Here is a 121,896-nt window from a genome sequence, read left to right as displayed (position 1 = left end):
TCCTTCCAAGGAGGTCACAAGTTTGGACGCTACTCCGACACCTCCATTACAGGTGTGATTCAAAAATATGCAGGATACAAGCCCTCGAGGACTGGAGTTTGACACCTATAGTTTAGTTACACAAAGTAATCCATTTCCCATGTTGCCATCGGGCGGCCATCTTAGACCACTGAAGACTCCAACTCCAATCTGCCCTCATGGGCGGCCATCTTGGACATTTTATTAGACGTCTCATTACCTCTCACTAGTGCTTCCACCTAGTACAGCATCTGGCTTGGTTAACTCAGCTTGATTCATACGTTTTAGTTTTTTTCAGTTTTTCAACTCTGTATTATTCACATTTCTTCACTGTTTCACATCAATCCACAATCCACCTCATTCAATCCACCTCATTCAAATGATAAGCTCATTAACAGGAGTTTAAAACTCCAGTCCTCGAAGGCTGATATCCTGCATGTTTTTGAATCACGTCATTCACTTAACATTAGGCCTAATGTCACAGATTCACACTATTCCAGTTCAACTTTTCTCAGTTTTTCAACTTTGTAGGATTCATAATTTTTCACAGATTCACATCATTCTCCAGTTCAACTTTTTCAGTTTTTCATTCATCTTCAAATTCCACAGTTCAACTTTTTTACAGTTTTTCAACTTTGTATTCATATTTCTTCACAGATTCACACCATTCAATCGTTCCACATCATTCCACTTTTCAACTCCCAAACCTTCAACGGTTTCACCTTCACACGCAATTTCTTCAGAAATTGCACTTTTTCTAGTTATTGTGTGAAGGTGAAACCTTCACACTTATGTTTTTCTCCACCTTTATTATTATTATTATTATTATTTTTTTTATTCCGACCGTTTTTTAGGTACGTTTCAACTCATTCCCAGTTCATCCAATTCATGCCGTTCAAACTTCATATCATTCTACATATTCATGTTTAGTGCGGGTCTATTTTTCAAGTTTCAACTTTTCATCGTTTTCCTACAATTTAAGTTTTTGTACCGTAAAAATGGCCTAATGTTAAGTGAATGGGCTGGTCTTCGTGCTTTATTTTTAAACTTTAACGTTTTCGATATTTCCTATGTCTCGGTGGCGCATGGGATTTGTGTACGGCATTCGCACTTCATGTTCGTGGGTTCAATCCCAGGCTGCGTCATTTTTTAGTTGTGTGAGTCTTTTTTAGTTAGTGCGGGTCTATTTTTCAAGTTTCAACTTTTAATCGTTTTCCTACAATTTAAGTTTTTGTACCGTAAAAACGGCCTAATGTTAAGTGATTGGAGCGTTCTTCCTACTTCCTTTTAAAGCGTTCACGGTTTCGTCATTTCCCGTGGCTCAGACGTTCTGTTGACGTATATCTACTACATGTTCGTGCGTTCGATCCCCGCTGTGTCTTTTCACACATTCAGTGTTTTTTTCAGTTAATTCAGTATTTTTTTTTTGGTTTCAATTCCTTCCCAGTTCATCCAATTCATGCCGTTCGAACTTCATATCATTCCACATATTCACGTGAAGTGCTTTTTTATTTTTCAAGGTTCAACTATTCATCGTTTTCCTACAATTTACGTTTTTTATACTATTCATATTTAAAGAATTTAGCCTTTTCAAACTGTTCTTACTTTCATTTCATCTTTTCATTCCACAGTTGAACTTTTTTCAGTTTTTTAACTTTGTATTATTCGTAGTTCTTCATAGATTCACGTTCAAAAATACTTCATTCCCTAGTGTGGTCTTACACTGCCCCCCAGTGGCCCAGTGGTAGAGTTGTCATCTTCAACATGTCCGTGTCCCGGTTCGGGCAAATCGCGTTTCACGTTTACAGTTCAACTTTCAGCTACAATTCAAGTTTTTGTACCGTAAACATTGTCTAATGTTAAGTGAATGGTGTTGTTAAGAAGTTTCTGATTATACTTAACGATTTCGTGTTTGAATCGTTCTGTTATTACTATTTACGTCTGGACATGTTTCTCCTGTGGTCATGTGATCTTCCTAGCAACCGCCTAGCAACTAATCACAAGTTGCGTTTCATTCCTCCACTACCAATCAGGACTCTGTTTACACTATCATAGGTTGTTTTGCTCTTTCACCGGTAGTCGGCAGGTATCGTTGTAACGGACAGTCATTTTTTCTGCTTTCAATCATTCTGTGGATTATCTCATTCCTTTCATTATTATTCCGTGCGTCCATGAGAATGTAAGTACAGTTTGAATATGTTGTCCGTTCGTGGTTTTGGATACATGTTTACGTTTGCACGGCTTCACTTTGTCCATTAATGTCTAAGTTGTTATTGCACCTAAGTTTGGTATAATTGCTAAAGGCAAATATACCGTACTTTTCATACTTCACTTTTAGTATTCACGTTAAAGTTTCATCCACAAAATGTGCGTGACGTCACCGCCCACTCAAATCTATTCGGCTCCATTAACCCTTTCCTACCTAACATGTTAACATGATACATGTTTACTTTGCACTGCTTCACTTTGTCCATTAATGTCTAAGTTGTTATTGCACCTAAGTTTGGTATAATTGCTAATGGCAAATATACCGTACTTTTCATACTTCACTTTTAGTATTCACGTTAAAGTTTCATCCACAAAATGTGCATATTTGTCGCATGTTTGCCGTGTGTGCCAATGTGATTCTTACTCCAAACTTCACACATTTCACATTCTCAATATTACTCATATTTACATCTTTTGTGTCCGCATTCGTGGAAATGCCATTTACGAATGACAGTTCAAACCCAGCGAACTACTTCGTGTGTCCTCCACCTGTGTCAATCCAGTCGTACGGGACGGTTCAGGAAGCGTGGAACACCACACTTTTTATTACCGATGCACGCTCATAACAACATTTAGGGCTCGATTGATTTACTTTTTCAGGTGTTTGTTCATTTTGCCCATCACGTCTGTCAACACATCTAAATAATATATTGTTACAAATGTTTTTGCGTAGGTAAACTGCAGCAAAGGGAAAATAAATCCGAATGTCAGTGAAGGTAACATAAATCTAAATGTGCGCGTACTTCCGCTTGCGGATTATTGCCCTTGCGAAGTGTGAGCGGTAAGTCCGGTGCTCTCAAGGTATTTCGATATTAATATTTGTAAATACTTTATCTACACTGCTCTAACAAACTGAAAACAGTAACGTTTTTGTTTTATAAGCACTTTGTTCTTACCGCAATGAGTCATTATCAATTAACTTGGTTCGCTTTAGTTCTCATGCGATAATATACTACTATGCTAAAACCACGTGTGCTAATTTGGTGAAGCGTTTCGACTCGTCGCTGCACTGCCCGTTTTTCATTGGCGTGCACTTTGCAATTCACTTTGCTGTGTTGCGTTTGTGTGCCTAGTTATTTGTTTTAAATACAATTTACATTTTATTATTGTTATTTTCAAGTGTCAAGTCTGGACAACTTGTTTATATCCTGCTGGAATAAAATAAAACCGAATAAATACACGTTGGACACAAAACGAGTACTGGTGATTTAGAATCTTGAATTGAATCTTGACCAAAATCTTCGTGATCAATATTTTGGGCATAATTGTGAGTGTTTGATATTAGATTTTTTTGGGGAAAATGTGTAATTCATACTGCAAAAGTTTTTGAAAGGTGCATAACAGTATATATATAATATATATATATATATATATATATATATATATATATATATATATATATATATATATATATATATATATATATATATATATATATATATATATAAACTGTGTTGTGAGTCAAATATTACCAAATGATTATCTTTGCGTCTACAGATTCTGCTGTAGGACTGTTCTTCTGATCCTGAGGTATGTGCAAATTGCCAACCGATTTACTTAGCCTCATTTAATTTTAAAGAATTGTGGCAATTTTGAGATGACCCCAAACACCCCTCTTTTTTGCTGCTCTACCTTTTTGTCTCTTCCTATTTTCTACCTAATCCCGTCAGTTTAAAAGCATGCCGAGGAAGAACAAAAAATCTTTAGCGGCAAAGTCTTGCTGGCAGCGACGCCGTGGCTCCCAAGCAACTCTTGCACGCTCTGATGATTTTTGTTCTAACGAGGCACCAATATCAGAGATTGATTCATGCCTGGGTGTTTCACCCATTTCAGAGATTGATACATGCCTGGGTGTGTCACCCATATCAGAGATCAATACCTGCCTGAATGAGGCAATTTCAGAGATTGATACATGCCTGGGTGTTATCTGCCCAAATGAGGCACCCATATCAGAGATGGCAACATGCCCGACTGAGGCACCCGTGTTCAAGATTGATGACAACTGTGCCGATGAAGCACACGGTGAGCATGGTGGCGGAATGGCTCTCGTGCAACATATGGTAACGTATGTGTTGGCTTCTCACAGCCAAGCGCATTGGAGATATGGTAAATGGAAAAACAGCCAGTGTGTGACCAACTCTGTTATATTTCTGGCATTCCTGCAGGAGTTAGATCACCTGACCAGCTCTCAGCTTGATCTTGTTCTCAAACAAGGCCATGAACTATATGTAAGTATTATAACTACGTTGCAAGCAGAAGGGCGCTTTGTTCACCGTTTCCTGACAATTGATGAGGTTCCAGGCATTGTAAGCGGGTTTGCAAAGCAGCACATGTTGATAAAGGGTCTTCCTTCGTGTGGTATGTTGACCTCTTTCCTTGGTGAAGTGTATTATCTAAATCTTCGAGATAGACTTCAGTGCTTGACTTCAGGTGTAAACTTTGCTCTTTTGATTATGCAATCACTGTGCATAGCTGTTTTTCGAAACCGTGATGGCAGATTTGGGTTTTTTGATCCTCACAGCCGAGGACGTGACGGACTACCTGTTCAAAACGGCACAGCCGTTGTATTGCTTTTTACATGCTTGAATGACCTGACAGATACATTGATTAAATCTTTCACTATGTCAAACGCCAATTGTGATTCTCAGTATGAGATTATACCCCTTAGCTTTGCATCTGTGGATGTTACTGCTGATGACCATGAGATGGTGCCATGTGCAGAGCGTCCTCCATTGACGTTGCAGTTTGAACGCGTCGACACAAGCCGAGCCGTTGCTGAGACCACGACAAGTTCACGTTCAAACGAATCTGTGCCCCACGTCGCTAAACGCCGTCATGATCTGACGGATAACACTGATGGGTTGATTTTCCCAATGTCTAAACCTCTACCAGACTTGTCAAAAATGAGTAAAGCGAGAAGAAGAAAATTTAAAAGACGGATGCAGGCACAAGAAAAGATGGCCGTTGATTCCGGAGACAAACCCAGCAAAAGGGAACTGAAGCGAATATGCAAAAACGTAAAAGGTAAAGAAAATTACTGTCAGAACGTAGACTTACGACAAAGGAAAAGGTACTATATAACTACTCGTTACAGACAAGACATAGGTTTTCGTTTGAAACAAAGGTCCTATGTTATACATCGTTACTTGGTCGATGAGGGCTTTAAGAAGAAAATCCTTTCCCGTTTATCACATCTCTATAAGACAGATGATAGCTTTAAGTTGAGACGGCGCTACTACATGACAAAGCGATATCAGAATGATTTTGCTTTTCAGGATAAACAGCGCTTTTACATGAAACGAAGATATCGAGAGGATCCAGAGTTTCAAGCTCGGCAGCGCTCTTACGTCAAACAAAGATATCGGGATGACCTCGAGTTTCGAGACCGACAGCGCCTTTACATTAAGCAAAGGTATCGGAACGACATCGGCTTTAAAGCCCGACAGTGCTTCTACATCACAAACCGTTACCGAAATGATCCTGGATTCAGATCCAAACATAAGGAAGTCATGAGACGGGCAATGAAAACAAAGTACGACTCATCGAGAACAAACGTGTTGCGTTGCGCAAATAAAATTTTGAAAAAATACAAAGTGATAAAGCAACTATCGAATGACAGAATCAATTGTGAAATCACTAAAGCTGTGGAGCTCTTCAAAAGGCAAATTACATTTGGACCCACTTTTGTCTGCACTGTTTGTCACCGAGCATCATTCGCGAACCAAGTGCGCATTTGTCGGCGTCGCTCTTTTGAGAAAAACAAACATGTTGTTGAAAGCTGCCTCACGGGAAAATTTCTTCATATTTGTCACCGTGAATGTGATCCATCGTGCAAAGTACCAGAGGAAAGAAAACAAGAGTGGCTTTGTCACACTTGCTTCGCACATCTCAAAAGTGGCAAAATGCCAGCGCTAGCAGTCGCTAACAATCTCCAACTGGCAGATATTCCGAATGAACTTTGCGGGTTGAACATATTGGAGAGGCATCTCATATCAAAGTATGTAGTTTTCGCCAAAATTTTTCCTCTTCCAAAAGGTCAGCAACGAGCCATTCGTGGAAATGTTGTGTGTGTTCCATCGGAAGTACAAGAGACAGTCAACGTCTTGCCACGACCCAGGAGAGAATCCCAAGTTTTGCGAGTGAAGCTGAAGCGACGGCTTTGCTACAAAGGTCACCAGGTATTTCAAACTGTCACTTGGCCTAACTTAATACGTGCTCTGATTAAACTGAAGCAGGTCCATCCATGACTTTTGTGACCCGACGCGCACCGACGATGAAAGTAGCTCTTCTGAAGACGGAATGAATACGAGTGACTTTGATGAGGAAGATCTGGTCCAGATAAACAAATTTGAGAGTGATGCTCTCCGCGAAACAAACGATGACAAAGACAATGGCGAGCGTGACGAACCGCAGCAACGTGCCCAAAATGTGCAAGAAGCAGATGAACCCAGTGGTGGTGTAATATTTGAATCATGTCTCCAACCTAACGATGTATCGGAGGAAATCATGAGTTTCACTGAGGGAATTTACTCCGTTGCTCCCGCAGAAAGGAATAGCCCGGTAAGCTTTTTCAAGACTCCCAAACTTGAGGCTATGGCTTTTCCGGTCCAGTTCCCGACCGGGGAAAACACTCTCGATGAAGAGAGGGAGATTAAACTCACGCCGAGCAAGTATTTCAAAGCCCGACTGTCCTGCGTGGATGAACGTTTTGCCAGAGATGCTAACTACTTGTTCTTTGCTCAGTTTGTGACTGAAATCCACCAGGCCACATCAAGCATAAGAATACAGCTACGCAAAGGTAAACCTTTTACAAGAGACGGTCGACGAATAAACAATGCTATGTTGCAGGATAAACTGGAAGTTGAAAAACTGATACACAGCAAAGACGCCGTCCGCTTCATGGTGCCGTTAAGGGGCACCCCGGCCTATTGGGAGAAATGTCTCAAGGACCTTTTTGCCATGATTCGGCAGCTAGGCACACCCACGTTCTTCTGCACGTTCTCGGCTGCCGAAATGCGTTGGGAAGAAGTCATCACCGCCATCAAAGCGCAGCAAGGTGAACGGGTGATTTTCGCCGACCTCGACTGGGCCGCAAAGTGCGAAATTCTCCGCAGCAATCCGGTGACGACGATGCGCATGTTTGACAAACGTGTGGAAGCTCTGTTTAGAGACCTGCTCCTTTCTCCGGCGCGACCTGTCGGAAAAGTGGTCGATTACTTTTACAGATTGGAGTTTCAGCACAGAGGAAGTCCGCACATCCATTGCCTCATTTGGGTTGAAGGCGCCCCCGTTTTTGAGGAGGCCTCAGACCAAGAGATCTGCGATTTCGTGTCGCGCTACGTTTCCTCCGAGCTGCCCGATCCGGAAAAGGAACCCGAACTCCATCGGAAAGTCACAGAGGTTCAGATGCACAGTAAGTCTCATTCAAAGACGTGCGTCAAAGCACCCGGCGCGCAGTGCCGTTTCGGTTTGCCCAAACTGCCGTGCGAGAGAACCATGATCATGAGACGTGAAGAGTGCGATGGAGAAAATCCAGAGAAGGAGAAGCGGTCGGCGCCAAATCCCAAGCTTGCAGATTTGCAAAATTTGCTGAACGAACCGGAAACGGCCTCTCTGACTTTGCCGCAGCTACTGGCTAAGTGCCAGCTCACCGATGACGAGTACATGGAATGTTTGTACTCGATTGCCGCAAAGACCTCTGTCGTGCTCAAGCGAGAGCCCAAAGACTGCTGGGTGAACAACTACAATCGACATCTGCTTCTTGCTTGGGACGCGAATATGGACATTCAGTACATTCTGAACGCTTATTCCTGCGTTACCTACATCTGCAGCTACATCAGCAAAGCTGAACACGGCCTGAGCCAGTACCTGAAATCGGTGATCGAGAACTCCCGCTGCGAAAATGTCAACGAGAGCGACGAGATGAAACAAATCATGCAAGCGTACTCCAAGAAAAGAGAGGTGAGCGCGCAAGAGTGCGTCGCGCGCGTATGCGCCCTACACATGAAGCAAGCGTCCCGCAGTGTGGTTTTTGTACAAACCAGTGACAATGCGCTGAAAATGAGTTATCCCCTCTCATACCTCGAGGGCAAAACGCACGAGTCCGTCGAAGTGTGGATGAGCGGCTTGCCGGAAAAGTATAAATGCAGACCTCAAACGGAGGAATTCGAAGCAATGTGCTTGGCCGATTTTGCCTCGACCTGCAGAATCGTGTACGGCAAACAAGCGAAAGGCACAAATGTTTTCCCCCTGCTGAACGACATGGGGTATGTCCAAAAAAGGATAGGTAAACACGCCGTCATCAAATACTGTAAATTCTCGCAGGAAAAAAATCCAGAGGAATTTTACTGCACGTTGCTCAAGCTCTACCTGCCCCATCGTGCCGACTGCCAGTTGAAGTCCAGCCACTATCCTACGTACAAGTTGTTTCACGACCATGCCTTTGTACAGTTGCCGGCCGCCGAGCACCCAGAGGCCGTTGTGCAAATTGTCGACCGGAACAGAGAGAAGTATGAGAAGCACAGCAGAGATGTTGACGACGCCATCCGAGAGGTGGAGGAAGGCGGCATCATCTTGAAGAGTGGTGTCAGCTAGCGCCGGAAAGCGAACTGCAACGACTCGAGTGCATCGAGGAACTCGCCGCAAGAGATGATCCCGGCGACGCTGTGGAAGAAAACGTACCAGACTACAACGTCAGGTCCAAGGTACCGGAAATGTCCATCGCGACGGAAGCCGCTCTCATCGATCCGGCCCTATTGCGAGACATGTATCGGAACCTGAACCGGAAGCAAGCGTGTGCCTTCTACCTGGTCAGAGATTGGTGCATACGACGCGTGTCTGGCTTAAAACCGCGTCAGTTCTTCTATTACGTCAACGGCGGCGCCGGAACGGGGAAGTCACATTTAATTAAATGCGTTCACGCAGAGGCTACAAAAATACTGCGCAGACTGCCGCGCCTTGCTGAGGAAGCGGACATTTCCAAACAGACGGTAATTCTCGCAGCCTTCACCGGCACCGCGGCCTTCAACATTTCAGGTACGACTTTGCACTGCCTACTGAAACTGCCGAGAAGCCTCAAACCCCCGTATCGCGGCCTGGGCAACAAACTGGACGAAGTGAGAGCGGAGCTATCGCTCGCCGAAATCCTCATCATCGACGAGATCTCCATGGTGTCGAAAGACCTCTTTGCGTATGTCGACGCCAGGTTGAAGCAAATCAAAGGAATCAATTTACCGTTTGGCGGCATGTCCGTTATCGCCGTCGGGGATTTCTATCAGCTCCCTCCGGTGAGACAGTCCAAACCTTTGTGTGTTTACGATCCCACCAGGCTGGACCTTTGGCGCGACAGCTTCGAAATGATAACGCTGACCGAAATCATGAGGCAGAAGGATGACGTTCCGTTCGCCGAACTGTTGAACCGACTTCGCGTCAAGGAGAAATCCCACGAGCTGTCGGAAGTGGACAGAGCTTTGCTGGCTACGACCTACGCCGCTCCGGAGAACCGCCCGAAGGATGTTCTGCATGTTTTCGCCACCAACAAGCAGGTCAATGACCATAACAGTCAGATGCTGAATCTGCTTCACGATGAAATTGTGACCATCGACGCAGACGACTACAAGAAAGACCAAAGGACTGGCAGAATGGCGAGACAAGCCGTCCCCGTCCAAGGGGCAAAGAACGAGTTGCCGGACTCGATAAAGGTGGCCGTCGGCGCTCGGGTTATGGTAACCCGCAATATCGATGTGCAGGCGGGTTTGTGCAACGGTTCCTTTGCGAGAGTTGTCAAATTGGTGCATTATGCCGACGGTGCACGCGTTCAGAAACTTGGGCTGGAGCTTGAAGCTGCGAAAAATGCGGGTGCTGCTGCTAACACCGTTTACATCGCCAGGCAAGAGGAGAAGTTAAAACGGCCAGGAGTGGTGCGTTTGCAGTTCCCCATCAAGCTCGCGTTCGCCTGCACGATCCACAAAGTCCAAGGTATGACCACATCCGAAGCGGTGGTGTCGCTGGAAGGCATCTTTGAGCACGGCATGGCGTACGTCGCCCTGAGCCGAGTGACGTCTCTCCGCGGGCTCCGTGTGCTGCATATGGACGAGAGAAGGATCCACGCCAACCCAGAAATAACGGCCGCTCTAGCCGAGATGACGGACGCGTCTTTGGACCACGTGATGCCGCTCCTTCACGTTATGCCCACTCTAGATCCGACCGACAACCTGGTTGTTGTCCATCACAACACCGAAGGGCTGCGTTGTCATGCGCGGGATATCAAATGTCACCACGAGCTGCACTTTGCTGACGTTTTGTGCTTGACAGAAACACACCTCCAAGGGTCGGCGGATACTGGAAATGCCGTCTTGGAAGGCTACACGGCGTTCCGCCGGAACCGGAGCGTCTCACATTCAAATTGTCCCGACTTGGCGACGAAACGTGGCGGCGGCGTAGGTATTTGGGTGAAAGAACGCATTCCGGCACACGAAACGATCTACATCCAGGGCGTCACCGATATCGAATTTGTCGTGGTCAAACTTGAACCTCCCGTCGATATGTTCATCGCTGCTGTGTACAGGCCTCCGGGACAGAGTCTGCGCTCTTTTGTGCCAAACTTGGAAAGTTTGTTGTACTCTCTGGAAGTGATGGACCATCATCAGATCCTGGTATGCGGAGATTTCAATGAAGATGCGCTGTCAGACTCACACAAGCCCATTATGGAACTGTTTGTCTCTAAGGGTTACACACAGCTCATAAATACGAGTACCACTGACAAGAACACACTGCTTGACCTCATTTTTGTCTCCCGACCTCAGTGCGCAGTTCATTCAGGTGTCCTGCGAACATACTACAGCTATCACAATCCTGTCTTCTGTGTTTTATACACTGAAAGTTGAGTCATGTCCAATTAGCACATTAAGAGTTGTCCCTGTCGTGTTATGGAGCCCTAATGTTAACCTGTGATGGAATGAAATCCGGGGTGATGATGGTCACGCGTGTGTGTGAGAAGGTGAGTAGGAGGTGAGTCAAGTTTCGAGACAACGAAAAAAATAATAATAATAAATGGAGGATGGAGTGTCAAGTCGATGGGAGGGAGTGGTGGAATGATATGTTGACATGCGATGGGTTGAAATCTGCGGTCAAGGTGGATTTAGCATGTGTGTGAGGTGAGCGGAAGGTGAGGAGGTGAGAGACAAAACGCAAAAGAGAAAGTATAAAGATTTCTGCGGACGGAGGGTCAAGTTGATGGTAGGGTTTAGTGGTATTATCACCTTTTGGTTTGTTTGCCAGCATGAGGTGAGAGCAGAAAACAGACAAGGTAAGTAGGTCACTATAATATATCTTTTTGTCGATTGTAAGTGATATAATTTTACTCTCTCTACTTAAAACAGGTCTGTCATTATGGAGAGATGGTTGTTCATCTCAGAATGGAGTGCATCGGTATGTGTCTACTGATTGATTGTAAGTCGGCGACATAATCTTATGTCATGCCGTTGCAGAAAATGAAATGGTTAGGAAATTTAAATATAACTATAATGTTAGACAGAGCCAAAATCTGGGTTCTGCAGCAGCACGGAAATATTCACTCAGCAGTCCTGTATTCCCCTTTTTCTCACAGAGTAGACGAGTGGCTGCCCAAATGCTCACATCATGGAGCGCTGACTTGAAAACCTAGGTGGCAGCCATGCAGGGCTTTTCTTCATTCCAGTGTAAGTTACCGTGAACTATGTCAGTTAAACCCAATTGTAGGTATGCCCAACTTTTGGATTATCGTCCTCACCGCCATCTATTTTGTTATTTTGTAGATCTAAGTGGTTCACATGTTGCCCGTGGCTCCACATGTTCCATTTGTCCAAAGGAGAGCCGGAAGCTCGCCAACGATTTTGAAGACACATCATCATGCTCAACCATTGACAGTTTCCCTCTTGTCTAAACCAAGTCTGTTTTCTGCTCTCTTCAGACTGTCTTCTTTTATTGGTAGGAAAAGGTAAGTTGCTCGTCATCCTTTGTAATAGCTCATCATCCTTTGTAAAGTCAGTCAAAATAGATTTTGTCTCATATATTTTTAACAGTTTATTTGTTCAGGAGAACGAGCCGTCTGTATCAGAACAGAAGCAGCACATATGACTTTACCGCCATGCCATTAAAGGGAATTAAATTTTAAAGATATTGCAATTTATTGTAAGACCACGCCAAGTCTATTAATATGTTTTATGTATTTCCACTTAACAGTTCTGTCTCCCCCTTTTTTCACAGAGTAAAATAATGGGTGCCCAAAAACATACATCGTGGATCACTGCCTTGAAAACCAGGGTGACGGACAATCAGGACTTCTCTTCTTTCTGGTGTAAGTTGCCGTGAACTATGTCATTTAACGCTTTCTGTGCCATGGATGATATTTCTCCTCTTAAAATAGTAATAATGATAATAAATATTAACGTGTAATATACGTCAATCAAAAGTGAAAATATGCAGATCTTTATCAGCTTTTGTTGCCACCCCCTTAATGTATTGTGCTCCATTTTTGTAGTCCAATGTTGTCCACTTGTTGCTTGTGGATCCACATGTTGCATTCATCCAAAGAACAACTGGAACGTCACCACCGTGCGAGGTGTTTGATGAGACATCATCAGGCTTGTCCAGTGGCATTTTCCTTCTGGATTAAACCAAGTCTGTTTTCTGCTCTCTTCAAGACATTTTCTTTTTTTGGTCGGCAAGGGTAAGTAGCTCATCATTAAACCTATCTTCTTTTGTAAAGGCGGTAAAAGTAATTTTTGTCCCATCTATTATTTTTCCTGACCGATGTTGTCCATCTGTTGCCTGTGGCTCCGCATGTCGCATTCATCCAAAGAACAGCTGCAAGCTTGCCACCAAGTAGATGAGCCATTGTATTGCTTGGTCAAGGACCTGTCTTCATCTGGAACAAACCAATTCTGCTTTCTCCTCTCTTCAAGGTAAGCAGGTCATCATTAAACTGATCTTTCTTCCTGAAGCCAGTGAAAGTTGTGTATATATTTTCTTTCTACTTTTATCAGGCTCTTTGTTCAGGAGCAAGAGAGGTTCGGAGCAGAATCACAGGAACACATATGTGAGTGTTTTCTGTTCATGTCACTCTACTTGATTGGGCATGAGTGTGATATACTAATTTGCTGTACTATAGAAAATGAAAAGATGATGTCAGCATCATGTAATCCTGGTTCGGTGAAGAAGTAAAAGAAAGCAGGTGCCACAACATGAAGACCGCAGACAACCAAGCGCTCGCCACTTTTGCGGATTACTTTGTAAGTAGCCAATTAGAGTAGCCAAGTTGCCATTAACCGGTGTTTTAAAAGCAGCATTATTTTTTCCAGCTTTCGTCCTCACCACCCTCTTCACGTTTTCATCATGCGACTTGCTGATGAGTTTATAAAGTCCTTGACACCATTCTATCCTTAGGATGCAATTCATTTTTCTGTTCTTGCACTGTTGTTCATGCATTGAAAAGAACAGTCCTAGTCCCCCGATCCAACCTACATGATACGTATCCGTAGATACGTTTTTGCCATCATCCGTGTGCTCTACAAAGGTTGCTGTATGAAATACCTATTCAGTCATGCATTTGTTTACATAAGTTTGTATGTACCACACTCATGATTTTACGTTGAATCTCTGAGATCAAACAAGCATTCTGAGAGGCACATTTTCTTCAATTTGTCATTGCCTGTGTCAACGTTTACTCTAGCAAATCCGATCCATCCATTCATCCATTATCTGTCGGCGCGCTAAAATGCTGGTGCCTATCCTAGCTGTCTTCAGGCAGTGGGTGTGGGACACGCTCAACTGTTTGCCAGCCAATCCCAGCCCTTGCAAATTATGGAATGAGAACAAATCTGCTCCAAAATCCAACCACTGCCGTTGACACAGACAATGTTGCGTGTAACATGTTAATATTGTATTCCATAACATAAATACAATCTCTCACTCTGACACATTCAAGCTATAAGTAGTGCATCACATCACTAAACAATGAATGTTTGTTCATGTCTCGTTTTTCAATGGTTTACACTTTCAATTTTTGCCAAGCTTGTTTGATCTTAGAGATTTGTTTCTAGTCATTTAATTTTGTTTTGTTTATTTAAGTCTTTGTGCACCTGTTCAAAAGTATTATATCAATTCTTTTTTTAGGAAATCTTAAAGCGGTTATTATGAGATGACCTTTAGTATTTCCACTGTATGATACACCCTCAGCTAAAACATCGTAATGGACTCTATGACGGAGCACTTCCGATTTAGGTTTAAGGTGGCATTTAAATGTACAGTCACAAAACGAAAACACGTTTAGAAGACAAAAATCAATTGCACACCGTTTCTGCTGTTTTCAAGCCTGTTCTACCAACCATTTCCCTGATTCTTCTTAGTATTATTTTTCAGCTATCGCCAACGTTCAGTTCAGAATCAATCAGTTTTGCATGCATTACATCTTAATGATGCCAGTATACTTGAGTCCTTTACAGTTGAAAAATGAAAGTGTCATACAGTGGAAACAACTGTTGATGCTTTCAGACCAGATTTGTCTCCAATCACTTAATTTTTAATTATTACTCTGTGCATCTACTCATATACGCAATATCATTAATTCTTCATCGTAAAAAATTTACTGCAGTTAGGATGATGACTTTCCACTGTATCATACTCCCTCGACTAAAACACTGTAACGGACTAAGATGCAGCACTTATATCGTAGGTGTAAAAATTATAATATTTAAATGTGTAGTCATTCAACAGGAAACTCCTTGAAACTACAGAAAACAAGACACTGCACACCGTCACTGTTTTTAAGGATATTCTACCAACCAGTTTCTTTCAAAGCTTCTTCGCAATGATTTTTCAGCCTTTATATCAAACATCCAGTTCAGCGTCACTCAGCCCTACTTTGATTAAGGTTTTAAGCAGCCAGCATACTCGAGTGCCTCATAGTTAAAAATAAATAAATAAAATGTGTCATCCAGTGGAAACACATTTGCTGCTATAGGACGAAAATTCTTGTTCATTTATTTAATATTTATTTGCATTTCTTATCTATTCATCAATTATTTTATCCTTGTTTCTTTATGAAGACATTTCAGCACAGTTTGTGTGATGGAATTCTATCTTTCCACTGTATGACACCACCTAAAACACTGAAATGGACTCTATGATGCAGCACTTCTGTTATATGTGCAAGGTGGCATTTCAGTGCATAGTCACAAAACGGGTTATACGACACTAAAAAACAACAAACATATTGTACACTTTTTCCCACTGTGTTCAAACATATTCTACCAATCAATATTGCTCCAGTAATTACTTTTCAAATTGCATATACAGCATCCAATTCAACACCATTCAGTGTTACATCGATTATGCTGCCAGTATACTTGAGTGTTTTACAGTAAAAAAAAGTGTCATACCTTTGGTGTTATACGGCCAGGTTTTTAAATGCCGCAAAGACATTGCGTTCCCTCGGGATTTTCTTAAGGTATCAAATTTCAGAGATGTTTTTTCCATTCTGCTTCTACCTGATGTATTTCAGACAAAGTGCTGTGTTACTTTAGTTCAACAGAAAATAGAATCAAAATGAATCACGCCTTTTGAATTCCCCCTTGCCCTCTTCAAACCTGGTAAGGCAACCTGTTGCAACACCTGGACTGCTCACACTCATCTACTACAAGGACCTTGGATGAAGTAGTCAGTACGACTGGGACCTCTAATCTTTTCCTCTTGAGTACTGAGCGGTGACTGTATGTTGCACTCAAAGCTCTGCAGTCTACTCACATTACAGCGCACAACTCTCGCAACACTTTTGTGAAGTAATGCACTTGCAATGTAACTAATTCACATCATACCTCTGACAATATATGGCACTCTGATAAACAAACGTGTGAACCTGTGCGTAAACATCATTTTGTCCACAGTCGGCTTGACAACCTTTTGTTGAAAAAACTCATGCTTTGGGTTTGAAATGTGGGAAAACAAGTGAAAAACAAAACAAAAAAAGGTACTACGATGACAAAGCAAGAAAAAGAACAGCAGATGAAACGCTTCCTTCCATCCATTCTTCAATTTTCACAAGCGCCACAGGCTTCCTATTGTGGCCACTAAGCGCAACCAATGAGCACATGGCTAATTAATATGGTAATTTGTTGACATGTTAGGAACGCCTACTGCTCTCCAGGAAAACAATACGTAATTGGCTAATTAATATTGTGATTTATCGCGTGGAGCGGTGAAGCTAATGATCCCTACGTATTGGTATCGTGTCCCTTGCCCGATTTGAATGCAACCAAAAGCAAGTCATCTCAACTTGGACGAATGTAGCCTGGTACGCAACCAGCTTCTTTATCCCACTTCACGGGAAGCAAACTGTCAGCGCACAGTGGTGTAGTGGAGTGCATATTAAGTATACACACTTCTATGCAGAATAAGTATTGCGTATACCCACTTCTCATCTCTCCTGATGGGCACCTTTCAGTAATATCCGATTGCCTCTTTTCTCTCAAGAATTGCTCGAATCGAAACAATCTGTACCCCCCCCCCCCCCCCCCCCCCCCCCCCCCCCATAGAATTTGAAGTTTGCCAAACATGGCATGATCCTACTGCTAGTTGACAGTTTGCTTCATCGCTACTAAATGCGGGGAACTCACTGTTTTGCCATGTCCATGTCCATCCTAGTACGTGTTTTATGTTTTTTGTGCCTTCCTAGTCAGTCATAAATGTTTTTTTTTGTTTGTTTTTTTTTGCCATTGAACACTGTCTTTTTTTCCAATTCATAAATATTTTTAAATAAAGTCATACTACACGGTCTGATCTCGGCTATATTACATCCATTTTTATTGGGGTTAAGCCATCAGCTTCTTTATCCCACATTACGGGAAGCTGAATGTCCGCGCACAGTGGAGTGTGTATTAAGTATACCCACTAACGTGTATAATAAGTATTGCGCATACCCACTTCTAATCTCTCCCGATGGGCACTTTTCAGGAATATCCAACTGTCCGATTGCCTCTTTTCCCCCGAGAATGGCTCGAATCCATTCGAGGAAGTTTGATCCGTCAGCCGCATAAACTAATTTTTGACGCACGGATATGTGTTCCTATTTTACAATAATCGCGATAGCGCGTTAGCTGAGGTTGCTACGGCATTATTTTCAATAAAAGAAGCAGTCAGACTAACCAATGCCCAAGTCCATCCTTGTTCGCACACATGCAGGAATATTACTAAAATCGAGTATCGTCTAAAGGTTATGACGTGTCTAGCCGAATCAATTAAGAGTGCCCCTGTTAAGGACACGGAATTGTGTTCCATTTTACTTTATAAATTGTTGTCTTTTGGCATACGCGCGCGATCATAAACTTGTTGAAACACGGATGTCGCTTAACATTGGGTATTTATGGTCAAATGAACTCAAACCTCGTCGCGCAGAAAAGGAGAAGCAAAATCTCGGAGCGCATTTAACACAAACTGCCGAGGCGGTCAATAACCGCTCACAATGCCAACCCTCAAAACAGAGCGGAAAAAAATAAAACGTTTAACAAAAAAAGGACGTGCGGCTTCATTACCTAATTAAGGGGGATGCACAGGTGCCGGTTGCCAAGCCCTTGTGTGCTTCTCGATGTTATTATTACGCTTTTTAAATAGTAAAAAATGTGTGGTCACTGAAGGCATTGAGATAGGATGCACAACAGCCATTACAGTTTTGCGGCCTTTACCGTTTTAATTTCTAAATCCCCCTTCCCGTGAGTAAGCGTCTAATTGATAATTATAACTGATAATTTGCAGCTGTCCGCCTTAAGGTGCGGGACTGCTTTAAAAAGGGGCTCACCTCTCATTAGCTCACTTTTCACAGGCTTTGCAAGAGAGAGGTAAGCAATTTGGCTACAGAGAGCTGCATACTTTCCCCACAATATTGTCCTGCGTGTTTCGGTTTTCCCTAGTGAATGTACCTCTTCGTGAAATTTCCGTTTTAAAATCTGCGAACTACATTGGGGTGACTGGACGACTCAATGTATTAAAGCGACACAAAATTTGAAAATATTTCATATAGAAAGCATTGCTGCACATTTCAAAATATGTAGTATTAGCTTTATTTTCCGGAACATTGCATTATGTTCTGTAAAAGCTGTTAGAAGTCGGTGGGAGCCTGTGGAAAAACATCTCGGCAAGCTGGCACGTGGCGGATTTAAAAAAAAAAAAAAGAACTCAGCTGGAGGAAAAATCACCTAGGAGTAGGGGTCATTGTAACAAGTGTTTGGAGAAAAACTGCTGGTAGCCAACAAATAATTGGAAATGTCGATTTATTTAATGTTCTCCTAACCCACATATTTCACAATTGCAATATTTCATTGATTGCATTTGCCAGTCTTTTTTTTTTTTTTTTTTTTTTCCGGTGGCTGTTGTGGTGGTTTTTTTTTTTTTTTTTTTTTTTTTTAAATTCTGAATCAATTATTTTAATTCACAATAAACCAGTCCTAAGCACTAGAATATGTTGGTCACTTTTTTTTTTTTACATGCGCCCGAAAGAAGTGTTCTTACCGCGTCTTCACTCACAATGAACGTGATTGGCACGTGGAAGCTTCTGCTTGTGCACAGATCTGCTACAGACCTGTTGCGTTTTGTCGCTCAGCACTGACACCGAATGGAACCTAAAAATAATTGCTCTCAACTTCATTGACTTACTCAAACGATATTTTGTCGCATTAAAAACTGTATTATGTTAATATAAAACAATTTAATTGTTTTGTATAATTAAACTGACTACTACATTGTCATTTAAATAGCTGCTTTGTGGTCTTCCCCTTAGCCATTCAAGTGGAAAGTGTCTTTCATTTTATTGCTACATTTTTAATGAGTTTGTCTGAGACTTGGTACTACTTTGTACTGTTTCAGCAACTTTCCACACATTTACAATGTATAAAAGAAAAAAACGGGCCTCTCACTTGTCTTTCTCTTTCTTTCAGAATGTCTATGCTGAAAGCGAAAGTGGTCGCTCTCCGGCCTAAATCTACGGCGACATCGTGGAGCCTGTCACCAAACGGCACTCTGAAAATGGAGGGCTGCCATAAAAACATAGCTGTTGCCCTCTGTGATGGAGAAAACACTTACAAATTGGTTCTTTTCGAACATTTGGCAGTAAAAGTCACAGAGGGCAACAGCTATGTTTTTTTAAATTGCGCGGTCAGCCAAAGCAGCCCCAACTTGCTGCTCTGCAGGCGAGGCACAAAAATATTTTCCGGGCCCCAAATAAACCCAACCCCTCAATTGGAGGATGAAGCCAAAACTCTCCTCTACCCCCCATCACTTGAATCATCCCCTCAGGAAGTTATTCACCGGCTTCCTGAGGGGATGGTGTCAGTGAATGGCCAAATAACCGATGTAAGTTTGAGTCGCTCATGTACTTGTATACACACTGGGGCACATGGGTTCATATAGTCACAAAGAAGGCTCTGTAAATCTATACAAGAATACAAAAAAATATCCACACATTTAACGGTTATACTTCCACATCCTCTCATTTTGGAGGTAAATGCTAATTGTGTGTGCGTGTGAGTGTTCGCGTGTGCATGTATTTCTCTCTCTCTCTCTCTCTCTAATACACAGACCCTAAGGTGACGGGAGGAAGAAAAGTACTGTTTCGGTGACACTTAACTTTGTTTCTATATTAATTTGGTCCACTCAAGGTCCGTCCAATGCGGATGGTGAAACTTCGCAGGGAGCAGCCGGTACCCATGCGGCAAATCACCATAAGAAAAGTAAGTACCCCGATTTTAATCTTCCTGTTGCACTTCACAAGTAAAGTGTGATTTATTTATTTTTTTCAACCTATTGCAGGATGAGGCGGCGATCAAGGTGACCCTGTGGAGGGAGGCCAACCTGTATAAATTAGAGTTGGGGGGAACCTACATATTTACTCATCTAACCGCAAAGGTCAATGAGTATGGTTTGAGCCTTCACTCCACACAGTATACAGAAATTGATGTGAGTAGATAACTGGTCCTATTCTGTGTCTTCTATTCAAAAGGTGCCTTCCTATTTATAGACCCCATCGTTGAGCTAGATGTGTACGTAGTCCAATAAAGATGGTCTTAAATCCCATGCTTAGATATTAAGGCATAAAAATCTGTCTAAAATTCACCTTAACCGCTTTTTTTTTTTTTCTCATGAATTTGAATTTAATCTTTCCACTCAACAGGGCCATATGTGCGCACAGAAGATTTTGATCTTTGGCTGGGACGTGGAGGGGACTGACGTAGAGTTGCTCCAGGCCGGAGGGAAGACTTTAAAGATGTCGTTGGAGGTATGGCAGAAGGCCTTTCAGGAGCCTCCCCAAATTCCCTCCGATGGCCTGCCACTCTATGTAACCTTTTCTAATGGTCATTGTACAAATGTGGTTACAGATGAGTGACTTTTTTGTTTGTTTTGTTTCTTGGTTAATAAAATTGTCTTCATGTATGTCAATTGTTTGGGAGTGAGTTTGCAGAGAATTATTGTCACATGCATAGCACAAAACCACACCGAAAATTTTGCGAAGGTACAATGTCTAAGTACACAATACCTTCGTTGTATCGAAATGAGCCTTGTGCATCGTTTGAAGTTACAGCAAATTCATGCTCTGTAAAGATTACTTTACTAGGACATTTTAAAAATTTCATCATTTATAAGCATAGAATTATGAAGTTTTAAAACCCATGGTGTAATTCTTCACCCAATGCAGGTTTTCCTTTTTTTTTTTTTTTTTTTTTGTCACAGCAAAAAGCTTTAAAGAATTCCGTAGATTAACGAAGTATTTCAAAAGGGACTATTTTCTCAATTCCTAATGCTTAAATATGGGCCCTACATTTTTAGTCTTTTCTCTTGATCTTTCTCACTCTTTCACTAGCTAGCTGGCTGTTGGTAGATATAGTGTGTGTGTGTGTGTGTGTGTGTGTGTGTGTGTGTGTGCGCACACGCGCACTCGTGTGTGTGTGTGTATATGTTATGCAGAGGAGGCTTTTTGACAATTGATTACATACGCCACAGATTGTCTGGGCCTTCCCACGGGTGACAGCCTTCATGGTCAAGTTAAGAACACCTCATATTGTCGCTCCTACGTTTCCAATCTTCCAATCTCAAAAAGCAGCACCACATGCTGTGACATTTTGTATGGTGTAATTATTGTATTACAGTTTCTATTATTCAAACAATTCAAACATTCCACATCTTTCCACAGTTCAACTTTTTTCAGTTTTTCAACTTTGTATTTTTCACATTCGTATTATAAGCCTATTCAAACTGTTCTTACTTTGTATTCAGTTTTTATGATTTATACCATTCATATATTCCACAACATTCCACAGCTCAACTTTTTCAGTTTTTCAACAATGTATTATTCACATTTATATTATTTGGCCTATTCGAATTGTTCTTATTTTGTATTAATCAGTTTCTATTATTCAAAGCATTCAAACATTCCACATCATTCCACAGTTCAACTTTTTTCAGTTTTCAACTTTGAATTTTTCACATTCACATTATTTAGCCTATTCAAAATGTTCTTACTTAGTATTCAGTTTTTATGAATCATACTTTTTCAGTTTTTCAACTTTTGATTTTTTGCATTTCACGGAGTCACACCATTCAAACACTGCACATTTTTCCACGTTTCAACTCATAAACCTTCAACGGTTTCACCTTCACACGCAATTCCTTCAGGAATTGCACTTTTTCTAGTTATTATTATTTTTTTTATTCCGACCGTTTTTTAGGTACGTTTCAACTCATTCCCAGTTCATCCAATTCATGCCGTTCAAACTTCATATCATTCTACATATTCATGTTTAGTGCGGGTCTATTTTTCAAGTTTCAACTTTTCATCGTTTTCCTACAATTTAAGTTTTTGTACCGTAAAAATGGCCTAATGTTAAGTCTTCGTGCTTTATTTTTAAACTTTAACGTTTTCGATATTTCCTATGTCGCGGTGGCTCATGGGATTTGTGTACCGCATTCGCACTTCATGGTCGTGGGTTCAATCCCAGGCTGCGTCATTTTTTAGTTGTGTGAGTCTTTTTTAGTTAGTGCGGGTCTATTTTTCAAGTTTCAACTTTTAATCGTTTACCTACAATTTAAGTTTTTGTACCGTAAAAACGGCCTAATGTTAAGTGATTGGAGCGTTCTTCCTACTTCCTTTTAAAGCGTTCACGTTTTCGTCATTTCCCGTGGCTCAGACGTTCTGTTGACGTATATCTACTACATGTTCGTGCGTTCGATCCCCGCTGTGTCTTTTCACACATTCAGTGTTTTTTTTCAGTTAATTCAGTATTTTTTTTTGGTTTCAATTCCTTCCCAGTTCATCCAATTCATGCCGTTCGAACTTCATATCATTCCACATATTCACGTGAAGTGCTTTTTTATTTTTCAAGGTTCAACTATTCATCGTTTTCCTACAATTTACGTTTTTTATACTATTCATATTTAAAGAATTTAGCCTTTTCAAACTGTTCTTACTTTCATTTCATCTTTTCATTCCACAGTTGAACTTTTTTCAGTTTTTTAACTTTGTATTATTCGTAGTTCTTCATAGATTCACGTTCAAAAATACTTCATTCCCTATATTTCAAGCTTTTACAGTGTGGTCTTACACTGCCCCCCAGTGGCCCAGTGGTAGAGTTGTCATCTTCAACATGTCCGTGTCCCGGTTCGGGCAAATCGCGTTTCACGTTTACAGTTCAACTTTCAGCTACAATTCAAGTTTTTGTACCGTAAAAATTGTCTAATGTTAAGTGAATGGTGTTGTTAAGAAGTTTCTGATTATACTTAACGATTTCGTGTTTGAATCGTTCTGTTATTACTATTTACGTCTGGACATGTTTCTCCTGTGGTCATGTGATCTTCCTAGCAACCGCCTAGCAACTAATCACAAATTATGTTTCATTCCTCCACTACCAATCAGGACTCTGTTTACACTATCATAGGTTGTTTTGCTCTTTCACGGGTCAGTCGGCAGGTATCGTTGTAACGGACAGTCATTTTTTCTGCTTTCAATCATTCTGTGGATTATCTAATTCCTTTCATTATTATTCCGTGCGTCCATGAGAATGTAAGTACAGTTTGAATATGTTGTCCGTTCGTGGTTTTGGATACATGTTTACGTTTGCACTGCTTCACTTTGTCCATTAATGTCTAAGTTGTTATTGCACCTAAGTTTGGTATAATTGCTAAAGGCAGATATACCGTACTTTTCATTTTTCACTTTTAGTATTCACGTTAAAAGTTTCATCCACGAAATGTGCATGTTTGTCGCATGTTTGCCGTGTGTGCCAATGTGATCCTTCCTCGTAAGGGAGTGACGTCACTGCCCACTCAAATCTATTCGGCTCCATTAACCCTTTCCTACCTAACATGTTAACATGATACATGTTTATGTTTGCACTGCTTCACTTTGTCCATTAATGTTTAAGTTGTTATTGCACCTAAGTTTGGTATAATTGCTAAAGGCAGATATACCGTTCTTTTCATACTTCACTTTTAGTATTCACGTTAAAGTTTCATCCACAAAATGTGCATGTTTGTCGCATGTTTGCCGTGTGTGCCAATGTAATCCTTACTCAGTAAGGGAGTGACGTCACCGCCCACTCAAATCTATTCGGCTCTATTAACCCTTTCCTACCTAACGCACATTTTGGAACGATTGGGTTGAATTCATTCTTCCTATCATTGTACGGTATGTTTGCCTGTGTTGTTTATGTTATTCTAAGCTAATATAGAGTCATGTGAGCATATGATGTAACATATTGTAACTATTCAAACATATTCAACATATTCAAACTGTTCTTACTTTCATTTCATCTTACTTTTCATTCGACAGTTGAACTTTTCTCAGTTTTTTTTATCTTTGTATTATTCGTAATACTTCACAGATTCACGTTCAAACATACTTCATTCCCTTTATTTAAAGCTTTCACAGTGTGGTCTGACACCGCCCCCCAGTGGCCCAGTGTTAGAGTTGTCATCTTCAACACGTCCGTGTCCCGGTTCGGGCAAATCGCGTTTCACGTTTACAGTTGTTTTTTCTCTTCTGCTTTTAGTTCAGATCATCCACACTTTTTTTATAATTCAAACATTCGTTTTTTTTTTAGTTTCCAACTTTGTGTTATTCATATTTTTTCACACATTCACATCATTCCACAGTTCAACTTTTTTAAATTTTTCAACTTTGTATTATTCATATTTCTTCACATTAACATTATACCACAGTTCAACTTTCAGCTACAATTCAAGTTTTTCTACCGTAAAAAATGGCCTAATGTTAAGTGAATGCTGTGATTCAAAAACATGCAGGATACAAGCCCTCGCGGACTGGAGTTTGAAACCTATAGTTTAGTTACACAAAGTACACCATTTCCCATGATGCCATCGGGCGGCCATCTTAGACCACTGAAGACTCCAACTCCCATCTGCCCTCATGGGCGGCCATCTTGGATATTTTCTTAGAGTCTCATGACCTCTCACTTCTGCTTCCACCTCGTACAGCATCTGGCTTGGTGAACTCAGCTTGATTCATACATTCAGTTTTTTTCAGTTTTTCAACTTTGTATTATTCATATTTCAAGCAGTAAAAAAACTGAAAAAGTTTGATTAGGGATCATTTTTAAACTCCTGATAATGAGCTAATCATTTGAATGAGGTGGATTGAATGAGGTGGATTGTGGATTGATGTGAAACAGTGAAGAAATGTGAATAATACAAAGTTGAAAAACTTTGTATTTTCTCTTCTGCTTTTACTTCGGATCATCCACACTTTTTTACGATTCAAACATTCGTTTTTTTTTCAGTTTCTCAGTTTTTCAACTTTGTAGGATTCATAATTTTTCACAGATTCAAATCATTCTACAGTTCAACTTTTTTCAGTTTTTCATTCATCTTCAAATTCCACAGTTCAACTTTTTTTCAGTTTTTCAACTTTGTATTCATATTTCTTCACAGATTCACACCATTCAATCGTTCAACATCATTCCACTTTTCAACTCCCAAACCTTCAATGGTTTCACCTTCACACGCAATTTCTTCAGAAATTGCACATTTTCTAGTTATTGTTATTCCGCCCTGTTTTTCGGCACATTTCAACTCATTCCCAGTTTATTTAATTCAACTTGTTCCATTTTCATGCTATTCCACTTATTCAGGAATGAGGGGCTTCCATTTTTCACATTCCAAATATTCACAGTTTTCCCAGAATTCCTGGTTTTCCACCCCAAAAATTTCCATTGACTTACATTGGGTCATTTTTCATTTCATTATTACAGCTTTCCCTTTTCATATTTTCAATATTTAACTCATTCATCTCGTCTTAGGGATCCTTCCCATCATTCCAGTAATTAATACATTTCAATATTTTCCCATAATTCAACATTTTTCCATCTTTAAATATTCATAATTCATTTCCAATGGGAGGGCTTCCCATTCATTTCCCATTCATCAATTCACATTTTGAGCTTTCCTTTTTCATATTCATAACAATTAATTCATTCATTCTGCCTTATGGCTCATTCCAATCATTCCTATAGTTTATAAATATTCATATTTTCCCATAATTCCATATTTTTCACCTATAACAATTCATAATTCGTTCTCAATGGCAGATTTAACATTTCTTACGTGAAGCTTCTCCACTTCACATTCACATCATTCAGTTAATACATTTCAAACTCAACATTACTCATTCATATCTTCCAGTAATTCATAACTATTTTAATAATTTTACCCATAATTCCTCATTCCCATTTTCCTCACCACCGTTCCAACTTTAATCGATTCCCGCCATTCCATTGGTCTATCCATTTTTCTCTTCGCATGATTAAAATATTACCCACAATTCCACTTTTTCAGTTTTTCCTTTATATTTTTGCCATTTTTCATCCGATTTTTACCGTTCCAACTTTACTTGATTCCCCCAATTCCAGCCATTCCATTGGTTTATCCATTTTACTCTTCCCATGATTCAAAAATTACCCACAATTCCACTTTTTCAGTTTTTCCCTTGTATCTTTGCCATTCTTCATCCGATTCCTAAAGTTCCAACTTTAATCAATTCCCCCAATGCCCCCCATCCATTTTTACCCACCATCTTGGGCACATCTGGTGGGCACATCTTTGCCATTCTTCATCCGCCATTCTTCAATCACGTTTCAACATCGCGTTTCCCGTTTACAGTTGTTTTTTCTCTTCTGCTTTTACTTCGGATCATCCACACTTTTTTATGATTCAAACATTCGTTTTTGTTTTCAGTTTTCAACTTTGTGTTTTTCATATTTCTTCACATTAACATTATTCCACAGTTCAACTTTCAGCTACAATTCAAGTTTTTCTACCGTAAAAATGGCCTGATGTTAAGTGAATGGTGTGATTCAAAAACATGCAGGATACAAGCCCTCGAATGACTGGAGTTTGACACCTATAGTTTAGTTACACAAAGTACTCCATTTCCCATGATGCCATCGGGCGGCCATCTTAGATCACCGAAGACTCCAACTCCCATCTGCCCTCATGGGTGGCCATCTTGGATATTTTCTTCGACGTCTCATTACCTCTCACTACTGCTTCCACCTAGTACAGCATCTGGCTTGGTGAACTCAGCTTGATTCATACATTCAGTTTTTTTCAGTTTTTCAAACTTTGTATTATTCAAATTTCAAGCAGTAAAAAAACTGAAAAAGTTTGATTAGGGATCATTTTTAAACTTCTGTTAATGAGCTAATCATTTGAATGAGGTGGATTGTGGATTGATGTGAAACAGTGAAGAATTGTGAATAATACAAAGTTGAAAAACTTTGTATTTTCTCTTCTGCTTTTACTTCGGATCATCCACACTGTTTTATGATTCAAACATTCGTTTTTTTTTCAGTTTCTCAGTTTTTCAACTTTGTAGGATTCATAATTTTTCACAGATTCACATCATTCTACAGTTCAACTTTTTTCAGTTTTTCATTCATCTTCAAATTCCACAGTTCAACTTTTTTTCAGTTTTCCAACTTTGTATTCATATTTCTTCACAGATTCACACATTCAATCGTTCCACATCATTTCACTTTTCAACTCCCAAACCTTCAACGGTTTCACCTTCACACGCAATTTCTTCAGGAATTGCACATTTTCTAGTTAAACGAGCGGTCCATCGGACCTTAAACGTGCGGTCCATCGGACTTTAAACGAGCGGTCCATCGGACCTTAAACGAACGGTCCATCGGACCTTAAACGGCTGGTCCATTGGACCTTAAACGTACGGTCAATTGGACTTTGAACAAACAGCCTGACTTAAAAAAGAGAAAGTTTAACATCCGGTGCACAGTTACTGATCATTTCTGTGATGTATGAGTGTGGAATGAATGTGGAGTGGTTGTCCTGAGTGACGGGAAATCTAAAACTGGTGAAACGGTCGTGAGTACAAACACCTGGGGGTATCCGCCTTTCGAGGTAGAAGCTCGGTATCCGACACGACACCAGGCACGTAGCATTTCTCCCGTGACGAAGGAAACATATTTAATCATGAGAACAAAAAAAAAATAAGTCCTCCGAGGCCACAACTCGGCCCAAGGAGGCAAAAATGGGAAAAGGAATGCTGTTGTTTTGTGGATGAATCGAAGGAAAAAGTACGTCGGGCAGAGATAGATAACAGAGAAAGTACTAAGTATGTGGAAAAATGGAAAATCCAATACGGTTTTTCAGGAGACGTGGATGATTGTGGTGGATTGGAGAAAGTGTTGCGGAAGTTGTCATTGAAGGACAGGGAAAGGATTGAAAACAGTGATGATTAACAGTGGTTTAAATGCAAGGCTTTAGTTGATAGAGCCAAGCCGAAATGACCATGGAAGGTGGCTGAGAAAAAAAGGAAAGCAGATGATGATTTGACCGCAGCCACTAACCTGTCGGCAACTAACACAGCCAGACAGTAAACCCAAATTAACGGTGGAAAACAGACACCAACAATTCGTACCTGAGTTTACCACCATATTCTTAAACCCAGACACCTGAGGTTTTCAGAGGCGGAGTTGACAACCAGGCAAGACCGTGGCCACGGCAGTAAGACCCTTTTCGGGACTGGGTCTCAGCTCCACATCTGAGTACTGAGGGTTGACATGAAGCCAAAGGAGTGATGCCATTTGAAATGGTGTGTGCAAAAAGTGTGTCTTGTACGTGCTTAACAAAGTCCGCATATACGTTGTAAACTGTATGTTGTGTGATGTGGATCTGCGTGTGTATCTGTCAGTTTGCTGGTGTGTAACTATTGGTGTGTTACATGTTTGTATGTTAGATTGTTAGAAATAAACAATGATATTTGTTGAAATTTGGCTAAAATACATTGTTAGATTGGGCTTGATCTAGTCTGCATGGTTAAAAGTCAAAATGACAAATTTGAGATGGTTTCAAACCTGAGGTTTGTGGGCAGAAACTGGTCCATTCACAGGGTTAATTCTCAGCACACAGGAAGAAATGAGAAAAAAGGAAAAATGTAGTATGGGATCAGTTGAGACTAAATTAAGAATTAGGATGTTTTCAAATGGTAGATTAACTCGCAATGAATAATTAGTGGTTGAAACACAAATAAAATACACAAAGTTGTTGTGTTAGATGTGAGGCTATGGCAGGGGTGGATAGCCAGATGACGTTGAATTCTAAATGTTGTTTTTTCATAGCTTAATAACATGTAGGCATGTTGTCGTATGATAGCCAGCTTGGGAGACTGTGGTATGAAAATGAGAAGTGATTGTGAGTGTAAGTTTGTGAAGCTTGCTCTGTTGAAATTTTCACACAGTTTGCTGCATGTGTTGCTGTTATTGTTGTTATAGTTGTGAGAATTGTCGTTTTTGCTAAAGTTGATTTTGCTGTTGTTGTTCTTCAAAGTGGAAAATATTTTAAATTGGCAAATTGATAGAGACCACTGAATTTGGTAGAACAAAGCTGAAGAAAAATTTCAAATAGCAAAATCGATAAAAGAGAAAAAGTTGAATCTGGAAATAGCAGCAGCCACTAAATGACCTGTAGAGAAAATAAAACAGCCAAGTAGACACCAAACAAAGCTGCTTGCGAGAATTGCAGATAACGGGACAAACAGAGGCGCGGAGAGCAGGGGTGGCAATCAGAGGCCTCTGCCTCCCTTTTTGACCGCGACTGCAACCTTTTGTTTTTGTAATTTATCCTCCACTTTCTGAAAACAGGAATGCGACCCTTCTCTACCAACCACACCTGTATAGAAAATTGCATAGATACGTGATAGAGAGTTGTTTTTCATGATCCAAGTAGCAAACCCTGCATTTTAAGACAAACGGAGGCAGAAAGGGCAGAATTATTTTTGTATACTGGCCCTGCTCAAAAAAACAAGTACGCAAAAGCGGAAGAAAGCCTGGCACCTTACAAAATATGAATCTAAAAGGTAGAAGATTGATGCCTTATATGTAATAATTGTTTGGAGAGATTAGCATGATAGGATCAGATCTTACAGTAAAATAGATTCAACTGTGCAAAAGGAGGATGAACCAGTTGATATGTTAATTGTTTGATATAGTATAGTTTGCAAGAGTTTTCTAAAAACAAATCACATTATGGTAGATAATGGATAAACAGGCTGAAAATATTGACAGCAGCTGAAAAAATGCAAGGCTAAAGGAACTATACTACAAACAAAAATGTAGATGTGAGTGACCTCCAACACTCAGAGATTAGATAAATCGACTACTCAGCTGAGAGTGGAGTAGAAGAAGAAAAGTAGAAGAATGTAGGGGAGAAAACAGACATTCTGGTGTGATGGAGAAGAGGAAGTGCATTGTGTTGGAAACAGGAATTGTGGTAGCGGAAAAGAAGGATGTAAGAGAGAGTTGAAAGACAAAATTGAATGCATTAGAATGTTGGCGTTGTGGCAAGAAAGATTTTCGGCAAGTGGAAACAAATGGAAGAAGGTTGGCAGAACTAATGAGATAAGGATGGCAGAAATTTTTACTGACAGACAAAAGGAGGCCATTGCAAAAGCCCAAAAACACAGACTAAAAGACAAATGATGTCATTTTTGAGGCTGAATAATTATTGTAACATATGGATTCCAAAAATTGTTTTGAATTGACTAGGCCACTGTTTGATCTCAGTTATGAAAAAAGCTGACGAGGCATTTTACAGTGTGAAATTGGAATTGGTTTAATTCATCCGTATTGACACTACCAGATTACAGCAAACCATTTGAGCAAAGAGTGACCGCTAAACAGGGATTCATGACTTCAGTTTTGTTGCAGAAGCATGACGGGAAACTGAGGCCAGTCAAATTTTACTCTGAGGAATTGGATGCAGTTGCTGGGCCAACCCCTGAAGGCGTTCAGGTGGTGCTGGCCGCAGCATTGGCAGTGGAGGCTTCAGTGGAGGTTGTGTTGTTTCACCCCCTCACGTTGAGGGTTCCCTATGTATTTGTTTTGTTGCTGGAAACCCCCCCCCCCCCCCAAAATGACACTCTTATCGCCTGCATGACATTTATATTGCACCGCGTTACTTGTATCACAGGGACACATTATAATTGTTAGATGTGGAGCATCAAACCCAGCGACACCTTTGCCCACACCTGTAGACGGCACCCCACACGACTGTGGAAGCCACGCCCAAATTTCCACCAAACCAAGACCTGACCTGAATGACACCCCTCTCCCGACTGGAGAAGTTGTGTTTTTTCTTGACGGTTCAGCTAGCAAAGGGGAAGACGGCCGCAAAAGGGTGGGATATGTAGTAAATTTTGTTTTGAGGAACATTAAAATCGACATGTTAATTGCAGGCAGATGAATTGGCCGCGCTAATCAAAGCGTGTGAAATTTTTGAAAGCAAAGATGTTACAATATGGACAGACAGCGTGTATGGCATGTGTTTTATCATCTTTGGGCTAACTGCGGCTTCCAAACCATAACAAGAAAAGAAATGACCAAATTACAGCAGGAAACCGATTAGGCAAACAAAGCAGCCAAAGAAACAGTCATAGGTGTGCCCACAGTTGCCAAAGCACAAGACAGCCGCGTTGAAACACTACATGATGAACAAGACACACAGACCATCTTGATATCAAGGAAAACATCAGCTCCTAAACTGTAGCAGCAAAAATGGCTAAATAAAGGAGCATAACAAGATGTTGAAGAAAAAAGTAGATTGGCGGTTAGAAAACCATGATTACTAAAATTTTCATTTGAATGAGCAGCAAAGTTGACACATGAGCTTGGCCATGTGTCAACAGGGGGGAATATGTATGATCAGTTGTATATGGATTCACCTTTTATACTCAAAATGTTTGTGGTTTTGGAAATGTTGTGATATCTGTTTTTGCAATAATGCGCAAGTTTATTTGTGACCACATAGAGGCAAATTTCTAGAACCACCCGAAGCATTTCATATGATATATATGGATGAGAGTAATTAGAAGTGACAATTGATTACATTTTGTGAAAAAAGCTGTTACAAAAGTTAGAGAACTGTTGAATATCAGGAGGGCTTGTTGAAAGAACGAATGGGACAGTCAAGGCCATACGCATAAAAACAATGCAAGTGATAAAGAGACAGCGACCAGATTGCATTCTTATTGTGGCCACAGAAATGAGATTTGTTCCGCTGAAGAAAAAACTTTATCACCATTTGAAATAGTAAATGGAGGACCATATGGACTGGCAGACTTAACCCATGACCAGCCACCTAGTGGATGTTCTTTTCCAGTTCACATGAAAAGACTGTTTGGCACAAGGGAGATGCATAAGCACAATGACTGGCCAGTGTGTTCTATCCTACAGAAAACCCGGGTCCAGATCAGAGACCATGTGTTCCTCAAGGTGCTGACGACCTCGTTGGGACAGTGAATGCTGGGATGGCCCGTTCCAGATGATCGCAGCGACACCAACTGCGGTGAAAGTTGAAGGACGCGACGGGTGGATCCACCAGTCGCAGTGCAAGATCCTTCGACCCCCTGCTGACGGGCCTAGCAACGCCAGTCCCTCGAAGTGAGGATCAGCACCCCCGAGTGCACGGACGGTGCACCAACGAAAGACCACAGTGGGAGAAAGGGTTTTTGTGGTAAACACACCCCTCTCAGGAGAATGGCCTGTCCGCCAGCATTCCTCCGAGCAGCATGCTGCTTGATGCTGGGCGGCGCTCTTGTGTCCGGACGACCAACAACGCCTACCTCAGACAGACAGCGTTTGCCCACCAGCGTCATGGGCAACCTCCAGCTCCAGACGGACATCACGGGAACAGCGATAAACGCTACGTTTGTTTCAGTGTTGAGAACTCCACCCATTGGTCCAAATGCAACACTGACAAACCACCAGTCCCAAACACCAGACAAACTTCCGTCTATTTTTGATGCGATTGGCAAATCGCAAATTGATTGACAAAGCAAATGCAGCGGGTTCGCATTTGCCATATTTGGTGCTCTATTTCCAGTGACTGTGTACAAACACACCGATTTTTTTCAATGATGTCAATCATAAAGTATACTCGTCGACTGATATAACGGACGCACCTTATAAATATACCTTATAACGCACACAGCTTCACAACTACATGCTACTTCACTTATGACTATTCAAAACAGACAGGCACTCGACATGACTGGCAGAAAAGGGTGGCGTGTGCAAGCTTTTGCCATCAGGTGAATGTTGCGCATTTATTCCTTCACACACTTTGTCTAATGGCTCGTTGTCTGAGACACTGACACTGCTCAGGGAGTGCAGACTGAGGACTCTTAAGTATGGAGGGAGTTGAAGCTCAACCCCTTCCTGCAGTGGTTGCAGGACTTCTTAGGCAAATGGAAGGGCGTGGCTGTAGCCATTGCTTCTGTCATCATCTGCATTCTCTGCATAACTTGCGGTGTGCCCTTGTGTAAGATCTGTGCCACCAAAATCATGGATGCTGTTGGGGTTAGCAGCGCAAGTGACCGTGACCATGACTGACTATCAACCTATTGACTCTGACGACGATTCAACAACTGTCTGAACCATTCAAGATGCACCTACGGAAAAGATTTTAGACATAGGATGTTGATATGGTTTGTGATGTGTATATACATGTATTGGACCAAAAGGAGCTTTAGCTTTTGCTTTTTCTATTTTTCCTTGTAACAAGCTCTTGCTTGGGAAGGGTTTCTACCTTTTCCCACTGGGTTTTTGGGTAGTTTTCTTCCCACTCAAGCAATAGCTTTCGAGATCGTTTGATGTGTTTTAATAATGATAATCAGGGGGGATATGTGAAGGGAATCATATATTAGGTTGTTATCATTATGTGCTTATTTCATTGTTACCCATTTATGCAATCCTAGTTCATCTTGACCCTGTCCTTAGATAGAGCTGTTGACGCACGAAAGTGTGAGCCGGGACCTTGGCCCAGCTGCCGGTGGCGCCCGGCTGGCTCTTTTGTTGTGTCTTGTAATCTGCTATGCTTTTGCTCAATAAAAGCCAGGGGGGGGGACGGCTGGGCAGTGAAATTAGCGTTGGAAGACCCACGAGTTCATTTGCCCAAGCTTTTTTCCCTATGCCCGGCATAGAAAAGTCAATCTTGGCTGATCTGAGTTACTCTTTTTGCTGTTTAAGCAGCTAGGCTTGTCCTAGTCTTCTTTTCTGAGATTTCTCTGACAGATACCTCCTTTTGTGTTCAACCTATACTAGTCGTTCCAACTTAAGGTGCTTCCCATAATTGGTAAGTCTGCTTAGAACACCCATGCATGAAAAATGTTCAATTTTTTTCCCCATTGTTTTACCCATAATTCCTTATTTCATTGTTCTCACCAACATTTTGTAATCATCTATCTTCGCCATTCTTCATCTGATTCTGACCATTCAAACTTTAATCGATCCCGACAATTCATTGGGTGTCTCAATTTTCCTCTTCCCATGATTCCAAATTTTCACACAATTCCACATTTTGGAATCGTTGGAATCATAACGAACCAATTCATTTTCAATTAGGTCATTCTTTGTGTGTGCGTTCAGCCTTTGTGGAAGACTATTTAGCTACACAAAGTACTCCATTTCCCATGAGGTCGTCAGGCATCCATCTCAGATACTTGACTACATAAACTGAGACTCCATTTACCAACAACCATCAGAGGCAGCCATCTTGGATATCTGATTAGACGTCTCAAGAGCGCTCAGCCCCACTTCTACCCAGGATGGCAGCCATCTTGGTTAACTCAGAACAATAAAAACGACTCTCTCCAAATGTTGAACATCCAAACTATTAAATATAATCTCCCAAAGTTCAGAATTTGAACATTTATAGTACTTTTTTCTTTTTACTTCTATACTATACTTCATATTTGAAACTTGTTTCTTCATTATATTTTCTAATAATTACCATACCTTTATATTAAGGGATTAATTTAATTTGATTTTGGACTGCATTTTTTTTGCCCCCCCCCCCCCCCCCCCTTCTCTCTCTCCTCTCTCTCTCACTCTTTCCAATTTTCAATTTTTTAGAGCGAAATTGCATCATCAAGACCTTGAATGACTGGCAACTAGTGATGTGAGAGGAAGCCCTCTGAACCTTGGAAACTATCAACTAATTGAAACCACACGTACCAACACTTCATTGTTTTATTTACGTGGTGCCATCAAAACTTCAATTAAGGCAATTAAGCCAGCAAAGCTATACTGTAGTGTCATTTCATTTTCTAATGCTATTTTTGACTAATTAATAGGCAGCAACCTGTTTGGGGTGAATTGACACGGTTTGTTCTAAAGACGTGTGCAATTGCTCGAGAACCAGTGCCAATAAATGAGAAAAATTATGTTTTTGCCGTTGCTAACGCCACAAGCTCTGTGGGGAAATCCATCGCGTTTTGCAGCGCTCTTTATGCTTTATACCTAGTTTTGTGCTCTCATTGTAGTATTTTTTGTTGTTGAGAAGGTACATGTTTACTGTGTGCCAAGGTGTCAGTTTGGACGATGTTTGTCTTCCCGCTCGTGATGGACTACAGACAGTCGAAGTTCCGCCTCATGAGCTGTAACTCAGAAAGTAGTTCTCAAGTCACTGCACCGAGGCGTGGTTTGGTCGCATGACATCTAGATACATAATATTTTGTACTACATGATATTTTACACTATCATCACCAGTAATTTAAGTAAAAGTAAACAGAATAGGAATTTCATCGTGAAGTATTAATTTGCATATGACTATAAAACTCACTCATTCGTGGGCTCGAAAGTCCACGGGGATCGGTTAAATGATTTTCATTGAACGTAAGGAGTTGTGTCGTTTTTCAGATCGTTGTTTCATTTTGTTTCCTAATCGATTGATTGCATTGCATTATAAGACAGAAAGAGATAATTTTATAGATATTTAAAGATAAATAAATCAGAAAGACATATAACTATATGGATATTTATATATAGTTAAAGAAATATATCGACAGACAGACAAATGTATAGATTTATATGTACTGTGGCGGGCATTAGGACCTGGCCGCACACCCAGTAGGCAAGTTAGCACAGCAACGTGTGGTTTCTTCGCCTCGCCACAGTACAGTATATATTACGAATAGACAATATCATATACTATGCCCAATTCCATAATATTGTGTTGCCGAGAAACCATGCACTCAAGACTTGTAATGCGTTTTGTGCATCTAAATATAAATGATGGGGGGGGTGTCACTTGACTTTTCAATACGATTTTGTTACGCTTCAATCAATGACCACGAGATGTCTGCCTTAAACCGTTTCTTCAAGGCTACGAGCAACGAATCAGCGGTCGAGAAAAGATTCGGAGCTCCAAAGCCTCACTCGGCCATCACTATTTCTCGAATTGTCAGAAGTATTTGTTACAAGTCCCAAAGGCCTGGGATATCGTCTAATAATTTGCACCTGAAATTACAGGTAATGGGGAGGAAGATGATGACACGACGCGGAGTGGTTGTCATATCCTAATTTCCTCTCGACTCGAGTATTGTTGTTATTAATATGATCATCTTTTTTCCCCAAATACATTGTCTTACAACAGTAATGCTCTTTTGCGTCACCCACGTTGTTAAAAGTAGCGGTTAATCAAGTAATGACATCAGCAACCGCATAACGTCCATTTTCCCCGTCGCTTTACATTAACTTATGGCGCACAAATGTCACGGATGTCGAAACTGCTCACGTGACAGTTGAAATGACAGCTTTTTTTTTCTTTTTCAGTTCTTTGTTGCTGATACAAAGCAACCGACGTTATGCGGTTTCCTGCATTGTCAGAAGTATTAAATGACTGTAATTTTCATTTACGTGCATGCATTTTTAAACCACCACGCGACCAGAAGAGAGTGTGAAGACGACAGGAAACTATTAAGAACATAAAGCAGTTGCAGCGATGTCGGGCGGGTGTTGAGGCAAAAGAAATAATCATAAAATGAGACATTATCCCACTTCGTGGTTATTCATTTGACAAGAGAATTGTCACTGCAAAGGCAGAGAAGATTGGGTTTTGACAAGTGGAGCTGCATTTGTGGCGATGTCGTTTAGCAAATGACATCCAAATCTTCGTGCGAACTACAGTACTGTACTTGAGTTAGTACACTTCAGGAAGCGTGGAACATCACATATTTTATTACCGACCCACGCTTTTAATAACACTTGCCGCTCTACTGTTTTACACTTTCATGTCTTTGTTCATTTTGCCCATCATTTTTGGCAACAAATCTAAATAATATATTGTTACAAATGTTTTCGCGTAGCTACAGTGCAAAGACGCTTCGAAAAAAAGTTTTGTTCAAGACTTTCCAAGAGTCAGCGAAGGCAACATCAAAAGGTCACTATATACACGTTCTTCCTGTTCCGGTTCATTGTACCCGGGCAATGTGAGAGGTAAGTGAAGTATGTATAAGCTGTTGCGATATTAATATTGGGATATGCTCTATCTACACTGCCCTAACTTACTGTAAACAGTAACGTTTATGTTCTATAAGCACTTTGTTGTTATTATAATGAGTCATTATTAATTGAACTTTGCTATGTTTTTAATGCGATATGCTACGATGCTGAACCCACGTGTGCTACAGGTGCTAATTTGATGACGCATTTTACTCGTTACGCTCCATTTTTCGCTCCATTTTTCATCGGTTTGCACTCAGCAAGTAACTTCGCAGTGTGTTGCCTTGTGTGCCAAGTTTCTGCCATGCCTTGGGGAAATTTCTACAAAATGTCATTAACTTTATTTTAGTTTATTATTATTATCATTTTAACTTATCAAGCCATGACACCTCGTTTATCTACTGCTGGTTTTAAAAAAAAGTGCAATAAATACACGATTGACAAAACATGATGAATAATTGGGATTTAAATAGTGACCAAAATAATTGTGATAATTATTTTGGACATTATCGTGCAGCCTTTTGATGATGAGTGTCTTACTGTGTAAATGTTTTAATTTATCCGGCAACGTTACAAAAAAAAAAGTGCATCAAGATTAAGACCTTCAATGTATTTTTGTGTAGATTGTGTCACGTGTTCATCATTCTAGTGAGCACAGGTGTGTACAATTGGATTGGAATTTCATCCACACAATCTTAAAAAAAATACTTGCCATTGGTATTGATGAACTGAACAGTTAAATGTTGTCTCTGTTACCATCAGACCAAAAAAAAAAAAACTTTATTTCGACTGGAAAAAATATCTTGTGTAATTTCACAAAGTGGCCCAAAAATGTAGATATGATGATGATATTGATGTGTGTCTTATTGTAAAATTGTATAATTTATATCACATAGGTTTAAAAAAGGTGTTTGAAGGTGAAGCGCTCCCAATGTATCAATAATATAGTTCTGCTCTGACCAAGGGTACTGACAAGTAGGCAGATTGTCAGTGGGTTTTCACCTTTATTTTCAGTGATTGTCTAATTGCATACCAGACTTCATATTTTGGGGGAAATTATTTTAGAAAAACGTTAAAAAAAGGTGAAAATTAACATTTTTAATTCATTACTGACATGGTTACGAGATGTGTATTGTATCAACGTTAAGGTCTGCTTACAAGCTAAAGTATTTCTGTACTCTCACTGGCGATGTGATTTATCCAATTGCAAATGCACTTGCTAAAGTACCTGGAGGTCTGTAGTTCTTGATAACACATCATTTTTGAGCCCATAGATACAGTTGCCTTTGCATTGGATGGTGATGCCCATTCAAGATTGCATCAATTGGTGAACGTCAAAGAAAAGCATACAATTACAGAACAATGAAACTAGATGCATGTTTATGTGATACATATATTGTATGTGACCTTATCATAATGAGTATTTTGTGCAAATATATTGCACAGCCCTAGTAAACAATCTAAATATGTGTTTTGAGTGAAATGTTCCAGAGTTCATGTCTGTGTTGCTTTATGTGTCTACAGAGCCTGCTGTTGAATCCAGTTTTTCTCCCAACTTGAGGTGTGTGCAAATTACTTAACCATGTTCTGAACAGACTGTTGTGGCAACTATGGTGTTGTGCCATACAAAGGTCATGCGGTATTCAAAAAAGACATTGTTCATGTTGAATGAGTGTTATGTTTGAATGTACACACTAAGCATTTTTTCAAATGACCACACATACGGTGCAGAAAGCGCGATTATGTTAGTCCACTCTGTTTACCTGTTATTCAACCTCTTGTGTATAAGTGATGCACAATAAGGTTAGTGTTCACATACTTGAAACATCCATTCATTTCTGTAGCTGATTTTGTGTCAGGCATCGACTGATAATAGATTCTGATGGTATGATAACCTTGCGCAAAAATATCACATTAGCAAATGTACACCTCTATTTATTTCCTTTGAATACCAATCATATTTTATTTTTTACAAAAATTAACTGCATATTCAGTAAATTAAGAAATATGTACCATGTTTAATACAAAAATTAAATGCATAAATATTTTAATATGGCAGTGTTTGCTTTTAGTTCCCCTTCAGTGGTAAGCTATTAAGAGGCTCCACCGCACTGTCATTAATGTTCACTGTGAGGCAGACTAGTTAAAAAAAAATTATCCTGTATAATGAAATTTGTTTTCTAAATAACTTAGAATGCTATCAGCTCTAAACCTTAAAATCATACAATAAGCAATTTTGTTTTATTGACTTCATCATAAATTCACTGTTTGGATCACAAATGATCATTTGTCGTTGCCTTATTGAAGTCGTGGAAGGCGTGGTGTCAATGTTTTACATTGTTAGCAATCTTAAATTTCCCAAAAGTGGGCGATATAATCAAAATTCAGCATATATATTAGTTTACACACGCAAACGTGCCATTTTTTCCAACATGTTGTTTGTTTTATCATTCTTTTTTTTACCTTGCCAACAAGGTAAAAAAAAAAAAAAAAAAAAACTAGAGCTGCAAGCAGCTATAACGGGCCCTTGCAGACATGAGCACGTTGAAGGATGAACAGTTCCGAGGTATGGACAAATTTGGGTATGAATGTATTCGTGCATATGCAGGCGAACTGTAGAGGTCAATGTTCTAGAAAAGGTAACATTTTTATTGTCTGTGGTGATTCTGAGGTGATTCTAGCACTATGATGGAATATATGTTTGTTGATGTCTGAAGGAATTGACTTTCAATCAATGTGTGAAGTCGTGAAAAGATGAGATCATCTGGGACAAACTGCATCAGCATTTACTGTTACGATAAATGGATGAGCACTGCTGAATAGGCCACGGCCATGATCAAGACATCATAATATTTGATGGAAGAAATGAAGCGTTTCTGAAGGCCTGTCTGAAAAAACTTCAGTAATATTACTTTGACAGGCTCAACAAGGTACCTATAAATGAAAATGTAATTTTTTGCTGCCACCAGGTGGCGCCCGCACTACGAGCAAAAAAAGTGTGTTTGGCATTGTACTCCAAAAATGAAATTTAAAGAAGATCATCTTGGTCCAATTACATTAAGTTTTACCGGTCTGGCTAGACATCGGACTTTGAGGCAATGTAAAGGCCAGGCCCAAATTTGAAGTAATGAAACTTGAGATTCATAATGTTCGCTTTGTCTCAATATTCTCCTGACTAATTTTCTGTGAATTTGCTGAAAGCAGCAAAGCAAAGAACATGAAAGTGTAAAAACTATCTCTTTTGTCAGGCACCAGGTGTCGCTATTGGTACCATTAAATTGCTCAAACAGGATTAGCACAGTGCAAAAACTGAAATATTAAGCTTTTTAACACTCGTGGCATAGGAAATATGATTCAAGTATTTTGAAGCCCCGCCCCCATCATATAGGTTAGCCTACCTTGATGAAATTTTGCCCAATGGTGTTACTCTGTCAGGTAATGGAGCACCTCAAATGTGAATTTGATCGGGTCCAGGGTTTTGGTACTGAAAAATGTACAAAATCTGGCCAAATGCTACATTCAACAATTGATAACTCTGGTTCTGTACATCCTAACATATGGCGCTCTATGATGTTTTTGTAGGTCTTGAGGTCTTACATATACATATAAAATTTCGTAGCTCTAGGTCAAACGGGTCAGAACTGACTCTTATTTTATGATCACCTGGGCTCAATTACAGTAAGTTTAGATGACTTGAGCAAACTCCGAATTTGGGGTTGCATACAGACCACCCACTTTATCATAAAGTCATAAAATTTGGATACCTTTAATCTCTAAGTCTCGATGCTATTCGGACAAATCTTCAGTACATTTACTCTGACGGGCTTAGCACAACACATGAAAGTTTAAAAATTTACATTTTTGTCTGTGACTAGGTGGCGCTATCATTAAGTTGATAATCAACCATGCATGTATTTTAAAGCTATGATGAGTAAAATATCTGTAAAGTTTCAGATTTTTTAAAACTTGCACATTGGAGTTATTAGGGTTTTTGTTGCTCATGGCGAATGAAATTTGAGTTTAAAACACGTATTTTGAAGCCCCACCCCCATCATTTATGTTGGCCGATCTTCACAAAATTTTTCCCAAATGTTCCCCTATGTTAGATAATGGGGCACGCCAAATGTAAAGTTGATTGGGTCAAGGGTTTCGGTACCGAAAAATGTAGAAAATCGGGCCAAATTCTACATTCAACTATTGATAACTCTGGTTCTGTACATCCTAACATATGCTGCTCTATAATGTTTTTGTAGGTCTTGAGGTCCTACATATGCATAAAAAAATTCGTAGCTCGAGGTCAAACGGGAAAGAAGGGGCTGCCGTTTGAAGGATCATCTGGGCTTAATTACAGCAAGTTTTGCTGATTTGGGCAAACTCTGACTTTGAGGTGGCATACAGACCATCACCCTAATCACAAAGCCGTGAAAACCCATTTTATCTAAGTCTCGATGCTATTTGTACAAATTTTCTGTCCATTTACTCTTTTGGGCTTTGCACAATACATGAAAGTTTAAAAAATGACATTTTTGTCTGTAACTAGGTGGCGCTGTAAATAGTTTTAAAATTTATCATGCAGATTTTTTAAGGACATAACTAGTAAATTTTTTTGGAAAGTGTCAGATTTTTTTGAAGCTTGCACATTGGAGTTATTAAGGTTTTTGTTGCTCTTGGCGAAGGAAATTTGACACAAATAATTTAAAGCCCCGCCCCCATCATATATGTTGGCCGATCTTCACGAAATTTCACCCAAACGTGGCCCTAAGCGTGATATTGGAGCACGCCAAATTTAAAGTTGATCGGCTTAATTGTTTAGGAGCTATAAAGAAGAATTTGCTACGTGCAAACATCCAAAAATGGTCCTAAAAGGCAAATAAAAAAATTCATAGCTCTGGTTCTGTACATCCTAGCATATGGTGTTTTTTTAACTTTTTTGTAGGTCTTGAGGTGCTATATACGCCTAAAAAATTTCAAAGCTCTAGGTGAAACTGGCCGTGACCCCGGAGAAGTGTTCGACTCTAGGTGGCGCTAAAAATCATTTTTTTAGATTTTATGTATGAAAACACCAAAATACCTAATTTTACAGCAGGCCCGATGAGTGTGCAAATTTTGGTGACTTTTCATGCATGTTTAGGCCCTCACATTTACGATTTACTTTGGAGAATAATAATAATAACTAGAGCTGCAAGCAGCTATAAAGGGCCCTCACAGACCTGTGCACGTTGGGGTATGAACAGGTCGGGGTATGAACAAGGACTAATAACGATGAAAAAGTAGTTGTAGATGACTTCAGTGCAGGACTCTTACCAAATATGTAAAATTTAGACAAGGTGGGACAAGGTGGGTGGAGTTACTGCAGCTTTTATTGTTCCAATTTTGTGACTTATAATGCCATATAGGCCACACCCACTGTCGAAACATCGTACTGATATGTGGAGGGAATAAGGCATGGCCACTGGCTTTAAAGAAAACATTTAAGGGATATCACTTCAAGGGGCTCAGCAGAGTATATAAAAACATTAAGGATTTGCTATATTGTTGCTGCCACTAGGTGGCGCTCGTACTATGATAAAAAATAGGCTTGTAGGTGTGTTTCACATTGGACTCCCATTCCATATACGAAGTTTTAAAAATATCAGATGGTCTAGGTCCAATTACAGCAGCTTTTACCGTTTTCGCGAGACGTCGGATTTTGAGTTGGCATAGAGGCCACGCCCTTTAATGAAAAGTCATAAAAGTTGAGAACCTAAATGTTCCAATGTGTCATAGCTTTTCTGACCATTTTTGAGTTCATTTAGTCAAACAGGCATTTTGACTTAATAACTCACTTGTGGCGAAGGAAAAATTGAACACATAATTTGAAGCCACGCCCCTATCATATATGTCAGCGGATCTGCACCAAATTTTGCCCAATTGTGCCCCTATGTCGAATTATAGACCACAGCAAATTTAAAGGCGATTGGGTAAAGCGTTAAGGAGAAACAAGGAGCAGTTTTGGACCTGCAAATGTGCAAAAATGGGCCAAAAATGCACATTCAAAAATTCATAACTCTTTTTCTGTACATCTGAGCACATGGCTCGCGCTGACTTTTTTGTAGGTCTCTCGGTCCTACATATGCCTAAAAATTTTCGTAGCTGTAGGTCAAACAGGCCGGGACCCGGTGCACTTTTTCGACCTTAGGTGGCGCTGCACAGCCATTTTTTTTGCATTGTTCGGGAAACACAAAAATATCAAATTTTTCACCGGGCCCGACAAATGTGCAAATTTTGGTGACTTTTCGTGCATGTTTAGGCCCTCAAAAATGGAAAAGCGCTGCACAGTAAATAATAATAATAATAATAATAATAATAATAATAATAATCCGGAGAAAAACAAGAGGGCTCTCGCAGCGGTAGCTGCTCGGGCCCTAATAATAATAATAATAATAATCCGGAGAAAAACAAGAGGGCTCTCGCAGCGGTAGCTGCTCGGGCCCTAATAATAATAATAACTAGAGCTGCAAGCAGCTATAAAGGGCCCTCGCAGACCTGTGCACGTCGGGGTATGAACAGGTCGGGGTATGAACAAGGACTATGAACGATGAAAAAGTAGTTGTAGATGACTTCAGTGCAGGACTCTTACCAAATATGTAAAATTTAGACAAGGTGGGACAATGTGTGTGGAGTTACTGCAGCTTTTATTGTTCCAATTTTGTGACTTTTAATGCCATATAGGCCACACCCACTGTCGAAACATCATACTGATTTGTGGAGGGCATAAGGCATGGCCACTGGCTTTTCAAAAAACATTTAAGGGATATCACTTCAAGGGGTTCAGCAGAGTACATAAAAACATTAAGGATTTGCTATATTTTTTGCTGCCACTAGGTGGCGCTCGTACTATGATAAAAAATAGGCTTGTAGGTGTGTTTCACATTGGACTCCCATCCCATATACGAAATTTTAAAAATATCAGATTGTCTAGGTCCAATTACAGCAACTTTTACTGTTTTCGCGAGACATCGGATTTTGAGTTGGCATAGAGGCCACGCCCTTTAATGAAAAGTCATAAAAGTTGAGAACCTTAATGTTCCAATGTGTCATAGCTTTTCTGACCATTTTTGAGTTCATTTAGTCAAACAGGAATTTCACAGTACATAAAAGTATAAAAAATGAGAATTTTGTCCGCCAATAGGTGGCGCTGTAAATGATTTGGATGTTTATCACATAGCTGTATTAGGGCATGACTTTTAAACTCCCTGCAAGTGTTTCACATGATTTGAAGCTGAAACAGCTGAATTATTAAGGTTTTTGTCACTCTTGGCGAAGGAAATATTCAAAACAATTTGAAGCTCCGCCCACATCTTACAAGTCATGGGATCTTCACAATTTTTGGGAGATTTGTGCCGCTATATCTGCTAATAGTCCATGCCAACGTAGAAGTTAATCGGGTGAACCGTTTAAGAGAAAAAGGCACTAGATTTAGACCGGCTAATGTCTAAGAATAGGGCAAAATTGCACATAAAAAAAAAATCATAAAAATTATTCTGTACATCTTAGCACATCACTCCTATTGACTTTTTTGTAGGTCTTACAATCCTACATATGCCTAAAAACGTTTATAGTGTTAGGTCAAACCAAACAGGAATGACTCCAATCTTTCGACTAATGACATTTTTTGCAGCCACTAGGTGGCGCTAGCTTTAAACTGGAATATATGTTTGTCGATGTCTTCAGGAATAGATTTTCATCCAATGTGTGAAATTGTGAGAAGATCAGATCATCTGGGTCAAATTACAGCAGCTTTTACTGGTCCGTTAAATTTTCGGAAAGAAAATGGACGTAAAGGCCACGCCCATTATCGAAATTTCGTAAAATTTGGTGGAGGTCAGCAGGGCTGTCTAGAGGCTTGTCACACTTAATTTCAGCGATATTACTTCAAAGGGCTCAGCTAAACACATAAAAACGTTTAAAAAATGCTATATTTTTGGCTGCCACTAGGTGGCGCTCGCACTATAACAAAAAATACGTTGATAGGTGTATTCCGCATTGGAAACCCATCAAATCTATGAAGTTTAGAAAAGAAAAAACCATCTGGGACCAAACACAGCAACTTTGTTCGTTTTTGCGAGACATCAGACTGACATTTTTGTTTGCCACTAGGTGGCCTTATAAGCAATTGAAGATCTTTTTAAACACATGTGTTAAGGGCTTAAGTCTTCATGTGTCTGTGAAGTTTCAGATTATTCCAAGCTTGTAAAGCTGAGTTATAAAGGTTTGTTTCACATGCATATGGTGTTTTTTTAACTTTTTTGTAGGTCTTGAGGTGCTATATACGCCTAAAAAATTTCAAAGCTCTAGGTGAAACTGGCCGTGACCCCGGAGAAGTGTTCGACTCTAGGTGGCGCTAAAAATCGCTAAAGCGATTTTTTAGCGCGACAAGCGCTAAAAAATAGGCTTGTAGGTGTGTTTCACATTGGACTCCCATCCCATATATGAAGTTTTGCAAACATCAGATCATCAAGGTCCAATTACAGCAACTTTTACCGTTTTGGGGAGACATCAGACTTTGAGTTTGCATAGAGGCCACGCCCTTTATTGAAAAGTCATAAAAGTTGAGAACTTTAATGTTCCAATGTGTCATAGCTTTTCTGACCATTTTTGAGTTCATTTAGTCAAACAGGCATTTCACAGTACATAAAAGTATAAAAAATTAGATTTTTGTCCGCCACTGGGTGGCGCTGTAAATGATTTGAAAGTTTATCACATAGCTGTGTTATTGCATTACTTTTAAAGGCCCAGGAAAGTTTCAGATGGTTTGAAGCTGTCATAGCTCAGTTATTAAGATTTTTGTGACTCTTGGCAAAGGAAGTATTAAACCTAATTTGAAGCTCCGCCCCCATCTTTTCTGTCAAGAGATCTTCACGATATTTGGCCTATGTGTGCCCCTCAGTTGGATAATGATTCATGCCAAAGTTGAAGGTAATGGGGTGAATCGTTTAAGAGAAAAAGGCACTAGTTTGAGACCAGCTAATGTCTAAGAATGGGACAAAACTGCACATTAAAAAATTCATAACAATTTTTCTGTACATCCCAGCACATCACTTCTATTAACTTTTTTGTAGGTCTTGCAGTCGTTCATTTGCCTACAAAGTTTCATAGCTGTAGGTCAAACCAAACAGGATTGACTGTAATCTTTCGACTGATGACATTTTTTGCAGCCACTAGGTGGCGCTAGCTTTAAACTGGAATATGTTTTTGTCGATATGTTCAGGAGAATATTTTCATGCAATGTGTGAAATTGTGAGAAGATCAGATCATCTGGGTCACGTTACAGCAACTTTTACTGGACAGATAAAGCTTCCGAATGAAAATGGTCGTAGAGGCCACGCCCATTATCGAAACTTCGTAAAATTTGGTGGAGATCAGCAGGGCTGTCTAGAGAATTTTCAGACTTAATTTCAGCGATATTACTTCAAAGGGCTCAGCTAAACACATAAAAACGTTTAAAAAATGCTATATTTTTGGCTGCCACTAGGTGGCGCTCGCACTATAACAAAAAATATGTTAATAGGTGTATTCCGCATTAGAAACCCATCAAATATATGAAGTTTAGAAAAGATAAGACCATCTGGGACCAAACACAGCAACTTTGTTCGTTTTGGCGAGACATCAGACTGACATTTTTGTTTGCCACTAGATGGCCTCACAAGCAATTGAAGATTTGTTTAAACACTTGTGTTAAGGGCTTGAGTCTCCATGTGTCTGTGAAGTTTCAGATTTTTCTAAGCTTGTAAAGCTGAGTTATAAAGGTTTGTTTCACATGTGGCAAAGTAATCATCAAAGGCATAATATAAAGCCCCGCCCCCAACATATTTGATGGCGGATCATCACAAAAATTTGAACGATTGTGCCTGACAGTCAGATAAAACATCACAGCAAATTTGAAGTCGATCGGGTCAAGCGTTTGGGAGAAAAAAGGAGCAGTTCGGGACCTGCAAATGAGCAAAAACGGGCTAAAGGTGCACATTCAAAAATTCATAACTCTCTTTCTGTACATCTGAGCATAGGGCTCGCGCTGACTTTTTTGTAGGGCTCGAGGTCCTACATAAGGCTACAAATTTTTGGAGCTCTAGGTCAAACGGGCCGGGAGTGAGAGGCTATTTTCCACTCATAAGGCCATTTTGGGGCCAATTACAGCCACTTTTTTCGTTTTGGCGAGTCATCTGACTTTGAGGTGGCGTGCAGACTACGCCCATTATCGAAAAGTCGTAAAATTTTAAAACCTTAATATTCCATGTCTTAATGATATTCTGACCAATTTTCATTTGTTTTACTCAAACAGACTGAGCACAATACATGAAAGTGTAAAAAATGACATTTTAATCAACCACTAGGCGGCGCTAGTAGGTATTTTAAAAAACTTTTTTTAAAGGTGTTAAAGACATAAGTTTCCATGTGTCTATGAAGTTTTAGATTTTTTTAAGCTAGTACATCAAAGTTATTAAGGTTTTTGTCCCTCTTGGCGAAGGAAAAATTGAACACATAATTTGAAGCCACGCCCCTATCATATATGTCAGCGGATCTGCACCAAATTTTGCCCACTTGTGACCCTATGTGTGAATATGGACCACAGCAAATTTGAAGGCGATTGAGTAAAGCGTTTAGGAGAAACAAGGGGCAGTTTGGGACCTGCAAACGTGCAAAAATGGGCCAAAAATGCACATTCAAAAATTCATAACTCTTTTTCTGTACATCTGAGCACATGGCTCGCGCTGACTTTTTTGTAGGTCTCTAGGTCCTACATATGCCTAAAAATTTTCGTAGCTCTAGGTCAAACGGGCTGGGACCAGGTGCACTTTTTCGACCTTAGGTGGCGCTGCAGAGCCATTTTTTTTGCATTGTTTTGGGAAACACAAAAATATCCAATTTTTCACCGGGCCCGACAAATGTGCAAATTTTGGTGACTTTTCGTGCATGTTTAGGCCCTCAAAAATGGAAAAGCGCTGCACAGTAAATAATAATAATAATAACTAGAGCTGCAAGCAGCTATAAAGGGCCCTCGCAGACCTGTGCACATTGGGGTATGAACAGGTCGGGGTATGAACAAGGACTACGAACGATGAAAAATTAGTTGTAGATGACTTCAGTGCAGGACTCTTACCAAATATGTAAAATTTAGACAAGGTGGGACAATGTGGGTGGAGTTACTGCAGCTGTTATTGTTCCAATTTTGTGACTTATAATGCCATATAGGCCGCACCCACTGTCGAAACATCGTACTGATTTGTGGAGGGCATAAGGCATGGCCACAGGCTTTTCAAAAAACATTTAAGGGATATCACTTCAAGGGGCTCAGCAGAGTATATAAAAACGTTAAGGATTTGCTATATTTTTTTGCTGCCATTAGGTGGCGCTCGTACTATGATAAAAAATAGGCTCCTAGGTGTGTTTCACATTGGACTCCCATCCCATATATGAAGTTTTGCAAACATCAGATCATCTAGGTCCAATTACAGCAACTTTTACCGTTTTTGCGAGACATCAGACTTTGAGTTTGCATAGAGGCCACACCCTTTAATGAAAAGTCATAAAAGTTGAGAACATTAATGTTCCAATGTGTCATAGCTTTTCTGACCATTTTTGAGTTCATTTAGTCAAACAGGCATTTCACAGTACATAAAAGTATAAAAAATGAGATATTTGTCCGCCACTGGGTGGCGCTGTAAATGATGTGAAAGTTTATCACATAGCTGTATTATTGCATGACTTTTAAAGTCCCAGGAAAGTTTCAGATGGTTTGAAGCTGTCATAGCTGAGTTATTAAGATTTTTGTCACTCTTGGCGAAGGAAATATTAAACATAATTTGAAGCTCCGCCCCCATCTTTTATGTCAAGAGATCTTCACGATATTTGGACTATGTGTGCCCCTCAGTTGGATAATGATTCATGCCAAAGTTGAAGGTAATGGGGTGAATCGTTTAAGAGAAAAAGGCACTAGTTTGAGACCAGCTAATGTCTAAGAATGGGACAAAAGTGCACATTAAAAAAATTCATAACAATTTTTCTGTACATCCTAGCACATCATTTCTATTGACTTTTTTGTAGGCCTTGCAGTCCTTCATTTGCCTACAAATTTTAATAGCTGTAGGTCAAACCAAACAGGATTGACTGTAATCTTTCGACTAATGACATTTTTTGCAGCCACTATGTGGCGCTAGCTTTAAACTGGAATATATTTTTGTCGATATGTTCAGGAGAATATTTTCATCCAATGTGTGAAATTGTAAGAAGATCAGAGCATCTGCGTCAAATTACAGCAACTTTTACTGGACAGATAAAGCTTCGGAATGAAAATGGTCATAGAGGCCACGCCCATTATCGAAACTTAGTAAAATTTGGTGGAGGTCAGCAAGGCTGTCTAGAGGCTTTTCAGACTTAATTTCAGCGATATTACTTCAAAGGGCTCAGCTAAACACTTAAAAACGTTTAAAAAATGCTATATTTTTGGCTGCCACTAGGTGGCGCTCGCACTATAACAAAAAATACGTTGATAGGTGTATTCCGCATTGGAAACCCATTAAATGTATGAAGTTTAGAAAAGATAAGACCATCTGGGTCCAAATACAGCAACTTTGTTCGTTTTCGCGAGACATCAGACTGACATTTTTGTTTGCCACTAGGTGGCTTTATAAGCAATTGAAGATTTTTTTTAAAACATGTGTTAAGGGCTTGAGGCTTCATGTGTCTGTGAAGTTTCAGATTTTTCCAAGCTTAGAAAGCTGAGTTATAAAGGTTTGTTTCACATGTGGCAAAGTAATCATCAAAGGCATAATATGAAGCCCCGCCCTTAACATATTTGATTGAGGATTGTCACGAAAATTTGAACAATTTTGCCTCACAGTAAGATAAAACATCACAGCAAATTTGAAGTCGATCGGGTCAAGCGTTTGGGAGAAAAAAGGAGCAGTTCGGGACCTGCAAATGAGCAAAAACGGGCCAAAAGTGCACATTCAAAAATTCATAACTCTCTTTCTGTACATCTGAGCATATGGCTCGCGCTGACTTTTTTGTAGGGCTCGAGGTCCTACATAAGGCTACAAATTTTTGGAGCTCTAGGTCAAACGGGTCGGGAGTGAGAGGCTTTTTTCCACTCATAAGGCCATTTTGGGGCCAATTACAGCCACTTTTTTCGTTTTGGCGAGTCATCTGACTTTGAGGTGGCGTGCAGACTACGCCCAGTATTGAAAAGTCGTAAAATTTTAAAACCTTAATATTCCATGTCTTAATGATATTCTGACCAATTTTCATTTGTTTTACTTAAACAGACTGAGCACAATACATGAAAGTGTAAAAAATGACATTTTAATCAACCACTAGGCGGCGTTAGTAGGTATTTAAAAAAACTTTTTTTAAAGGTGTTAAAGACATAAGTTTCCATGTGTCTATGAAGTTTTAGATTTGTTTAAGCTGGTACATCAAAGTTATTAAGGTTTTTGTCCCTCTTGGCGAAGGAAAAATTGAACACATAATTTGAAGCCACGCCCCTATCATATATGTCAGCGGATCTACACCAAATTTTGCCCACTTGTGCCCCTATGTGTGAATATAGACCACAGCAAATTTGAAGGCGATTGAGTAAAGCGTTTAGGAGAAACAAGGAGCAGTTTGGGACCTGCAAACGTGCAAAAATGGGCCAAAAATGCACATTCAAAAATTCATAACTCTTTTTCTGTAAATCTGAGCACATGGCTCGCGCTGACTTTTTTGTAGGTCTCTAGGTCCTACAAATGCCTAAAAATTTTCGTAGCTCTAGGTCAAACGGGCCGGGACCAGGTGCACTTTTTCGACCTTAGGTGGCGCTGCAGAGCCATTTTTTTTGCATTTTTTTGGGAAACACAAAAATATCCAATTTTTCACCGGGCCCGACAAATGTGCAAATTTTGGTGACTTTTCGTGCATGTTTAGGCCCTCAAAAATGGAAAAGGGCTGCACAGTAAATAATAATAATAACTAGAGCTGCAAGCAGCTATAAAGGGCCCTCGCAGACCTGTGCACGTTGGGGTATGAACAGGTCGGGGTATGAACAAGGACTATGAACAATGAAATAGTAGTTGTAGATGACTTCAGTGCAGGACTCTTACCAAATATGTAAAATTTAGACAAGGTGGGACAATGTGGGTGGAGTTACTGCAGCTTTTATTGTTCCAATTTTGTGACTTTCAATGCCATATAGGCCACACCCACTGTCGAAACATCGTACTGATTTGTGGAGGGCATAAGGCATGGCCACTGGCTTTTCAGAAAACATTTAAGGGATATCACTTCAAGGGGCTCAGCAGAGTACATAAAAACATTAAGGATTTGCTATATTTTTTGCTGGCACTAGGTGGCGCTCGTACTATGATAAAAAATAGGCTTGTAGGTGTGTTTCACATTGGACTCCCATCCCATATATGAAGTTTTGCAAACATCAGATCATCTAGGTCCAATTACAGCAACTTTTACCGTTTTGGGGAGACATCAGACTTTGAGTTTGCATAGAGGCCACGCCCTTTAATGAAAAGTCATAAAAGTTGAGACCCTTAATCTTCCAATGTGTCATAGCTTTTCTGACCATTTTTTAGTTCATTTAGTCAAACAGGCATTTCACAGTACATAAAAGTATAAAAAATGAGATTTTTGTCCGCCACTGGGTGGCGCTGTAAATGATTAGAAAGTTTATCACATAGCTGTATTATTCCATGACTTTTAAAGTCCCAGGAAAGTTTCAGATGGTTTGAAGCTGTCATAGCTGAGTTATTAACATTTTTGTCACTCTTGGCGAAGGAATTATTAAACATAATTTGAAGCTCCGCCCCCATCTTTTCTGTCAAGAGATCTTCACGATATTTGGACTATGTGTGCCCCTCAGTTGGATAATGATTCATGCCAAAGTTGAAGGTAATGGGGTGAATCATTTAAGAGAAAAAGGCACTAGTTTGAGACCAGCTAATGTCTAAGAATGGGACAAAACTGCACATTAAAAAAATTCATAACAATTTTTCTGTACATCCTAGCACATCACTTGTATTGACTTTTTTGTAGGACATGCAGTCCTTCATTTGCCTACAAAGTTTCATAGCTGTAGGTCAAACCAAACAGGATTGACTGTAATCGTTCGACTAATGACATTTTTTGCAGCCACTAGGTGGCGCTAGCTTTAAACTGGAATATATTTTTGTCGATATGTTCAGGAGAATATTTTCATCCAATGTGTGAAATTGTGAGAAGATCAGATCATCTGGGTCAAATTACAGCAACTTTTACTGGACAGATAAAGCTTCGGAATGAAAATGGCCGTAGAGGCCACACCCATTATCGAAACTTCGTAAAATTTGGTGGAGGTCAGCAGGGCTGTCTAGAGGCTTTTCAGACTTAATTTCAGCGATATTACTTCAAAGGGCTCAAATAAACACATAAAAATGTTTAAAAAATGCTATATTTTTGGCTGCCACTAGGTGGCGCTCGCACTATAACAAAAAATACGTTAATAGGTGTATTCCGCATTGGAAACCCATCAAATATATGAAGTTTAGAAAAGATAAGCCCATCTGGGACCAAACACAGCATCTTTGTTCGTTTTGGCGAGACATCAGACTGACATTTTTGTTTGCCACTAGATGGCTTTATAAGCAATTGAAGATTTTTTTAAACACTTGTGTTAAGGGCTTGAGTCTTCATGTGTCTGTGAATTTTCAGATTTTTCCAAGCTTGTAAAGCTGAGTTATAAAGGTTTGTTTCACATGTGGCAAAGTAATCATCAAAGGCATAATATAAAGCCCCGCCCCCAACATATTTGATGGCGGATCATCACAAAAATTTGAACAATTGTGCCTCACAGTCAGATAAAACATCACAGCAAATTTGAAGTCGATCAGGTCAAGGGTTTGGGAGAAAAAAGGAGCAGTTCGGGACCTGCAAATGAGCAAAAACGGGCCAAAAGTGCACATTCAAAAATTCATAACTCTCTTTCTGTACATCTGAGCACATGGCTCGCGCTGACTTTTTTGTAGGGCTCGAGGTCCTACATAAGGCTACAAATTTTTGGAGCTCTAGGTCAAACGGGCCGGGAGTGAGAGGCTATTTTCCACTCATAAGGCCATTTTGGGGCCAATTACAGCCACTTTTTTCGTTTTGGCGAGTCATCTGACTTTGAGATGGCGTGCAGACTACGCCCATTATCAAAAAGTCATAAAATTTTGAAACCTTAATATTCCATGTCTTATTGATATTCAGACTAATTTTCATTTGTTGTACTCAAACAGACTGAGCACAATACATGAAAGTGTAAAAAATGACATTTTAATCAACCACTAGGCGGCGCTAATAGGTATTTAAAAAAACGTTTTTTAAAGGTGTTAGAGACATAAGTTTCCATGTGTCTATGAAGTTTTAGATTTTTGTAAGCTAGTACATCAAAGTTATTAAGGTTTTTGTCCCTCTTGGCGAAGGAAAAATTGAACACATAATTTGAAGCCACGCCCCTATCATATATGCCAGCGGATCTGCACCAAATTTTGCCCACTTGTGCCCCTACGTGTGAATATGGACCACAGCAAATTTGAAGGTGATTGAGTAAAGCGTTTAGGAGAAACAAGGAGCAGTTTGGGACCTGCAAACGTGCAAAAATGGGCCAAAAATGCACATTCAAAAATTCATAACTCTTTTTCTGTACATCTGAGCACATGGCTCGCGCTGACTTTTTTGTAGGTCTCTAGGTCCTACATATGCCTAAAAATTTTCGTAGCTCTAGGTCAAACGGGCCGGGACCAGGTGCACTTTTTCGACCTTAGGTGGCGCTGCAGAGCCAATTTTTTTGCATTGTTTTGGGAAACACAAAAATATCCAATTTTTCACCGGGCCCGACAAATGTGCAAATTTTGGTGACTTTTCGTGCATGTTTAGGCCCTCAAAAATGGAAAAGCGCTACACAGTAAATAATAATAATAATAAGAATAATAATCTGGAGAAAAACAAGAGGGCTCTCGCAGCGGTAGCTGCTCGGGCCCTAACTAGAGCTGCAAGCAGCTATAAAGGGCCCTCGCAGACCTGTGCAAGTCGGCATATGAACAGGCTGGGGTTTGGACACGTAGGGGTATGAACATGTTTATGCATATGCAGGTGAAAATTAGAACTCAATGTTTTTGAAAATGTCAAATGTTCATTCGCAGTTGTTCAACAGGCGCAACTGAGTAAATAGAAACGGAAAAAATAAACTAACATTGACTTATTTATAGTTAACATTGATTTAATATTTGTGTTCAAACTCATTGTGGATCTCCATCATTCAAAGTAGTGATGAGCATGAGCTGAAAACCCACAAAAAATCTATAAAGGAAGGTTTATTTAGTGATTCAAACCAATAGGTGGCGTTAGCAGTCTAAAGTCAAGATATTTGTTGGGGGAAACTGTCATCCAACCTCCATTCCATCAATGGGTGTCAACACAGTATTGAAAGGATGGCAAATGTTTTCCGCAAGCCTCATGAGTGTGAAAAATTTGGTGAATGTGCGTGCATGTATTGGGATTCAAAAATGCGATCCATATAGGAGAAAAATTAAAATGACAATCTTTTATTTAGCACAAAAATCTAAATAGACCGAAGTGTACACAAATTGAAAACGCTTTATACATGTATATAAATATATGTGCGTGTGTATGTGTCTTCTAGTTGCTGTCTGTTTCATCCTGGACTTCTTTATTTTCTTCTTCTGCTGCTTCTTCCTTCGTTTGGGTTGCAGCATGTGTTTGTTCTGAACAGAAAAAAAAGGAGGATATCATGATGTGTTTTGGAAGAGGTGTGTTTTGGTTGAAGCTAATTGAAAAAAGCAAACGAAAACAAACACCAAAAAGAGAACTACTACATGCTTGTGTGTCTGCCTATGTTGGTGTGTGTGTAATATCTTACCGTCATAGACAAACGCTCTGCATGCTTCTAATATGTCTAATTTGTTCTGGACATCTTTTAGTTGCTTTTCCTTGAAGGCAACTTTTTGTTCCAGCGAGCGATTCAATCGTGTCAAGTGGACCATGTGTTGCATGACACGTGAATTGACTGAGATGCTGCGCTGATACAGACTTTGGCGATCAACTGCAGAATCGGTGCATGCGTACTGAAAACACAAAGCAGTTGATATGAACGTCTTAGTGGGGAGAAAAAAATTTGAGGCAATGACTTGATTTGTAGCAACTAAAAGTAATCTATGAATATTACAATGTAGAATAGATCTATCAGGAGAAAGGCATTGGTGAAAAGTGTACATGTATGGTAATATTTCGAAAAAGGATAAAAGCAATATTGATTGGTAACATTGATTTGATGCAAAGCAGCACAAATGTACTTGTGTCTGTGAAGTCACAGTGTTGTCAATGTGAATGGGACACAATTGAGTGCTTTTGATTGTAGAAATGCAGGTTACATAGGCATTTGTTAGGAAATGTATAACTGGATAAAAAAGAAAAAGGGAAGTGAGCATTAAGCTCTGCAGAGTGAACCTTGCAAAGGTATAGGCTTTCTTTGCCTGTGAGGAATAGTGGAGGAACAAGGAAGTAGGAGAGTTAATGGCAACTGCCATGAACAAGAACATCATTACGTATTAGCATTATATAAATATTTTAAACCATTTCGTTTTTAAATATGGCATTATACTCACAGACAAGAGTTGGCATTCATGTCGAATGGAAGTGAGTTGAGGATCATTATCAGAAGCAAATTTGGTGGGCGAAGACTCCATAATCTGTGTAAAGGCAAACGTATGTACATGTCATAAACAAATTTGTGATAGGTCAATAACCAATATGGACTCGGGTTTCGACCGATTAAAGTGCACGATTTCAAACAACATTAGCGTTAACCACTTACGTGTACAGTTATATCTCGCTGTATCGCGGTTCATCTTTAACGTGTTCATTGCTTCACGATGATGAAGCAAAAAACATAGGTAGTAGCGTGCGTTATCAACATAAATGAGAATAAACTATAGATATGAGCTTACTTGTTATTCACTACGTCACCGTAACGAGCCGAATGACGCACAGAGAACGTAATATAGGAAACGGAAATGCAACGCGAACCGACAAATTAAAAGCATGCATTTCAAAATATGATAACCAACGTCACGAACTGTAACGCTTGAAGAATTATTAACATAGTTATTAACTAATATTACTTACTTATTTGATGAATGCAGTACTGTATAATGTACTTTTTGCTATTTTCCATTTGTTTCCATGTTTGCGCATTTTTTAAATTATTTATTTTGAAATATTTTTAATTGTTCCTGGAAAAACCCGCGAAGTACTGAGACCGCGAAGTAGGAGGGATCACTGTACACTTAATGCAACGGTTAAGAAAGTACGTCGCCGTTTCATTTTGAACGTCTGCCTGTTATAGCAATCCGGGGAAATCTTCAGATCCCTAGTGTTTTTATTTCTATGCTTTCTGTTTGATTAAAGAATAGAAAAAAAGAAAAAGTATACATAATAGGTAAAAATCGTTAGTTACACGGGCTTTAAATAGCACTGAACTGCAAGACTACAAACATTAGCCTGGTGCCATTTTTAAAATTTTCATTTATTGCAAACCTGGGGGATGGTGAATCATCCAAATGTTTTCTTCAAAATTGTTTTCTCTTCGAAGCAAATCCCATTTGCCAAAAAAATGGACACGAACACGACACAAATCACGAACAAAAACAGCCATAATACATAAGGAACATAGAACAACATCGGGAGAAAAAAGTGTGTGGACAGAAACAAAAGAAAATACTTACTTTGGTATTTGCTTCGTCTTTCGTCGATAACTTTTGGTAGACTCTGTCGGTGGGGGTTGGGTCGAATAAAACATTCGTGTTAAGGCCGGCGAGTGTACTTGAGTTCCACAACTCCTCCTCCTTGCTCCCATTGGTCAACAAGCCGTGACGTACGACTCCGGGTAACTATGTAATGGGTTTCTATGTTAGAATCTACGCTTTTGCCTGTTTCATTGATTCAGACAAAAGCTTCCCTGGTTTGTGCTTAGTAGCTGTTTTGCTGTACGCAAACAAAGAGACGTCGAGCACGAGCTTTTTTTCACCGCTTGCAAGCTTTTGAAGCATTTTCTCCAAAGGATTCTGTTTGCTGAACGGTAAGCTTCAATTTAATGTCCATCATTTTTGAAGAAAACATGCCATTTTGTACTCGTTCGTAGTGATATATTAATGACAAACTTTCCTCCCTAGATGGCTCGGGGGAAAGCGTATCGTCGCTCGGAGTCCTTGAGATTCAAAGCGACTGAACGCCATCTCGAGGTTGAGATAAGTCATCGGAGAGCCTTTGTATACCGTAGGTTCAAACTATATAATTTGTAGCAATTTTATGTTTTTACGCTGTGTGGCATAATGTCTTTTTCGATGGGCGAAAACATACGTAGCAAGTCGTCTTTTTGTATTCATTATTATTTCACTCTATGCGTCATAGATAGCAAGTTTTAAAGTTATGTTCAATGTTAGAGTGTAAATAAAATTAGGACTTGTTAATTTGTTGCGTTAGCACGTTAACTGTCGTCAATTAACCGTGAGCAAAACAAAGCGCGGCAGATTTGAATTCGTTTCCGACCAATCAAAGGGCACTAATCTAGTGACGTAATGTTGCGTAAAACACAAGCGACTCAGAGTTGTAACCGTCTTGGACCAATCAAAGGGCACCAATGTAGATGCACTGCAGATTTGAATATGTCTCGGACCAATCAAAGGGCACCAATGTAGGTACGTAGTAGTAGTACGAAGTTTATACTCGTTATGGAATAGAAATGAGCTAACCAAGAAAAAAGTATTCATAGAGAACATAAAGCAAATGTTCCGCAAGCAACGCAACAGAAATTTTCAGCATGCCCGCAAAACAAAGTAGCGTTAAAACAATGTATGCAAACTCGAAATTAATCCACAAACACATATTACTCACACACGTAAATGAATGAAAACATTGTCTCTCCTGTACTAAGTAATATGTTACGAACAAGTGTGACTGTTAATGCTCACTATATGCTCAAGGATGAGCCCGCCAGATGTTTTTGTAATGTAAAATGTAATAATGAACAGAAATGTTTTATCAATAAATTAAAAACCTGAACCTTCTGTACTTAATAAAAATGTTTTATGTTTAATAGTGATGTTATGTTTGTACTATTGACAGTGTTTTAATAAGGGATTTGTTATTTTAGGGTTTTATACATATATAAAATTATTTTAGGGATTGGTCCCACTTGGGAATAGATTTTGTGACCCACAAGCTAAAAGGAGTTTGACATCCCTGTAAATTTTTTGTGTATGGTAACGGGTACAAGGAAAAGCAAGTAAAAGTTATTAAAATCATTTAGTTGATCTATTTTTTTTAAATAGGTCATGGTACTGGGCGCCGTCACAAAGTGAACCAGTGGCCAATTTCTCCTTTTACTCAGCGGAGCCACAAGTTGGTCATTCCAGCGTCTTCAGACAAGAAGGTATCATATTTTTAAGCAATAAAATAATTGATTGTGATATGACTAGTCAATGTTTTGATAAGAAATACATTATGTTTTATAGTTTGTGTTGCTCATTGGCGACTCACATCTACGAAGCATCGCGGATGGCTATGTCGATGTGCCGAAGGGCTACCTGGACTTTGGTGTCATGTCCACTCCTGGCGCAAACGCGTCCGAGCTCGCAAAGGAAGTACTCAATGTCGATGTGCCGAGGACACCCGATGTTGTTTGCCTTTTGGCCCCTGGCAACAACTTGACAGCAAGTCGGACGCCTGATGAGGCAGGAGTGGATTTCCACACACTTCTTTGTCATGTCTCCAGTCGCTGGCCGAATAAGGTATGCAGGCGTTGTGTTACTAGGTGTATATTTGGTTCTATAATTATTGTGGACACATGTAGGTTGTATTATTGTTGAAATGGGTGTGTAAATATGAATGTTTGTAATAATTCTTTCTCATAGGTATTTGTCCTGGACTTTCCTCCACGATTGACCGTGGGTTTGGCCCAACAAGAATATCTGCGTCAGGAGTATCATCGTGTAGCAGCACGCATGGGTATGCTTAAAAAGTTTGTAATAAAATAATGTTAGTGATTACATGGCATATGAGTGTAATAATGTCCACACTATAATGCCCTACTTTTTTGACGTTTAAACCAACAAGGGTCTTGCCACAAATACTGTCAATTTCAAAAGCATTGTCACCTTTAGAATAATAGTGAGAACTGTTTTTTGGTAGATTTGCCGGTGTTTCAAACATAGTTTATCAACAGTTTTAAGAATATTTGGGCAGATGCTATGTGGACAGCTGCAGCGTACAGACAGGTGTCACCGTACTACTTTTCTTTCTTTCAGTTTCTTTATAAAAAACAAAAAGTGAGGAAGCTGATAAAAATATATATAATTTCCATTGCAACTGTAAAGGTTTTTAAAGGCGACGTCAACTCCCACAAAATCTACAAAGATATTTTTATGCACCCCCTAAGGACTCAACTTGTATCTGAGGCTCAGTTTGAAGTGGAAAACGTGAAAATAGTTGCATGAATATGCTCATAATAATGTACTGATTTTAATTTGTTAGGGATCAAGTACTTGTCTGCTGTTGCTTCCTTCCCCTTGAAGAACTTGAAACTGTGGAGTCGAGACGGTGTAAGTTAATGTTTTTTTTGTTGTTGTTGCATGTGCACTCAGTTGTATACATAAATATGTAGAATCATTGCAGATACAAGTGTAATGAAGGTTATTGTTAAATTTGTAATTAATTATTAATTTATTTTTTAGGTCAATTTTAATTATGTGTTTTTGCAGGTCCACTTGAGTGATGATCATGGTATGGACATACTGACGCAGTTGATGTGGAATGGTGCTCATCAGGTTAGTCGTTTTGTATTTACTGTGTTTCCTGTGTATGTGTGTTATTGTAGTGAGCTTTGATTTTTCATCAGACTTTTCAAAGTTTATTTTCATAACTTATGTGTAATTTGTATTTTATGGGATATGTAAAAACATTTATGACTGGTTTCAATTATGTGTAAAACAAAGTTTTATCATTGGTCTTTTTATCTTCAGCACCTTACAGAACTTGCGCCCCCACCTGTGGTACAAGCTGTTGTGAGGCCACCATCACCAACATGTACTCCTACAATTGTGGTAAAGGGAGAGACTGTGGTTCCACGTGTGCTTAACCCTTTCAAGTGGATCATTCTTGGACCAGGAAGGAAGGTAATATAACTTGCATATTGTCAAAGTTTTTCTCTTTAGTTATTACTAATATTTATCAAGTATTTAGTTTCTAATGTTAAGTCCTCAACATTTGTCGAAGTAGTGGTCAGGGGTTATCATTAATACAATTTACATTGTTTGTCATTACAGAGGAACCATAATAAGAAACTTGAGGAGTCCTGCAGTGTACCTTGCAAAAAAATTAAAATTGAGGATGAGGAAGAGGTTTGTTAATATATATTTTTAAAACAATCGGGATATGCATAATGACTCATGATTGACAGGAGCTATTCAGTAATGGTTTGTCTCCTATTTTCTTCCATAGATTGTGCTCAAGGAGTGTTTCATCTCTCTCACTCCAGTGTGGTTCAGCAGTGAGATCCTGGATGCGATGGAGAAGGTTTCACCATCAGATATGTCCAGTCGTGTGGAGTGCAAAGTGGTTTCAAAGGAAATAAAGGTAATGTGCATGTACAGTACATCTCATGGTAAAATTCTATCATTAAGTGTCTTCAGTCATTTTACTCGACACATTATAGATTGCTAACATTTTAATGGCTTATACTGTACACAAACAGCAGATCCAAAAATTGATTTTGTCTTTCTTTTTTAGAAATCATGCCCAGACAAAGCAAGATATGGCCGCATGAGGGTTTCTGCTGACAAGAAGACTCGGCCGAAGTCACAGGTTTGTGTGTGTGTGCTTTTGCTAATTTGTGGAATGTTTGACGTATTCATAACTGATTGTTGCACAGTTTTTGTTGATGGGAGAGGAGAACATCTTACTTTGTTGCACTGACTAAAGGATTGTGAAGCAGCCGAATGCAATGATTATTGATGAAACAATGTTTTTTTTTTTTTTTTACATTTTTATTTCACAGGTTGTTCTCAAAGAATGTTTCGTCCCTCTAACCCGAGTCACTATGGGCGATGCAACTTTAGGTGTGACGGATAAGGTTGTTCCAGCGGACCTTTCTAAGCCTATGCGTTGCACAGCAGAGCCGAAAGAACAAAAAGTAAGTTGCATGGCTTTACAATAGAATCCTAACATAAAGTGGCTCCAGTCATTTTTCTTGGCACTCTCAATTGTTTAAAGAAAATTTAAAGCACTTTAATGTCCAAAAGTAGTTGTATTACTAATGTGGGGATTAGTTTTTGTAATATTTTTCTGCCTTTCATCAGCCATCCTACGCAGACATTGTGAGATATGGACGAAGGGTTGAGCCACCCAAGAGGACTTTGCTGAAGTCACAGGTTTGTGTTTAGTTGTTGTTGTCATTTTAAACAATAAAATAGCTTGTGTAGGACTGATTGACATCGTTTGAGTAGACAGGAGAGAACAGAATCTTAATTTTTAGCCTTGAGTAAATGATTGGAAAGGAAAACATAGCAGTGGTCGTTGTTTGTTCAATGGACCGTTGACAAGTCATTTTTTGAAATAAATTATACAAGCAGTTATTGTTCTTCTTTATTTTTTTATTTATTTATTTTGTTTTAGGCAACACAAAGGCCGGTGGTCGTTGAAAGTCTGTCCTCCCGTACTGCAAACGTCACTGTGCAAGAGGTTTGTTTTCTGACTTCAGAATTACTCAAGTTACATAAAATTACTATGGTTCATAATTAGTAATAGACTTTGTAATTTGTTTTTGTTTTCTTCAAGCATTAACAACATCAGTTTTATGCACTTTGGTTGTGGTATTATAGGGCTCTTCAACCTTTTAGTAAGTGAGTTACTTGTATAGTAATGATTAATGCAAAAGATTATTTGTTTGTAATGAAGAAAAAGGTTTAAATGATATTACATTTATTTCAAATGATAACTGCTAAAATGTTAGCAGAAAATAACACTGGGAGCAAGCTATTGATAGACTACCTATCATGTAAAGACATGCAGAGTTGTGATTTAATCAATGGAGCATGGATTGGGTTGCCCTTGTTTTGCCTTGTCCATGTCATGTTGTATGCATTAAGGGTGTGTAATTTAGAAACTTCTGTTTTATAGGCAACACAAAGACCTGTGGTGAATAGAAGTTCGTCTTCTTCCAGTCCAGTGAAAAAGGCAGTGCAGGAGGTTAGTTCCCTGGATTATATGTAAAAAATTGCTTAAAAGTACTTTGATTGTCGTGTTTATTTTTATCATGCCTGTAAAGTTTTAGCTAAATACTTTATGTCTGGAGGTCGTGATTAACGCTGTTGTTAGTGTAGAAGGAAATTCTTTAATATAACTATTGTGTAATCTACTGTAAACCTCATCTGTGATGCTGTGTATGACAACACTTCTGTATTCCTATTTTTGTGTTGTGTGTTAAATTTTGTATACAGTTAATTTGCAGTTAGTGCAATAAAAAAAATGAATGCTTTCCTGAATGGTTTACTGTTCATTGCAGAGGAAGAGAGCTTCCAACAAGCAGCATACACCGCAGATCAGTTCCAAGATCATCCGAAATACGACTGCTGGTCACGGTAATGTCTCTACATTCTATGTTTTTGGGTCTAGTTATACTTTTGAGTCATTTGCAACTGAGTTTAACTTCACATTTGAGGCTCATCCACACATTGAGGGAGCAAACACTACCTACCAGCCTATTTCCTTTGGGCGTCCAAGCCATACTACAGAGTGTCATGACAAAAGTTTGAATGGGTCTTTTCATCAGGGAGACAGTCGGTTGAACCATCCAGGCAAGCAGTGTATGGCCATATGTTATGTTGGTGTGGCAAAGCACACGGTTAGCAGCATTTTTTCATGGTGTGCAGAAGATTTAGATAAAGTTGTTGTTTTAGGTGATAGTCTGTACACGTATTTATACAACAATAACATGATCGGTGGCTATCACGATTATTTAAACGGGGATGAATTACCTAAGCTGCTAGTTATTGAAGGTAAGAAATTTCAGTTCGACAATGTAATTGTGGCACAAGGTTATTTATCCTTTGTTGACGAAACCAAGATTGTGGAGGGTGGAAGCCTCAGTCTGTTACATGCATTGTGCACAATTTTTGATAAAGTTGACGCGTGTTTACTGACCATCGGCTGTTATACCACTGCAATTATTTGTCAAAGTGGACACTATTCAGTTTTGGATTCCCATGCCCGCAGTGCATGTGGAATGCCAGTTGCTGGTGGTAAAAGTGTCATAGTTTACTTTCGTGGGCTACAAGATGTTTATGATCACTTATGCAATTTCATCAAAATGACATGTAAAGGCAAAACTCTTTATGAGTTTTCAGGGTTGCATGTTGTGCACACAGGCTCATATGACAAATCTGTTGATCTCGGAATGATAGTTTTGGATTCCCTTGAACTTAAATCTAAGATATTCTTAAGGAGCAGTATTTCAAAAACCGCGAAAATTCATGATTCCATTCCACGAAATACAGATAAATTGTGTGTGAGCAATTTTACTTCGACTAACAAGCCAATTAGTCCTACAATAATTCAAAGGAAAACCATTAGTGCACATACTAATGGATTCAACATACCAATGTCATTTGGAGCATCAATTGACCCTTCAGAGTGTGGCAGCAATGGTTTAAATGAAACTTCTCTGATAGACACATTGATTTCCTCGATGGTTCAGCAATCTGAACATTGTGTTGAAATGCCTGCAGTGGAAGACCCTATGTCACAGTCGCATAAGATGTCATTGAGAAGTCGCGTTTCAACTGCACTCAAAAATCACAATGACATAGCACATGTTGAGGACATTCAATTTGTTGGTAATATGACCTCTAAAAGTATGTCGTTTGAACCAGTTTGTAAAGAAGCAGCACAAGCAATATGTGATCGGCTGAAATTGGAGTTTCAAAATCCAGATGCACCAGAGTCATCAGCTTTTGGTTTGTTAGGTTCTCCTTGCAAAAAAGAGAAAATTGTCAGTGATGGCAACTGTTTCTTTCGAGCAGTCTCCCAAGGTCTGAGTGGCTCACAAAAGAACCACAGGAAAATTAGACTCGCTGTTGTAAAGCAAATGGAATCCAATCCACTTTTATATAAAAAATATTTAAGAAATCAGCACTCATCCGTAGAAGAATATATAAAAAAATCAAAGATGCAATACGTTGGTAGTTGGGCTACTGAAGTAGAAATTCAAGCAGCAGCAGATTGTGTAGGGCTAAATATCTTTACATTCTATCAAAATAAGTGGCTAAAATATAGTTCAAATGCAAAACAAGGCATTTACCTGGAAAATTGCAATGGCAAACATTATGAAACAGTTATTTGTGTAAATAAGCCGGAATGGCAAAACTGTTATGGTTTGTGTGAAAATACATTCAACACAGTATACAATTTTCGGAAGCAAAATACAAGTCAAAGTTCATGTGAATGCAGGACAACTGCTAACAGTACTGCCATTTTGAGTATGGGTAAAAGGCTAAGTATTGACAATAAAGCATCTAATGTTAATGACAATGTTACAAGTCACCAAACGCGTTCTTCCAAATATTTGAAGGAGAAACACCGACATCAAAGAAAAAGTCAATATCAAGAAAACATACAAAATCCTTTGTACAAGGCAAAGGTTACCATAACTAGTTTAAAAAGGTACCACCAAAACCCTTGGCACAAAGAGAAACTTAAAGAAATGAGTATAAAGAGATATATGCAAAACGCATTGCATCAAGAAAAAGTGAAAGAAAGTAGTATTCGGAAATATCGGCAAAACGCATTGCATCAAGAAAAAGTGAAAGAAAGTAGTATTCGGAAATATCGGCAAAACGCATTGCATCAAGAAAAAGTGAAAGAAAGTAGTATTCGGAAATATCGGCAAAACGCATTGCATCAAGAAAAAGTGAAAGAAAGTAGTATTCGGAAATATCGGCAAAACGCATTGCATAGAGAAAAATTGAAAGAAAGTAGTTTTCGGAAATATTGGCAAAACACATTGCATAGAGAAAAAGTGAAACAAAGAAGTTTAAAGAAGTATTGTCATAGTGTGTTACACAGAGAGAACGTAAAACTGAGAAGTATAAACAAATACCATAATAATCCTGATCATAGGAAAAATGTAAAAGAAGCCAACAAAAAGAGAAAACAAAAATTTAAAAATAAATTAGCACAATTTGAAGCTGTTCTAGAGAATTTTTATGATAAAGTTAAAAATGGGCCAGAATTTGTATGTAGCATTTGCCATAGATTACTGTTTAGACATCAGGTTTTACAATGTAAAAGAGACAATTATATTACAAACAAGGCAATATCTGTAATAGCACAGAAATGTATAACTGAGGACTATTTACATAAATGTAGTGATGAATGTGTAGAACCATGTAGCTTGTTAGATTCAGCTCGAGGCCAGCTGTGGATTTGCTTCACATGCAATAGTAAGATCAAAAAGGGTGTACTGCCTCCCGAATCCACAATTAATAATTTGACAGTCAAACCTATTCCGCCTGAATTGGCATGTTTGAACAGCTTAGAACAACATTTGATTGCATTACATATACCATTCATGAAAATGCTAGCGTTACCTAAAGGTGGCCAAAATGGAGTACATGGACCAGTTACATGTGTTCCTGCGAACGTTGTGCAAACTACTAATATGCTGCCTCGTCTAAGTATGGAAGGTTCTTTATTGCCTGTAAAATTGAAGCGTAAGATAACGTATAAAGGTCATTATGAATATCAATTTGTCGACACAATGCACATTCAACAAGCATTACAATTTCTAAAATTAACAAATGTGTATTATAAAGATGTAGAATTTAATGAAGCATGGATAAATGAGTTTTGCAGGGAACAGGACGAGGATGGAGAGATTATGAATAATACTAATGTAGAAAGTTGCAAAAAAACTATTGATGTTGAAGATGAGCTTTTGCATGATAGACAACAACATTGCATGTTCCAAGACACCTGTCTAATGCCTGTTGATATAGGCCAGGAAGCATTAGATCAGTATTTTGATGACATTTTGAATTTGGCCCCGGCAGAAGGGAATAACCCTGTTAAATTGCTTTCCGATCGTACAAATGAAGCCAAATGTTTCCCAGTGTTATTTCCACAGGGACAAAATACATACCATAATAGCAGACCACATCGACTTACATTGGCACGTTATTTCAATAACAGAATTTTACATGCTGATGGCAGGTTTGCAAAAAATGTAGAGTATATCTTTTTTGCCCAGTACATGTCTGTCAGAGAAATCTCAGAAAAGAAGACTAGGACAAGCCTAGCTGCTTAAACAGCAAAAAGAGTAACTCAGACCAGCCAAGATTGACTTTTCTATGCCGGCATAGGGAAAAAAAGCTTGGGCAAATGTAACTCGTGGGTCTTCCAACGCCAGTTTTCCACTTGCCCAGCCGTTCCCCCTGGCTTTTATTGAATAGAAGCATAGCAGATTACAAGACACAACAAAAGAGCCAGCCGGGCGCCACCGGCAGCTGGGCCAAGGTCCCGGCTCACACTTTCGTGCGTCAACAGTTCTATCTAAGGACAGGGTCAAGATGAACTAGGATTGCATAAATGGGCAACAATGAACTAAGCACATAATGATAACAACCTAATATATGATTCCCTTCACAATGTCCGAGATTGATCAGGTTATTTCAAATGTATCTATCGCGTTGCGTAAAGGAAATAAAGGCCAGTCACATCAAAAGCTGAGTGATGACCTTTTAAACAATGAAGAATCTTTAAAAAAGTTATTACAATTTGATGAAGGGTATCGTTTTCTTAAACCCATAAGAGGCACACCAGCTTTTTGGTCCGGGGTTCAAAAAGACTTGACAGCATGCATTCGGCAACTTGGGATACCGACATGGTTTTGTTCATTTTCTTCTGCTGATTTGAGGTGGAAAACACTTCTGTACAGTATTTTGAAAAATGAGGGTAGAACACAGACAGTGCAAGACTTAGAATGGGCAGACAAATGCGAGCTTTTGCGTCACAATCCTGTAGCAGCAGCAAGATATTTTGATTTTCGCTGGCATGTCTTTTTACGGGAGGTGCTCATGTCTAATTCACAGCCAATTGGAAAAATTGTGGACTACTTTTATCGGATAGAATTTCAGCAGCGCGGTTCACCTCATACTCACTGTCTTTTTTGGATCCAAAATGCGCCACTGATTGACAAAAACACTGATGACGAAGTATGTCAATTTATAGATAAATATGTAACATGTGAAATACCGTCAAAAGATCAGCCATTATTGGACATAGTAAAGTCAGTACAAGAGCATTCAAAGCAACATACCAAAACTTGTAAAAAGAAAAACACAGTTTGCCGTTTCAATTTTCCCAGGCAAACATCCACTAGGACATTTATTTGTCGGAGCAAAAGTGATAACTCAACCAAAGAACAATGCAAATGTGCGGTAGATGACACAAATAATTTAGCAAAATGCACGTGTGTGAATGAGAGTAAGAAAAACAGTACCCAAGCATCCGAAATTATGAGAGCAATTAAGACAGCCCTTTCGGATAAAAATGCAAACTATGATAATGTAGAACATTTGTTTGCGAGCCTTGGTATGAATCAGACAATGTTTGAGGATGCATATCAATGCTTTAGTCGAAATACACATGTCGTTTTGAAAAGGGACGTTAATGAGGTGTGGATAAATCAGTATAATAAGCCACTGCTTAAATGCTGGAATGCAAACATGGACATACAGTACGTGGTAGATGCTTACGCATGTATCGTGTACATCATTTCGTATATATCAAAGGCAGAGAGAGAAATGGGGCTGTTGTTGCGGAATGCACAACAAGAAGCACTAAAAGAAGGTAATACCTCTGCAAAGGAAGCATTGAAAAAGCTAGGCAGTGTCTACCTGCATAACAGAGAGGTGTGCGCTCAAGAGGCGGTTTACAGGTTAACTAATATGCATCTCAAAGAATGCTCAAGAAAAGTAGTATTTGTACCAACTGGGGACAATCAAGTAAAAATGAGTTTGCCTTTAAATGTGTTAAGACAAAAGGCAGCGACAAACAATCTGACCACAGATGATATGTGGATGACTAGTTTTGTTGATCGGTATAAAAATAGACCGAATGACTCTGTTTTTAATGATATGTGTATGGCCACATTTGCATCGGAGTATCGCGTTTTGAGTAAAAATGAGAAGTCACAAAATCGGATCAAACTAAACAACAATTATGGTTTTATCACTAGGAGAACACACACAAATCCAGCAGTAATTCGTTATATGCGGTTTTCTGAAACAAAAAATCCGGAATTATTTTATCAAAGTGTGATGCAGTTATTTTTACCGTACCGCATAGATGCACAGCTCAAACCGCTAAACTGTGTATTATTTGAGCAGTTTTATAAAAATGGTCTTGTAGAGTTCAGTGATGGCTCAAGACATTCTGTGAAGTCGGTTGTAGAATACAATCGAAGCATGTTTGAAAAAGAAGCCGATGAATTGGAATCTGTCCAGAATATGATTGATTCGGAAGGTATTTTGGAAGATGCCTGGTGTGCGCTCTTTCCCGAACAAGAACTAGAGCGGTTACAATGCATGCAGGAACAAAAAGCGAAAGACCAAATGCAAGAACAACATGTTGAAAATATTCCAGATTTAGCAGAAGCTAACCAAAAAAGTTTGCATTTGGAAAAGAGAAAAAACATCATGAGCAGAAGTGATGGCTTGGTTTTAATTAGATCTCTCAATCAGACACAACTATCAGTTTTCTTTGAAATTCGACAATGGTGCTTAGGAAAGATAGCGGGCAAAAATCCAGATCCATTACACTTATTTATCACAGGTGGTGCCGGGACAGGGAAAAGTCATCTAATTAAAGCAATTCAATATGAAGCAACAAGATTGTTGTCAACAATTTGTCAACGTCCTGACAGCATCAGTGTTTTAATAACTGCTCCTACAGGGATTGCTGCATACAATTTACATGCATCAACCATTCACAACACATTTAGTATTAGCAAAGATTGTCGACTACCTTACACACCACTGGGCGAAGAAAAGCTGAATTCATTGCGCGCTTACTATAGTGAATTGCAGATTCTGATAATTGATGAAATATCTATGGTTGATCACAAAATGTTGTCATACATTCACGGTAGATTGAGACAAATTAAACAAACCGGTGACTTTTACCCCTTTGGTAAAGTCAGTATAATTGCGGTCGGAGATTTTTTCCAGTTACCTCCAGTGAAAGGAAAACCTCTTTATGTAGATGAGGTGGGTTTTAACTTATGGTCCAGTCTTTTTAAAGTTGTAGAATTGAAAGACATAGTCAGACAGAAAGACACCGCGTTTGCAGAGTTGCTAAATAGAATAAGAACTCGATCCAAAGGAACCCCAATGTTAAAAACTGACATAGACACACTAAAAAAATGTGAAACCGGTGAAGTCAGCACAGCACTGCACATATTTCCGACAAACAAACAAGTAAATGATCACAATATTCAACAGCTTACAAAGACTTGTCCTGAATATTTTGAGATAGATGCGCAGGATTTTGTAACTAATAAGAAAACTGGCAAACTAGAGCTAAAAAGTGGACACCATGCCAGAACGTACGACACGTATTTAGCAGAAAAAATCTTTCTGGGAAAAGGTGCACGCGTAATGTTGTGTAAGAATGTCGATGTTATGGACGGTCTCGTTAACGGTGTTTGCGGAAAAGTTACAGATATTATTAGTTCCCAGCACAATGGTTTTCCCCAGGCGATTTATGTTAAATTTGATGATGATAGTATCGGTGCGCAAAGTAGGAAATGTGCAGGTTCCAATTTATTTGCTTCTATAGGTTCCACCGCGATACAACCAGAGGAAGAAAGGGTCACAAAACAAGGTGGCCTGCGCCGTCAATTTCCGCTTAAACTTGCATGGGCTTGTACAATACACAAAGTACAAGGAATTACGGTTGATAAAGTTGTTGTGTCCCTCCAAAAAATATTTTCTGCCGGACAGGCATATGTGGCCTTAAGTCGTGTTACCAGTTTGTCTGGGTTAATTATTCAAGATTTTCAAGAAAAAGCGCTGTATTGTAAAGAATACATTAAGGATGCAATGCAGAGTATGTCCAGATTCCCGATTGAAAACGTAATAAATACCAAACTCAACACACATGCATTTTCAATTTTTATGATGAATGTGCAAAATTTGACCCGCCATGTATCAGATTTGGCATTATGTACACAGCATTTGCAACTTAATTGTATTGCTGTTACTGAAACATGGTTACCTGCTGCTTTCTCAGAGGAAACAGTCAAAATTGATGGTTACAGTTTTCATAGTGCACCACGGAGTTTAGCATATAATGGCAGCAACCCCACTTTGATTTCTTTGCAGCAACAACAACATGGTGGCGTAGGCATGTATGTTGAACACCATATGAAATATGAGATAATCAAAGTACCAAATGTCAATTTAGAATGCTGGGCTTACAAATGTGCTGCGTCCAATATTTTAGTTGTAATCATTTATCGACCGCCATCATACCCCAAGACTTTATTTAAAGAAAATCTCGGCAAGTTACTTGATTGGCTAGATCCGTTAAGTAACACCATAGCTGTCATGGGAGATTTCAATGATGACTTTCTTCAATCATCCACAATCTGCAAATTTGTAATAGACAAAGGCTACTCTCAGTTTGTCACTCAGCCAACAACAGAAAAGGGAACACTAATTGATCATGTGTATGTAAAAACAACACACTATGATGTCGAATCATTGGTGTTGCCAACATATTTCAGTGATCACGAAGGAATATTATGTACTTTTAAACTTAAATGTATTTCTACTGACACAGAAAATTGATGTATTTTCTCACCCGAATGACAACGGTTTTGCACGAAGATTCAAGAACCGTGCCAATCTTGCAGTTCACATCATTATGAGTCCTTTGACGCGAGCTTCCAACTACTCCATGATGACAACCGTTATGCTTGAGGAATCAAGAATTGCATAAAGTTTGCAGTTCAGGTCACTCATAGCAACAGTCTGAGCGTTGGTAACACTCGCATTGCTTTAGAAATGGGCTCACGGGCTCTCCTCCAAACTCATGAAATTTGTCAATACAGTTATCCCCCCCTACTTCGCGGTTAATAGTGGGTGTCAACCCCCCGCAAAGTCTGAAACCCGCGAAGTAGGGTATCAGTTCCTAGATTTCTATGTATGCCGGAATAGCCACAGTAACCATAAACAATCCTTTTTTTGTTTATATATTTTATTTCCTTTCTCCTATTATTTAACATTACATTATCCTTATTAACATTATTGTAGCTTCATTAAATAACTAATATTACTTAGTTTGTTGAGAATTTGTTCTCAGGACTGGTTATTTGCACCAAGACTCCGGTGAAAGAGTACGCAAGTCATCACGTTCAACTTCACATTTATTTTGGCTCATGTATGGTGTATCATGTATTAACTGTTGAATAATAAATCAACAACAATGTTAAAGTCAGTCAACTAACATATAAACACTTGCCAAACTTTAATCTATGAATTTACTGTATTTTTAGCAGACATTAGCGGGTTAGCAACAATTAACAACTACCAACTATAAAGTGCAACCTCTACACAAACGAACACATAAACAGAATAAATACTCATCGCTTACTAAACATAGGCAGCAGCGTGCGTTATCACCATAAATGATAATAAACTATAAATATGAGCTTACGTTGTCATTCACTACGTCACCGTAACGAGCCGAATGACGCATAAATTATTGTTTATTTTAAAATATTTTTAATTTTTCCTGTGAAAACTTGCGAAGTACTGAGACCGCGATATCTGAGACTGCGAAGTAGGAGGGATCACTGTACAGCAGAAATCCACTGGCTTTGATTGTCACGTTGGCTTCAGATTGTCACAGAACCAATAAATGAAAAAGGTATACAAATTGAGCACATAAATAACACACTATGATGTAGAATCAGTTGTGTTGCCGACATATATCAATCATTTAGGGATAGTATATATTTGTTAAATTAATTCTCTGTGTTGTGGTAAGTACATTTAACTAATTTTCACACACATTCACAGAGTAGCTATCCTCCAGAAACGTATATGACATTGTTTGTGAAGTTGTCAAGAACATTACTATTTTGCAATACAGTACATGCTGTCATTCTAACATTATAGCAGTGGCATTATGCTCCTCCTAAACTTATGGAGCAGAGTGTGGGGACACTTTACCTGATGAGATTTAGATTATGTATATACGTATTAGGCGATTGGAATTCTACCAATTTAAATGCTGTCAGAGTGATTCATGGAAAGAATAAAATGCTCAAATATTTGTACATGTAAACTGTTTAAATGTTACCAAGCTGGTAAACGTGGAGCCTTGGCACTTGTTAAGTAGTTCATGTATTTATTCATGCGTTAATATTTATTTTGGGGGGAATAATAAATGTACATAACTTGTTTGTTAATATAGCTTGCAAAATCAACTGTTTTTCTTTTAATTGGACAGACTTGAAATTTTAAAATTAAAATATAAAACTTTAAAATCTTAAAACAATGTGTCATTAGAAATTGTAATGTGTTTATTTGATTTATTATTTTTTAAGTCTCTCCCTGTCTGATTAAAGGAAAAGCAACAATTGATTCTAAACTATTGACATAATGAAGGCTGGTCAAGTACCTCGCAATACATGTGTAAAAATGCATAAGTATTGTGCAGCAGCATCACAGCCTAATAATTCATTTAGGAAAAGGCGATTAATAGGTGAAAATTTGTCTGTAATGTCATACCTGCAGAAAGTGAAACTAATGTATTCCCTCAGTAGAACGCAACTGTCCACTTATTATAATTTTTTTTAATTACATTTGAATTTAGTTCAATGAAATTTTGGCCTGTTTGACTGCCGCTGCTTTGTCTTATTTCGTGCCCCCTCCTCGTGGCATGGAGGGGGTGCTAGATGGCGATGACCAAATTGGATGCAGCTGTCTGGATTCTGTGACGACCCACCAGAACAACATTTGAGATGGGCCATCTCCAAAGTGATGCGGCTATGGCGATGGATAGGCACCAGGTTTTGTGGAGGACTTCCTTCTTAGCGTCACCATTCATCTTCATTGTAATCATCAAAATGGACCGTTATCATTTAATGTGGTACAATGTGTTATCTTAGCACTCTGCATCACTTGTGAAGCCCTTAGAAAAACTGTTGTGATAAAGGACTATGTAAATAAATTAGACTGGTTTTGATGTTCTTAGAGACTGTGTAGTGATCGAGGACAATTTCAAATAAATTTGACTTGACAACTGACTTGACAAACCCTGTGAGACTTTATGGTTTATGCGCTATGCAAAAGAATTTTACGTCACCTCACTCTTAAAATGTATGTTTATTTAGCATAGGTTGATAACATTAAATGTGAATAAGGCTGATAATGAGGTTTTTAGGTTTGCCTTGTCTGATTGTGGCCAGGATATTGATATTAAGTCCTATTCAGCCTTGTTTGATAACAGTAAATGTAGACAAATGTGAGAAGGGACTTGTCAAAAACTACAAGTTAGTGTTTTGAAATCATTGTGGCCTTTCCATTCTCCAGAGTACTTAGGAGCAAGATCAGGTAAGTCCAGCACAGGACATAAAACCTAAACAAATACATAAAAAATGTTTTGCCTAAGCTAGGTGGCGCTATTACAATGATGAAAAATAAGATCATACTTGTCGTTCGGCCTGAACTCTTATCTTATATGTCTTTAATAAAGGGGCTCTACACAGGAGTGAAAAATGTGAAGAGAGTAAATGGTTTTGTTGGCAGTAGATGTCAATGTCTTGGTAATATAATACATTTAGTAGATGTCTTGAGAACGAGTATGATATCAAATTTGTAAAGTTTTGAGAAGATAGGATCATCCGGGTTCAATGACAGCAACTTTTACTGTGATGAAAAAACATGGGAGTTTGAAGTGGCTAAAATATCAAGGGTTATGCCAGGCCAAACGAGCATATAGAGGTAGGTGAATGTTTGAACTCAATGTTTTAGAAAATGTCAAATTTTCATGAACAGGCGCATTACAGTGGAATATATGTTTGTTGATTTCTTCAGGAATGGATTGTCATCCAATGTGTGAAATTGTGAGAAGATCAGATCATCTGGGTGAAATTACAGCAGCTTTTACTGGTCTGATAAATCTTCAGAATGAAAATGGACGTGGAAGCCGCGCCCATTATCGAAACCGTAAAATTTGGTGGAGCTCAGTTGGCCTGTCTCGAGGCTTGTCAGACTTAATTTCAGCAATATTACTTCAAAGGGCTCAGCGAAACACATTAAAACATTTCAAACATGCTATATTTTTGGCTGCCACTAGGTGGCGCTGCAGTACGACAATAAATACATTGATAGATGTGTTACGCATGGGACACTCATCGAATGTATGAAATTTCGAAAAGATAAGATCATCTGGGTCCTAATACTGCAACTTTGTTTGTTTTGGCGAGACATCGGCCTGACATTTTTGTTAGCCACGAGACGGCCCTATAAGTAATGCAAAAAATTATTAAACGGATGTGTTAAGGGCATGAGTCTTCATGTACAGTATCTGAAAAGTTTCAGAATTTTTTTAAGCTTGTACAGCTGAGTTATTAAGGTTTTTGTCACATGTGACAAAGTAAAATAAAACACATATTTTGAAGCCCCGCCTCCATCCCATTTTTCAACGATTCTTCACGAAAACTTGAATAAGTGCGGCTCCCAGTCAGATAAAACACCATAGCAAATTTGAAGTCGATTGGGTCAAGCATTTAGGAGAAAAAAGGAGCAGTTCAGGACCTGCAAATGAGAAAAAACGGGCCAAAAGTGCACATTCAAAAATTCATAACTCCTTTTCTGTATATCTGAGCACATGGCTCGCATAGACTTTTTTGTAGGTCTCTAGGTCCTACATATGCCTAAAAAATTTCTTAGATCTAGGTCAAACGGGCCGGGACAAGCTGCACTTTTTGGACCTTAAGTGGCGCTGCAGAGTCATTTTATTTGCATTGTTTTAGAAACACAAAAATATCAAATTTTTCACCAGACGTTGGAGTATAAACAGGTCGGGGTATGAACACGGAGTATGAACGATGAAATATTAGTTGTAGATGACTTCAGTGCAGGAGCCTTATCAAATATGTAAAATTTAGAGAAGGTGGGATAATGTGGGTTTAGTAATTGCAGCTTTTATTGTTACAGTTGTGTGACTTTCAATGCCGTATAGGCTACGCCCATTGTCGAAACATCGTACTATTTTGTGGAGGGCATTAGGCATGGCCAATGGCGTTTCAGAAAACATTTAAAGGATATCACCTCAAGGGGTTCAGCAGAGTACATAAAAACGTTAAGGACTTGGTATATTTTTTGCTGGCACTAGGTGGCGCTCACACTACGATAAAAAATAGGCTTGTAGGTGTGTTTCACATTGGACTCCTATCCCATATATGACGTTTTGAAAATATTGGATCACCTAGGTACAATTACAGCAACTTTTACCGTTTTGGCGAGACATCGGACTTTGAGTTGGCATAGAGCCCACGCCCTCTATTGAAAAGTCATAAAAGTTAAGGACCTTCATGTTCCAAAGTCTCACAAGCTTTTCTAACCATTTTTGAGTTCATTTAGTCAAACAGGCAGTGCACAGTACATAAAAAAATAAAAAATGAGATTTTAGTCCGCCACTGGGTGGCGCTGTAAATGATTAGAAAGTTTATCACATAGCTGTATTATTGCATGACTTTTAAAGTCCCAGGAAAATTTCAGATGTTTTGAAGCTGTCATAGCTGAGTTATTAAGATTTTTGTCACTCATGGCGAAGGAAGTATTAAACATCATTTGAAGCTCCGCCCGCATTTTTTATGTCAAGAGATCTTCACGATATTTGGACTATGTGTGCCCCTCAGTTGGATAATGATTCATGCTAAAGTTGAAGGTAATGGGGTGAATCGTTTAAGAGAAAAAGGCACTAGTTAGAGACCAGCTAATGTCTAAGAATGGGACAAAACTGCACATTAAAAAAATTCATAACAATTTTTCTGTACATCCTAGCACATCACTTCCATTGACATTTTTGTAGGTCTTACAGTCCTTCATTAGCCTACAAAGTTTCATAGCTGTAGGTCAAACCAAACAGGATTGACTGTAATCTTTCGACTAATGACTTTTTTTGCAGCCACTAGGTGGCGTTAGATTTAAACTGGAATATATTTTTGTCGCTATGTTCAGGAGAATATTTTTATCCAATGTGTGAAATTGTGAGAAGATCAGATCATCTGGGTCAAATTACAGCAACTTTTACTGGACAGATAAAGCTTCGGAATGAAAATGGTCATAGAGGCCACGCCCAATATCGAAACTTCGTAAAATTTGGTGGAGGTCAGCAAGGCTGTCTAGAGGCTTGTCAGACTTAATTTCAGCGATATTACTTCAAAGGGCTCAGCAAAACACATAAAAACGTTTAAAAAATGCTATATTTTTGGCTGCCACTAGGTGGCACTCACACTAGAGCAAAAAATAAGTTGATAGGTGTATTCCGCATTGGAAATCCATCAAATATGTAATGTTTAGAAAAGATAAGACCCTCTTGGTCCAAATACAGCAACTTTGTTCGTTTTCGCGAGAAATCAGACTGACATTTTTGTTTGCCACCAAACAAAAAAAACAAACAAAAAAAAGCGCTGCACAGTAAATAATAATAATAACTAGAGCTGCAAGCAGCTATAAAGGGCCCTCGCAGACCTGTGCACGTTGAGGTATGAACAGGTCGGGGTATGAACAAGGACTATGAACGATGAAAAAGTAGTTGTAGATGACTTCAGTGCAGGACTATTACCAAATATGTAAAATTTAGACAAAGTGGGACAATGTGTGTGGAGTTACTGCAGCTTTTATTGTTCCAATTTTGTGACTTTCAATGCCATATAGGCCACACCCACTGTCGAAACATTGTACTGATTTGTGGGGGGCATAAGGCATGGCCACTGGCTTTTCAGAAAACATTTAAGGGATATCACTTCAAGGGGCTCAGCAGAGTACATAAAAACATTAAGGATTTGCTATATATTTTGCTGCCACTAGGTGGCGCTCGTACTATGATAAAAAATAGGCTTGTAGGTGTGTTTCACATTGGACTCCCATCCCATATATGAATTTTTGCAAACATCAGATCATCTAGGTCCAATTACAGCAACTTTTACCGTTTTGGTGAGAAATCGGACTTTGAGCTGGCATACAGGCCACGCCTTTGATTGAAAAATCATAAAAGTTGAGAACCTTCATTCTCCACTGTGTCATAGCTTTTCTGACCATTTTTTAGTTCATGTAGTCAAACAGACATTGCACAGTACATGAGAGTGTAAAAAATTAGATTTTTGTCCGCCACTAGGTGGCGCTGTAAATGATTTGGATGTTTATCACATAGCTGTATTAGGGCATGACTTTTAAACTCCCTGAAGTGTTTCACATGATTTGAAGCTGAAACAGCTGAGTTATTAAGGTTTTTGTCACTCTTGGCGAAGAAAATATTCAAAACAATTTGAAGCTCCGCCCACATCTTACAAGTCATGGGATCTTCACAATTTTTGGGAGATTTGTGCCGCTATATCTGCTAATAGTCCATGCCAACGTAGAAGTTAATCGGGTGAACCGTTTAAGAGAAAAAGGCACTAGATTTAGACCGGCTAATAACTAAGAATGGGGCAAAATTGAAATAAAAAAAAAATCATAAAAATTATTCTGTACATCTTAGCACATCACTCCTATTGACTTTTTTGTAGGTCTTACAATCCTACATATGCCTAAAAACTTTTATAGTGTTAGGTCAAACCAAACAGGAATAACTCCAATCTTTCGACTAATGACATTTTTTGCAGCCACTAGGTGGCGCTAGCTTTAAACTGGAATATATGTTTGTCGATGTCTTCAGGAACAGAATTTCATCCAATGTGTGAAATTGTGAGAAGATCAGATCATCTGGGTCAAATTACAGCAGCTTTTACTGGTCCGTTAAATTTTCGGAATGAAAATGGACGTAAAGGCCACGCCCATCATCGAAAATTCGTAAAATTTGGTGGAGGTCAGCAGGGCTGTCTAGAGGCTTGTCACACTTAATTTCAGCGATATTACTTTAAAGGGCTTAGCTAAACACGTAAAAATGTTTCAAAAATGCTATTTTTTTGGCTGCCACTAGGTGGCGCTCGCACTATAGCAAAAAATACGTTGATAGGTGTAATCTGCATTGGAAATCCATCAAATATGTAATGTTTAGAAAAGATAAGACTATCTGGGACCAAACACAGCAACTTTGTTCGTTTTGGCGAGACATCAGACTGACATTTTTGTTTGCCACTAGATGGCCTCACAAGCAATTGAAGATTTGTTTAACCACTTGTGTTAAGGGCTTGAGTCTCCATGTGTCTGTGAAGTTTCAGATTTTTCTAAGCTTGTAAAGCTGAGTTATAAAGGTTTGTTTCACATGTGGCAAAGTAATCATCAAAGGCATAATATAAAGCCCCGCCCCCAACATATTTGTTGGCGGATCGTCACAAAAATTTGAACAATTGTGCCTGACAGTCAGATAAAACATCACAGCAAATTTGAAGTCGATCGGGTCAAGCGTTTGGGAGAAAAAAGGAGCAGTTCGGGACCTGCAAATGAGCAAAAACGGGCCAAAAGTGCACATTCAAAAATTCATAACTCTCTTTCTGTACATCTGAGCATATGGCTCGCGCTGACTTTTTTGTAGGGCTCGAGGTCCTACATAAGGCTACAAAATTTTGTAGCTTTAGGTCAAACGGGCCGGGAGTGAGAGGCTATTTTCCACTCATAAGGCCATTTTGGGGCCAATTTGAGCCACTTTTTTCGTTTTGGCGAGTCATCTGACTTTGAGGTGGCGTGCAGACTACGCCCATTATCGAAAAGTCGTAAAATTTTAAAACCTTAATATTCCATGTCTTAATGATATTCTGACCAATTTTCATTTGTTTAACTCAAACAGACTGAGCACAATACATGAAAGTGTAAAAAATGACATTTTAATCAACCACTAGGCGGCGCTAGTAGGTATTTAAAAAAACTTTTTTCAAAGGTGTTAAAGGCATAAGTTTCCATGTGTCTATGAAGTTTTAGATTTTTTTAAGATAGTACATCAAAGTTATTAAGGTTTATGTCACTCTTGGCGAAGGAAAAATTGAACACATAATTTGAACCCACGCCCCTATCATATATGTCAGCGGATCTACACCAAATTTTGCCCACTTGTGCCCCTATGTGTGAATATTGACCACAGCAAATTTGAAGGTGATTGAGTAAAGCGTTTAGGAGAAACAAAGAGCAGTTTGGGACCTGCAAACGTGCAAAAATGGGCCAAAAATGCACATTCAAAAAATCATAACTCTTTTTCTGTACATCTGAGCACATGGCTCGCGCTGACTTTTTTGTAGGTCTCTAGGTCCTACATATGCCTAAAAATGTTCGTAGCTCTAGGTCAAACGGGCCGGGACCAGGTGCACTTTTTCAACCTTAGGTGGCGCTGCAGAGCCATTTTTTTTGCATTGTTTTGGGAAACACAAAATTATCCAATTTTTCACCGGGCCCGACAAATGTGCAAATTTTGGTGACTTTTCGTGCATGTTTAGGCCCTCAAAATTGGAAAAGCGCTGCACAGTAAATAATAATAATAATAATAACTAGAGCTGCAAGCAGCTATAAAGGGCCCTCACAGACCTGTGCACGTTGGGGTTTGAACAGGTCGGGGTTTGAACAAGGACTATGAATGATGAAAAATTTGTTGTAGATCACTTCAGTGCAGGACTATTACCAAATATGTAAAATTTAGACAAGGTCGGACAATGTGTGTGGAGTTACTGCAGCTTTTATTGTTCCAATTTTGTGACTTTCAATGCCATATAGGCCACACCCACTGTCGAAACATTGTACTGATTTGTGGGGGGCATAAGGCATGGCCACTGGCTTTTCAGAAAACATTTAAGGGATATATCACTTCAAGGGGCTCAGCAGAGTACATAAAAACATTAAGGAATTGCTATATTTTTTGCTGCCACTAGGTGGCGCTCGTACTATGATAAAAAATAGGCTTGTAGGTGTGTTTCACATTGGACTCCCATCCCATATATGAAGTTTTGCAAACAGCAGATCATCTAGGTCCAATTACAGCAACTTTTACCGTTTTGGGGAGACATCAGACTTTGAGTTTGCATAGAGGCCACACCCTTTAATGAAAAGTCATAAAAGTTGAGAACCTTAATGTTCCAATGTGTCATAGCTTTTCTGACCATTTTTTAGTTCATTTAGTCAAACAGGCATTTCACAGTACATAAAAGTATAAAAAATGATATTTTTGTCCGCCACTGGGTGGCGCTGTAAATGTTTGAAAGTTTATCACATAGCTGTATTATTGCATTACTTTTAAAGGCCCAGGAAAGTTTCAGATGGTTTGAAGCTGTCATAGCTGAGTTATTAAGATTTTTGTTACTCTTGGCAAAGGAAGTATTAAACATAATTTGAAGCTCCGCCCCCATCTTTTATGTCAAGAGATCTTCACGATATTTGGACTATGTGTGCCCCTCAGTTGGATGATGATTCATGCCAAAGTTGAAGGTAATGGGGTGAATCATTTAAGAGAAAAAGGCACTAGTTTGAGACCAGCTAATGTCTAAGAATGGGACAAAACTGCACATTAAAAAAATTCATAACAATTTTTCTGTACATCCTAGCACATCACTTGTATTGACTTTTTTGTAGGGCATGCAGTCATTCATTTGCCTACAAAGTTTCATAGCTGTAGGTCAAACCAAACAGGATTGACTGTAATCGTTCGACTAATGACATTTTTTGCAGCCACTAGGTGGCGCTAGCTTTAAACTGGAATATATTTTTGTCGATATGTTCAGGAGAATATTTTCATCCAATGTGTGAAATTGTGAGAAGATCAGATCATCTGGGTCAAATTACAGCAACTTTTACTGGACAGATAAAGCTTCGGAATGAAAATGGCCGTAGAGGCCACACCCATTATCGAAACTTCGTAAAATTTGGTGGAGGTCAGCAGGGCTGTCTAGAGGCTTTTCAGACTTAATTTCAGCGATATTACTTCAAAGGGCTCAGCTAAACACATAAAAATGTTTAAAAAATGCTATATTTTTGGCTGCCACTAGGTGGCGCTCGCACTATAACAAAAAATACGTTAATAGGTGTATTCCGCATTGAAAACCCATCAAATATATGAAGTTTAGAAAAGATAAGCCCTTCTGGGACCAAACACAGCAACTTTGTTCGTTTTGGCGAGACATCAGACTGACATTTTTGTTTGCCACTAGATGGTTTTATAAGCAATTGAAGATTTTTTTAAACACTTGTGTTAAGGGCTTGAGTCTTCATGTTTCTGTGAATTTTCAGATTTTTCCAAGCTTGTAAAGCTGAGTTATAAAGGTTTGTTTCACATGTGGCAAAGTAATCATCAAAGGCATAATATAAAGCCCCGCCCCCAACATATTTGATGGCGGATCATCACAAAAATTTGAACAATTGTGCCTCACAGTCAGATAAAACATCACAGCAAATTTGAAGTCGATCAGGTCAAGGGTTTGGGAGAAAAAAGGAGCAGTTCGGGACCTGCAAATGAGCAAAAACGGGCCAAAAGTGCACATTCAAAAATTCATAACTCTCTTTCTGTACATCTGAGCACATGGCTCGCGCTGACTTTTTTGTAGGGCTCGAGGTCCTACATAAGTCTACAAATTTTTGGAGCTCTAGGTCAAACGGGCCGGGAGTGAGAGGCTATTTTCCAATCATAAGGCCATTTTGGGGCCAATTACAGCCACTTTTTTCGTTTTGGCGAGTCATCTGACTTTGAGGTGGCGTGCAGACTACGCCCATTATCGAAAAGTCATAAAATTTTGAAACCTTAATATTCCATGTCTTATTGATATTCAGACCAATTTTCATTTGTTTTACTCAAACAGACTGAGCACAATACATGAAAGTGTAAAAATGACATTTTAATCAACCACTAGGCGGCGCTAGTAGGTATGTAAAAAAACTTTTTTTAAAGGTGTTAAAGACATAAGTTTCCATGTGTCTATGAAGTTTTAGATTTTTTTAAGCTAGTACATCAAAGTTATTAAGGTTTTTGTCCCTCTTGGCGAAGGAAAAATTGAACACATAATTTGAAGCCACGCCCCTATCATATATGCCAGCGGATCTGCACCAAATTTTGCCCACTTGTGCCCCTATGTGTGAATATTGACCACAGCAAATTTGAAGGCGATTGAGTAAAGCGTTTAGGAGAAACAAAGAGCAGTTTGGGACCTGCAAACGTGCAAAAATGGGCCAAAAATGCACATTCAAAAAATCATAACTCTTTTTCTGTACATCTGAGCACATGGCTCGCGCTGACTTTTTTGTAGGTCTCTAGGTCCTACATATGCCTAAAAATTTTCGTAGCTCTAGGTCAAACGGGCCGGGACCAGGTGCACTTTTTCAACCTTAGGTGGCGCTGCAGAGCCATTTTTTTTGCATTGTTTTGGGAAACACAAAATTATCCAATTTTTCACCGGGCCCGACAAATGTGCAAATTTTGGTGACTTTTCGTGCATGTTTAGGCCCTCAAAAATGGAAAAGCGCTGCACAGTAAATAATAATAATAATAATAACTAGAGCTGCAAGCAGCTATAAAGGGCCCTCGCAGACCTGTGCACGTTGGGGTATGAACAGGTCGGGGTATGAACAAGAACTATAAATGATGAAAAAGTAGTTGTAGATGACTTTAGTGCAGGACTCTTACCAAATATGTAAAATTTAGACAAAGTGGGACAATGTGTGTGGAGTTATTGCAGCTTTTATTGTTCCAATTTTGTGACTTTCAATGCCATATAGGCCACACCCACTGTCGAACATCGTACTGATTTGTGGAGGGCATAAGGCATGGCCACTGGCTTTTCAGAAAACATTTAAGGGATATCACTTCAAGGGGCTCAGCAGAGTACATAAAAACATTAAGGATTTGCTAATTTTTTTTGCTGCCACTAGGTGGCGCTCGTACTATGATAAAAAATAGGCTTGTAGGTGTGTTTCACATTGGACTCCCATCCCATATACGAAATTTTAAAAATATCAGATCGTCTAGGTCCAATTACAGCAACTTTTACCGTTTTCGCGAGACATCGGATTTTGAGTTGGCATAGAGGCCACGCCCTTTAATGAAAAGTCATAAAAGTTGAGAACCTTAATGTTCCAATGTTTCATAGCTTTTCTGACCATTTTTGAGTTCATTTAGTCAAACAGGCATTTCACAGTACATAAAAGTATAAAAAAATGAGATTTTTTTCCGCCACTGGGTGGCGCTGTAAATGATTTGAAAGTTTATCACATAGCTGTATTATTGCATGACTTTTAAAGTCCCAGGAAAGTTTCAGATGGTTTGAAGCTGCCATAGCTCAATTATTAAGATGTTTTTCACTCTTGGCGAAGGAAGTATTAAACATAATTTGAAGCTCCGCCCCCATCTTTTATGTCAGGAGATCTTCACGATATTTGGACTATGTGTGCCCCTCAGTTGGATAATGATTCATGCCAAAGTTGAAGGTAATGGGGTGAATCGTTTAAGAGAAAAAGGCACTAGTTTGAGACAAGCTAATGTCTAAGAATGGGACAAAACTGCACATTAAAAAAATTCACAACAAATTTTCTGTACATCCTAGCACATGACTTATATTGACTTTTTTGTAGGTCTTGCAGTCCTTCATTTGCCTACAAAGTTTAATAGCTGTAGGTCAAACCAAACAGGATTGACTGTAATCTTTCGACTAATGACATTTTTTGCAGCCACTAGGTGGCGCTAGCTTTAAACTGGAATATATTTTTGTCGATATGTTCAGGAGAATATTTTCATCCAATGTGTGAAATTGTGAGAAGATCAGATCATCTGGGTCAAATTACAGCAACTTTTACTGGACAGATAAAGCTTCGGAATGAAAATGGTCGTAGAGACCACGCCCATTATCGAAACTTCGTAAAATTTGGTGGAGGTCAGCAGGGCTGTCTAGAGGCTTTTCAGACTTAATGTCAGCGATAATACTTCAAAGGGCTCAGCTAAACACATTAAAACGTTTAAAAAATGCTATATATTTGGCTGCCACTAGGTGGCGCTCGCACTATAACAAAAAATACGTTGATAGGTGTATTCCGCATTGGAAAGCCATCAAATATATGAAGTTTAGACAAGATAAGACCATCTGGGACCAAACACAGCAACTTTGTTCGTTTTGGCGAGACATCAGACTGACATTTTTGTTTGCCACTAGATGGCCTTATAAGCAATTGAAGATTTTTTTAAACACTTGTGTTAAGGGCTTGAGTCTCCATGTGTCTGTGAAGTTTCAGATTTTTCTAAGCTTGTAAAGCTGAGTTATAAAGGTTTGTTTCACATGTGGCAAAGTAATCATCAAAGGCATAATATGAAGCCCCGCCCCCAACATATTTGATGGCGGATCATCCCGAAAATTTGAACAATTGTGCCTCACAGTCAGATCAAACATCACAGCAAATTTGAAGTCTATCGGGTCAAGCGTTTGGGAGAAAAAAGGAGCAGTTCGGGACCTGCAAATGAGCAAAAACGGGCCAAAAGTGCACATTCAAAAATTCATAACTCTCTTTCTGTACATATGAGCATATGGCTCGCGCTGACTTTTTTGTAGGGCTCGAGGTCCTACATAAGACTACAAATTTTTGGAGCTCTAGGTCAAACGGGCCGGGAGTGAGAGGCTATTTTCCACTCATAAGGCCATTTTGGGGCCAATTACAGCCACTTTTTTCGTTTTGGCGAGTCATCTGACTTTGAGGTGGCGTGCAGACTACGCCCATTATCGAAAAGTCATAAAATTTTAAAACCTTAATATTCCATGTCTTATTGATATTCTGACCAATTTTCATTTGTTTTACTCAAACAGACTGTGCACAATACATGAAAGTGTAAAAAATGACATTTTAATCAACCACTAGGCGGCGCTAGTAGGTATTTAAAAAAACGTTTTTTAAAGGTGTTAAAGACATAAGTTTCCATGTGTCTATGAAGTTTTAGATTTTTTTAAGCTAGTACATCAAAGTTATTAAGGTTTTTGTCCCTCTTGGCGAAGGAAAAATTGAACACATAATTTGAAGCCACGCCCCTATCATATATGCCAGCAGATCCTTACCAAATTTTGCCCACTTGTGCCCCTACGTGTGAATATGGACCACAGCAAATTTGAAGGCGATTGAGTAAAGCGTCTAGGAGAAACAAGGAGCAGTTTGGGACCTACAAACGTGCAAAAATGGGCCAAAAATGCACATTCAAAAATTCATAACTCTTTTTCTGTACATCTGAGCACATGGCTCGCGCTGACTTTTTTGTAGGTCTCTAGGTCCTACATATGCCTAAAAATTTTCGTAGCTCTAGGTCAAACGGGCCGGGACCAGGTGCACTTTTTCGACCTTAGGTGGCGCTGCAGAGCCATTTTTTTTGCATTGTTTTGGGAAACACAAAATAATCCAATTTTTCACCGGGCCCGACAAATGTGCAAATTTTGGTGACTTTTCGTGCATGTTTAGGCCCTCAAAAATGGAAAAGCGCTGCACAGTAAATAATAATAATAATAATAATAATAATAAGAATAATAATCTGGAGAAAAACAAGAGGGCTCTCGCAGCGGTAGCTGCTCGGGCCCTAATAATAATAATAATCTGGAGAAAAACAAGAGGGCTCTCGCAGCGGTAGCTGCTCGGGCCCTAATAATAATCCGGTGAAAAACAAGAGGGCTCTCGCAGCGGTAGCTGCTCGGGCCCTAATAATAATAATAATCCGGAGAAAAACAAGAGGGCTTTCGCAGCGGTAGCTGCTCGGGCCCTAATAATCTGGAGAAAAACAAGAGGGCTCTCGCAGCGGTAGCTGCTCGGGCCCTAATAATAATCTGGAGAAAAACGAGGGCTCTCGCAGCGGTAGCTGCTCGGGCCCTAATAATCCGGAGAAAAACAAGAGGGCTCTCGCAGCGGTAGCTGCTCGGGCCCTAATAATAATAATAATAATAATAATAATAATCCGGAGAAAAACAAGAGGGCTCTCGCAGCGGTAGCTGCTCGGGCCCTAATAATAATAATAATAATAATCTGGAGAAAAACAAGAGGGCTCTCGCAGCGGTAGCTGCTCGGGCCCTAATAATAATAATAATAATAATAAGAAGAATAATCTGGAGAAAAACAAGAGGGCTCTCGCAGTGGTAGCTGCTCGGGCCCTAATAATAATCTGGAGAAAAACAAGAGGGCTCTCGCAGCGGTAGCTGCTCGGGCCCTAATAATAATAATCCGGAGAAAAACAGGAGGGCTCTCGCAGCGGTAGCTGATCGGGCCCTAATAATAATCCGGAGAAAAACAAGAGGGCTCTCGCAGCGGTAGCTGCTCGGGCCCTAATAATAATAATAATAATAATAATCCGGAGAAAAACAAGAGGGCTCTCGCAGCGGTAGCTGCTCGGGCCCTAATAATAATAATAAGAAGAAGAATAATAATCTGGAGAAAAACAAGAGGGCTCTCGCAGTGGTAGCTGCTCGGGCCCTAATAATAATCTGGAGAAAAACAAGAGGGCTCTCGCAGCGGTAGCTGCTCGGGCCCTAATAATAATAATCCGGAGAAAAACAAGAGGGCTCTCGCAGCGGTAGCTGCTCGGGCCCTAATAATAATCCGGAGAAAAACAAGAGGGCTCTCGCAGCGGTAGCTGCTCGGGCCCTAATAATCCGGAGAAAAACAAGAGGGCTCTCGCAGCGGTAGCTGCTCAGGCCCTAATAATCCGGAGAAAAACAAGAGGGCTCTCGCAGCGGTAGCTGCTCGGGCCCTAAATAATAATCCGGAGAAAAACAAGAGGGCTCTCGCAGCGGTAGCTGCTCGGGCCCTAATAATAATAATAATAATAATAATCCGGAGAAAAACAAGAGGGCTCTCGCAGCGGTAGCTGCTCGGGCCCAAATAATAATCCGGAGAAAAACAAGAGGGCTCTCGCAGCGCTAGCTGCTCGGGCCCTAATAATAATAATCTGGAGAAAAACAAGAGGGCTCTCGCAGCGGTAGCTGCTCGGGCCCTAATAATAATAATCCGGAGAAAAACAAGAGGGCTCTCGCAGCGGTAGCTGCTCGGGCCCTAATCATTATAATCCGGAGAAAAACAAGAGGGCTCTCGCAGCGGTAGCTGCTCGGGCCCTAATAATCCGGAGAAAAACAAGAGGGCTCTCGCTGCTGTAGCTGCTCGGGCCCTAATTATCCGGAGAAAAACAAGAGGGCTCTCGCAGCGGTAGCTGCTCGGGCCCTAATAATCCGGAGAAAAACAAGAGGGCTCTCGCAGCGGTAGCTGCTCGGGCCCTAATAATAATCTGGGGAGGAACAATAGGGACCTCGCAGCGGTCACTGCTCGGGCCCTAATAATAATAATAATAATCTGGGGAGGAACAATAGGGACCTCGCAGTGGTCACTGCTCGGGCCCTAATAATAATAAAAATAATAATCTGGGGAGGAACAATAGGGACCTCGCAGTGGTCACTGCTCGGGCCCTAATAATCTGGGGAGGAACAATAGGGACCTTGCAGTGGTCACTGCTCGGGCCCTAACAACTGCAATTGCCTTTGAATTGTTTTCAAAGGCAGCTTGTTGGGACAACTATGCAAGAAGCCTATCATAAACTGCCCTGTTCCAAGAAAGAAAAGAAAAAAAAGACACTAATTTCTGGTTATAAACAGCATTAGCCATTATTGAAACCTTAAGTTTCTTCCACTCCATCTACTCCATAATATACTCAGAATGTACAGTAAGTCTATTCATTTATTAGTCATTCATTAGTAGTGCCCCTATTGCTCTGTTACTGCATTTTTTTATTTTGTTTTATTATCTACTTAATTCTTTGCTTGATTATGTAATGTAGTCTGGTCGGGGAAGTGTACAGAATAAGAATTTCAGTGTGGTATTACTTAACCTTTTCACACTGCAGTTAACTGTCAACATGGTTTTTGGCCCATGCCTAGTACGAGCACTACTATTTAGCAGCTACATCACCGTGTGGTATGGTGCCTGCACCGTGTCCTGTCGTCACACTCCTTGTGCAAGCAGCTGACAGGATAATCATATACATAAGCATAACCTTTCCTACTCTACTGGACATCTACAACACGCGTCTCACCCGCAAAGCTGTTAGGATCGCGGGGGGTCCCTCCCCTTCCTGCCTGACCCACAGCCTCTTCAGCCTGCTGCCAATTGGGAAGAAAACTGCATGGCCCCTGAGCCCAGACCAGCAGGATCAAAAACAGTTTTCTCCAGAGACTCAACTCCCTGCCTGTGACTGCAACACTTGATTATTCTACATATTCCTATTGACCTTTCCTTTTCTTCATTGTTCATTATGCTATACAGTCGAACCTCTATATAGTGAACCTCTACAAAGTGAATCTCTCTTCATAGTGAACGAATCTTTACGGTCCCTTGCAAAACAGCTATATTTGACGTGTATGTAAAACCTCCTCATAGTGAAACTCCACATAGTGAATAATCTCTTCATAGTGATGCTATTAGTCAGTCCCTTGACAGCATCTACCTCTATATTGTGAATATCTGAACTTATCGAAAATTGTGAAGTTGTAAAATTGGGCGCACTGTCGGGATTTCCTCCCTGCCTAGCCGCTCTCGCGCGCCGCGACTTTCTCTTGCATTTTCACTTCGTCCGCCGTCCACTGCGCACGCGTTTCTCCGCTGGTCATCCCTCCGAAAATTCTAAGATGTCGGAATCTGCCGTGAAAAGTATGGATGCTAGATCTATAAGTCGGAAGCGAAAGCCTTTGTCGTTGGAGGAGAAGTGCGACATAATTCGGAAGTGTGCGAGTGGAGTGAAGCAGAATGCCATTGCAAAGGAGTACGATGCTTCGCCTGCTGCGATATGTGGCATTCTGAAGAAGAGAGAAGAGATAATGCGACTTGTGGAAGGCGGAAAGCTTATATTGACAGTTACTTTCTCCGCGCTGATGACATGCACTGATCATGTTTTATTATGATCATATATTCACTAACTATTGTTGAATAATAATAAAGATATTTGTTCAATGTAAAATGTTTTTACATTAGTTTTACCGCATTAGATTTTAGTGTTTAAACAACTTAAGTTGTTTAATGTACATTTATTTACATATTTATTTTTAAAAAAACGTATATAAAATTATTTACATATTTATTAAAAAATTATTCACATATTTCATCAATGAACATTCTGAACATTTTAGGAAAACCTCTATAAAGTGAATCTCTCTTCATAGTGAACTTCTCTCCTCGGACCCTTGAAGTTCACTATGTAGAGGTTCGACTGTAATACTTTGTATGGGGCTTGAAAGGAAATATTTTTTTTCTGCACTGTATTGTGTTCATATGGCAGGTTTGAGAAAGTGATATATAATAATTGAACAAAAACATGCTTTTAATTCACGAGTTTATGTAGGGTGTTTACCTGACAAACTTCCTGCTTTTTATCCATCGAAAACGGGGGTGGGCAAAATTTTTGACTTGACGGTCACTGCAGCGACTAATCCAGTGACCCAAGTTTAGCCGTTCAGGTGGGTGCGGGAAGGGAGATTTTTTACGTGCAGCAATGAAATGGTGAGTAAATGATGTGCTCGAATCCAGATCTTATCCTTGTGATGTTTCCAATTATTAGTCATGCATAGCATTGAGCGCTTGAATTGTTTGGTGGCGTGGTGTGGCGTTTTCCTTGCGTTCTTTGCGTTGTAGCGGTGTGGTAAAAACCGTATGACCTCCGCGCTGCCAACACACCTGTCCTTAAATAAGTTCCCAATTATCTCCTCAACCCTACCCCGCGCACCTATACCCCAGACACAGTGACCACTTATGCAACAACAATTATGTAAAGAAACAATGGCTCCTCCAGTCACAAAGGGTTCTAAAATTTGACAAAACGGCCGCTCTAATTTCGGAACATTAAACACTTCATTATTGATTCTATAAATTGTTTGATTTTGTAAATGTAATAGTTTAACACACTGCTGAATTTGTTATCTAAACATAATAGTAATATAAATAAAAATTAAAATGAAAAGAAATAGACAAATAGTAAAAAAAAATCCTAGGAATAATATAGGAAAAATGAAAGATGAAAATGTGATATTTCATTAGCTAATTAAAGAGAAAAATTCAAGCAGTCAAGTCCCGTGCATTTAACTATTAAAATCATTTAACAACTGAAAATTGAATTAACAAAATTAAGTTGTTGTCCCCCCCTCAATTCTGATAGTTACTATTTTAATGTACTAATAGTTCTGCTATCCTTCAGGATATTAATATTATTCTCCTGATAATTTCTTCACGTTCCCTAGGACAGATTAAAAAATCTAGCATATGGCCTCGCCTGATCTAGAATGATGCTACATTTGAATGTAAAAGGTTTTATGGGGTTCAATATTCTGGCACTTTTGTCTTGTACATGAAATGCATTATGCTTATGAACTTGCCTGTTGGATTATTTAAACGTGTTTTTTTTTCTTTCAGAAGATCTTCTTTACCTGACCCCAAACACCCCTCTTTGTTGCTGCTCTACCTTTTTGTCTCTTCCTTCTTTCTATCTCACCCCATCAGATTAAAAGCATTGCAGAGGAAGAGCAAAAAATCTCAAGTGGTAAAGTCTTGCTGGCAGCGACGTTGTGGCTCCCAAGCAACTCTTGCACGCTCTGATTTTTGTTCTACCGAAGCACCCATATCAGAGATGAATACATGCCTAAGTGAGGCACCTATATCAGAGATTGATGCATGCCTGAATGAGGCATCCTTTTCAGAGACTGGTAACCGTGCCAGTGAAGCACACGTTGAAAGTGGTGATGGATTGGCACCTGTCCGACCTAAGGTAACATATGTGTTGGCCTCTCACAGCCAAGCCCATCGCAGATATGGCAAATGGAGAAACAGCCAGTGTGTGGCTAACTTTGTTATATTTCTGGCATTCCTGCAGGAGTTAGATCACCTGACCAGCTCACATCTTGATCTTGTTCTCAAACGGGGCCATGAACTGTATGTAAGTGTTATGACTAAGTTGCAGCAGAAAGTCGCTTTGTTCATGATTTCTTGACTACCGATGAACTTCCAGAAATTGTAAGTGGGTTTTCAAAACAGCACATGTTAATAAAGAGTCTTTCATTGTGTGGCATGTTGACCTCTTTTTGTGGTGATGTGTATTATCTGAATCTTCGTGATAGACTTCAGTGCTTGACTGCAGAGGTAAACTTTGCTCTTTTGATTATGCAATCACTGTGCATAGCTGTCTTTCAAGACCGTAAAGGCAGGTTTGGGATTTTTGATCCGCATAGCAGAGGATGTGATGGCCTCCCTGTTCAAGATAGCAAAGCTATTATGATGCTTTTTACATGCTTGAATGATCTGATAGACACATTGATTAAGTCTTTCACAATATCGAACGCCAATTGTGATTCTCGTTACAAGATGATACCCGTTATTTTTGCATCTGTAGATGTCACTGCTGATGATCATGAGATGGTGCCTTGTGCAGAGCGTCCTCCACCGATGGCGCAATAGGAATGTGTCAACACGAGCCGAGCGGTTGCTGAGACCATTACAAGTTCTCGTACGAAAGAGCCAGCGCCTAATGCTGCAAAACAATGCACTGATCTGACGAACGACAACAATAAGGTGCTTTGCCCAACATCAGGTAAAGTGCTGCAAGATTTGTCAAAAATGAGTAGAGCAAGAAAAAGAAAATTCCAAAGACGCATAAAGGCACAGGAAAAGATGAATGTTAACTCTGGAAACGTACTACAGCGGAAAACTAAGAACATGAAACAAAAAGAAGTACAGTCGAAATGCAGAATTAAGACAACGTAAAAAGTGTTATATCACAACTCGCTATCGACAAGACCTAAATTACAGTTTAAAACAAAAGTACTACATCAGACAGCGTTACATGATCGACCAGCTCTATAGGAGGAAATCCCTTTCCCTCATTTCAAATCGTTATAGGACAGATAATTGCTTCAGGATCCGACAGCGCTCCTACATTACACAACAATATTGTACTGATCTTGCATTTAAAGATAGACAACGTTGCTACACTAAACAACGATATCGTAATGATCTTGCATTTAAAGATAGACAACGTTGCTACATTAAACAATGATATCATACTGATCTTGCATTTAAAGATAGACAACGTTGCTACACTAAACAACGATATCGTAATGATCTTGCATTTAAAGATAGACAACGTTGCTACATTAAACAACGATATCGTACTGATCTTGCATTTAAAGATAGACAACGTTGCTACACTAAACAATGATACAGTAATGATCTTGTTGTGGCGGACACTAGGACCATGTCTCTCACCCAGTAGGCATGATGCTATGATCCTTTGATGCTTTGAACCTGTTGGCTTTGTCTTTGCTGTTTTGGACGTTGTTGTATCAGTTTTGTGATGGCATGCGAAGAGTAAAGATCTCCACTAGCACAGCAACGTGTGGTTTCTTCGCCTCGCCACATTGGTGACCCCGGACGTTAGAATGGGTGACCCCGGATGGGTCATCTTGCCATATTATTATCCCAGACGTTAGAAAGTTTCGTCAGGCTGTTGGAGATGTAGTTTCGCCACATGGGTGACCCCGGACGTCAGAATGTTTTAGCGAGGAATCGCCGTAGACGTCCCACTTCGTGGCATCCCTCCACCAGCCTACTATACGTCAGGTAATGCAGCAAGCTGGTACCACGTCAGCCAGCCAGCACCCCGACAAGGGTCCTCTCACCCGTCGCCCTTTCCCTTGGCGCACCAGGGATCGAGCCAGCCAGCAACAGGCTGGTACGGGCGCTGGTGAGAACGGCTGTGCAGTCCAATTTCAGATTCCCTGGCCGTCGACCGGGATCTTCCAGCCGGGCGGCCTCATCTACTACCGATGTCCGTCCGGCCTCAGCAGTAGGCCTCCAGCCACCATCATTCAGCCGCCCCTCCGATTCACCATGCCCGCAGGTATGGTCCGAGTATACATCGGAGCGGGTCAGCTGGTGTTGGTGCCGCAGCAGGTTCATGCCCAGGCACAGACTGGGACGCAACCGCGACCGGCCGTCCCTCGGAAGCCACTGTGCCTGCCAGCATGCAGGTCAGCACTGCCACTCCGGCTCCTGCGGAACTTCAGAACATCCCTTTGCCAACGCTACCTCATGGTTTTCACGCTGAGTGTCTCACCCTTACTCCTGTCGCACCTGGGGCCCTGGTGTCACATACACTGCCCAGGACCGGACTGAGACTCAGGGTGCCAGACTGGTGAATACCCTGTGGGGTTTTCCGTTATGCCTTTCTGGGTGTTTGGGGGGGAGCTGTGTGGCGGACATTAGGACCATGTCTCTCACCCAGTAGGCATGATGCTATGATCCTTTGATGCTTTGAACCTGTTGGCTTTGTCTTTGCTGTTTTGGACTTTGTTGTATCAGTTTTGTGATGGCATGCGAAGAGTAAAGATCTCCACTAGCACAGCAACGTGTGGTTTCTTCGCCTCGCCACATTGGTGACCCCGGATAGGTCATCTTGCCATATTATTATCCCAGACGTTAGAAAGTTTCGTCAGGCTGTTGGAGATGTAGTTTCGCCACATGGGTGACCCCGGACGTCAGAATGTTTCAGCGAGGAATCACCGTAGACGTCCCACTTCGTGGCATCTCTCCACCAGCCTACTATACGTCAGGTAATGCAGCAAGCTGGTACCACGTCAGCCAGCCAGCACCCCAACAAGGGTCCTCTCACCCCTTGGCGCACCAGGGATCGAGCCAGCCAGCAACAGGCTGGTACGGGCGCTGGTGAGAACGGCTGTGCAGTCCAATTTCGGAGTCCCTGGCCGTCGACCGGGATCTTCCAGCTGGGCGGCCTCATCTACTTCCGATGTCCGTCCGGCCTCAGCAGTAGGCCTCCAGCCACCATCATTCAGCCGCCCCCTCCGATTCACCATGCCCGCAGGTATGGTCCGAGTATACATCGGAGCGGGTCAGCTGGTGTTGGTGCCGCAGCAGGTTCATGCCCAGGCACAGACTGGGACGCGGCCGGCCGTCACTCGGAAGCCACTGTGCCTGCCAGCATGCAGGTCAGCACTGCCACTCCGGCTCCTGCGGAACTTCAGAACATCCCTTTGCCAACACTACCTCATGGTTTTCACGCTGAACGTCTCACCCTTACCCCTGTCGCACCTGGGGCCCTGGTGTCACATACACCGCCCAGGACCGGACTGAGACTCAGGGTGCCAGACTGGTGAATACCCTGTGGGGTTTTCCGTTATGCCTTTCTGGGTGTTCGGGGGGGGGGTTGTGTGGCGGACACTAGGACCATGTCTCTCACCCAGTTGGCATGATGCTATGATCCTTTGATGCTTTGAACCCGTTGGCTTTTTTTTTGCTGTTTTGGACTTTGTTGTATCAGTTTTGTGATGGCATGCGAAGAGTAAAGATCTCCACTAGCACAGCAACGTGTGGTTTCTTCGCCTCGCCACATTGTGTTTAAAAACAGGCAGTGCTCCTATGTCACAAACCGATACCAAAATGACTGAATTCAGAGCCAAACACAAGGAAATCATGAGACTTGACAACGAAAACTAAGTGTGATTTATTAAGAACTAATGCGTTGCGTTGCACAATTAAGATTTTGAAAAAATACAAAGTCATAAACCAACTATTTAAAGAGAGAATCAGTTGTGAAATCACTAAAGCTATTGAGCTCTTCAAAAGACAAATTAAATTTGGACCCACATTTGTCTGTTCTGTGTGTCACAGAGCATTATTTCCTAACCAAGTGCACCCTTGTAAGCGCAGTACTTATAAGAAAAATAAACATACTGTTGAAAGTTGCCTCACAGGAAAGTATGTTCATATTTGTAATCATGAATGTGAACCATCATGCAAAGTACCAGAGGAAAGAAAACGAGTGGATTTGTCACACTTGCTTTGAGCATCTTAAAAATGGCAAAATGCCAGCTCTAGCGGTTGCTAATAACCTCCAACTCGCAGATATTCCAAATGAGCTTTGTGGTTTAAACATATTAGAGAGGCATCTCATATGAAAATATGTGGTATTCGCCAAAATTATTCCTCTTCCGAAAGGTCAGCAACGAGCCATTCGTGGAAATGTTGTGTGTGTTCCTTCAGAAGTACAAGAGACAGTCAACGTGTTGCCTGGACCCAGGAGAGAATCACAAGTTTTGCGAGTGAAACTGAAGCGACGGCTTTGCTACAAGGGTCATCAGGTATTTCAAACTGTCACTTGGCCTAACCTAATGCGTGCTCTGATTAAACTGAAACAGGTGCATCCACAGTACAGCGACATAATAATTTGTGACGACCCTGACCTTTGTGACCCAACGCTCACCGATGATGAAAGTAGCTCTTCTGAAGACGGAATGAATATGAGTGACTTTTATGAGGAAGATCTGCTCCAGATAAACAGATTTGAGAGTGATGCACTCCGTGAAATAAACAATGACAAAGAAAATGGTAAGAGTGACAAAACACGGCAACATGGCCAAAATGTGCAAGAAGGAGATGAACCCAGTGGTGCCTTAATTTTCGAATCATGTCTCCAACCTAACAATGTTTCAGAGGAAATTATGAGTTTCACTGAGGGAATTTACTCTGTTGCTCCCGCAGAAAGAAATAACCCGGTAAGCTTTTTCAAGACACCCAAACTTGAGGCCATGGCTTTTCCAGTCCAGTTTCGAACTGGGGAAAACACTCTTGATGAAGAGAGGGAGATTAAACTCACACCAAGCAAGTATTTCAAAATGCGACTGTCTTGTGTGGATGAACGTTTTGCCAGAGACACTAACTACTTGTTCTTTGCTCAGTTTGTGACTGAAATCCACCAGGCCACATCAAGCATAAGAATACAGCTACGCAAAGGTAAACCTTTTACCAGAGATGGTTGAAGAATAAACAATGCTATGTTGCAGGATAAAAGGGAAGTTGAAAAACTGATACAAAGCAAAGACGCTGTCCATTTCATGGCGCCATTAAGGGGTGTGCCAGCCTATTGGGAGAAATGCCTCAAGGACATTTTTGCCATGATTCGGCAACTGGGCACATCCACGTTCTTCTGCACATTCTCCGCTGCTGAAATGCGTTGGGAAGAAGTCATCACCGCCATCAAAGCGCAACAAGGTGAACAGGTGATTTTCGCTGACCTCGACTGGGCCACAAAGTGTGAAATTCTCCGCAGCAATCCGGTGACAACGATGCGCATGTTCGACGAACGTGTGGAAGCTCTGTTCAGAGACCTGCTCCTGTCTCCGGCACAACCCATTGGAAAAGTGGTCGACTACTTTTACAGATTGGAGTTTCAGGACAGAGGAAGTCCGCGCATCCATTGCCTCATTTGGGTTGAAGGCGCCCCCGTCTTTGAGGAGGCCTCAGATCAAGAAATCTGCGATTTTGTGTCGCGCTACATTTCCGCTGAGCTGCCCGATCCAGAAACGGAACCCAAACTGCATCAAAAAGTCACAGAGGTTCAGATGCACAGTAAGTCTCATTCAAAGACGTGTGTCAAAGCACCTGGTGCGCAATGCCGTTTTGGTTTCCCCAAGCAGCCGTGCGAGAGAACCATGATCATGAGACGTGAAGAGTGTGATGGAGAAAATCCAGAAAACGAGAAGCGGTCGGCGCCAAACCCCAAGCTTGTTGATTTCCAAAATTTACTGAACGAACCGGAAACGGCCTCTCTGACTTTGCCGCAGCTACTGGCTAAGTGCAAACTCACCAGTGACGAGTACATGGATGGTTTGTACTCGATTGCCGCAAAGACCTCTGTGGTGCTCAAGCGAGAGCCCAAAGACTGCTGGGTGAACAACTACAATCGACATCTGCTTCTTGCTTGGGATGCAAATATGGACATTCAGTACATTCTGAACGCTTATTCCTGCATTACCTACATCTGCAGCTACATCAGCAAAGCTGAGCACGGTCTGAGCCAGTACCTGAAATCGGTGATTGAGAACTCCCGCAGCAAAAATGTCAACGAGAGCGACGAAATGAAACAAATCATGCAAGCGTACTCTAAGAAAAGAGAGGTGAGTGCACAAGAGTGCGTCGCACACGCATGTGGCCTATATATGAAGCAAGCGTCCCGCAGTGTGGTTTTTGTACAAACCAGTGACAATGCGCTGAAAAAGAGTTATCCCCTCTCATATCTTGAGGGCAAAACGCAGGAGTCCGTTGAATTGTGGATGACCGGCTTGCCGGAAAAGTATAAATGCAGACCTCAAACGGAGGAATTTGAAGCAATGTGCTTGGCTGATTTTGCTTCAACCTGCAGAATCGTGTATGGCAAGCAAGCAAAAGGCAAAAATGTTTTCCCCCTGCTAAATGACATGGGTTATGTCCAAAATAGAACAGGTAAACACGCTGTCATCAAATACTGAAAATTCTCACAGGAAAAAAAGCCGGAGGAATTTTACTGCACGTTGCTAAAGCTGTACCTGCCTCATCGTGCCGACTGCCAGTTGAAGTCCACACACTATCCTACATACAAGTTGTTTTACGATCATGCCTTTGTACAGTTGCCAGCCGCTGAGCATCCAGAGCCCATTGTGCAAATTGTCGACCGGAACAGAGAGAAGTATGAGAAGCACAGCAAAGATGTTGACAACGCCATCCGAGAGGTGGAGGAAAGCGGAATGGTCTTCAACGAGTGGTGTCAGCTAGCGCCGGAAAGCGAACTGCAAAGACTCGAGTGCATCGAGGAAATCAATGCAAGAGATGATCCCGGCGATGCTGTGGAGGAAAATATACCAGACTACAACATCAGGTCCGAGGTATCGGAAATGTCTATCGCGACGGAAGCCGCTCGCATCGATCCGGCTGTATTGCGTGACATGTATCGGAACCTTAACCGAAAGCAATCGTGTGCTTTCTACCTGGTCGGAGATTGGTGCATACGACGCGTGTGTGGCTTAAAACCACGGCAGTTCTTCTATTACATCAATGGTGGCGCCGGAACGGGAAAGTCACATTTAATCTAATGTATTCACGCAGAGGCTACAAAAATACTGCGCAGACTGCCTGAGACTGGCTGAGGAAGCGGACATTTCCAAACAGGGTTCACTGGCACAGCGGCTTTCAACATTTCAGGTGTGACTTTGCACTGCCTGCTGAAACTGCCAAGAAGCCTCAAACCCCCGTATCATGGCCTGGGCAACAAACTGGACGAAGTGAGAGCGGAGCTATCGCTTGCTGAAATTCTCATTATCGATGAGATTTCCATGGTGTTGAAAAACCTCTTTGCATATGTTGACGCCAGGTTGAAGCAAATCAAAGGAATCAATTTACCAACATGGTGGCATGTCTGTTATCGCCGTCGGGGATTTCTACCAGCTACCTCCTGTGAGACAGTCCAAACCTTTGTGTGTTTACGATCCCACCAGGCTGGACCACTGGCGCGACAGCTTCCAAATTATAACTTTGACTGAAATCATGAGGCAGAAGGATGACGTTCCATTTGCCGAACTGCTGAACCGACTTCGCGTCAAAGAGAAGTCCCGTGCGCTGTCGGAAGTGGACAGAGCTTTGCTGGCTATGACCTACACTGCTCCAGAAAACTGCCCAAAGGAAGCTCTGCATGTTTTCGCCACAAACAAACAGGTAAATGACCATAACTCTCAGATGCTGAATCTGCTTCATGAGGAAATTGTGACTATTGATGCCGATGACTACAAGAAAGATCAAAGGACTGGCAGAATGGCGAGACAAGCCGCCCCTGTCCAAGGGGCGAAGAATGAGTTGCCGGACTTGATAAAGGTGGCCATTGGTGCTCGTGTTATGGTAACCCGCAATATTGATGTTCAGGCAGGTTTGTGCAACGGCTCATTTGCGAGAGTTGTCAAATTGGTGCATTATGCCAACAATGCACGCGTTCAGAAACTTGGGCTGGAGCTTGACGCTGCGACAAAGGCGAGTCCTGCTGATAACATTGTTTACATCGACAGACTGGAGGAAAAGTTGAAACGGCCAGGAGTCGTGCATTTGCAGTTCCCCATTAAGCTTGCTTTTGCTTGCACGATCCACAAAGTACAAGGTATAACCACATCTGAAGCGGTGGCGTCTCTGAAAGGTGTCTTTGAGCACGGCATGGCGTACGTGGCTCTGAGCTGAGTGACGTCTCTCAGTGGGCTCCATGTGCTGCATATGGACGAGAGAAGGATTCACACCAACCCCGAAATAACCTCTCCTCTTGCTACGATGACAGAAGCTTCCTTGGACCACGTGATGCCTCTCCTTCATGTCATGCCCACACTAGATCCGACCATCAACCTGGTCGTTGTCTATCACAACACCGAAGGGCTGCTTTGTCATGCGCAGGATAATCAAATGTCACCACGAGCTGCACTTTGCTGACATTTTGTGCTTGACAGAAACTCACCTCCAGGGGTTGGCGGATGCTGGAAATGTCGTGTTGGAAGGCTACACGGTGTATCGCCGGAACCGAAGTGTCTCACATTTAAATTGTCCTGACTTGGCAACGAAACGTGGCGGCGGTGTAGGTATTTGGGTGAAAGGACACATTCCGGCACACGAAACGATCTACATCCAGGGTGTCACTGATATTGAATTTGTTGTGGTCAAACTTGAACCTCCCATTGATTTGTTCATTGCTGCTGTGTACAGGCCTCCGGGGCAGAGTCTGCGCTCTTTTTTGCCAAACTTGGAAAGTTTGTTGTACTCTCTGGAAGTGATGGACCATCATCAGATCCTGGTATGCGGCGATTTCAATGAAGATGCGCTGTCAGACTCACACAAGCCCATTATGGAACTGTTTTTATTTAAGGGTTACACACAGCTCATAAATACGAGTACCACTGACAAGAACACACTGCTTGACCTCATATTTGTCTCCCAACCTCAGTGTGCTGTTCATTCAGGTGTCCTGCGAACATACTACAGCTATCACAATCCTGTCCTCTGTGTTTTACAAACTGAAAGGTGAGTCATGTACAAATTGCACATTAAGTGTTGTCCCTGTCATGTTATGGCGCCCTGAGGTTAACATGTGATGGGATGAAATCCGGGGTGAGGATGGTCTTGCGTGTGTGTGAGAAGGTGAGTAGGAGGTGAGGTGAGAGTCAAATTTCGAGACAAAGTAACAAAAAAAAAAATGGGTCAAGTCGATGGGAGGGAGTGGTGGGATTATATGTTGACATGGGATGAAATCTGATGTCAAAATGGGTTTAGCATGTGTGTGAGGTGAGTGGAAGGAGAGGAGGTGAGAGATAAAACACAAACGAGTAAATATAAAGATCTTTAAGACGGAGGGTCAAGTTGATGGGAGAGTTTAGTGGGATTATCACCTTTTGGTTTGTAAACCATTTTGACAGTCACAATCATCAGCATAAGTTGAGACCAGAAAACAGACAAGGTAAGTAGGTCACTAATATATTTTTTTGTCTACTGTACATGTTATAATTTACTCTCTTCTTAAAACAGGTCTATCATTTTGGAGAAATGGTTGTTCATCTCAGAATGGAGAGCATAGGTATGTGTCTACGGATGGATTGTACGTGAGTTACATAATCTTATGTCATCCCAATGTAGAAAATGAAATGGTTAGGATATTTAAATATAAATATAATGTAAGACAGAGCCAAAACCCATCTCGCCTCTGCAGCATGCCAATTTCTACTCGACATTATTGTATTCCCCTTTTTCTCACAGGATAGAAGAATGGGTGCCCAAATACTTACATCATGGAGCACTGACTTGAAAACCAAGGTGGCAGCCAAGCAGGACTTTTCTTCATTCCAGTGTAGTTACCGTGAACTATGTCAGTGAAACCCAATTGTAGTTTTGTCCAACTTTTGGAGCATTCGTTCTCACCACCATCTATTTTGTTTATATTTTGTAGATCTAAGTGGTCCACATGTTGCCTGTGGCTCCACATGTTCCATTTGTCCAAAGGAAAGCTGGAAGCTCGCTAATGATTTTGATGACACATTATCATGCTTGTTCAATGACAGCTTCCCTCTGGATTAAACCAAGTCTGTTTTCTGCTCTCTTCAGTCTGCCTTCTTATATTGGTAGGAAAAAGTAAGTAGTTCAACCTATCACCCTTTGTAAAATCAGTAAAAATCGATTTTGTCCCATATATTTTTTACAAGTTATTTGTTCAGGAGAAAGAGCCGTCCATACCAGAACAGAAGCCACACGTGCATTGTTCATGTCACTGTTCGATTGTATGTGGATATTAAGCGTGACATATGACTACACTGCCATTCCATTGTAGGGAAATAAATGGTAAGGATATTTAAATTTATTGTAAGACCGTGCCAAGTCTATTTATATGTTTTATATATTTTAACTCAACAGTTCTATATCCCCCTTTTTTCACAGAGTAAAATAATGGATGCCAGAAAACACATCGTGGAGCACTGACTTGAAAACCCAGGTGACAGACAATCAGGACTTCTCTTCATTCAAGTGTAAGTTGCCGTGAACTATGTCATTTAACGCTTTCGGTGTCATGGATGATAATTCTCCTCTTAAATCATAACAATCATAAATAATAAACGTCACAATAAAATACTTTTTTTTTTATAGAGAATACCTAACACCCTTGACTGCTAATGCTTATCTATATTGTAGTGAAAAAATGTGATCACTAAATGGCAGTGTTTCCACACATACAACACAGCTATTGCCTACTGTACATGCAGTTCAAAGAATTGGAAGTTAATCTTTCATGTGATATATTTAAGTTATAATTTTTATTTTTATCTTTATTTTCATTTTTTAAATATTTTTATACTTGCATAGGCATAGCATCCATTATTTTGTTGGCATTGAAAGATGAGTGAAAATGCTAGACTTTTGAGGTTTCCTTTTCCAAGAACGCTTGGCACTAAAAGACTTAAAATCAACTGAAGGTTTGCCTATCTTTTGCAGTGTTTGTCATCACCCTTCTTAATTTGTTTGTTTCTTTTAGACCGGTAATTTATGTCAATTAAAACGAAAAATGTGCAGATCTTTATCAGCTTATGTTTTCACCTCCTTCATGTATTTTGTTTCGTTTTTGTAGACCAATGCTGATCACTTGTTGCCTGTGGCTCCACATGTTGCATTCATCCAAAGAACAACTGGAACATCACCACCGTGTGCAAGTATTTGATGACACGTCATCAGACTTGTCCAGTGGCAGTTTGCTTCTGGATTAAACCGAGTCTGTTTTCTGCTCTCTTCAGGCCACTTTTTTTTATTGGTAGGAAAGGTTAATTAGCTCATCAGTAAACCTATCTTCTTTTGTAGAGGCAGTAAAAGTAATTTTAGTGCCATCTATTTCTAACAGGTTCTTTGTTCAGGAGAAAGGGCCAGCAACCAAGCTTGTCCTCATTCAGGTGTAAGTTGCTCTAATATATGTCAATTAAAACTAAAAATGTGCAGATCTTTATCCGCTTTTGTTGTCACCCCCTTAATGTATTTTGTTTCATTTTTGTAGACCAATGTTGTCCACTTGTTGCCTCTGGCTCCACATGTTGCATTCATCCAAAGAACAACTGGAAAATCACCACCATGTGCAGGTTGCAAGAGGTCTCCCTTCAGAACAAAAGAGAAAGCCCTGTCCGTTGTCAGTGAACCTACACAGCTCTTTCTGTACACGGACGTGCACGCACACACACACACTTGCATTCCACAGTGAGACTAGATGCCCCAAAAGGGTATAAGAACTGAATGTTGAAGGTGAAACGTTGCCATTTTCTGCTCCGGCCTGTGGCAGGACTGGCCCGAGGCCTCGTGTACTTTCCCACTCTGTCTGGATTAAATCAATTGTTCCACTATGTTGTGGTATGGGCGATCTTTCAACAAAAAACGAACACGCTAGGAACTAGGTTAAGGCAAGAAGCTTTTTCTAGATTCCTTCACCAGGAACAAATATGTGTACAAAACAAAAAGCAAGGAGTCCGTAATCAACACGACTAAAAAAAACAATAATAAAAAAAAACATGTCCAAGATAAAATAGAGCAAACAAAATAAAATACAATTAATGCAAACTCTAAATGAATTCACACACATTTTTAACAATACAGTAAATGAATTAAAGTGCTTTCTATACTAAATAATGTTACAAGTGCGGCTGATTATTCTCCAGATATGCTCAGAGATGAACAAACTGGCACATACCATTTACCTGCTCATTTGCTCACTTTTTTGTCATAAATGTACAGAAAATACTCATTTTTCATTTGGGCAACATTTTTTATACATATTATATATTTTGGTACTGCATTTTCCTTTGAAATGATAATGTATCTTGCTTTACTTTTTTTTTTTGCTTCATCTTATTTTATACTATAAAAGCTATACAAATTATAGCAAGCTTGAAAGCGTAGCAGTTATCCACGTTATATTTTGTAAAAAATAAAAAAGGCATGTTCCCTAAAAATCCAAACTTAGTAAATGTAAAAAGGAAAAAAAAAGACAAAGGCGGAAGTGGATTCTAACTCAATTCCCTGAACTGAGGAGGATGTGCTAACCACTGCAACGCTAAGCACCCCCGAGAAAACTGAAATCCGCAAAGTAGGACTCCTCTCCCACCCCCCAAGAATTTTCATGCCTGTGTATGCGGGTAACAGAGTTTTTTAAAAGTGAAAAGTATTATACTTTAGATTTTTGACACAAAGATTATTGCAATACACATATTTACTTAAATCTTAAATTATTAAACCTACAGTAGTTAAGCATCCTTCCCGATTCTGTTCTTTGTCTGTTGTCACGGCCAAAGTCGCTCTCGGATTAAAGGTTATCACACTTCAAGCTTGAGTGGAGCCTCTACCTGAACAAACATGATAACAAGCAGAATTTGCACATGATATTTCAATTCATGATAGATAGATAGATAGATAGATAGATAGATAGATAGATAGATAGATAGATAGATAGATAGATAGATAGATAGATAGATAGATAGATAGATAGATAGATAGATAGATAGATAGATAGATAGATAGATAGATAGATACTTTATTCATCCCCGTAGGGAAATTCACATTTCCAGCAGTATTCTCAAGTCGAGATATAAAATATGAGAAATAAAATACACAAAGATACACATAAGTCCAGTACAGAAGTATACTTAAGGTGCTTGTTAACAGTGTAAACAGAATAGTGTGAATCGTTGGAGTCTAGTGCAAGTATAATTAAGGTGCTTGTATAAAGAGAATAGTGCAGTGCAGAGTATGAGGTTTAGAGTTTAATGTGATCTTTTACTGCCCCGGGTGGAGTTGAAGAGCCTCATGGCATGGGGGAGGAATGATCTCCTCAACCTGTCCGTGGAGCAGGACAGTGACAGCAATCTGTCACTGAAGCAGCTCCTCTGTCTGTAGATGATGCTGTGTAGTGGATGTGTTGGATTGTCCATGATTGATAGCAGCTTGTTTAGCGCTCGTCGCTCAGCCACAGTTGTCAGACTGTCCAGCTCTGTGCCCATAACCGAGCCCGCCTTCCTCACCAGTTTATCCAGACGCGAGGCGTCCTTCTTCTTGGTGCTGCCTCCCCAGCACACTACTGCGTAGAGGAGGGCGCTCGCCACAACAGTCTGGTAGAACATCTGCAGGAGCTTTTTGCAGATGTTGAAGGACGCCAGCCTTCTGAGGAAGTACAGTCGGCTCTGTCCTTTCCTGCACAGAGCTTCTGTGTTGGTAGTCCAATCCAGTTTATTGTCCAGCTGCACACCCAGGTATTTGTAGGTCTGGACAAACTCTACACATTCTCCTTTGATGGTTACTGGTTCCGGATGGGGTTTAGGCCTCCTGAAGTCCACCACCATCTCCCTGGTCTTGGTGGTGTTCAGGTGCAGATGGTTAGCGTCGCTCCATGAGACAAAGTCCTGGATCAGTTTCCTGTACTCCCCCTCCTGCCCACTCCTGATACATCCCACGATAGCAGTGTCATCTGCAAACTTCTGCACGTGGCAGGACTCAGAGTTGTACTGGAAGTCTGACGTATACAGGGTGAACAGGACAGGAGACAGCACGGTCCCCTGTGGCGCTCCTGTGCTGCTGACAACAGTGTCGGACGTACAGCCCCCCAGTCTCACGTGCTGGGGTCTGCCTGTCAGGTAGTCCGTAATCCATGCCACAAGGTGTGAGCCTACTCCCATCTCTGTCAGTTTACCACTGAGCAGCAGAGGCTGTATGGTGTTGAAGGCGCTGGAGAAGTCCAAAAAAGTAATCCTCACTGCACCACTGCCACTGTCCAGGTGAGAGAGGGATCGGTGTAGCATATAGATTATAGCGTCCTCCACTCCTACCTTCTCCTGGTAGGCAAACTGCAGGGGGTCAGTGGCATGGCGGACCTGTGGCCTCAGGTGGTGTAGCAGCAACCGCTCCATGGTCTTCATCACGTGTGATGTCAGGGCGACCGGCCTGACATCACACGCCTCATTACAAAAGCTAACAGGATTCCAAAGCTTTCTTTCATCCTCACTGCTTTCCTTCAGCCGCGCTTGCATCCAAGTACTGTCCTCAACTGACTGGGCAGGCAATCTGTCAATAAGCTCACAGGCACTCCTACAACACATGTGATTGGCTTCCTTCTCGACAGGGGTTGTAATCCACTCCTGCCCTCAATGGTCGATGGTTGCAAGCTAACGATTCTCGTTATCATGTTTGGTCAGCTACAGGCCCCACCCCGAGGGCAACTCCCACTACCTTGGTGTTCCCTAACTATAGCCAAGGAATGGATAGCGAAGGGGCACAGGTAATGAATGAGGTTTATCAATTTAACATTTATGCAAACTTGTATACGGAATAATGCAATGTGAATCCAGCCTAAGTAAGGCTTGACAGTTGAGAACTTTTTATTGATTTTTTTATTTTTATTTTACAGGTGCTGCTCCAGTTGAAATGATGGAAGAATTGGTAAAAAAAAAAAAAAAGATCCTCTTCACACCACCAAAATAGAGGTCCAGAGAGATGGCCTCACATACCATGAGTGAATTGAACATGTAATGCACATTTACAAATGAAGTATATCAAAATAGGTTCTGCCCTTTTCCATTCATGTACAGTACAATCTTTATAGTTTATCCTTGTCACGGGAAGCTTGCTCCCATTATGTGGTCTCACCATTGTTTTTGTAAAAGTGTGTATTATGAGCATGTTGACTTTTACTGTATTGAGTTACACCTTGACCCTAACCTGCATTTCTTAAAAAAAAAAAAAAAAAAACACTTCTTTGAAGAATCCTATTTAGTTTTGTTCTTTTTTGGGGGGATTGATTGATCAACAACTTGCTCATCGAGCTGTGCACACTGACCCCTTGCTACTTTGCGCCCTTTGAGTGGCTGTAGTCTCACAGAGAGCTGCGCCTGGAAGTCTAATTAGCCATGGCTGTGGCAAACATGATAACAATCACAATTTAAATTTGAAACATTTGAAACTTCAATTTATAACAAAATAAATACAAGTATGAGATTTCCAAAGGTCTGGTGAAGCCTCTTCCCCCTCCCAAAATTTGCGCGTGTGTGCGGAGGGGGGGGTACTTCACGGTTTTTCACTTATCACGGGAAGGCTCTGGTCCCCATCAAATGTGAAATATGAGGGATCACTGTGTATTGGTTCTGTAGGACAATTGTACAAAGAGAAGAAGCTTTTTAGCTGAAAACGAGACACCAAACCAAAACCTAACCCTAACCCTACAGACATTTTCTTGTTCTTTCCATTTTATCTAACATGGTTTACAATTTAAAGAACAATAAATACATGTCTTTTTCCAAGGGTCGATGGGTCGATAGAAGATACATCCCATGTTTTTATTGTTTTTCAAAAACCAAAGAAATCCCATAGATTGCACGGTCAAGAGGACTGTTGCCAATTAGGGAATTTTTTTGTGATACTGGTAGTGTCTCCTGGTGGTCTGAATGAGATGCTATGGAGCCACATACAATTCTCCAAATAGGCATTTGTGACACCTTAAAAACTCAATAATTCAAAAACAAAATTTTAAAATCTCAAAATTTTGCAAAGGTTTACCTGAGATGTTTTGGTGTTATCTCTCGCCTTCTTCTTCAGTGTCCTGAAGAAGGCGAACGATAATGCCGAAACATGTCACATGTCGGCTAAAATACAGTAAATACATAGATTAAGTGTTTATATGTTAGTTGACTGACTTTAACATTGTTGTTGATTTATTATTCAACAGATACTACATGATACACCATACATGAGCCAAAATAAATGTGAACTTCAAAGTGATGACTTGCGTCCTCTTTCACCGGAGTCTTGGTGCAGATAACCAGTCCTGAGAACACATTCTCAACAAACTAAGTAATATTAGTTATTTAATGAATATACAATAATGTTAATAATGTTAATAAGTATAATGTAATGTTAAATAATAGGAGAAAGGAAATAAAATAGGCAAAAAAATAATTTAAAAAAAGGATTGTTTATGGTTACTGCAGCTATATTGGGGCGTACATAGAAATCCAGGAACTGATACCCTACTTTGCGGGTTTCAGACTTCGCGGGGGGTTGACAGTCCCCATTAACCGCGAAGTAGGGGGAATCACTGTATAATCGAAGGATTGAAGCCAAACCCAGTTGATTCGCCTTACAGCTATCAAAATTTGTAGGCATATGCAGGACCCTAATACCTAAATAACAATCAAAGACAGCCATACGCTAGGATGTAGAGAAAAAGAGTTACAGATTTTTTAAATTGCAATTTTGATGCATTTAGGGCCTTTCGGTGAATTAGCATATTATACATGAAGGGTTCGGTGACCGCTTAGAGAGGGCTGTATGTGTGTCTGAGTGAGACTCCCTACGGGTCCGCTTTGAGAGCGCTGCATAAGCAGCATAGTGAGCGGTCACTGAGAGATTGCGATAGCAATAGAGTAGGGAAATAAGACTTTGCAAACTTTATCTGTTAGACATGGCTTCTAAAATTGCAAGTGGCGGTAAAGGAAGAAGTAAGAGGATGATGACAATAGAAACCAAGCAGGAGATATTAAAAATACGAAGGAGGCGCATGCATAGTTAACCTTGCTCGTGAGTATGGACGGAACCGCTCGGCAATCTTCTAAGGGCAAGACTTTCCTCGCTGGGGGACGGACCTCGCTCGACAACAAAATGGAGAGGCTTCTTCTATTATGGATTAAAGAGAAGGAAATCGCCGGTGATATGTTTTGGTTTGAGAAAAGTTCTTGTTTAAGAAAATAAATAAATTCTGCGGGTTGGTTTCTGCTCACCTCCCTCTCCACTCGGCTCAAGTCATGTCGCCCCAGAGGAAAATGTCATTTATCCGTTGTATATCCATGTTATTTAAATTAACTGTACAGTAGATTATCGTACTAATTTTAAATATGTGTGTAAATTCGTGATGGTTTTAACTATAATTTCATCACGCGTTGCCAGTCAATGTGTACGTATAATTGACCTCGCTTTGCTACATCAATGAAGTCTACTGCTCACGCATGACACGGTAACGCTGATATGCTATTGCTCTTACAATGTCACAGTCACTGTTTCAGTCACGGTGTCAGTCACGGAGATGCCGATATGCTATTAGTCGAACGCCTTCATCTAGCTTGATGGCACAGCTGGTCGGGACGGAAGGAAAGAGAGAAAATCAGTCAAAAACGGAAGGAAGGAATGTTGTTAAGACTTTGCAAACTCTATCTGTTAGACATGCTTCTAAAATTGCTAGTGGCGGTAAAGGAAGAAGTAAGAGGATGATGAGAATAGAAACGAAGCAGGAGATAATAAAAAAAATACGAAGGAGGCGCACGCATGGTTAACCTTCCTCGTGAGTATGGCCGTAACCGCTCGGCAATCTTCTAAGGGCAAGACTTTCCTTGCCGGGGGACGGACCTCGATCGACAACAAAATTGAGAGGCTTCTTCTATTATGGATTAAAGAGAAGAAAATCGCCGGTGATATGTTTTAGTTTGAGAAAAGTTCCCGTTTAAGAAAATAAATAAATAAATTCTGCGGGTTGGTCTCCCCTCCGCCTCCACCCAGCTCAAGTCACGTCGCCCCAAAGGTAAGTGTCATTTTTCCTTTGTATATGATATTTAATTTAACTGTACTGTAAATTACGTTACTCATTTTTAATATGTGTTTAAAGTCGTGATGTTTTTACCTAAGGTTTTTGCACACGTTGCACGCATTCACTAATTAACATAGGTTTGGATTGCCCGTCATACGAGCAGTTCAAGTTACGAGCGTAGCCGCTGAACGGATTAAGTTCGTAACACAGGGGCCCACTGTATTTGTAACAGGTTTGACTTGCCAGGGGATCCTGGGTAACAATTAGCATCCCTGAAAACAAAGGTGATGGGGGGATAAGGACACAACTCGGGCCTTGCCTACACATAGGTGTTCTTGCAAACGGGCATTAAATGTTTCCGTTTTGTCCTATTTGCTATATGTGGCCGGGCTTTTTGTTTTTTGTTGTTGTTGTTTTTTTTAATCATAATCTAATGTTTCAAAACCTCCAGCCTAAATGGAGATTTGCCCTAGCTTCCGGTTTCGTGGACACGCGTGCTCAGCTTCAACGGGGATTTGCGTCATCGCGCTATTTTTTTTCCCACGGAAGACTTCGGATACTGGTGACCTCAGAGGGAAAGTTCTTTCGAACTGGACAGAATTTGTGACATTTCTGCCGCCTAATGACTTGGCATTGCTTGTACATGTATTTGAAACCACACTATGTGGTTTCATATAGGTGAGACTTTTTTTTTAAATAAACAAACGACGACGATACATGTAGACGACAGGGCGTGGTTGTTATTCCCTTATTTCCTCTCATTATCACGTAAGAAATCATCTCTTTTCCCAAATACATTGTCTTTACATCATTATCAGAAATAACTTTCGTCAGTTGCCATAATGTATGCTTTCAATCAACATTAATTAGACATTCACAATTTATTTGTGTCATACCACATATATTGTATCAATATTTGCTGACCAAAATTACTCCGTTTGGAGCTTTTGTTCTTTTGCCTCTTTTGCCTTGTCAATAAAGTAATGACTATCAGCTGTCACTCAAGCTCATTAACATGTCACACACACATATGTCATGGATGTCGAAACTGTCAAGCGACAGTGGACATGACGTCTCCATTTTTATTTTTCAATTATTTATTGCTGAAACAAAGCAGTGAATCATCCTGCTTCCTCATATGACTCGTTTTTATTTGCGTGCATTTTTGTGTTGCTTTTATGATGGCACGACCAAAAGAGAGCATGAAGACGATATGGAAACTGTTAGGAGCATAATGCAGTTGCATGTCAGGCGGGTGTGGTGACAAAAGAAATAACGATAAAACGATACTATGGAGGACCAAAAGTGCCAAAATTCAATAAATAAATGTACCATTCAAACATTAAATGTAAGTGTCATTAAATAATTTAATGTGTCATTAATTAATTAAAAGTGACATTAATTAAATAAATGTTTAAATAATTAATTTAAACGTTTCATTGAATTGATAAAACATTTATTTCATTATGACACATTTAATTATTTAATGACACATTTATTTAATTAATGACACATTTAATTATTTAATGACACTTATATTTAATGATACGCTGTTGCTAGGTTTCATCCTTTGCTTATCTGTCAAGCTCGCTCGTCAAAGTTTAATGGGCGGGTCCTAACACCTGATTGGTTACCCGCTCTTCAAGCCAAAACAAATCAATTTCAGAGAAGATTGACTTAGAGGATGAATGTAGTCCAATACGTTGGATGGCACGATAACATTTACATTTATTTGAATGGTCAGGCCAAACGACTAAACCCATGGTTGTCTGTCTCAAGGAATATCAAGAAAAATCCTATTAATAATAATAATAATAATAATAATAATAATAATAATAATAAAAACAACAACAACATTTGTTCAGCTGAGCGCTTGTTATACCGATTCTTTGCCGGGTTTATTTTCTACATCAATATCATCGTCATTTTACGCCCAGTAGGAGGCGGAAAATGCTCCTAGATTGGTAGTCATCCCTAATTATAATTAGTCGACGGCGAACAAGAAAAAGTTCAAGACCGAATACATCATGTGCACGTGCTTGTCCCATTGTTTTGAGAAGTGAAAAATGGCAAAACGTTGCACAGAGTTACATAGAGAGGCATCAAATTTAATCGAAGAAGCACTTCACAAAACTCAGCCTGCCATGGCGGCTCAGTTGCAGCAGCAGAGACCTGCTACTCCCTCAAGAACACCCGTCCAAGGTAAGCCAAATATCCATTATTATTTCACGTTTGAATTCGTTTTAAAAATATATATGCATTTGGTTGTTTCATTACGACTATCAATTAGGCGAGCATAACGCTCGGTAATTTTGCCGAATGCTGTTCGTTTGCTGGCAGAACCACACCAGTTTGAAAATAAAGGTGCGACATATTTCTCTGTTGCAGCCGAGGTAGCAAGACTTTTTGCGCCATATACTGTAATTCCGCTGGAGCGAATAGAGTTAAAAGGCCGAGAAGACCAGCATTTCAAATCGGCTAAACAAGTCTGACCACCAGGCAGATAAAGTTCCAGACATGACCTTGAAAGCTCACCTTCTTGCTGCCGGACTTGGGGAGCAAAAATTAACATTTTCAGGTCAGTAGTTACCATAGCGATACCAAATCCCCCCCACCCAAGAAAAAAAAATAAACAATAAACAACAATATTGCAAATGTATTCAAAATTTCATTCAAAGTCAATCACATGATAAATTAATATCTGACTCCAGCTTAATGTCCATAACATGAATAATGTTTTTTATGTGCTCAGTTGTGAGTGGGCATGAGTAAAGTATGGTTGTCACATCTGAACTGTTTGAAGTATTTCCAAAGCTCCAAAACTGAGGAGGTTTTGAACTTTTAAAGATAGCAGGATTTACTCGCAGCAGAAACCTTGGATTGATTCCGTGTCCAAGCTCTGGATACACACTTGCCTACCTGAAAGAGCCATCAACGATGATCGGACAGGCTACGATTTACATATGTCCACTTCAGCAGGATCTACCATTCCAGCCTTACGTATATTTACAGAGACTCATGTTCAATAGTCAAAGCAATGTTTACTGTTCATTTATAATCATTATTTAAAACTATTTTGTTGTCGTTAGGAGCACTCACAACAGGCCTCTGGACCAGAAGTCCCCTGCCTCAGTTGTGAAAAGGCAGTTCCCTTTTCAGGAATGAAGGTATACAGACTGAGCTGCAATGGGTGGGTGCTTTTTACCATTCTGCAAGATTAGTATATATTATTTTTGTTCCGAAACAAATGTCTCAAGAGTGTCGAGCACACAATCAAGATAATAGGAAGATATTTTGTACATTTCAAGGACATCAACAGAGGAATCAAAAACACATCAAGAGGCAGGCCAAAGTGAAAATGACAGAGAGACAGCCTCAGTCAATGACTGTTCCAGAGAGGCCTGAAACATCAGCGGAGATTGCAGTCATACCAGGAGTGACTAACACTGAGGCACTGAACCATACGGACACAGAAGAAGGTTTCATCACAATAGAATTCCTCTCCAGTTGTGTGTAAAAGAGTCTCATTGAAAAATAACATATGTAGACAAATCTATACTAGCACTATAACACAACTATAGTGTATGTTAAAAATATTGTTTTTCAGAATGTTACATTCAACAAATGGTTGGGTTAAATAAAAAAGCCAACTATAAGTCAAAAAAGGACTGACCCAGTATTTAGGCCAATTTGATATAATTTTCTGAGTTGTTTTGCACAAAAGTAATTTCGAGAACTTAGTCATTCAATGATACACAAGACAGCCTCAAATGGACTTTGGTAAATGGACTTTCACTTATATAGCGCTTTTCTACCTTAGGTACTTAAAGCGCTTTACACTAACTAGTCATTTACCTACTGATGACGCAGCATCAGGAACAACCGGGGGTTCAGTGTCTTGCTCAAGGACACTTAGACATGGTCTTGATGGTCGGGGGATCGAACCCACGGCCTTTCGGCTGGGAGACGACCACTCTACCACTAAGCCATGCCGCCCCTAATCTGGGTTGTTTTAACCAAACCTGAAAATGTGATCAAATAAATATTGGAATTAGTCTTTTTTTTTCCCTTGCTCATAAGTTATTTTGAACCTATTGGTTTGAAAGCTAATTCCTTCCTTTTTTAACTTGGCATTTCATTAATTAATATGAATCATATATTTATGGATAACGAGTAGATATCTGTTTCATGTAACTTGCAAACTCACAACACGTCTCTCTGACATCTATTACTTTATTTTCATTTTTATTTATTTCTAGAATGGGAGCTTATTAAGGAACCAGCTCAAGCTACCAAGGTTTACATAGAGAGTTTGTGAAGGAAACATGCATTTGGGAAACCACTGAGAATGAAGATAGATGCAAGAGACTCTGATGAGGACAGGGAACGAGAAATGTTTAAATGATAAAAGTTATTGAATGCACTGATCAGGAGGTTTAAGTGACACAAATTCTGTATCAGTGAAACTACACAAATACCATGCAGTTTTTGGCATCTGTTTTATTATCCATCTTTTAAACATTTTTGTATCACTCATCTGAGTGTGAAGAACACAGCATTGATGTTATCCATTCTGTGTACCAGTGACGAGAGTTCATGTATCTTCATTAAAGATACTTAAAGTTCAATTTCTGGAAGTACTGCAGCTGTCAAAAGGTAGCTTCAACCTGAAAGGACGAGGAATATGATCAATTTTGAATTTATAACCGGTGACATGAGGTATTTAGCAGTGATGGGAAAAGAAGGCTTTAAGATGCTTCATGACCCAGTTGTATTTTTTTTTTACTCCTTCTAATGGTACTCTGTTCAACATAGGCTTTGAAACTTCCTGTTTTGAACAGACAATGGAAGCTCCAGCCTTAGTTTTTGAACTACTTATTTTATTTTACTTCCACTAGGTACATCATGCTGACATTTTTAAACCTCTTTCTTTAAGCCAACAGTGGCCATTTAGACTTCTTAAAATGACATAACCTGGGGTGCTGCTTTCTGTGTGTGATAGGCCATTCTCAAAGGTTTTGTCCCCTCTCATAATGAATTCCATATCAAAAAGGTACAACTCTTTCTTTAACCTCAGTAGGATCTGCCATCGGGCCTTGCTCTCTGTAACGTCTCCAGAGTTGTTGTGGTGATTGGTTCCTTTCAGTTCTAAGGCCATGACAGTTCCAAGCATCTTGGAAAGAGTTCAGGCTTTGCTGAATTTGTGGAAGGAAGATCCGGTGCAGTCCAAAAAGATGAACTTCGTTGTCTGGATTCAGTGTTCCCTTTGCTTCAAGTGAAGTGAAGATCTGATAGAAGAGGTCCAGGGAATGCTGATAAACGTCTCTCCATATCCTTTCAATTCTGTGCTTAGGATAAAATTGGCAATGTATCAAATTATTTCTTAGTGACATTATAAAGAAATACACTCATCTGGTGATATTGTGATCCAAATGTGTATTTACCGCTGGTTATGGACACTTCTGCCTGTGATGTGTGAATTCCTGTCAGTATCCCTGCTCCTGATCATGAACTCTGCCACATCTGCATTCTCTCCCCCTTTATCAGATCTGACTCTTGAAGGCAGCCCATACTGGTTAACAGCAGCTATGAAACTTTCTTTGTAAGACTGTACAAGCTCTGTTATTGCCAGCCACAGTCAAATAGACCACTAAACGACTGAATCCATCCACCCCGCCAAGGACAACAAATCTCCACCTGTCAGGCAGTTGTGAACAGACAAAAAAAAAGTTTATGGTAAAGCATATCGTATTCAATATTAACTAGAGAAAGATGTACAGATTACTGAATACGATCACTGACCTGATTAGTATATGGTTCCCATCTATATGCCATAAAGAATTTGGGCCTGGAACAGAATACTGTCGTCGTCTTGAAACATGCAACCTGAGTCTCATTTGAATTCCCTCTGCATCGACTCTGCGTAAAGACTCTTGCAGCCTTGAGATTGACAGAAGGAAAATAAAATTGACCTCTGGGATTTCTTAAGGAATCCTTTTTTGAAGCAATGGTCAGGTTATAAGTAACAAATATACAGTCATGTGTGTAAAACAGTTTCAGTGCAGCAAAGCCAAAGCCTTCAAAATAAAAGTTATTCAACACACGACAGAAACAAATCAAGTTGCTAACTTAAATTTCAGCAGATTGCAGATAAAATCCCAGATGCATGAAATCAGCTAGGCTCCCTAATTGATTTCAAAGAAGCAATACTTTAAAACGAATTAAAACATTGCTCATATCGTTTTACTCACTTGGAACACGCACACCTCTTGCATTCAGATGGCCACGCATGAACTTGTAGCCGGAATTTGGATGTGGACTTCACTTACAATGCGGTCCAGTTCCTTGTCGTTCATCGTTGAAGAGAGATCTCTCTATCTACACAAAATACATTACCGATAATAAAGAAATATGGCACTAAACGTGGATGAGATCGCTGAATAAGTTGACAACTTGTGAATGTAGTACACTTACCTCAAACTGGCTTGCTTCATGAGTCTCCTGACTGTCCTCTTTGAGACCCCGAACGTCGCTGCAATTTGACTTGTTGATAATCCACAAAGTACGTAATTTTCCAGAACTGCAATTGGTATATCAAACGCCAAACGTCCCGATCCATTTGTGTGTCGTGCTCGGGGACCTGTGAACCTCTACTGTACTTCCTCTAAAATTGCAGTCACTCTTGGGTCAATGTCGGAAACGGAAAGTGCAGAAATAAGTCCAGCAACTTCAATAAATTCCTTCACTTTTCGTTGAATAAAATCGTTTTCTACAGGCCCTGCCTCCACATTTTCAGCAAGGTCTGAAATATCTCGACCTAACTGTCGTGAAAGATCACGAAGGTCCTCTGTCATCGCATCCGCCATGTTTCCAACCTCTTCAGGCCGAAGTAATGGATTGGACATGATTTGAGTTAACGGGCTTTGGGCCCGCCCACTAAATTGACGAGGGAGGTTGACAGATTGCCGAATGACAGATAGAGAAATAGCTGAAAACTGGCCGTGTTTCATACTTTGCTAAACTGTCAACCTCTCCCGTCAAATTTGATGGGTGGGCGGGTCCTAACATCTGATTGGTTACCCTTGCAAGACAAAGCAGGGTAACCAATCAGGTGTAGGACCCGCCCATTAAACTATGACGCGAGAGCTTGACAGATAAGTAAAGGATGAAACGTAGCAACAGCGTGTCATTAAATATAAGTGTCAATAAATAATTAAATGTGTCATTAATTAAATAAATGTGTCATTACATAATTAAATGTGTCATTAATTAAATAAATGTGTCATAAAATAATTAAATGTCATTAATGAAATAAATGTTTAATTATTTCAATGAAACGTTTAAATTATTTAAACATTTATTTAATTAATGACACTTTTAATTAATTAATGACACTTTTAATTATTTAATGACACTTATATTTAATGATTGAATGGTACATTTATTTATTGAATTTTGGCACTTTTGGTCCTCCATACGATACATCGTCCCACTTGGTGATTTTTTTTGACAAGAGAATTGTAGTTGCCGTACTCGGCCCCGTCATGGATGTCGACGCTGCTCACGCGATAGTTGAAATGACAGCTTATTTTTTCTTTCTTTTTTTTCTAAATTCTCTATTACTGATACAATGCAGTACATGGCAATAAATATTTCACGATCCCGTGGGCTACAAACCATCAGATTCAGTACAACACAACATTAAACAAATACTGTAGATTAAAAAAGCGAACTCCCTGTGTCAGTTTGTGGTAGAGGACTGTTTAGGAAGAGTGGGACATCACAGCTCTAATTTCGGACCCGCGCTCATAACATTTACGGCCCTATTGATTCACAAGTTCAAGTCTTAGTTCAATTTGCCCCTCACTACCGGCAACAAATCTAAATAATATATTGTTAAAAAAATTTTTTTGCATAGCAACACTCCAAAGACGTTTCCAAAATAAACTTCGTTTCCAAGTGTCAGCGAAAGTAACCCAAGGGCTGACCTCCGTGCACTTGCTCTTCCGGTTTAGCTCTTCCCGTGGGTACCGTGAAGTAAGTAAGTCGTCTAAACTGTTGCGATATTAATATTTGTAATTGTTGTCATATTTAGTCATTATTACTTCAACTTTGTTCGCTAAGTTTTTTCGTCCTATAGTATGCCGACACGTGTGCTACGTGTGCTAATTTGATGACGCATTTGACTAGTTATGTTGCGGTAATATAATGTAGTAACCTGATTGCTTACTTAATGCAATACATCGACCGCCACCATCTTCTACTTTTATGAATAAAACGTTGTTTTCATTATCATTTATTTTAATCATTATTTCATTATTTTTCGTTACGCAATAATGAACAACAACACTAAGTTAGTGGTGTACTTAGTTGTCGTAAAAATAAATGTTGTAATTAACTTTACTTTCTCCAATTAGTGGTGTACTTAGTTGGTGTTAAAAAAAGTAGCCTCTATGTTCTTCCATCACTTTGTTTTCACTATTTTGAGTATTATTAATTACATTATAATTTGTTCATTACGTGTTTGTTCGCTAGTATACTAATGCTACGTGTGCTGTGAAATATATTCAAATTCAGCTATCACTAAATTCCCCTAGAATTTCCCCCACTATTGTTATTATTGTTATTATCGTTATTATTATTTTCACATGCTTGCTTATCTAACGTAATTTTGCTGCCATTATCGTTATCTACAATCTTCTATTTACAGATGTAATTGTATGGCTTTAATAAATAGCAGCAAGACAAAATGTAGACGTTCTTTCTCATTCATTATTAATTACTTACACATCCTTAAGTAATTTGCTGTAAAAACGATTAAACCTAATTATAAAATATTTCGTTCGGTGGAATGTACAGCACATAACTAAATGAAAAAACAGTGCAAAATTAAATGACACAACCATAATTTTATAGAAGAAGTGACGGTTGAACAAAAATCGTCAATACCCTAACTTGTCATCGTTGTCATTGTGCCAATTCAGTTGTCGTCTTAAACACATGTGATATTAGATATGCATGTTTAATTTTGTGAAAGATATTTTTTAAAAAGTCTTGCTGCCTTGAACTCAATGTCTGAAGTATTTCTGACAACTGTGAGTAGAAACGGAGAACAGCACATATCTGTCAGGCTCATCTTAACTGTCTTGTTTGTCACCGGACTTCAAATGTAATAGCCATATATGAAGAAGACAAAAGAACGTTGGTCAAATCATTCTAATAAGGCTTTTTGGGATAATGGGGTTGAGTAGCTATTAGATTATAATTTTTTTAAATGTAATTCCGGTGTGTTTCTCAAAAATATATGCATATTTTAAAAATACTCTTCATAGCACTTTTTTGCATACATGCCACTTTCAAAATCGTTTTTTTTTAAAATTTTTTTTTAAATGCGTCATGTAATCCCGGAGTACATATAACAGTTAGGCATCTCCTTTTTAGCAGTTGAACGCTTGACTTTGCGACAAATATTAGATATATTAGATATAAGTAGGTTCCAGTCAGTGTCTCGTTTTTTGCTCTTGAAGTCTTGTACATCATCCCCCCCCACACACACACACACACACATAAGCACACACACATATTCACACATCCATCAGCATGCTGTTTTTGGCATTAGTAGGGGTATGCGAAACATGTTACAGTGTATACATTAACAGCTAAATAAAAGACAGTAAATAAAAAGTACATTTAATTATTTCTCTGTTGGCTAATTGTTAGATTTTTGGTAAGTGGACTTTTTGGCATTGGTATGGATAACCTGAATTTCATTATTGTTAATTTTATAAATTAGTAAAATATATTTTTTGAAACTATTGGAGAAAACCTTAAATAAACTAATGTGAAAATGAACATGTTTTATTCATACCAAAAAGGTTAAAAGATGTGTATTGCATAAACGTTAAGGTCTGCTTAGAAGCTAAAATTTGTCTTTAATGTTGACGGCGATGTGATTTGTGCAATTGCAAATGCTCTCGCTAAAGTACCTGGATGTCTGTAGTTCCTGATGGCACACCATTTTTGAACTGATAGGTACAGCTCACCTTTGCATTAGATGGTGATGTCTGTTCAAGAATGCATCACTTGCTTAACATCAAATAAAACCATACAGTTACAGTACATATGAAACTGTATATAGCTAACACCAACAGATGATTTTGTGCAAAAAATCTTCATATGTGTTTTGAGGATGCATCACTTGGTTAACATCAAATAAAAGCATACAATTCCAGTACATATGAAACTGTATATAACTAACACCAACAGATGATTTAGTGCGACTGTCTTGTGTGGATGAACGTTTTGCCAGAGACACTAACTACTTGTTCTTTGCTCAGTTTGTGACTGAAATCCACCAGGCCACATCAAGCATAAGAATACAGCTACGCAAAGGTAAACCTTTTACCAGAGACAGTCGGCAAATAAACAATGCTATGTTGCAGGACAAACGGGAAGTTGAAAAACTGATACACAGCAAAGACGCCGTCCGCTTCATGGTCCCGTTAAGGGGCACCCCGGCCTTTTGGGAGAAATGTCTCAAGGACCTTTTTGCCATGATTCGGCAGCTAGGCACACCCACGTTCTTCTGCACATTCTCCACTGTTGAAATGCGTTGGGAAGAAGTCATCACCGCCATCAAAGCGCAAAAAGGTGAACGGGTGATTTTCGCTCACCACGACTGGGCCACAAAGTGTGAAATTCTCCGCAGCAATACGATGACAACGATGCGCATGTTTGACAAACGTGTGGAAGCTCTGTTCTCCGGCGCAACCCATTGGAAAAGTGGTCGACTACTTTTACAGATTGGAGTCTCAGCACAGAGGAAGTCTGCACATCCATTGCATCATTTGGGTTGAAGGCGCCCCCATCTTTGAGGAGGCCTCAGATCAAGAAATCTGCGATTTTGTGTCGCGCTACATTTCCGCTGAGCTGCCCAACCTGGAAAAGGAACCCAAACTGCATCAAAAAGTCACAGAGGTTCAGATGCAAAATAAGTCTCATTCAAAGACGTGCATCAAAGCACCCGGCGCGCAGTGCCGTTTTGGTTTCCTCAAGCAGCCGTGCGAGAGAACCATGATCATGAGACGTGAAGAGTGTGATGGAGAAAATCCAGAGAAGTAGAAGTGGTCGGCGCCAAACCCCAAGCTTGTTGATTTGCAAAAGTTGCTGAACGAACCGGAAACGGCCTCTCTGACTTTGCCGCAGCTACTGGCTAAGTGCGAGCTCACCAGTGATGAGTACATGGAAGGTTTGTACTCAATTGCCGCAAAGACCTCTGTCGTGCTCAAGCGAGAGCCCAAAGACTGCTGGGTGAACAACTACAATCGACACCTGCTTCTTGCTTGGGATGCAAATATGGACATTCGGTACATTCTGAACGCTTATTCCTGCATTACCTACATCTGCAGCTACATCAGCAAAGCTGAACACGGCCTGAGCCAGTACCTGAAATCGGTGATTGTGAACTCCCGCAGCGAAAATGTCAACGAGAGCGATGAAATGAAACAAATCATGCAAGTGTACTCAAAGAAAAAAGAGGTGAGTGCACAAGAGTGCGTCGCACGCGAATGTGGCCTCCATATGAAGCAAGCGTCCTGCAGTGTGGTTTTTGTACAAACCAGTGACAATGCGCTGAAAATGAGTTATCCCCTCTCTTACCTTGAGGGCCAAACGCAGGAGTCCGTTGAAGTGTGGATGACCGGCTTGCCGGAAAAGTATAAGGGCAGACCTCAAACAGAGGAATTTGAAGCGAAGTGCTTGGCTGATTTTGCCTCAACCTGCGGAATCGTGTACGGCAAGCAAGCTAAAGGCGGAAATGTTTTCCCCCTGCTGAACGACATGGGGTATGTCCAAAAAAGAACAGGTAAACACGCCGTCATCAAATACTGTAAATTTTCACAGGAAAAAAATCCATTCTCAAGCTCTATCTGCCTCATCGTGCCGACTGCCAGTTGAAGTCCAGAACCAAAGAGGTAAGAGGTTTTTGAGTTTTGCACATGAGCGCTGCAGAGGTGTTGAAAGGTTCATGCAGTCCTACATACAAGTTGTTTCAAGACCATGCCTTTGTACAGTTGCCGGCTGCTGAGCATCCAGAGGCCGTTGTGCAAATTGTCGACCGGAAGAGAAAGAACGATGAGAAGCACAGCAAAGATGTTGACAACGCCATCCGAGAGGTGGAGGAAAGCGGAATAGTCTTCAACGAGTGGTGTCAGCTAGCGCCCGAAAGAGAACTGCAAAGACTCGAGTGCATCGAGGAAATCAATGCGAGGGATGATCCCGGTGACGCAGAGATGTTGACAACGCCATCCGAGAGGTGGATGAAAGCGGAATAGTCTTCAACGAGTGGTGTCAGCTAGCGCCTGAAAGCGAACTGCAAAGACTCGAGTGCATCGAGGAAATTAATGCGAGGGATGATCCTGGTGACGCGGAGGAAAACGTACCAGACTACAATGTCAGGTCCGAGGTAACGGAAATGTCCATCGCGACGGAAGCCGCCGCATCGATCCGGCTGTTTTGCGCGACATATATC

General features: G+C 40.1%; 8 protein-coding genes, 3 long non-coding RNA genes and 1 pseudogene across 62 annotated transcripts in view; 10 read left to right on the top strand and 2 right to left on the bottom strand.

Annotated features, from left to right (window-relative positions):
• Positions 1-3,895: 3,895 nt before the first annotated feature.
• LOC148420582 (uncharacterized) lies at positions 3,896-4,921 on the top strand. 2 transcript variants are annotated; one of them, XR_015866210.1, is made up of 2 exons: positions 3,896-4,351; positions 4,452-4,921. It is a non-coding gene; the product is annotated as an uncharacterized LOC148420582 (long non-coding RNA). The 2 variants fall into 2 exon arrangements; XR_015866209.1 differs by having other exon boundaries at positions 4,216-4,308.
• A 1,958-nt stretch (positions 4,922-6,879) lies between these two features.
• LOC148420581 (uncharacterized) lies at positions 6,880-16,820 on the top strand. The gene is made up of 13 exons (XM_088419078.1): positions 6,880-7,881; positions 8,152-8,247; positions 8,737-8,871; positions 8,919-11,785; positions 11,894-11,984; positions 12,081-12,262; positions 12,348-12,456; positions 12,532-12,622; positions 12,806-12,994; positions 13,132-13,229; positions 13,311-13,363; positions 13,436-13,556; positions 13,626-16,820. Exons 1-4 carry the CDS (start codon positions 6,880-6,882, stop codon positions 11,169-11,171), a joined length of 3,486 nt encoding a protein of 1,161 aa, XP_088275204.1. The 3' UTR covers positions 11,172-11,785; positions 11,894-11,984; positions 12,081-12,262; positions 12,348-12,456; positions 12,532-12,622; positions 12,806-12,994; positions 13,132-13,229; positions 13,311-13,363; positions 13,436-13,556; positions 13,626-16,820.
• Positions 16,821-19,893: 3,073 nt separating this feature from the next.
• On the top strand, positions 19,894-20,646 carry LOC148420580 (uncharacterized). The gene is made up of 3 exons (XR_015866089.1): positions 19,894-20,042; positions 20,122-20,268; positions 20,483-20,646. It is a non-coding gene; the product is annotated as an uncharacterized LOC148420580 (long non-coding RNA).
• A 15,975-nt stretch (positions 20,647-36,621) lies between these two features.
• On the top strand, positions 36,622-107,428 carry LOC148420573 (uncharacterized). 21 transcript variants are annotated; one of them, XM_088418905.1, is made up of 21 exons: positions 36,622-37,112; positions 38,643-38,679; positions 90,848-91,199; positions 91,305-91,367; positions 91,821-92,018; positions 95,486-95,583; positions 95,653-95,830; positions 95,984-96,103; positions 96,181-97,398; positions 97,888-98,142; positions 98,363-98,458; positions 98,752-100,079; positions 100,230-100,306; positions 100,808-100,856; positions 101,036-101,144; positions 101,226-101,407; positions 101,491-101,614; positions 101,711-101,799; positions 102,396-102,575; positions 102,663-102,713; positions 102,813-103,261. In XM_088418905.1, the coding sequence occupies exons 9-12, from the start codon at positions 96,277-96,279 to the stop codon at positions 98,794-98,796; spliced, it is 1,518 nt and encodes a 505-aa protein (XP_088275031.1). In that variant the 5' UTR covers positions 36,622-37,112; positions 38,643-38,679; positions 90,848-91,199; positions 91,305-91,367; positions 91,821-92,018; positions 95,486-95,583; positions 95,653-95,830; positions 95,984-96,103; positions 96,181-96,276; the 3' UTR covers positions 98,797-100,079; positions 100,230-100,306; positions 100,808-100,856; positions 101,036-101,144; positions 101,226-101,407; positions 101,491-101,614; positions 101,711-101,799; positions 102,396-102,575; positions 102,663-102,713; positions 102,813-103,261. The 21 variants fall into 21 exon arrangements, with proteins under 21 accessions (XP_088275031.1, XP_088275026.1, XP_088275024.1 ...); XM_088418900.1 differs by having other exon boundaries at positions 98,752-99,863; positions 99,992-100,079; positions 100,246-100,856; positions 102,813-103,259; XM_088418898.1 differs by having other exon boundaries at positions 98,752-99,863; positions 99,992-100,079; positions 100,230-100,856; positions 102,813-103,258.
• LOC148420579 (uncharacterized) lies at positions 55,148-56,939 on the bottom strand. Its single transcript, XR_015866280.1, has 3 exons — positions 56,909-56,939; positions 55,790-55,873; positions 55,148-55,249 (listed from the first exon to the last, which is right to left on the bottom strand). It is a non-coding gene; the product is annotated as an uncharacterized LOC148420579 (long non-coding RNA).
• On the top strand, positions 57,356-73,551 carry LOC148420576 (uncharacterized). The gene is made up of 15 exons (XM_088419077.1): positions 57,356-57,458; positions 58,514-58,614; positions 58,697-58,972; positions 59,096-59,189; positions 59,715-59,782; positions 59,942-60,007; positions 60,203-60,355; positions 60,681-60,815; positions 60,969-61,043; positions 61,237-61,371; positions 61,538-61,609; positions 61,854-61,919; positions 62,358-62,426; positions 62,743-62,818; positions 73,201-73,551. The coding sequence occupies exons 1-15, from the start codon at positions 57,356-57,358 to the stop codon at positions 73,263-73,265; spliced, it is 1,554 nt and encodes a 517-aa protein (XP_088275203.1). The 3' UTR covers positions 73,266-73,551.
• On the top strand, positions 63,878-66,546 carry LOC148420578 (uncharacterized). The gene is made up of 2 exons (XM_088420585.1): positions 63,878-64,663; positions 65,369-66,546. Exons 1-2 carry the CDS (start codon positions 63,925-63,927, stop codon positions 66,538-66,540), a joined length of 1,911 nt encoding a protein of 636 aa, XP_088276711.1. The 5' UTR covers positions 63,878-63,924; the 3' UTR covers positions 66,541-66,546.
• Positions 66,866-73,551, top strand: LOC148420577 (uncharacterized). The gene has a single exon (XM_088420471.1). The coding sequence runs from the start codon at positions 66,866-66,868 to the stop codon at positions 71,084-71,086; it is 4,221 nt and encodes a 1,406-aa protein (XP_088276597.1). The 3' UTR covers positions 71,087-73,551.
• LOC148420575 (uncharacterized) lies at positions 92,188-94,805 on the top strand. Its single transcript, XM_088418910.1, has 2 exons — positions 92,188-93,046; positions 93,133-94,805. The coding sequence occupies exons 1-2, from the start codon at positions 92,955-92,957 to the stop codon at positions 93,599-93,601; spliced, it is 561 nt and encodes a 186-aa protein (XP_088275036.1). The 5' UTR covers positions 92,188-92,954; the 3' UTR covers positions 93,602-94,805.
• LOC148420574 (ATP-dependent DNA helicase PIF1-like) lies at positions 98,801-99,478 on the top strand. The gene has a single exon (XM_088419076.1). It carries the CDS (start codon positions 98,801-98,803, stop codon positions 99,476-99,478), a length of 678 nt encoding a protein of 225 aa, XP_088275202.1.
• A 4,495-nt stretch (positions 107,429-111,923) lies between the features above and the next one.
• Positions 111,924-121,896, top strand: part of LOC148420571 (uncharacterized) — a 15,317-nt gene continuing 5,344 nt past the window's right edge. For 14 of the 30 annotated variants that reach the window (XR_015866249.1, XR_015866248.1, XR_015866256.1 and 11 more), the window contains exons 1-5: positions 116,785-117,404; positions 119,810-120,905; positions 121,032-121,210; positions 121,269-121,339; positions 121,439-121,896. The exon at positions 121,439-121,896 is cut by the window's right edge. Coding sequence is in view for 1 of the 30 variants with exons in the window: in XM_088420397.1 (XP_088276523.1) it covers positions 120,609-120,905; positions 121,032-121,210; positions 121,269-121,339; positions 121,439-121,452 (561 nt within the window). In the remaining 29 variants the exon portion in view is untranslated. Of the gene's footprint in view, positions 111,946-116,768; positions 117,409-119,809; positions 120,906-121,031; positions 121,231-121,268; positions 121,340-121,438 lie in introns of those variants that run through there. The other 16 variants (XR_015866242.1, XR_015866257.1, XR_015866267.1 and 13 more) reach the window with 14 other exon arrangements.
• Positions 113,581-116,233, bottom strand: LOC148420572 (uncharacterized; annotated as a pseudogene). Its single transcript, XR_015866099.1, has 6 exons — positions 116,022-116,233; positions 115,842-115,947; positions 115,619-115,635; positions 115,170-115,307; positions 114,812-115,064; positions 113,581-114,710 (listed from the first exon to the last, which is right to left on the bottom strand). The product of XR_015866099.1 is annotated as an uncharacterized LOC148420572 (transcript).

This window comes from Hippichthys cyanospilos, chromosome 7, assembly GCF_059441005.1.
Source record: "Hippichthys cyanospilos isolate Australia breed blue-spotted pipefish chromosome 7, RoL_Hcya_1.0, whole genome shotgun sequence".
Taxonomy (NCBI): domain Eukaryota; kingdom Metazoa; phylum Chordata; class Actinopteri; order Syngnathiformes; family Syngnathidae; genus Hippichthys; species Hippichthys cyanospilos.
Note: the sequence above shows the minus strand (reverse complement) of the source record. Positions and strands in the feature narration are given on the sequence as shown.

What these genes read in the sequence shown, in the direction of transcription:
- LOC148420581 (XM_088419078.1), top strand. Translation starts at nt 6,880, where the DNA reads ATGGCTTTTCCGGTCCAGTTCCCGACCGGGGAAAACACTCTCGATGAA. An exon ending in CGTACTCCAAGAAAAGAGAG is followed by an intron (nt 8,248 to 8,736) that starts GTGAGCGCGCAA and finishes GCCTTTGTACAG; the next exon opens with TTGCCGGCCGCCGAGCACCC. An exon ending in GCATCATCTTGAAGAGTGGT is followed by an intron (nt 8,872 to 8,918) that starts GTCAGCTAGCGC and finishes GAGTGCATCGAG; the next exon opens with GAACTCGCCGCAAGAGATGA.
- LOC148420578 (XM_088420585.1), top strand. Translation starts at nt 63,925, where the DNA reads ATGGTTCAGCAATCTGAACATTGTGTTGAAATGCCTGCAGTGGAAGAC. An exon ending in TTTTCGGAAGCAAAATACAA is followed by an intron (nt 64,664 to 65,368) that starts GTCAAAGTTCAT and finishes AAAATGTAAAAG; the next exon opens with AAGCCAACAAAAAGAGAAAA.
- LOC148420575 (XM_088418910.1), top strand. Translation starts at nt 92,955, where the DNA reads ATGGGTGACCCCGGACGTCAGAATGTTTTAGCGAGGAATCGCCGTAGA. An exon ending in ACCAGCCTACTATACGTCAG is followed by an intron (nt 93,047 to 93,132) that starts GTAATGCAGCAA and finishes TTGGCGCACCAG; the next exon opens with GGATCGAGCCAGCCAGCAAC.
- LOC148420574 (XM_088419076.1), top strand. Translation starts at nt 98,801, where the DNA reads ATGAGGCAGAAGGATGACGTTCCATTTGCCGAACTGCTGAACCGACTT.
- LOC148420577 (XM_088420471.1), top strand. Translation starts at nt 66,866, where the DNA reads ATGATTCCCTTCACAATGTCCGAGATTGATCAGGTTATTTCAAATGTA.
- LOC148420573 (XM_088418889.1), top strand. Translation starts at nt 96,277, where the DNA reads ATGTTGCAGGATAAAAGGGAAGTTGAAAAACTGATACAAAGCAAAGAC. An exon ending in ACTACAACATCAGGTCCGAG is followed by an intron (nt 98,143 to 98,362) that starts GTATCGGAAATG and finishes GTATTCACGCAG; the next exon opens with AGGCTACAAAAATACTGCGC. An exon ending in AGCGGCTTTCAACATTTCAG is followed by an intron (nt 98,459 to 98,751) that starts GTGTGACTTTGC and finishes CGATCCCACCAG; the next exon opens with GCTGGACCACTGGCGCGACA.
- LOC148420576 (XM_088419077.1), top strand. Translation starts at nt 57,356, where the DNA reads ATGGCTCGGGGGAAAGCGTATCGTCGCTCGGAGTCCTTGAGATTCAAA. An exon ending in TCGTGTAGCAGCACGCATGG is followed by an intron (nt 59,190 to 59,714) that starts GTATGCTTAAAA and finishes TTAATTTGTTAG; the next exon opens with GGATCAAGTACTTGTCTGCT. An exon ending in TTCTTGGACCAGGAAGGAAG is followed by an intron (nt 60,356 to 60,680) that starts GTAATATAACTT and finishes TTTCTTCCATAG; the next exon opens with ATTGTGCTCAAGGAGTGTTT.